At 46.8% G+C, this 144,179-nt stretch overlaps 1 protein-coding gene and 2 long non-coding RNA genes across 4 annotated transcripts; 1 reads left to right on the top strand and 2 right to left on the bottom strand.

Moving 5' to 3' along the window:
- Positions 1-5,837: 5,837 nt before the first annotated feature.
- On the bottom strand, positions 5,838-10,404 carry LOC139051626 (uncharacterized). Its single transcript, XR_011509455.1, has 3 exons — positions 10,111-10,404; positions 8,199-8,275; positions 5,838-5,919 (listed from the first exon to the last, which is right to left on the bottom strand). It is a non-coding gene; the product is annotated as an uncharacterized lncRNA (long non-coding RNA).
- Positions 10,405-19,917: 9,513 nt separating this feature from the next.
- Positions 19,918-68,973, bottom strand: LOC139051645 (sporozoite surface protein 2-like). 2 transcript variants are annotated; one of them, XM_070528588.1, is made up of 5 exons: positions 67,695-68,973; positions 44,757-44,884; positions 35,230-35,337; positions 22,583-22,690; positions 19,918-20,049 (listed from the first exon to the last, which is right to left on the bottom strand). In XM_070528588.1, the coding sequence occupies exons 1-5, from the start codon at positions 68,876-68,878 to the stop codon at positions 20,042-20,044; spliced, it is 1,536 nt and encodes a 511-aa protein (XP_070384689.1). In that variant the 5' UTR covers positions 68,879-68,973; the 3' UTR covers positions 19,918-20,041. The 2 variants fall into 2 exon arrangements, with proteins under 2 accessions (XP_070384689.1, XP_070384690.1); XM_070528589.1 differs by lacking the exon at positions 22,583-22,690 and having other exon boundaries at positions 19,924-20,049.
- A 49,460-nt stretch (positions 68,974-118,433) lies between these two features.
- Positions 118,434-122,259, top strand: LOC139051653 (uncharacterized). The gene is made up of 3 exons (XR_011509481.1): positions 118,434-118,538; positions 119,309-119,395; positions 122,064-122,259. It is a non-coding gene; the product is annotated as an uncharacterized lncRNA (long non-coding RNA).
- The last annotated feature ends 21,920 nt before the right edge of the window (positions 122,260-144,179 follow it).

The raw sequence follows: 144,179 nt of genomic DNA on the forward strand, positions 1-144,179 counted from the left end.
ATTTGTTATATGTGGCGATTTATTCTTCGTTTTCCGGCAAGGTTTCCGGATCTTAAACGATGATCTGTGGAAGAACGGTGGCTCCATTGGCTGTTGCAGCGCGATCGTTGCTGGCGACGCAAGAACTGTCATTGGGACTGCTGATGGGGGCCATGATCTTCCTAGTATTCTAGGCCAGACGAGCGTACTGGGGCGATAGTCGCAGGTTGTGGCAAGCTCGCTAGCCGATGACAATGTTTACGTTGTTTTCATGGCTTGCTGGGTGTATCCGGTCCCAACAAGCACCTCTACGAGATACCAGGTTGTCGTGACGGCGAAGAATACGCTATAAAGAACCTTGAGTCACTCGCCGAACTCTTTCATTGGGGTACGGGAAGGCATAAAACGAGTTCCACTCGGGAATGAAGGTTGTTGCGAGCGTAGACGTCAGTCGTCGAATAAGCATTTTACGGTTAACGTTTGTCGGATATTCATAGCCTTCAAGAATGCACATTTCTATTCTTATTGACCATGCAGTTTGATTACGAAAGGTTTGACTACAGCATAGAAAAAATATATAATTGGTGAGAAAGATCTAGAAGGTTCTGATACATGCAGGCGCGTCATGCGCTGAGTGGTAACCTAACATTTGTTAGCCGGTGAAACGTATTCACAGGAAAAATATCTACAAGTAAGCGTGTAAACGTACATAAAAACTTACTTGTCATGTGAAACACTTATTGTCATTTTTGCACAGAAACTTTTGTCACATCAGGATAAAAAGGTTTCACAGCTGGAGCTACTTAGCTGTCCGACAGAAAACATACGACTTCCAAGTGGATAAAAAATTATCCATAAAACTTCACAAGTTCCGCCACAAGAAAACATAACTAAAAATTTTCCTATTGGGAGACCATATTATATAATGAAGCTCCAAATTATCTCACTAATACAATCTCCCTACCGTCATCAGCTTATTTGATGGTATAGAACAGACATCTGCGGTATGAATACACGCGCCAAAGAACAGTGAATGCATTGAACAACATTTCAAGCAAACAATTTTCAAATGTGTACAGTGTAGTTATGCATTGTTGTAAAAGAACCTGCAAGTGCTGTCTCTCGAAGGCAACTTGGCATTTCGACCTCATATAATGGCAGAAATTACTTTCTAGTTGACTAGAATACAGTACATCGTTCCTCAAATGTTTCCTTATGAGAGATTTTCCATTCTGCTTAAGATGCAACATCACCAGGAATATGGTTCCTTAAAGCTTGTTTGCTGGTACACTGTAAAAAGAACTGCACAAGAAGTTTCTCTAATTCAATGGGGGTCAAGGATTTTTTGTGCACATTTCAGCACTCTAATTACACAAAACACAATCTTGCAGCCCGTTAGGGTTTCTTTTGAAGTCAACTTGATAAAGCAACGTTCACTAACAACATAGTTCATGAAACACTGACCGCAGGCCAGGGTCTGCAGTATTTTTCGATATTGAAGCACCCTAAATACTTCGGGCGACGAGTTCTGCTCGCGCAATTTCGAAAAACGAGACGGCATCATTCACATCTTGCATTCCTTCTGGCACACATACCTATCACGTGTTCCTTTGTCTGCTAAACGACATCCACACTGCGTACACTCATGCGGTGTTTAATCCACGTGCTTTGTTTGGTGGCGACGATGAAGCTTTCAAAATCGTCTGAAAGGAGCGATCAGAGATTTCGCAAACTTTAGAGCTGTTTCCACATTGCGAGTATACATGCCTCTTGAAATTATATTTCTTTTTGAATGATTGAGCCCTTTTCACATGCATGACGTTTCTCCTCTGCGTGAGCGGGCTCATGTTTACGGAGAGTTGCCTCCCGCGTGTATGATTTACCGCAAGTTTTGCAAATGTAGGGTTTCTCGTTTGTGTGCGTGCGCTTATGGTTATCTAGATGAGTACACGCCCTGAACGATTTATTACATATTTGGCACTTGTAGGGTCTGTCGTCTGTATGCGTGTGCTTATGTTGATCTGGATGATTAGCCTGCCGGAACGATTTATCACAGATTTTGCATTTGTAGGGTCGTTCGTCTGTGTGCGTGCGGTTATGTTTAACTAGGTAATCTGCCCGGCGGAACTGTTTACCACAAGTCTCGCATTTGTGTTTTTTGTCAGTACGGTTGTGGCAATGTTGTACAAAGTTAGGCTTCTTCACCGACGATTGATCACATGCTTTGCGAATGTGGGCTGCGTCATCCGTGGGTTCCTTGGCGTGCCCGTGTAAGGCGTCCGGTCTACTGCAAGCATTGCCACAGACCGCACAACTTTCGCTGTTCCCTTCCTCCGGTTCCAGGGGCATTCCTGCAAGGACGCAGACGAAGGCGTTCAAAACGGCCGACTCTTGTTACGAAAGAAGAAAACGCATCTTGACAATTGTGAGGTTGACAAACAATCGTGCGTTAATGGTAAGGCGACTTTCTGAACCTTAGCGCTTACTTGCTGCATTTAATCTTGGCGCTCGATTGGGGATCTAGTTTGGCGTAAATTGAACACTGCTGCCTTTGATGGTCTGTGCGGCTAAACTTTAAAATTGGAAAGACCCGTACCTGTCTCACACAGGCTACACAAAGTAATAAGTAAAGCGTGGTTTTGGTATTTCTTGCTACACGTACGAAGAAGAGATGCGTGGTAGTGGTTGTTAGATAAGGAACTTAGCCGATCTAAACATGATTATTTTTTTTCTCTCACTGCACTAGAGCTGCTTTTTGCGGGTATAAGCCATTGCAAATAGTCACTTGAGGCTCTCGCTTTACGAAATGGAAATGGCGCAAAGGCAAACTATTCGTTTTATTTCTAACAAGTGTAGGTGGAATAACTTCGTCGGATATCTTACGTATTAACTCAAGTCCTTCATATCGGAGACAATGAAAAACTTCCGGGCTCTAGGTTTCCTGCAGTGTTTGTATGAAGTCATTCAATATTTGACTCGCATTCGAACTGCACACCGTTCCTGCCGAAGGTATCGTGAGAAATACACACATTCATTTCCCCCATACGTAGCAAGCATAGATACGTCAAATTCTTTAATGTTTTCATGTGCAATGAATGACATATGCTACAGAAGAAGTTAGTATTCTCTTTTGTTTTTCTCGGTAAGGAATTGAACGCTGCAAGCGTTTAGTTAAGGCATTGATTGTACGACATCTTTTCAACCGTTTAGTGAAGAAAAATACAATGGGCAGTAGAGCAGAGACAGCGCCTATGGTGTATGTCATTTGTACAGCCTGTTGCTCGTTTGAAATGTCTACGCTAAGCACTAGATCATCATTGGTCGCTATTCTTGCGGTAGTGTGCTTTTTACTTGTATACCTTTATTTATTCTTGTAGCATTACGGCATTCTTGGCATTACGGAATCAGGGTGTAGACGAGCCGTATGTAAAAATACTGAAAGATATCGATAGTGGCTCCACAGCCACCGTAGTCCTCCATAAAGCAAGCAACAAAATCCCAATAAAGAAAGGCGTCAGGCAGGGAGATACGATATCTCCAATGCTATTCACAGTGTGTTTACAGGAGGTATTCAGAGACCTGGATTGGGAAGAATTGGGGATAAAAGTTAATGGAGATTACCTTAGTAACTTGCGATTCGCTGATGATATTGCCTTGCTTAGTAACTCAGGGGACCAATTGCAATGCATGCTCACTGACCTGGAGAGGCAAAGCAGAAGAGTGGGTTTAAAAATTAATCTACAGAAAACTAAAGTAATGCTTAACAGTCTCGGAAGAGAACAGCAATTTACAATAGGCAGCGAGGCACTGGAAGTCGTAAGGGAATACATCTACTTAGGGCAGGTAGTGACGGCGGATCCGGATCATGAGACGGAAATAATCAGAAGAATAAGAATGGGCTGGGGTGCATTTGGCAGGCATTCTCAGATCATGAACAGCAGGTTGCCATTATCCCTCAAGAGAAAAGTATATAATAGCTGTGTCTTACCAGTACTCACCTACGGGGCAGAAACCTGGAGGCTTACGAAAAGGGTTCTACTCAAATTGAGGACGACGCAACGAGCTATGGAAAGAAGAATGATAGGTGTAACGTTAAGGGATAAGAAAAGAGCAGATTGGGTGAGGGAACAAACGCGAGTTAATGACATCTTAGTTGAAATCAAGAAAAAGAAATGGGCATGGGCTGGACATGTAATGAGGAGGGAAGATAACCGATGGTCATTAAGGGTAACAGACTGGATCCCAAGGGAAGGGAAGCGTAGCAGGGGGCGGCAGAAAGATAGGTGGGCGGATGAGATTAAGAAGTTTGCAGGCACGGCATGGCCACAATTAGTACATGACGGGGGTTGTTGGAGAAGTATGGGAGAGGCCTTTGCCCTGCAGTGGGCGTAAACAGGCTGATGATGATGATGATTCTTGTAGCGGTTGTATACATGATTTATGCAAGGTTATGGTTTAGTTCTAGTATAGCGGTGTGTGGTGTTTATACGTCGTTTCTAATCATGCAAGCTTAGCCGGCTTCAAGACCCGATTATGTAATGAAGAAATTAGAACTATCAAACTATCATATTTCATTTGATAGAGCCAGTTAAATCCCTGAAAATTATCCATCATAACTTCTATTCATGCTTGCAAGTGAGGAAAATTATGAAATCACTAAATTTAAAAGGAACAGAAGCTTGGAATTTACAAAGTTATCCACATGAAAAAAATACACATCTCAGTTCGATTAGCTGCATCTCTTGGAGCATGCTAAGCAGACAACTTTCTTAATATTCATTTGCAATTTCCTCGAAATCGATAGAATGTGCCCGAATAGTGCCGAATGAGCTACCCATAAAACAAAACATTTTAGAGCGCTGTGTAACACAAATTCTGAGCACTTTAAATGTGTTATTTGGTGCAGTTAACTGAAATGTGGCAGTGTTTTCGTTGCCGAGTTATAAAGACGTAACTTTGTTACTTGAGTTTCTCGAAGTTTTCTTAAGTATTTGCGAATCTAAAGAACAACAGTTTGAGTTACTATATTGTCCCTGGTATAAAACCATTTACACTACGTATTTACATGATGCGTATATAAAGAGCAGCCGAGAATCCCGAGAGGCTGTTGCCACTTCTTCGTCTTCACCATCTACAATTTTGTCCTCTTTTTCCGCCGAAGCAATATTATCATATATCTTTAAATGCCGCAAGCTTCAATACTCGTACAGTGTGTTGCCGAGCACGTTCATTTCTCTTTTCCAATGTAGTAGATCCTGAGCTAAGGTTTTTGTCTACGCCGACACCATACTGTCTTAACAGCAGCGCGATATTTGTCATTTAAGTCATCGCAACATTTATCCCTCACGCAAGTGCGTCAGTGCCAGCGTAATTCCTACAGGAATTTTACAGGAAAGCAGGAAAACCCTATTTTGTTTGATGAGCCTCGGCTGCGATGAGCGTCTCTCCTTCACAATATTTACATATTCCATAATGGGGATTGAGTAAGCAGGCTACAAACCTGCAAGTGTACCGCACATTGCGGCGTGTTAACAGGTTGGAAAATCGGGCAAGCTTGTGCAGCTTCGTGGTTGCGGCACGGGGTGTGCACACTGCCGTGTTGTGTCCGGTCGCGTTGTTGGAACCATTCAGTTTGGCAAGGCAGGCAGCGCCGGCGGAAAGCTCTAAACTGCCGATGCAATACTTGTTTCAGCCATCAGAGCTAGCCCTCCCAAGGAGAAATTACTGAGTAGACGCAGCATTGTTATACCTGATAACCATCCCTCGCCTCTCTGAGTTGCTTTTTAATAGAACTTTTCCAAATGTGAACTTACGTGGCGGCGTCTTCAAAATTGGCTGATGCTTCATTCATGCCGGCGCGAATTGTGCTGGGCACTGCCTTATCAGTGCTCCTGATGGACCCCATGTGCTGGCAACTTGAGCTGCCATTGTGAGTGATACCTGTAAGGCATAAACGTTTAGTAAAGGTGTTCATTCGACGTAGTGCAAGGGTAATTCATGGGAAATGGATATTTCATGCTTATGGTGCAAGGCAAGAAGCTTTTGGTGGTATGGAAACTTTATTGCTGTGCTTCCGTACAGGGTGATTTTTTTTTCTGCGCCTATGTCTTGAATTTGAATGCATACAAGAATTTCGTGGCGATGAGAAAGCCGACCACGATGAAGATTGTGCAGTGTTGCATTCTTCTGAATCTTATGTTTTATCTGAAACCTCGGGCAGAGCACGACAGTGCTCGATGTGAAGAACGACGTGTCGGTTTCTTGTGCGTGGAACCCTATACCGAATATATTTGCTGCGTTATCCAGTAATAAGCACACTAGATGCCTGACGAAGTTCTTGCTTATTGTTCATCTATTACGAGCAGCCGCTTTAGCCCGACGCAGTTAACAACAGTGAACAAGTGAGAGCACTCATTTCTAGCGATGGATTTAGAATGTTTGACATATACTCTCAATTTATTGACCTCCTATGACACAGGTGCTTCATCAAATTATGTACTCGCCTTTCGGAATGTGGTTATCCGAACTGCATTTGGCGACTCGTGTAGCTCAAGATCATAAGCACCGGCTGTAAGCACTGCAGGTTTACCAGCTCATTACGAGCACAAAAAAGGCTGTCCTCGCCAATGTTCCTGTGTAGCCCATCAATAGACTATAGGACAACTTTCAAAAAGATTGCTCAATGCGCATATGTAAGAGTCGTATTGCAGAGAGTACGTTAGCTTGGAAAGAAATGCGGAAGTATTAATTCATGGGGCAGTGTCACTAAACTATGCAACGGAAAGCCTCAAAGCACGTGAAAAGTGTGGATTGTATGGATAGCGCTGCAGTTATTGTGGCTTGGTGAACATCTTTCATATAACGGTGCAGTAATCGCGTGGAACTGAAAGGAAAATGCGAGAGACGTAAAACGCGGAAAATACGGCAGAACCCTGCTCAGGATGATCATCGATGGTACTGCAATTAGCATTAAAACTGCAGGGAGACGCCGTATTTTTGGAGGCACCATTATTTACAATATAAAGGGGGGGGGGGATTGGCGAAGAATGCTTACGGCATTACTACACCCACATGCGTTAGTGACTATGAATTCGTAGGCAACGGAAAATATTCGACACGGGTTCCCAACTAGAGGAACTAAAGATTTGAGTTTCAGCTTTGACTTCGAATGAACTACAGAGTGATAGCAAAGGCGTATCTTAAGAAACTCATTTTTTATTCTCTGGCATTCTCAACATTATAAGTCACGTCGTTAATGTCACAACGTTCAGCAGCCCTGCGAAAGAGGTTGCGCAGATACTGGCAGAACACATAATCCTTAACGTATCGAAGGAAAGCGAATCACCTTACAGAAAAGAACGTTCAGTTGGGAAGTCCCATGTCTCAGTATGGCGTAATTTTTCGTATTAACAAAGCTTTATCATTTTGAAGTAGTGGCAGACTCACTGGTAATCGTTGCGTGCTGTAATTGCTACTCTGTCAATATGAATAATGTTGATGTTTCAGAAGCGTATATTTGGGTTATTTGGTAAATATTTATGCCAACAGAGGGCAAACTACGTAACAATTTTGTGTGGTCCTTGCGTTATATTTTCATTAATTTTTGAAGGTTGTTTATGCTGCCACTGTGGCTTGGCGTGCTTGGTATGAAAAAAACCAAGAGCTCCAATATAAATGGTCTTGGGGTGCCCTAAATTGTGCTCTGTAACTTCTGCAATCGGCAGCAGAGGAACATGTCTGCTGCTCGTAAAATGCTATTGGTGAGCAATTTTCACACACTGCCTAAATCGTAACAGCACCGTTAAGGCAGCATGGTATCAGGTAATGGTAGCAGCTCAAACCCACTGAGATTCTGCTGTGCAAATAAAATTGTAGACCAATGGTGGAGCGATGATTCCATTTACGAGTGAATTAACCACTGCATGGAATGTACAGTCTCGGCTTCTGCCCTTATCATCTAGGAGGATGCTTTACCTGACCACCGATACAAGAACAAATTCATTAAAAAACTTCGTCTCAATAGATCATGTATCAATTTGCATACATTCAGATACGCACAAATTTCTTAGTAAGGCCGTTGTAATCTGGCTCATGCGGAAATCGCCTTGGCCGCGCTGGTAAAGTGCATCTTCATACGCAATAAATGTGCCGCTGCCACGGAAACCGAAGGGGTTATCAGCCATGTTTGTGGTAAAGGCAAGTGATAATCGCCTACGTACCGGCCACGTTGCAAGCCTTGTCGGTCATCGGCATGTGCTGCGTGTAGCCCTGGTAACGCAAGGCGTCGGCACAAATCCTACAAATAATAAAGTATTGGTCAGACAGTTACTAGCTGTGACAAGAAAAAGTGAAATTATGTAAGCAAAGTCGTGGTTTGTAAACACGCTGCTCGCAATGGTTCGTTCTCCTTAAATACCGACTATTCTGGCATACATAGGACGAATGGCACACTCGGGGCAATACATGGTGCAGAGGACTCATCCACCGCAGACGAAACGGCGCATTGACTTGCACGAATCCTGTCAGTTTGACTGTTAAAGTACGTACAACATGGTCCTATGTAGTTTGCTATATGAAATTCTTGCTCCGCCTGCTACAATCACGGAATCCTAAAGATAATTTTGAATAAAATCTTTTTTGGAACATGTTTTTGCATAGATAATACGGGTTGAAGTATAACAATGACACTGTCCAGATGGTTCCTGCAATTATGATGCAAACCTGCGCTGATGTTAGAATAATTAGTATTTCTGCCTCCCTAATGCGATTCGGCAACGCCGTGGTGAACGTGGCGTTTTCACGCCAATTACAATCATTTCTTATTGATCCGGCAGCCATGAGGAATATATCGAATTTCAGATATAACTTGAAATTAAGGGCTTCATTGCCTCGCTCTGAGGAATACAAGCCGATTTCTGCCTCTTAGCCAAGTATTAATTTGAATATTTCCGAACAAAATGACGAGTTCGCATAAAATAACGATGAACTAGAATGCAGTTCTTAAATGTTTGTTCTCAAGTGATGCTAAGTTTCTTCTATTTCACTCTCTGGAGCATATATAAGAACTCTTCGAAGGATAATGATTGTGGTGAGAACGCATGAAAAATATCCTATAACTGATGCAATGCTTAGTGAGACAATAGCTGAAATGCGACGTGCAACTGATTCGTTACCAAATGGTGAAGGGTACTGTAGAATACCATGACTTGCCACTTGTTTATCGCTGTGGTATTACCTCACCCCAGTTTGCTACTTGAAAAAAAAAACCATTTAGAACTAAGTAATATAAATTTAGGTTGTCAAGGAACATTTAAAGCAGAAACAAATACCTTCTTTAACCACACAATTCCAAGCGGCAAAAGTGTTTTCCTATAATGCGCATTTGTTGCCGTTAAACAACACATGCAAACGGAAGCGCAATACATTTAAACCAAGTTTTGGCTTTTCATGCACGAGGCCTACTTTTTATTAAAGCAAAGCTTTAAGTGGGCAGTACCCACTTGGTCACATTTTTTTTGTTACATTGGCAAATGACAGTATTGCTGCGAACTTTGACGAGTTGTCTACAAAACACATATCGTTCGGCCTACCAATTGTACAGTGCGGTTAAAACTAATTCCGATGTTTTTCTTGCAAGAGCCATGACCTGATAAAACGCATACCAAATTTAGGGGAACTGCGCATAAATTTTGACCATTGGGGCTTCTGTAACGAGCCCCTAAATGCAAGTAATCAAGCCTTTTCACATTGCTCTTTCATCGAAATAGGGCGGTGCCATCCGGAATTGTACTCGGGACTTCAAGCTATAGCACTCCATCGCGTGTGTGCAGTACAATACTTATACATCAATGATAAATATTTTCTTCTGTAAGTATACGTTCGCTTCATGTTCTGAAAAATATTATCCTGAGCGCTAAACAGCCGACTTGTCGCTGAACATGGCAATATTTTCGCAACACCCTAGCATCGACGCGTCGATCTAAGAAAGCCTCCGATTTGAAATTTCAAGCTGGCTGTAAAATAGACCCGTTTTAGGCAGGAACAAGTGTACATATGTTAAAGCCTAATATATGGGTCGTGTCTAAGGGTAACAGTATCCAACGAAAAAAATTGACAAGTGGTAAAGCTCACGTTTTGTAGGCGTTCAAAGTAGATGAAGCGTCCTGGGTACCGTCACGGCTTGTACTTGGTGATGCTTTGCCCTTCATGCTTAAATCAAGAGGCGTGTATTCGTTGCTGCTTTCTTCAGCCATGCCTGATGTTTCGATGTCGTATAACTGGCGTCTATTGTCGAGTGGGCGTTGTTGAATCACCGCGTTTGCACTCTCAATACGAAGAAAGAACGAAAACTAATAAAACATTTGTCACTTCGCGGTTTCGTATAAAATGATACCGCATATATGGAAAAAAACTAGACGTTTGGGTCCGCCACTAGTTTGACATTAATGTACAAATTTTCGAACGCCAGCAGAGGCGCTCCCATCACCCATGCTATCAATCCGCCAAATTGCCTAACTAAACTTCACTTACTACGAAAAAACTTACATTTATCGGAAGATATCGCTACTTTCATGCTCCTCTGAAAGTAAGGTGCACATCTTGCTGGGAAGAAATTATTGCTCGTGTAAGTGCTCGTGGAAGCGCAGGACGTATACAAACTTCCTTTGCTTCATGAAAATGGTTCCGGTACAAATATTTCCGCCACTGCAAGCGCGAATGAATATTGAGAAGAAATCGAGGAAAGTTAAGACATCTATCGATTTCGATCTTTTTCTACATCATGGAAGCTTCAGTGTGCTATTTGTATTTGCTGTAGCTGTGCCAGATGAAAATACGTTATACTGAGCATCACTAGGCGATATTAACGCGCTAACGGTTCAGACAATGTTAATTTAATGAAGTAAATTATGTCTGTTTTTATTCCATAAGCAAGAGCGAAAAGTCTCGCCAACAGGGTGATTGGAGCGCAAGAGCACATGCAGCCTCTCAGAAGGACAGTAATCTACATATGCAATTCACTCGCGTCATATACATAGCCCAGAGGTGCTCATTAGGTGATACAAGCGCAGTGAAGTTATTGATTTTTTCAAGGAAACCGACAGGTGGGCTAGTTGTTATGGCATAACCTCAGGCTAAGCGCAAAAGGGCACGTAGGACAACAGAAGTCAAGCGTTGTGTCTTTGTTCACTTTTGTTGTCCTACGTGTCTTTCTGAGCATTGCCTCAAGTAATTTATTCCTTGCTACTAACAGATACCGGTTATATATTTGGTTTTTCATATTATTTGGAAACAACACACGTGACAGTGTGCAGCCTTCGTAGATGAATATGGTCACCAAATGCTTAACGCAAGGGCATTAATTTCCGTGTTTAGTATATTCAATGATTTCTAATTAAAACTGTCAATAAACAATAATATCAAGTGCTAGCATAGCTGGACATTGTTCACGTAGTTACATAATTTTGTAGATAAATTTTTACCTAAATTTACGCAACACTTTCTTCACTGCGTGACACTGTCTAGCAAATACTGCAATATTTAATAAATATGAAATATTTTCGTCGCAAAATGAATGATAACAGTGTTTCTACCTGTTGTTTGCCACAACGTTGATGCTTGCTAAGCATCGTAAGCACAGTTTCAGCAAACCTAGGTGAAAAAATTATTGGTTGACAAGAAAAAATTCACCGCACCCAAAGTTACTATTCGGATGACGTGCCCGAATCATCAAAATATATATTGCGATAAACCCTCGCGTTCGAAACTTTCCCCAGCTTGCTCTTCAGCCTGCCGCTGTGTCGGGTATTCTATGACTTACTTTTCTGATTCGATAATATTTTCCACGCTTGGGTAACGACGAAGTAAGCCCAGTGCTTTGTTGTGTATCTTTCGCGTCTTCCTGCAATCCTCATTCCCCCAGGCCACAGGTCTTTTGCGTCTATTGTATGTTGTTTAAGGAACGATAAATTTTAACACGAAAGCGTTAAGGGCGCGGTGCATGACAGAAAATCCGTTGTCGGCTGCGACGCGTCCGGCGCCGGCGTCCCCGTGAGTGAAAATTCTCATATGGTAAAGAACATCGCACATGCAGTGCGAAGATGTGGGATCCTTTCCTACCTGCGGCAAGTCGTTTTTTTGTCCACTTCTAATTTCATTATTTATCATTTCTTTAATTGAATTAGTGAGCAAAAGTTTCAGGGAAAGATTCTGGGTGTGTACGTATGTTTGCAAGCAACAGTTACATTTCATTCCTTTCCGCCTTTTCTTCCTTGTCACAATATGCTGAAATGTTCTGCTATCAGCACCGAATTTGGCGCAAACAGCGGAGTGCGTTTTCGAAGCAGAACACAAAAGTTTAATGTGCACCGTCTGCCAGTCATCAGCATACCGAGGACACGTCTGGTTCGACCTCACCGGTCGATGATGCTGGCGCTTCACTGCGACATTTTCTCCTCTATTTTGTTTCTTTTTAACTTCAAAGCGAGGAAACAAAATCAAGAAGAGCAGATGCGAAAATATCGCAGTATAAGGCGAGCATCATCGCTCAGCTAGTGTAGCAAGACTAGCCGACGGCGCCCACATTTCTTCCAGTTATGATTCGGACACGGGCTCCGCAGTTCGCGTTTCGTTTGGCACAGATAGTAAATGTGCAACTGAAGCAACGCGAGACAGCATAGACACGTTCCACCTGAATAAGAGGTTTCTTTTTTACTAATGAATAACGTTCCGCTAAATGCGAGTTACGTTGAGGAACACATTCACTGCGTCGATCATCGGAAAACTCATCGGCGACTCAAGAAGCGCGTCGGTTATGCATGAACGTTTACTCGAAGATTCCAGCATAATCGCATGTGCTCCAGGACCTTACAGAATGTGAAACACTATTTTCAGCACGCATTCAATCTGATAACGCAAGGTTCCACTACAAGATAGACAGCAGATACAATCAGCGACGATGACCCCGAAGGGTCTGATAAATGCAAGTGCGTCATGCAGCGAGCGATAACTTAGCATTTGTTAACCAGTGAAACGCTTACACCGAAGAAGGATAAACAGTACGTGTGTCATTTCGCCAATCTTAAAAGGTATCGTCCAATTACAGAGCGCCACACGAGAGCGAAAAACAAAAGACGTAGAAAAGAAAACTAATGAAATTATGGAGTTCGTTAGCTACGGGCCTCAGCTTTACTTGTCTAGAGTATTGGCCTGACTTAAGGGCCTGGGCGGTGCCGCTGTGATTGCATGCCGCCTGGCACTACATCAAAGTTACGGCCGCATATTTAGTGAATTTTCGTGTAGAGCCCGTAATACCATCGAAGCAGCTTGTCACTCGGTCAATGTCGGCTTATCGGGATGCAAAGCCAAACGCCATCGCCGCGCTACTATTCCACTAAGCGTCGTCGAAGCTTGTAGCGTCGGTTTTCGCGAATAACAAAAACTGCAGGTAGATAAGTGAAAAAGGCAGGTGAGAGACATTTTCTGGAAGACAATCCACACGAGCTAAGTGCAGTGATCCCGCTGTGGCAAGGAAGAATTTTGCTCCCATAGCGGTTAAAGATTCAGCAATGGAAGCCTATAGATACGACGAAAATTTGTACTAAATTTTCGAGACAGAAATGGTAGTTGTGATGGAACTACGGTGTCACTCGTAATAGGCAGTGCAGCGAATGTAGTCCGGAGACAGCTTTCGATTGATACCTGTTTCAAATCTCTACACATGGCGTAACAATATTCCCCAAACCAATTTTTCAAACACAGTTGTGCAAGTTCAAGTGGTATCTATAAAAACCTAGGCGTATTAGTGGCGGAAACGTTGGAAGCCGTGACCGTGTCGTTTAATGGCTCGCACCTGTCGTTCCGCGTCGTGCTGGCAGCGGTTCAATGCCATGCTGCGTGACGCCTTTTCTTTTTTTTACGCCGCGTAGGACTGAGTTCAACGGTCTCTCACCAGATGGCCGAAACAGAAAACTCAAGATTTGGTTTCAGTTTTGGTTGTTTCAGGAGCGCTCTTGAAATGTTTTTCTCTTTTTACTTCGTAAAAGTCATCGCTTTTATTATAAAATTGTATTCCTTGGATAACATTCGACAACACAAGCATGCGCAAGTCTTTGTGTTACGCAAAAAAAATTATATCGTGCCTTATAGCATGAACATCCTCAGGAATTCTGGACATCGCACATTCACCATCCTGTGGAACTTCACGGCAACGCGCATGCGTAACTGAATGGGAAGATTTTAAACAATTTTATTTCTATATATCAGCCGAGTATCAAAGAAGCTTCAACTGTATGCGCCAAGAGGGCAGTCCGTAGTAACAACATATGCATTTATGGCACGTAGTCGGAACATTGGTGGTGCGTTAAAGCAGCGTTTTCGTCAGGGATGGGCGGTTATCTTACACGACAGGAAGAAATGGTTTTGCACCGTCTCAGCTGAATACACACTGACTTAAAGAAGCGCGAAATTTAAACCTTAAAGCGATTTATTACAACTGGGGTTCTGAACGGTAATTTCAGAGCGAGTGTCATTCAGACTGTTTGCACGCGCATGTTTTTGCCAGGCAACAGGAAAGGAGAGAGAGTGTATGTGGGTGTGCGCACCGCGAGCGTGCGTGCTTGTGTACTTGTATTTGTGTGAGCGCGCGTGTTTACGTCTCAGTATTTGATTATGCGTGCGCACGAGTGCCTGTATGCGTGTGCGAGCATTCGCGTGTCTATGTGTGCGTGCGTGTGCACATTTTTGCGTGTGTGTGGTCGTGCGTGGGCGCGTTTAAATGTAAATGCGTGCGAGCATATGTCGTATCTGTGTGTGTGTGTGTGTTTGTGTGAGTGTGTCCGAAAGTACGGTGTGTGTGCGTGTGCGTGTGCGCGTGCGCGCGCGCGCGCGCGTGTGTGTGTGTTTGTGTGTGTGTGTGTGTTTGTGTGTGTGTGTGTGTGTGTGTGTGTGTGTGTGTGAGTGAGTGAGTGAGTGAGTGAGTGAGTGAGTGAGTGAGTGAGTGAGTGAGTGAGTGAGTGAGTGAGTGAGTGAGTGAGTGAACGAGCTAGGGAGCATTTCCCCGCTTACATCTATTCTTGCGGATGAATGGGATATAGAGTTTCTTTCGACCCATATATGAATCTACGAGACAAGAACAGACGACATTGCATTTATAGCATTATCTCTTTCTAAAAGCAATATACATTCAGAAAAAAAAAAGAAAATGCAGTGTCCTTCCACTCTGTGAATAAGTATGATCAGCAAAGCTGTGCATGTGGGCCCCTTAATGGTGAACTGCACTTCCGCCGGGGGTCCGCCCGGCTTTCGACTACATATATCTTCGGGATCGGCCCACGTATAATAAGCGCTTTATGCCTGCGTCACTTCCACCGCTGTCAGCCCGGCATTGCACTATCTTCGGGACCTTATTCTACAAGCGGACACGATAGTGGGGAAAGTAGCCCTTACCAGAAAGCTTTAGCTTGGTTTCTCCTATCTAAATGCATATAAAAGGATAACTCGTTTTTCTCGGCAACCACTGCACCATATATGACGAGTTTTGTTGCATTTAAAAGAAAAACTTAAGATCTAGTGACTGTTGGTATCGAATTTTTGATCTGGGTCGTCAATTTTTTTAATTAAAATTTGGCAAGTTTTAAAAATTTTCAGAAAGCGAAACTATCAATTTATAACTATGTAACTCAGCAAGAGAAAACCATATCCCAATTCTGTGAATTCCATCTAATAGTACATCTAAAGCAGACAAAACTGGTATCTTACTTTTGAGTCTAGTGAAATTAGTAATATGGAAATACAGCTTTTGCACTTAAACACACAGCGCAAGCACCTAAGACGAACCACAAAAGGAAGACACGACACACACTGGCGCTGGTATGCTTAAGTTCCGAATTATGTACCAACTAGGCCCAAATGAAGTTTTACTGAAACAGCTTTTGCAGAACTATTGTAAACAACGTAACAAGTTCACGTAAAATAGAAATTTACATATCCAATTTGTCTGCTTTGAATGATCTAATAGATACTGTTGCCAAAACCGCGATATCTGTTTTTGATGCAGAGCTTGTATTCTTTGGTACTTTTGAATTTTGAGAATTCTTTTACCGAAATTTAGGCTCTAAATAAAAATTACACTTGCAACAGTCACTAGAATTTACTTTTCTCTCTGAAATGCAACACACTCCATCAGAATCGGTCCAGGGGTTATCTCAGAAAAGCGTTTCTGCGTTTTACATTTATTTGAATATGCCGCGTTCGAGTTGGGCTTGAGCAAAAGCTTCCTCTTAACAGCTTCGCTGTAGAAACACGCCTCAGCGGTCAATGGCGCCGCCTCAGATTTTGCCACGATGGCACCGTCACCATTGGCATGGCTCCGTGAGCAGCTACGAAGCTGTTCTCTTTCGTTATCTTCCTTCCCTCGGCGCCAGCGCGTTGTCTTGACCAGCGACGTGCTAAATCGGCATTATTATTGCGTCACGCATTGCTTCTGCGACCAAACAAGCTTTCGGCGGCACACGTTCGCTGCTATATTGGAATTAAAACCTTAAGCTGTTTGCCTTCGAAAAAACAGCGTGAATAAAAATCGAAGGCAGACTGGCCCCAGGGAATATACTTACGGGGCCATACTATTGATGACAGCATCAAAAAGGCTAGGTGCGGTCAGGTTGACTTTACAAGTTTGCAAGATTGGCTGACGGGCCAGTTGGTTTATTATCACAGAAAGAACAGCGCTTCAAGTTGTTAGCGCAGTGTGTGTGTGGTTCCTCTTCTGCTTCCCGTCTTGAAGCGCTGCTCTTTCTGCGACTTCACAAGCGTTATTTTTCAGCGTCAGTTACGCTTTCCAAGAGCGTTTACTTGGAAAATGTTTTCTCGCATAGCTCTTACAGAAGCATGTTTAATCAAAACGTCTTCACACGGTTAATCTCGAGGACGGGCTCTAAGCTGCACATTTTCATTAAGCACCTAAGGTCAATTACCGAACATTTAATTAACGTAGCTTTGTTAATTACGCACACAACTTCTCAACTTACTCCGCATCCAGAGGTTACCAATCTGAACGCTCGAATGATGAAATTATGTCACCAATACTTGTATTGGTTTAATAGTTTGTTTGCTGCAGTTAAAAGCAGCCGGCATATTGATGGTGCTGTAGGTTTCTTATAAAGCAAGTGGAAAGCTTGGACAGCTTATCTTACCGCAAATAAATCAACTTCATGAGCTTAAGCACATGTACCCAACCGAACACTTCTGCCTTTACAACCTAGTTCTCCTACGTTATACAAGTAGCACCTTACCGCTACTGTACGTTACACAGGGTGAGCGAGAACATTGTGCGCGCTCCCGATTGGATTTCTGAGAATTGGTGGCATCCGGCTCGGTTTCCTGTCATCATCAGGATTAAGAACAGCCGACTCGGGGTAAGCATTGAATACATTTTCAGTACTTTATAACATATGGACCAGCGCGGGTATGTACGTTAGAACGAAAAGTACTGAAATATTAAGATTGTGGTCTTGCTGCATATAATTTGGCTGTCTAATGTTAAGATCTAAAAAAAAAATACTGTGATTTTTTGACAAAGAATGCTGACATGAAATATGAGCTCCGACACAGTACCCGTGGTGGAACTGGCCTCTGGACTACAGGGTTACGTTGAACCACGAAATGCCGGTTTGCTAAATACCAGTAATTGGAAAGAGTTTATCTCTTCAATTTTTGGTATGTTGGCACCACTCTGCAGGCTTGGGGGCTTTGGGGGCTTGGGGGCTCTGCAGGCTTGGGGGCTGCAGGCTTGGGCAAATTTTTAAAAGCATGCAGTGAATCGCAATGGGGAGATTGTGTCTAAGTCGTGAGGCATTGTGTACAAAGGATCGCAAGCTGTTCAAGTAAATACACCCTCCATATTTTTTAATCGACTGTTATTCCATCTTCTCGTGCACTTTTCCCCGGGACATGTCTTCTCTAGTTACACATGGAGCGTTTGTACACTGTTCGTCATTACTTCCAATCAGTGTTGCGTAGCCGCTCTGGATACTGTACACGTCAGTATAGAAGTCCTGTGCTGTGTTTACTAGATCATCGAAATTGCTGATGACATCACCTTGCTTATCTTTCACAGCGTACGTCTTGCTCTTTCCTAAGCCAAGTTTACTTCTCGCTGATTTCATGGTGCCCCCCTTTTGTGCTGCTTCCTCAATCTTTCCGACGTTATAATTTCGAATGCCACTTTCTTCTTCTTTATCAGCTTTTGCAGGTCTGCGAATTCTATCTGACCTCTTGAGTTAGACACTTTCGTGATCTATGGTTTCTTATCAGGTCCTTCGTCCGTCGGGAGAGCTTGACTACTTGTTGCCTTGGCACTTTACCACCCAATTCAATTGCTGCTTCTGAAATCACTCTAGTTACAATTTTATTCATTACCTCTATGTTGTTTTCGCCTTCCTGTTCTAAATCCTGCACATTTGTTTGCGAGCACCAGCCTCAATCCATCTGCAGTTATGGTAACTGCGTCTGGTCTGGACTGTTTCCTCTTGACTAATGTACCACTTTCTCTCTCCAAGTTGAGCGGTATCCTATACTTCCCTAACCTATGATCACTGCCCTCTATAGCCTACCTAACACTTATACATCACGCATTATACAGGAGTAGGCACAAAATATGAAATTTATTCCATTTCTTGTTTTGCTGTTAGGGCTTTTCCAGGTCCACTTCCTGTTATTGTGCTTCCGGAAGAAGGTATTCATTATGCGGAATCGTTTCCTTTCTACGAATTCTACCGACATCTATCCTCTACTATTCCTGCAGTCGATGCCGTAGTTGCCAATTGTCCGTTCCCCGGCCTGCTTTTTCCCATGCACTTTCGCATTGTAGTCGCCCATGACTACAATTAGTATGCCGAGTTTCCGCATTCCGCATTGATAATTCAATGCCCTCACAGCACTGTTCTATTTTTTCATTATGACTGGACGTTGGAGCGTAGGCTTGTACTTCCTATAATCTATATCTCCTATTTAGCTTTATTACGACGACTGCCACCCTTTTGTTAATGCTGTAGAATTAATCAATGTTGCCCGCTATGTCCTTATGAATTACAATTTCGACTCCGCATTCTATCTTATCTGAAAGACTCATGCAGCCAGCAGAGGACGTGGCCATTAGTAAGCACTGTATAAGCCTCAGATATTTTCCTATATAACCTCACTAAGGCCACTGATATCTAAGGCAATGCCTGATAATTACTCCAAGAGCCCTGCTAAACTAGCTTCATTCGAGAGGGTCTCTTGTCACAGCTGTCTCTATATACGTATATACAAATGTTCGCACGCGCGGGTACTGATTAAGGTACCTCGCAAGGCAGATACGCACTCCAGAGCCACCATTGTATGTGAGCTCGAACTGCTGTTCGAGAGTCGGCCACAGTCGGTTCTAACTCGTGGGCCACTTCGGCATCGGAGGGGCTTTCTCGTGAAAGCGTCGCCGGTGGCGTGGCGCGTACGAACTGGCGCCGTGCACGATGACCATCGGTGTCGGTGTCGAGGTTCATGCGCTCTTTTGTGCCGACGCCGTAACTATGACCGTGGATCCAGCTCGGCAGACGAGAAGTCGGCTGGACCTTCCATGAAGAGGCTGCTGTGACGTAACTTCGACTACGCATCCCAATACAGGGATTGGGGGATGGAGGAAAGGAAAAAAATGTGGACTATTTTATTTCTGAACCAAAGCAGATTATCGCAGAAGCTGCGGACGCCATTGAATTGTTTGCCATCGATGCAGCCGTCACTCCTAATGGAGGCAGGCAGGGCTGTCACACACGTCACTGAACCTTAAAGTACAGTTTAGCCACGAGATGCTCACGCATGTAGGATGCGTTAAAGAATAATGAAATATTTGTAAAACCGACTTGACGCGTCCGAGCGTCTGATCGACGAGACATATAATCACTCTTTTCTTTGTCACAAGTGAATTTATTGTAACTAGTTGGCTTAATTTTGTTCGTTTGTTACTATAGGAATGGGCCTCATAGCGTGGTTGCGATGATTTTCTTTGGTAATTTGCCTGTGGATCCATTTACGCTCCTAGGGAGGAATAAACAAAAACAAGTATATAGAGGACATTGCTTTGGTAACGACAACTATAGGCGATATTGCCCTGCTACGGTGGTAACTGACATTATGCGGGCCTTAGTCGTACACTCGACAGACCATGAGGGTCAGAAAGAAGCGCTAGTCAAATTTAAAAGCTCCTTGATAGAGAATTGGCACCGTTTGCAGTGAAGTCGCCTTCCGAGGACCACGTTCACAAAACTTCTCGTACGTAAGTGTTCGTGGCACAGTTGTGTAGTAACACGGACACTGACCGGTCGGAGTCCATGTTTTTTTACTCAAGTGCGTCGTGATCATCCCCGACCAGACAAACGTTCATCGAACCCTAAATTTAGTAATAGTGCTTTCTCATTGGCTGCAAACTTTTATCTCGTATCATAGTGATAACGACTGGCTAAATAACATCACGGTACCCACGACGATGGCGAAATCGCGGACGGCAGTTACGTAAGAGAAGTTTCGTGAATTCCGGGTACCCACGTTTTTTTTTCTATTCCAGCTCGAGCCATCGATCTGCAAACGACATTTTCATCCAAAAGGTGCACGTGCTCCTCCTCCTCCTCCTTTTTCTTTTATTATTTTCTTTTTTTAAAATATAATAATAAAACGCAGATTTTTTTCTCATCCCCATTGACAGAATGGACAGGATGTAGCCAACAGGTGTTGATGAGCATGATACCCCATCGCCCAGCGCATTCGTCCAGTGCCTAAATTAGATATACATGCCTGCCTGTAAGAACTCTCCGGCCCATTAGCACTCTCACGATTGCTTTCGATATGCCCCAGAATCGCAATTGCACTTTCGACTAGCGTTCCGCACGCGCGCGGCGCGTACTGCGCACTCTGAGATTACAGTTGCGGTCAGGATGTTGTCGCTCTAAAAATGAACGGTGATTATACGAAAGCGGGCTGCTCACCAGAGTCTCCTTTTCTGGGAAAGCCAGCTCCGAAGAGGGCTTTCTTGCACGACTGGCACGCATGCATGTATGCACATCTGCGCGCGCAGGCTTTGAGGTACGTCGAAAGTATCAATTACCCAGGCTACCGACTCTAAAGCATGAAATTGAACCCATAAAAAAACGCTGCAAGGGTGCAAACAAGCGGCAGCTGTATACCCATCCGCTGGCTGTGGCGGCCGCTGAGCATATTCAGGTTCGTGATGGTGAGACATCAGAATTCGTAAAGCCGCTTATACGGCTAAGCTAACAGAACGATTCGCTTAGGATGCGCTCCCGCAAACGGGCGAGGATGCCGAATAAGCATTGCGCTAAGGAAGTACCTGAATTAATCGTCAAGTTCCCAAATTAAATAAAAGATAGACAAGAAAAGAAAGGGAAAGATAAAAAGAAAAGAAAAGAAAGAACTGCTTGGAGCTGCCAGAGCCGGCTGTCACCCTGCACTTCTCGCTAGAATTTACCATGTTCATCATAGGATTGTTATATAGTTACGACCCTAAAAGTAGAATACAACAGAAATGACAACAATGCAGCCTCCAGGTCTGTATTCGCCGCTTTTCTGCATTTCGCACGAAAGAGGTGCGGAAACAGCTAAAGTAGTCAGGTGTAGTGATTGTTTGCGATACGAAGTCATCTGCGCAGTGACTGCCTACGCGTCCCACTTTCGCGCGAAAGTGGGGCGGAAGACGAGGTAACGTACTTGTGGCTTGTTAAGTTTAAAACGGGACTTTAAAATGCGCTTTAAATTTATTCCAGCAAGGTAAAAATATGGCCGCCTGCAACAACAACAACAACAACCATCCAACTGCTGCACGGCTGACGTGCAGGACTCTAAATTTACAGCGGCAAGGGCCCGATGACAGCTCGGTGGTTCCCGTAAGTCCTCAGCCACCCATTTATGCGATCACATCACGATAGCTGGCCCAGGGTTTGTTTTTATATGCCAGCTAGGACCACCAGACAGGTGCTACACTTTCTTGAAACAAGGTAAATTTCTACTTTCTGCGTGTACCAATGAAATAACGAGCGCTTGTTGTCGGAAACTGTTCACTGGCGATCGCGAAAAAAAGAGCCAAAATAATAATAAAATAATAAAATACGTCAAGTGGAGTCGCATGCTACGCTGCCGCGTGGAAGGCCCTTTCTACAAGAGTCGTGTTCACTTGGTCGCAAGACAACTCTACACGATCGATGTCAAGCCAGTTAATCTGCGGCAGACATGTACAAACGCTTTCCGCCGCGTTTTCTGGAGTCCGCGCCATCTTGGACTGGTACACGAACAATCTCTCAGTTCCCTTTGCGCAGTGACGTCCTACTAACATGGCCATGAAACACCGAACGCGCCCGCACAGCCATGCATACCAGTCGAATCTCTAGTACTGCGCATTTGGTTGTTACATATTTATAAAGCGGCAGCGTCAACCTCCTAAGATGGCGGCACTCTGTAAGAATTGCGTAGAATAGTGAAAGCGCAGTTCGTATGAGAAAACAAAGCGGATTGATGACGGCAGATACGGCAGATAAAGCTGCACGCAGAAAGGGTTTCTCACCTGCCTTCCACGAGCAGATGCAGAAGTACTCCTTGCATGTCCATTGCAGGTTGTTCTTCCCTTTGTACTTTTCATTGCAAAGTCTCTTACATACGTCCGGGGTGCATACTAGAGAGGAACCAAAAGACCGGTAGTGTTTGCCTATTATAAGGCGATTTGCAATGCATGGTGCTCCTCATTCATATCTTTATCAAAAAAAAAAACAGATTCACGGGCGATTACGATGCTCGCTAATGCGAAATTTGAGCGCAGCTCTTCAGGTGTTTTGCATTCCACCGGTTGCGTCGCTCATTGCTCAGAAAGTGTGAACGCGTTTCTCGCTCGGAGCGCATTCTCTAGCGGCGGCGGCGCTGGCGAACTAGCGCATGCGATGGAAGTCTGAAGAACACGTCAGCAATTTGTTTCCAATAGAGGTTGTCCCGTATAACTTGAGCCAACATTTTTAAGTTATGGGGTTTTACGTGCCAAAACCACTTTCTGATTATGAGGCACGCCGTAGTGGAGGACTCCCGAAATTTCGACCACCTGGGGTTCTTGAACGTGCACCTAAATCTAAGTAGACGAGTGTTTTTGCATTTCGCCCCCATCGAAATGCGGCCGCCATGGCCGGGATTCAATCCCGCGACTTCGTAGCCATAAGTATTCGATCCGCGACACCATAGCCACTGAGCAACCACGGCGGGTGCGCCAAAATGTTAAAGATGAAAGGCACTCCAGACGCGAGTTGAACCGAATGCATAATGTTTGGCACTGGCCTAGAGTTACACAGGCTATTTCTTTATTTTCCCCTTAACTAACGGATTAGTGACGTTTAATTATTCAACCTTTTAAGTATGGGCTGCAGACCCCAAGTGCGATACGCAAAGTTGTAGAGCACCTTCAGAAACCTCTCGATAAATTGTTTCCAACACGATATATCTCACGTGGTCTTTGTTTTACGCGTTCCAAGGAAAGACCGCGAAATATGAAAAAAATACCACGTGACGGGTTGCTTGCGCACTGTAATTGTGCCTCTCTCAAGCCTGCGATGGATGAACAAGGTCGGCACCGCTCGGCCCGCAGCATGCATTTGCACCTTCATGCGATAAGAGCCCCATGCCCAGATACCCGCACCAGGCATAACGCCCTGTCGCGGGCCAGTCTCGGTGCAGCCTACCTTGTTCATCCATCGCACGCTTGAGAGCAGAACAATAACAGTGCGCGAGCGCCCCGTCACGTGGCATTTTTTTGTATTTAGCGGGCTTTCTTTGGAACGTGGAAAAAAGGACCGCGTGAGACATGTCGTGTTGGAAACAATCAATTGAGAAGTTTCTCAAGGTGCTCTACAACTTTCCTTATCACAACTGGGCCCTGCAGCCAATGCTTAAAAAGGTAATTAATTAGACATAGCTAATCCGATAGTTCAGGGGAAAATAAAAATTGCCTGAGTAACTATAGGCCGGTGCCAAGCATTATGCATTCGGTTCAACTCGGGTCCGGAGTGCCTTTCATTTTTAAAACTTTGCCTCAAGTCATGCGGGACAACCTGTATGGTAATGGTGGACGCGCTCTCCCAGCGCTCACCGCATGCCTTAGTAATGACGTCATCGGCGCACTACTGGATGGATGGATGTTACGAGCGTCCCCTTTGGAGCGGGGCGGTGGGTTGCGCCACCAAGCTCTTTCTATTATACTGCTTAACACTTTCGTGACCGCACCTATTCCCGTCGACAGTATGTTCTCGATGGTACAAGTTCGAATTTTGGTGCCTCTCCGAGCGCTTAGGACAGCTAGCGCCATCGAACAGGTTAAAGAGAGACTATTTTATCAGGTTCAGATTTGTGTTTCTCTTTTCCACCGTGTAGGGATTTTTAAAGCGCCTGCATGGTCGGGGTGACGAGCGCTCGTTGTTTTCGAGATGGCATTTACGTCGTGCGCATCCGCTGCATGGAAACGGTGGGTTTCGACGGATCCCGACGCATCTGGGCTCGAATTTGTGGATGATAACAGCACCACAAACTCGTAAGACGACTTCGATTCGTCGGACTTCAGTACGGACGACGACAGTGCAGCAAACTGCCGTGGAACATCGACAGGTATCCGCCAGGGAGTTTTGCTTTCATCCCGGACCATGTTATCGCATCGTAAGGATTTCCGCCGTGTTCTAAGGGTTACAGTTCCTATCTGCAGGGTGTCAATGTCATTCAGACAGGACCACTTGCCTGCGGCCACGCAGAGAGTGGAGTTTTGTATATGAAGACCGCCGGGAGTGGACCTTGGAATCGCGCTCCGGAGTGCTGCACGGCGGTTTGTAAGAGTCGTCAATTTCTTGTTGTTTTTCGCCGCCGAAATCATCAGGGATATATGCAACAAGACAAATAAGTATGCGTGGATGCATATTTTCGAGAAGCCCACGTACAGCGAGAGATAGATCGCGGAAGGAAGTCACTCAAGAGGAGATGCTCAAGTTCATCGGACTTCTCGTATACATGGGAATCGTGCAAGTCCCATGCTTGCATTGTTACTGGAGCACATGCAGATTATTCTCCGGGCTTCTTCTGCCTACAGTGATGCCAAGGAAATGGTTCAAGGCGTTGCTTGCCTTCCTGAGGGTGTCTGATCCAGGGAAGACGACCGTCGCATCCCACGGCAAGCTTCACCGCATATCCTCTCTGCTTCAGCACATCAACGACTCTTCCACGTTATTTTTTCAACCGCGTCGGAACCTCTCCGTCGGGGAGAAAACGGTAAAATGAAAAGGTCGGTCTGAATTCGCCATTGCATGAAGGATAAAGTGTTACAAATTATGGGTTTTGGCAGATTCAGAAACGGGGTACACTGTTCAGTTCAGCGTCTACACGGGAAAGCGCGAAGAGCCTAGCGTGCAAGGTTTGGCATTAGATGTTGTGACGCGACTGTGCAAAAATTATCTTTATCAGGGTTGCATCATTTCGTTGGCCAATTCCTACACTTCCACATCTTTGTTTGTTCATTTACTGGAGCGCAAGACACTTCCATGTGGGATAATGTGGAAAGATCGGCGTGGCTTTCTAAGTGAACTCAAAGGCACACAGTGGGAAAAGAAGGCGAAAATCGAAAAGAGAAGGCAGAGTTCGATGGCTGCGGGAGCAGGATGTTTTGTACTTGCAATGGAAAGACAGCCGGGTTGTGAATATGTCTACCGCGCAGACAGCGAATAAACTCGTCTTTACAAAGCGAAGAAAGAAAGTTGGGAATATGAGGACAGAATTGTCCGTGAAGAAGCCGGTGCTGATCAAGAAATACAATGCGGGCATGCTTGGAGGGGATAAATCTGACCAGCTCATCGGATCCTACAACATTCTTATGAAGTCCGTGCGTTGGTGGAAGACACTGTTTTTCCACTGCATCGATATAGCTGTAGTAAATAGCTTTATGATGTTTGACGAGCATCATCAGCAGCATCCAGAAGTCCCAGAATTATCACGAAGTTCGCACTTCAACCAGTTTGCCTTCAGGTTAGAACTAATCGACCAGCTGCTGGGATATGATGAGCCACATTTTGCGGACCCCCCAGTTGCGCCTGTTGTTGCCTCTCGGAGCGCACCTTAGGTTCAACAGCATCAAATACAAAAAAATGGAAAGATATAGAAAGTGTAAACTGTGCTATGAGAAAAGAAAAGTTGCGCAGAAAACAAATGTGCAAAACGTGCAGCTAACCTCTCTTTCACTTCATCGAGAAACTGCTTCGCACGGTGGCACGATAGACGACACTAGGTCTAATGTTTTCTTGTGTACCTGAAGAACTTTTGTAGATACAGAGCTAATATTTGCAGGCTGATTTTATATGGCCCTTTTGTTGAAAATGTATATTTCGATTTTTTTAAATATTTTTTTTGTGCAAAGCAGCATTGATGTTTTTATCAATCTTTCTCATTTTTGTTGCAATTTTTTCGTTTTGCTTAATTTTTTCGTACTATTATTATTAAAAATGTTGTTTGAAATTAATACCGTTGGAAAGATAATTTCTTCTTCTACAATTTGATATTATACACTTCAACATGAATCATTTCCTGTGGCAGGAAAAAAAATAATTACCAGACTACCCTAAAACTACCGATTTTCCCGCAGTCACGAAAGTGTTAATGTCCTACCTAGGTTAAAAAGAAAAAAAATAGAGAGAAAAACACTATGAACTCCCAGAGCCAAGTTTTCTGATCCCCTATTGCGAACTTTGCTTTTTTATGTCTCCGTTTTTTGCTGCTGCATAACTTTTCTTCCACCAATCTTCCAATCGCCTTTTACTAATCTCTATTGCGGACCTGTTTATTTTATCCTGCTCTCGCTGAACCCAAGGGCTTCAACGAGCCCAGTGGTGCCTAAATCGACCGCTGGGCAGATATCTTCACATTCTAATAAAACATACTCCGTCGTTTCCCTAGCTTTACCGCAGCAATCACATGCTTCTTCCTTCTTATATCTCGCTCTATAGGTGCGTGTTCTGAGGTATCCCGATCTCGCTTAGAAAAGTAATGACCTTCCCTTTGAGTTATCATAAATTGTTTCTTTCCTGATTTCGTTTTTTCCTCTTAAGTAGTTACTCATGGCAGGTTTCTCTTCCATTGCCGTCACCCATGAGATTATTTCAGCCTCTCTGACTTTCCGCTTGACCTTCTTCGTTGCTGTGTTGCCCACCCTACAGGCTGCATACTTGCTGGTATGCTGCCTAGTTCTTTTCCTCCACTGTGGATCAATGTTTTTCCTGTACAGATACCTCAACACTCTCCCAGCCCATTTACTTTCTTCCATATGCCTCAGTGGTTCTTCATAATCAATTTTACTGCGAGCTTCCCTCGCTTCAAGATTAGTGCAGTCCATATCACCCTGCACAGCTTCATTCGTAGCCTTCCCGTGAGCGCCCAATGCGAGGCGTCCCACTGACCTTTGGTTCCCATCGAGGCCTGATTGTACCCCTGATGTAAAGCAAACAACCGCCTTTCAAAAAGTAAGTTCTGGGACCATTACACCTTTCCACATACCCCGGAGCACCTCGTACCAATTGTATCCCCATAGGGCTCTGTGCTTCACTATGGCTGCATTTCTCTTTCCCTTCTCTGTTATTGTTTTTTCTTCCTGTGTTTCCAGATATCTATTACCTTCGTTTATCCATATACCAAGGTATTTACAAAGAAAAAGAACTTTGGGCCATGTTATGTGGGACAACCTGTATGGTCTCGGTATGGTACTGCGCACGCTACTGTAGCGCCATCTTGTAGTCTCGTGCGGCACTCTGCTTTCATCCTCACCCTTTCTCCATACTCTCCTCCTCCGCTTTCCACGTCATGCTTTCAGTGTAGCCTCCTCCTGCGCCTTCCTCGTCGCGCCCTCTTCGCTGCAGCCGTTTTTCATCCCCCGCTCAGTGCGCTCCGCGTTCGCTCGTTCATCATTGGCTGTTATATTTTTCTAATTATCTCGCCACACGTCACCTGAAAAACAGAGGCTTTCTGACGATGTCCACGAATCCTAAGAGACCAAGGGTCTGCACTAAGGTTTTAATTTTTTTCTTAGACATGCAGAGTACCATAAGACAGCTACAGAAGAAACTATTTGGAAACGACTTATGGCGCGGCAAGAAGATTGTAGCGTCCGAAGAATGCGTGGCGTTCTTTCTGTTCGGAGTTTGCTGCATTTGAAATTAGCGGAACGATACTGATGAAGAATTCGTTAAAAAAATTTGTTTTCCCATCACGCGTTTCCATTGAATACCGAACTTGGTATAGATATCTATCCGGCAGCGAACTTACAGAACACACAGGTTTTCAAATTTTTGTCTCTTGAAACCGGGAAATGAGAGTGAAGTTGAATTATGTTTGTTTACATATCTTACTTCTAATGATATTAAATCCAGTTTCGTGTTCATTTCCGACTAATAAATAAGGAACGAACTGCTAAAATTATTCCGGTATCGAAGGCGGGAAATGATCAAGGCGTACCCATAGAGCAAAACTTTCAGTGATTTAGCGCTAATCTCGACACGGCCGTCATCAAGTGCTTTATGAAATATATTGGCGTTGAACTGACTTATTTTTCCCGGAACAGCTTTCCTCGCATATGGTGGTATAAAACGAGGTAGATGGCCAACGCATTTGGTGGCAGATTTAGGACCCGGGTATATCGAAACTGCTTTTCTTGTCAAGATCTCTTCTGATTAGCACTGATCAAACTATGCTGCTTATGTATAGCGGCATTTCGTTTTCAGCAGGAAACTATATGCACGTGTATCATGCTGAATCCCGTTTAGGTGTTTAATACGATTCTCTACAACTTCCTAACTGGCACCTTCACAATGAGGGCAGTAAGTAAGAAATTTGGCAATTTGCTATAATTAGCTATTTGAATGATACGAAGAAAACCCGGGGGTTTCTTCGCATAAATTAATTCATTTTTTAGAAGCTCGCTTTTTTAAATGATGGTGGAGACACCCTGTATATAAGATTATACTGGTTGTTAACAAATAAGGCCTATAAAGTTTAATTAGGGCCCTTCGTTTCCGAGTGAAACCCGATTAGAACAATTTTTACACCCCCAACAAAATTTCTGCAAATCTGTTTAACACGATGGCTCCCCGAAGTTCACCCGCTCGTAATGGATAGTCACAAATGCAGGTGTTACCAGACGGGCAACCTCACGAGGTCCTTCCTAACCCTGATCCGCCCTCACCTGGTGAGGCGAGGATCGCCTTCGGGAAGATTGGTGAGGGTGAGATGCAGTAGGGCAGACGTTGTGAGGTGAGGGCGAGGGAGGGTGCGGTGATGATGTGTAAATGAGGAAAATGGGATTTATATTGCTGAAGCAAAGGAAAATCACTCAGTATGCGTGGTGGGTTTAAGTCTAAAGTTTTGAAGTGCGCTGGCAGGAAGTCTAAGTCCACTTTTAACTGACTGAAGTCAGAAATGGCTACTGATGCTAGCTGCAGCTTAACCTATTCAATGCTGTAGCCACCGACAGTGACAAATAGAGTGGGAGGATTGACGGCTGCTTTTTGATGCCACTCCAAGATTTTTTTTCTTTTTAACTGATCACCACTGGTGAGCGCACTCCTTTACGGGAAGTAAACAGCCTGGAGTTTAGATTTTCTTCATCGAATTATATCGACGAAATTGGAGTATGAGGATTTTCGGGAACTGATAGCGTTTGTGGACATATGAACTAAAAGAAACATCAAGATGAAGAAAAAAATGACAGTAATATGTCGGTAATCAATGTAGGATCAAAACACCTAGAAAAACATCGCTAATTCACTGCGTGGAGAGCAATATGATACTGCATATATCAAGCGAGTGCATAAAGAAAGAAGAAGCACGGGAATGCGCGGTTCTGCGCCTCAATTGCGGTTTCTCGCTCCCCCTCTAGTGTTGTGAGAAATATTTTTTTGCTGTAGTGTGCTTTTAGTGTTAGTGTCCTCCATAATTCTCAGTAGGTGTGGGGTATTTTCTACAAATTACGGAGGTATTTTCGGAAAGTCACCAAGGAAGTGGTCAAGAAATGTGGAAGAGCTCTCCGTCGGGTTGTTGTTGTTGCTTGATACTATCGGATGCCCTGGGATATTAGTGGTGTATAGTTGAGTGAGTGGAATTTTATGATTTTTGGGAAGCAGGTAGAATCACTCTGCAGCTTGGTTGCTTGGTTAAAAAAAATCTGAAATCTCACGGCGTTATCAATTCATCAGCCAGAGAAATTTCAGCTTGTTGGTAATTCTCAATGTGCATATGGTAAAGTCGGATCATCGTCTAGCTTACCGTAATGTTCAGGGTTGTTTAGCTGTATGAAAGCCTCGCGCTTGTACTTATCCAAATAACTGTACTTAATAACTGTACTGGCCAAATAACTGTACTTCCACCCTTATCTACTTCCTTGATGACAATGTCGTTTCGGCTACTAAGATTTGAAATGAAACGACTCTTTGATGAAGTTATGTTTTTAGGTCGCTTACCTGTCTTGAATTCACTTATAATTTCTTTAGTGACAGTTTTAAGATATAGGTCGAGTTCTACGGTTTGTTCTGGTTCGGAATTCCAAGTTGATTGGGCTTAAAGTGGTGTCTTCCCGGTGTATGGTACGTTTGTGTCTGCGAAAAAACGTCTTATACGCATTCGTCGGGAAAATTCCCAAAGGTCCTTGTGAAGCTCGAATTCATTTATTGCGTTGTTGGTGTGACAAAAGTTTAGGCCCTTGCTGTTTACGCCAATTTCTTCCATACCTAATGTTTTTGAAATATCTACAACATTAGACTTATTTAATTTTGTGGAAACTTCAGCCGCGTCTAGTATTTCTGAATTCGAGCTCCCTCTTGTTGACGTGAGGTGGCTGCTTGAATGTAAGGTTATTTTTTTATTGCAGTTCGCTTTATTCCTCTGTTTTTGAACCAATTTTCTACATTGTATTTCGTACTAATTTTCTAAATCTTTCATCTTATCCGGTATCAGAGCTGTGTTCTGAAGTCAGTGGCTAAAACTTTTTAGTTGTTCTTCGCAGTGTTCCGTGAGTAGATTCAAAAGCGAGAGTGAGATGCACCTTATCTCTCTTTATAACCTTTATACCACGTATGGTACGTGGTAGGCTTTAGTGGCGACCTGTTCGCGTGCTCTCCATTCCAGGCACTCAGCGGATAAAAATTTTTGCTTTCGCATCACGTGGGTGAGGGCCTATTTCCCATTAGCCTTTTTAAAAATAGATTCATGACTATGCTTTAAGATCATCACGTGACGCTGCCTCCTAGATCTTTTCCAGTCTCTGTGTTTAATGCTCGCGTTCGGCGCAAATGACAGAAAATGTGGTTGTCAGCAGGGTCACTGTTGGAATTGCGCATCTGCAGTTACGGCACATGTATATTGTCATAGGCAAAACTACGGCTGATTTTGTGGACCAAACAGGAGTTCACAAATTCTCAGCGCCTACACTGTGTACGTCCGACACCTCAAAAAGCATTACAACGAGCTGGACCTCCTGCGGTTCTATAGTAAATCGTGGTCAAGTGGCATTACGTACAGTCGAGCTCCTTGGCGCACAACTTTAGCAGGGAAAGCATTTGTTTACGAGGCAAGGCTTCATTTAGTGCAGTGCTAGAAGGGACTGTGATCTATCCTGAACTGACAAAAATTCGCATGCGCAATTGAAAAAGAAAGCGTGTGCGCACCACACGCACTCACGCATGCACAAAAAAAATAAACATTTGCGCATCCGTTAAAGAACGCTTTTGCATATTTTATCTTTAGGCGAAATTAATCCAGCACTGCCAAGATTGAGCGCCATACTTATTTGGTTCTTAGAAGATATTGTGATCAACAAGAAATAAAGAAATTTCTTGTATGGTAACGACTCTGGTGCATATGCGTTTCTAAATTATTAGCGCTTGTAACTACTCCGCATGCCCTATAGGTTAGCCTGGTATGAAGGTGTTTATGTCATTGATGTGTTCAAGAGAAAGTCCGAGTTTTTGAGATCTGTGGGCCAAGAAGACCTTTCTGGGTCTGACTGAGTGAGTCCGAGTGATTCCGGCTGAGTAGTATTTTGGTGAGTTTGAGTCCGAGTGAGCTCAAAGCAAAAAATATAATTTGTGAGTGAATCTGAGTGTGCTCCGCTTATTTGGCCACCTATGGTGAAGCACGTAAAAGCAAAGCGGCATGATACGCTTTAACAATACGAATGACACCACACAATAAGTGTTTCAAACTAAGCTCGCGGGTATAGAGCAAATGGTTTATCTGAAATTGTAGAAAACGGAAAAGAAGGATGGTAGCCCTTTCAACGTGAGGGTGAGCAAAGGTGGATAGTTTTATAGTTGAGGATGAGTGTGAGGGGCTGGCGGTGAAAATTTTCAACGTGAGGGTGAGGCGAGGACGGTACTTGCGTCGGGAAGGCGAGGGAGGAAAGCAAGCGACAAGGGTAGTTGCCCACCTATGGATGTTAAAAATTAATGAACTAGTAAATTAATCAACGCTGGCCACCTTTCGTGTGCAAGTGGTCAAGATATCATATATTGATAATACATGAATATGTTATATGCCTCGCTTTCGCGAAATGCTCAAACAAGGACCGGCCTGCATTTTGCCCCTCGAATTACAAAAGATATACAACCCGGCAACGAAAGCCTCTAAGTAGATATACAAGTTGTCCCACAGAACTTGAGCCAGGAATTTAAAAATGAAAGACGCGTCGGAAGCGAATTGAACCGAACGCATGCTATTTGCAATAGCCTATAGTAACTCAGACATTTTTTTTTGTTTTCCTCATAACTCACAAATTAATTAAGTTTAATTACCCAACCTCTTAATTATTGGCTGAGGATCACTGCTGCTCGTGCTGTATCGTGCTACTCTCAAGCGTGCGTTTGGTGAACAAGGTCGGCTCCCGTCAGCTGAAGGCGAAAATGCATGCTGCTGGCCGAGCGCTGCCGATGAGATAAAGAACGCCCTGTCGCTTCACCGTCGCCAGTCACGATGCAACCGACCTTGTTCACCGAACGCACGCTTGAGAGCAGCACAATACCACTGCGCAAATGCTCCGTCACGTGGCTTTTTTCATATTTCGCGGGCTTTCATTGAAACAGGGAAAAAAGGACTACGTGAGACGTATTGTAAAGGAAACAACTCGATCGGTGGTTTCTGAAAGTGCTTTACAAATCTGCGTATCATACTTGGGGTCCTAAGCCAATAATTAAAAAGTTAGGTAATTAAACTTAATGAATTAGTGAGTTATGAGGAAAACAACAAAAATTTTCTGAGGAGGAGGAAATAACTTTATTGAGTGCCCTGCGAGTTGGTCGGGAGGGCCAAAGGCCCCGCCTAGGTGACGGCCAGGAGTTCTTGGGTCCTGGCGGCATCCTCGGCCCGCTGGACGGCCCATAGTTGATCTTCGAGGGCGGGGCTGAGCAGCGCGGCTTCCCAGCGCGTGCGAAGGCTGCTGCTAGAGGCCGCGTTTTCTTTATTGTTATTTATCCCTCGGCATTCCCATAATATGTGCTCCAGAGTGGCTCTGGATTGACATGTTTCGCATTGGTCCGTAGGATATACATCCGGATATATGACGTGTGAGAGCAAACGCGCTCAAGTTATGGGGGACACCCTATATATATATATATATATATATATATATATATATATATATATATATATATATATATATATATATATATATATATAATCTATTCACAAGCAGTACGGTGGTACTGCTCTGTCTGTACATGCGACATGCCACTCGATCTTTTTGTTTTTTTGTAACCTGGGTTGGAGTTACGTAAAGCTCCTAGTATACCGCGGTCTTTACCTGGACCCAAACATTCAAGAAGCAGATATCTTGTTTTTCGGTTCTCGATCGTCGCTTCGGCCAGACTACCTTCTGGCTCGGTTAAGAGCTTCGACGACGGATCAAAGGCCGGTTTAACGAAGCCGCACGTGCGCGGAAGAATGGTTTGTACGTCCTTTTCATGGCACCTTTCTGCATACACTGTCGACGCCTCCGAATTGAAAGCTACATTCAGCACTTCAGTTCGTTCAGGTAACGTTTACCCCTGCATTATCTAAATAATTGTCGTTTCGAATCCATTCCGCTCGTCTCCACCGTGTGGAACACAGCGCTACTCCGCGACCGACCTTCGACAACTCTCCACGAAGATTCTTACGAGGAGAAGTTTGCTGAGAAACACATCTTAACTCCGTCGAATTTGAGCGGATGCCGAGGGCGTCGAGCTGCCCAACTTTTCGTTCAGGAATCGCTTTGTAGTGTCACTGAAAGGGGGCGCCAACGAGAAACACCAGATGAGATTACACCGAAACAGGAGTATATCAAAATTCAATTTTCATAAATTTCGCCGTAATATGATGATTGTTAATAGAGAAAATGAAGACCAGACATTTATTTTTTGAATCTTTGGCCGTAAGCTCAGCACCGCTACGTCAGTGTGACGTCACCAATTTAGATGTATCTTTCTTTCTGCTTGAGTCGTTGTGCCTCTGACAAAGTTCTTGAAACTCGCTAAGTTCATCCTTTCTCTCTTTTAAGACACTTTAATGCGGTGCACCATTACCGATAAGAAATTAACTAGGCCCGAACAGACGCCCTCAAAATCCATGACGTCACGGCGAACTGGCGGGAGAAATTAAAGGCGGCATGCTTGCTGGCTTAGCAAGCCTCTTCTTATACGCCAATAGTGGCTTTCTTGCTATTGTAAAAAATGTAATCTACTAATTTAGTAATGCAGATCGTATTATTCTTCCTTATAGCGTCCCTTTAAGCGCAGGTGGCCGCTTCAGTTTAGGAGTGGCGCTGTCATCCACTCTCACTGGTCGAGGTCGAGTGTCGAGTGAAAGTACGTTCTAGAAACCAAGTGGCGCCTCCCCCCCCCTCCTCTCAAATCATGAAGGTGCTCTCATTTCGTGGCGGTAACTGTGATAAGCAGAAGGTCGGCCACCGCCCGATCATGATGGCCGCAGTGAGTTAATTGAAAGCGAAACCGAGTGCCAAATCGTAATTATGATCTTACAAAAGAGTGGCAATCCGAACACGCGGTGCACGAGCCCCTGCAGCGGGATGACAACAACAACAACAACAACAACAACAACAACAAAAAAAAAACACGTTCCCGAACGGCTGTTCGCGCAGCCGACGGCCGAAGCTGTGTACACACTCACACTCCGCCCACGTGCACCGACAGGTGTACTGGTCGCACACCGATGTCATGTTGGGCTTGGCAGAATGTTTGGCCTTGCAGGACGCCTCGCAGCGTTCTTTGGTGCAAACTGTGGCCCGGGAGAGAAGAGACACACGTTACAGGCTGTACTATTGGAGAGAGAGAGAGAGAAATACAACTTTAATTGTATGACATTCTTCTAGTCAGGTACGCTGCGAATCAAGATGGGCGAGTACAAATAAATAAATTCTGGGGTTTTACGCGCCAAAACCTCGATATGACTGCGTGCCACGCCGTATTGGGGGCTCCGGATTAATTTCGACCGCCTGAGGTTCTCTGGCGGGCACCAAGTGCACGGTAAGCGAGCGTTTTCTCTCATTACATTTTTTTAATGCAAAATATCTTTGTGTTCTCAACTGTAGCCATGAGAAGTACGCCTCTCTGAAAGAACAATTAGAATGTAAATTAACAATGAAATAGTACAGCAAGTATTGATGTAGTCATTGATTCCCTGTACTGTGCTTGCAACTGAAGACTCGCTCGAGAAGTTAGCCCCCCCCCCCCCCGACACACTCAGTGCGAACACCCCCCTCCCCCCGTCAGTGCGAATAGCAGGGACAGCAAAAAGAAACATCAATTGGTCTTCATATATATATATATATATATATATATATATATATATATATATATATATATATATATATATATATATATTAGTTGCATTGAGATCGCGAAAAAGAAGCTCGACCAGCATGTTCAATTTTTTTCTGGGGAGTCGTACACGTCTGACATTGACGATGTCCTCGCCCTGTGCCGGCGTGTAAACTCCGCTATGTCTGAAAGCGACCGCATCGGTCACATAATCAAGGGAATCAACAATAGTGGCTTCAACGCCCTGGCTGCAGAGAACCATACCAGCGTGCCCGATCTCATCACCGTTTGCCAACACCTTGATGAACTACAATCTCTTCGCGATCACACCAATACGTATGACGGTCGCTTACTTGAGCCTACGGACCTGCGCACTTTGATCCGTACCATCATACGTGAGGAACTCCACGCGCAATGCTCTTCCTGTGCTTCTGGCACCGTCACTTCCCCTACTGCGACCGGCCTGCGCACAATCGTTAAAGAAGAGCTCGCGTCCATATGCTCGCCGTACCATGTGTTCTGACGCTACCGGTGGTCCTATTGTACCTACATATGCCGACTTCGCCGCGATGTCTCCGCTTACGACCACGCATGGGACCACACCATGTGCACACACATCCGTGGCTTCAGTATCGGCGCAGGTTCGTCCTCAACCTTCCTGTACCCTGCTTGGCGTCCTATCCGTCCTCTTCGTTATCACTGCGGATACCGAGGACACATTTCCCGGCTCTGCCGACGGCGCCGACAGGACGAGAGGCGCGGTTACGTTCCTCAAGAACGCTCCGATACCCGTGCACCTTTGACTTATCAGCGGATGACATACCCACCTTCGTCGCACCGGTTACCGTCTCCCAGATGCGCAGACGATATGCCTTCCACCTATCGTTCATCTCGGTGCCGCTCATCTTCCCCACGCCGCCGCTCAGTGTCCCCACTTCGGCCCGCCTCACAGGCCCATGACTTCCGCTCGGAAAACTCCAAGCTGCAGTTTTAGGAGGAGAAACTGCATCCATTGGACTGCCTATACTTCCTCCAGAGCGCCCGCCGAATCTATTATTAGTGTTTGTGCAAGGTGTTCGCGTAGAAGCTCTTATTGACACTGGTGCCGTTATTTCTATCATTCGTGCTGATTTATGCTCCTGTCTACGAAAAGTAACCACGCCATACTGCGGCGCTCCTTTGCATGGTGCAAACAATGCCAGAATTTACCCGATCGCGCAATGTACAGTACGTGTCTCCATCAATGGCGTCCGTCATCGCATAGTATTTGCCGTGCTACGTGAGTGCACTCACAAATTTAATTTGGGTTGGGATTTCCTGTCATATCCGTTTCCATCCGCGTTGATCAGCGGTCGCTAGCGTCTCTCTTCGCCAGCGTGCTTGTTCAACCTGTGGTTGAACAAGAACCTCACAAGGTTGTCTTCTAAACTTCACTCCGTCACTTTCCGATGTCCGTCCTTAACCCTATGAACTGCTCTTTCTCCCGCCCATGTGCATGTGCATTATGTTGTCCTTAGTCGCGAAAGTAGCGAACTCCTGGCTAGAGAACTGCGTACCGTTATCCAAGACACTGGTTCGCGGAATGCCAAATCTGCTGAACATGGCGCGGAGGCAGCTGATTGTGCGTGCCGTTGTGGCATTTTTGACTGGTATGGCTTCAATCCACTACATTTGAGCATCGACTGCCAATAGAGTCATCCTGCCTGCTGTCGGTCCGGCAAAATCGACGTAAATCCACGATAATTTTTCTTGCGTTTACGGCCATTTGATCGGTGGCGCTTCAGTCGGCATTGGTATGTTTTGGACACAGTTCGTGCAGCGGGCTGATAGCTCTTCAATATCGCGATCTGCTCGAGGCCACCGAAATTTTCACCTACCCACTGACTTCATTTCCGACCAGCCTTGCTGCGTCTCATGCAACACTTTCAAAAATCGGTCCCGTGCTTTTTCTGGTGTGACTACACGATGCCCCCAGTAAACGAGACCATGAGCTACTGACAGCTCTAGCTTACAACTAAAAAATGGCTCTACAGTTCCCTCCAGCCGCTTCGCGCTTTTGGGCCAGCCATGCAATATGTACAGCTTGACCGCAGTTACTGTGTGGATCTGCGGCCGATAGCTTCTGCAGTTCGCGTGTTGTGACCACGCCGTCGTCGAGGCTTTTAAGAAAAAGTACATATTCCGGTAGCTCACCCACTTCATCTGTCTCAGTAGACCACAGCGGCAGTCTGCTAAGGGCATCGCAGTTGAGCAGTTGTTTTCCCGGTACGTATTGCAGCTTGTAGCGGTAGCCTCCCAAATACAGTGCCCAGCGTTGGATACGTGCTACAGCCAGGGGTGTTGTCGGGCGGTCAGACGGTAGCAAACCCTGGAGGGGCTGGAGGTCCTTCACGAGGGTAAATTCGCGACCTAGAAAGTAATCACGGAACTTTGTGACACCAAACATCCGAGTAAGGCCCTCTCTCTCTAGCTGAGAATATTTCTTTTCAGCGGCCGACAGCGTACCGGACCGCAACCCTATGGGCTTGGCCATGCCGTCGATCGGGTGGAATAGAGCTTCGCCTACACCGTACTGGGAAGGGTCACATTCGAACGTCAACTCTTTCGAGGGATTGAAGTGTACGAGAACCTGAGTGTACCTTAAGATTTCCCTGGCTTTGTAGAAGGCAGCTTCCTGTTTCGGTCCCCACTGCCATTTTGTGCCCTTCTTCAGGAGTTTGTTAAGCGGTGAAAGTAAAAAAGACACGTTTGGCAAAAATCTTGCATAAAATGTCACCATTCCTAAAAAGGAGCACAGCTCACCGACGTTATATGGGCGGGTTGCTTGCACAATTGCCTCTAAGTTCGTCTCGGTCGGGTGAAGACCCTCTCTATCTATGCGATGGCGAAGGTAAGTGACGGCTGGCTGCCGAAAATTGTACTTGTCATAAATCAGCTGAGCTTCGTGTTTTCGGAAACGTTTTAGCACATTTCTGAGACGTTCGCTTCCATCTCCACGCGTCTCGGAAACCGGTACATCATCGAGGTACGCTTGGACGCCTGATAAGCTTGACAGTATCGCATCTATTTTTCTTTGGAAAATAGCCGGAGCAGAGGATATTCCGAAGGCAAGCCTATTATAAGAAAACAACGCTTTGTGCGCATCAATGACGCAAAGCTTTCATAGAGGCTTCATGCAGGTTACTTGATTGTATGCATCACGCAAATCAAGAATGCTGAAAGGCTCCCCTCCGTTTAAAAATGCGTACATATCCTCAATAACATGTAGACGGTACAGGCTGGGTTCAGGGTGGCATTGAAGTCGCCACAAATTCTGATTGTCCCGTCTTTCTTGAGTACTGGTGCGATTGGAGTCGCCTATTCGCAATGTTGGATGGGCGAAAGTACGCCGATAGAGACCAGCCGGTCCAGCTCTTGCGATACCCTGTCCCTTAGCGCGTAAAGAATGGATCTTGCCTTACAGAACTTCGGCACGGCTCGCTCCTTCAGCTGCAAGGTGACCGGAGGCCCCTTGATAAGGCCGAGATCCCTGGAAAACCCATTGTGGTAGTCACGGACCATGTTGCTTGATGATTGAAGTTTATTGGCGCAAGGGCATCTAAGGCCAAAGAGCGCCAGGACAGACCGGAGGCCCCTTGATCAGGCCGAGATCCCTGGAAAACACATTGTGGTAGTCACTGACAATGTTAATTGCTCCTGTGGGTCCTTGCATTGCGTCCGGCGAATCTTGTGCCGATGACCGGAGACCTGGAACCCCAGCTCTGTCAAGCAAGAAAATCAGGTCACGGCCACAAAGATTTGGTCCTGAACAGTTTAGCACAATAAGCGGGTAGTTCAGTGTTGTATTGCACACAAGGCTGCAATTCTCCCAGCACTGGCAATGGTCCAACATGGCAACTTCGCATGTGAAGGTTTAGGCGCCGGCCGCTGTTCGCGATGCTTGTCAAGAACGTCCCGAGAAATGACGCAGACAGGCGAGCCAGTATCCACTCCCATGGGAAGTTGCACATCCCCCCCCCCCCCTCATGTGAAATTGCACGTATCGGTGGCTCGAGGCGGCTTTTTTTGCAGAATGTAAGGCCAATATATGCACCCCTTCACTACTGTCGCCCTTAGATACAGCTTTTTCTAGAGCCAAAGCTTTTTCCTGCATTACTTGCGGTGCGACACGGCCCTTTTTGGCGGTGATGCCGCACATATTTGCAAGATGACCACGGGGCCTGCAGCGATAACACCTTGCTCTAATCCAACTACAGCTTCTGTCGTCGCGTTTGCCGCTTCCACATCTACCATACTGATGCGAAACGAATCGAACACGCGAAGCTTGAACAGAGTTGGCCTCAGAAGCTTTCAGCTGAAGCAAGGGTGCTGGTTCTCATGTCATTCTGTCGGGATCATATTCAGAGGATTCGGCAGAAAGAGCCAATGTTTCGGCCTCTTCTAGCGTTAAATCCTTTTTTGCTAGCATTTGCTTCCGCAAATGGTAGTTCTACTTTTCCAGTATTTTCTCAGTGTTCGCGGTGTATTTTTCAGTATGTTTTATCAAGTGACGTTCTCAGCAAATCGCGCTCGTCTTGCTTCTATATTTTCATTATTTATTCACTGTGATATGTAATGTTATGTAACCCCCTATGTAATGCCTGTAAAAGGCCCTTTAGGGTACATGAATAAAGGAAGGCAATGGAGCGCACGCCGCAGACAGTGCGATCCCTAAGCATACGGTCAAGCCACGCGCCGACATTGCAGTTGTCTGCTATTCGGCGATGGCAACAAAAAACGTACTAACTGTTTCACCGGGAAGCTGTGAGCGGTTGAAGAACTTGTAGCTCTCAGTTATCTCGTGCTTCAGCGGATCGTAGTACCCTCCAAAACTTGAATGACTTCCTTGTAAGTCAATTCATTTGGTGCAAGTGCGGCTACTCTGCCAGCTAGCACCTCGAATGTCCTGCTAGGCATCGCCGAAACCAGTAATGCTCTGTTCTTAGACGGGTCCGTTACGCTATTTGCTTCGAAATACGCTTGTGCTCGGACAAGGTAAGGCATCCACTTTTGTTTTGTTGAATCCCGGCAGCTGCAGGCAGGTCATCGCTGACGTTCCGGCAGGACCTTCGGGATCCGTCTTGGTGGCGTGGGTAAGAACCGAACTCGTCGCCACTGTTGTAGCGCCAGCTACTCAGCAGCGAAGAACAGACGCATGGGCTGCAACAGATTCAGCCAAGTTTCTGTGCACCTATTGACGGTGCACTGTATCTAGGCCTTCGATTCCCCCGAAGCGCAGCGGTGATCCCTTCAACCCCCATGCTAGATTGAACGGGATGCAAGGCAATGTGCCGCCGCGGTGCAGTGCACCCTTGAACGTTGCCGTGAGCGGGTGCAGCCCGGCAAGCCCTAACTGGCATCACTTGCACCTTTTCGTTTGTGGTGCCGTACACCTTTTCTGAGTCGAACAAACCTCCGCTACCCCATCCCCGCGTTGTACGCATTCCATGTGCTTTGTTAACACTCCCTGTACTGTCAGGTCGGGAGACGGTTTTCCATCGTCACGATCATTCTCATGCATATTGGCGGCGGTCTTCAGCTTTTCCTCGGCTGCTTGAAGTCTTTTTTCCGCCGCCTTCCGTGCATTACGTTCCATATTTAGCTCATTTTTGAGCTCTGCGACCTGTTTCACGAGCTCATCTTGAAACCTCTATTTTCTTGGGTCTACCATCGACATCACAGTGTCTGCCGATCGATTCGTCTTTCTCTCCGTTCTCATCCTTCCCCTCGTCCACCTTCTGCCCCTCCCCCCCTTTGCACACTGCCCATTTTACCGCATTTCTTGCCATGTGTTGCACTGAGCTTTTTCTAATGCAAACACCGAAGCTTTCATAGCACGTACCTCAAGCAAAGGTCAATATGCACAGAACCTAAATCCTTAAAGTACAGCAAATTAATTATTGCCAATGTTTTGACAGCAATAAATGCCGCACGGACTTAAGGTATGACACGCGTTCACACGTGTTCGAACACGCAGCCACGCTCTCACTGTCCTACCAAAGCAATATTCCTGATACCGACAGGACACACGCTAAAACCACCAATAGCTATTAGTCTTGTAACTTGCAAACTACTAAAACTACTGTTTAAAGGCTATAAAGACATAACGTCGCACACCGTTGCACGTGTTGAAACACGTGGCAAGCAAGGACGCTCTGACTATTGTGCAAAATCAAATATACACGAAACACACTCGTACACACGAAAAAAGAAAGAAAAAAAAGGAAATTAGCAAATTTGCTATTTAAAGCCGAAAAAAAATCTGCAAATAAAGAAACAGAAGCAAGCTCGAAGCATGCACAAAAACTTATGTTTTCGTCGCTGCCACGGAGCCCTGAAAAAACACATCGGTCCGCCACAAACAAAACCTCATACTTGTCGCGAGTCGTCGCAAACTCCTAATCTCTCCGATCACCCAATTGGCAAATGGATGGATGGATAGATGCTATGAGCGTCCCCTTTGAAACGGGGTGGTGGGTTGCGCCACCAGGCTCTTGTTATTTGGCCAAATGTCCTACCTACATTTAAATAGAAAAATGAAAAAGAAAGCGGAATTCCCAGTATCAAGCTTTCGTAACCACTATAGGGAACTTTGCTTTTATACGCCTCCCTTGTCTGTGATCTCCCTACTTTTCTGCCACCAAACTTTCAAGCGCCTTTACAGGCGCCCAGTGATCCGCGCCATCTACCGAGAGAAACGTCAACCACGACCGAAATATTTGTCCGCGCGACCCTCGTGCAGACACCTTAGCTGTTCTTCTACTGTGAGTCCGGTCCATACTAGAATATGTCTTAGTTGCCTGGTTACCGCACTATTACTATAATATAAATGAACTTGCAGTGGTACGAGCGAGCGAGCGAAGCAACTTTATCAGGAATGCCTGCAGAACAATTAGCCTTCCCCTGTAAGGGACGCGTCACCGTGACGCGGCCATGACGTCTTCGCGGCGTGTGGCGCCTCTACTCCGGCCGTGGCCGCACTACTCCCTTTGGTCGACCACACCTGCCCCTCTTTTGGGGTGGCAGTCTCCCTCAGGCTTCGCTCGGTCGTTGCCTTTCGAGGGCCGCCGAGATTTGCTGGACGGCCTGGGCTTGGACCTCGTAATCGTAGCACCTCGTTGCGACCTCGAGCCACTGTGCGATCGTTGTCATTGTTGCGGCTTCGTGCGGGTTCTTGGCACAGTCCCGAAGAACGTGAGCTGCAGTGGCTCTTTCCTTTCGGCACACACAACACAGGTCACTCACATAAACACTCCGACACACGTGCCTCCTCAGCACCGGGGTGAATAACGACCCCCGTCTGAAGTTGTACCAACAACACCGCTTCCTTACGGGTCAAGCTCGGATGAGGTGGCAGCATAGTCCATCGCTCTAGTCTGTATCATTTCACAATTTTGTTGTAGGAGGTAAAAAAAAAAACATAGAACTGCGCCCATATTATGGCAAAGATACAATATCTACTGCGGATATATATATCTATGGAGATAAGTACTCGCTATATGAAAGCCGAAATGCAAAGTATATATATATATATATATATATATATATATATATATATATATATATATATATATATATATATATATATATATATATATATATTATAAACTCTGCATTTCGGCTTTCATATAGCGAGTACTTATGCTAAGCAGTCTTCAACCCGCAGTTATCATGGACTTAACCTGAAACCAGTTTTTGCTCACACTAACAGATATAAATGCAGTTATTCCCCACGTACTATTGACCTATGGAATTCTTTACCTGACAATATCCGTTTCCTCCCATCAAATGAAATTTTCACCGCACTAGCTGGCAATGTAGCCTAATAACATTTGGCCCCCACTGCGGCACGCTTCATAATCATATCGTGGTTTTGGCACGTAAAACCCCATAGAAAGCCCCTTGCCTTTTTCGTCGGCTCACACAAGGTTGGTGAAGAGGGGAATCGCAAAAGCTGCCTTCTGTGTTGCACTGCAAAGATCGTGCATACACGAGATTGAAATGGCCTTGACAGGTCAGGTACAGCCACTTTTGCGAGCTGGTTTTCCGAGCATCTTCCTGGTACAGCTAACGGAAAACATGTTAGCGGAAATTCACCAAAGGAAGAAGCCACGCAAAACCGAGCTCAATACTTCCAAGATGGCTGTCATTTCCTATGTGCACGGGGTGTCCCATAGATTGAAGAAGGCCGCTGGAAGGGCGGGTGTTTCGGTTGTGTCTTCAGCCCCACGCAAGCTGAACGCCGCTTGCAGAAGGGTCAACCGAAACACCCCCCCCCCCAAAAAAAAAAAAAATAAAAGGTTGTGACAAGAAGCATTAGGCACACCTCACCAGCTACGCCACTGGAGCCGTTTATGAAAAAAAAACCTTTAAATTGGACGTCGTTTGGAAAGTTTCCGGGATCGTAACAAACTTCAAAGACTTCTTTCAAAATTCTCGTTGCAACAGCGCGTATCGATATGATTAAAAATATTTACAATATTTCTCTCTTCATAACACGATCCCAAGATAACTAGCGGAATTTTATATATAACTCTGCTGAAAATCCCACACGTTCAATCGGGCCGCGGCTTAGCGATTTTGACGGAGTCGTTATTTTGCGTAATCGCTTCCGAGCTGATTTTGAAAATGATTGATGTACCAATGCAATATGCACGTAGGGTCACAGAAGAATGTAGGCATTTCCTCTAGCTTCCTGGGGGTGCCTCGAGATGGCGGGTCTTTTGCGCGGCTTTTCTGCGCTGTGGCACAGAACCAGTCGCTACAGCTGCTCATTATGAAACGCGGCCACAGCACGCCTCTCTTATAGAACAGTCTTGTGACTGGAGTGAGACTTACGGACAACGTGCGTGCACACGCATGCTTGTTCCTTGCAGTGCCCAGCCACGCCCTTGTAGCTCTCATTGGCCGCGTACTTTGTTTTGCATTCCTTGTCGCATATGCTGTCTTCACAGTTCGCTGGTACTCTACAATCAATCAATCAATCAATCAATCAATCAATCAATCAATCAATCAATCAATCAATCAATCAATGCGCCCATGTAGCCGCACTCGAAAAACCATAAAGTAATAGTAGAACAGAATAAGCACATAATGGAGGCGGTTGTGTGTCTATTTGTTTGAAAAAAGTAATGGTGATTATAACGCACATTGTTCTATATCAAACTGCAGCTTAATAGTTAATGCTTTGCATAGAAGTAAAAAAAAAGCCGATAGTAATCGCCTCAAAATGCATTTGAATATTTATGTCGAAAGTTTAAAGGAAGCTTAGGAAAATTCCTTCTTGAATATTGCCTGTTGAAAAGAAGCACCGGAAGAAGAATCAAAATTGCAGTTGATAATTTCAGTGAAAAGCACGATAGCGAAGGAAATCAGGGGCGGAATTAACTAAGCTACGCTGGTCGTAAGATATTTCTTAGCCGAAAACTTCTTTAAGATAAGGGCGCAACCGAAGTTGCAGCGCATTTAACTTAAGGCGTCGTATGAGAGCGAGGAGGAAGCAAAGCTCAGCTTAAGCGACAAGGAATGAAAGAATTTTTGCGGTTAACGGGTAGCATGATCGCACATCATGCATCTGTAGTTGAGGCTAGATTCTTGCGGCAAATCACTGCATATAACTATTCGACAGTTTCCTTTTCTGGGCGGCTGCTACAGGGCCGACAAGCGCAATCGCACTCGCACGTTCCCCGCTCCACCATAGAGAAAGAAATTCAACAAGAGGGACACTCGTTCACGTCAAGCCTGGTGTCAACTCCATCCGTTAGTTGACGCGAGCATCAGAAAAAAAAAAGAATGTGAAATGAACATACAGACAACGATTTATTTCTTTTTATTCTTTCCCACTAAACCTTTAGAAGTTTTACGTGTAAATGAAATTATATATTGCGACTTATTGTTCTTGCTTTGCCTAGCAACAAGCTAGCCGCAAGCCAGACGCGCGTGCAACGTCATTCGCCAGACATGCCACAGGAGCGAGCCAGGCCGGCTGCGCATGTGAAGCTCGCGTTCTCGGCGACCCGCCTGTTTTGGATGTAGTCCGTTTTTAGGGCTGCCGGCGTTCTCTTGTGTTCCGTCTGCAATTCAACACGGCACTGCTGCGCTACTGGACTAAAGCAAGGTGAAGAATTTTGTTTGACAGTCTGCGACGCACTTAAACCACATTTAGGCTTGCTGCACAAAACTGAACCTATATAGTGACGCAGTCATCGAAAAACAGATCCACCATCCAATTCTAGTTAATTTGAGTTAATTACTCGTACTGGGAGATGTTTGCGACGCTTTCTATGAGCCCAAGCATTATTATAACTTATTTTGGTAGATTTGGGCACGCTCGCCACACCTGACTTTGTGACGAAAAGCACATTGGCAGTGTGACGCAGTTTCGCGTGTGCTGAATCTTACCTGGACAAGTTTTGGCGCTTTCTCTGACCCTAGACGTTATTGTAACTAATTTCGTTACTTTTGGGGGTGCTTTTCAAGCACAGTGGCCGCGCTCGGCGTAGTGTCGCAGTTAGCGAAATGCATCTCGGCTGTGTGCCTCAGTTTCGCCTGTATACCTAATCTTACTGGGACAAGTTCGTGCCGCATTCTCCGACACCAAAAATTATTGTAATTCATTCCGTAACATTTTGGAATACTTTTGAGGCACGCTCGCCGCGCCTGGGGTGTGAAGCTGTTAGCAAAAAAGCAAGCCGGCCGTGGTGAGTTATGCTATGTTCACACTACGGTCGTAACGCGCGTAACAGCTCTTTTGGCGTATCGAACGTAACGGCTGTAAAAAACGTTACGGCAGTTAAGCCGGCACCTTTGTTCACATTTACTGCTGCTTAAATTACGGCTTTTGCAACAGGCCAATCAAATTTGGAGCTGCAGAATCGACGTCACCAGCGGTCCAATATGGCTCCTGCCAACATGCGAGCGCTGGCCGAGATCGAAGAAATTCACGCTCAAAACAAACTTATAGTCATGTATTCAATCGCCCAAAGACGACGAAGGCGACGCAGAAGGGTTTGGGTGCGGCAAGCATTTCTCGACAGGGCCGTGGACGGCGATTTTCACAACCTTTTCGCCAAGCTCCGATTTGGTGACGCTGCGATGTTTCATAACATCATGCGCATGTCGCCCCTGCAGTTCCGCTTCCTTGAAAACCTAATGAGACCATTCATCGAAGTTCGGAGCACGCATCTGCGGCCATCGATTTCCTCGGCGGATAAACCAGATGAACTGAAAACAGTCTCGCAAGGCGCACTGCACTGCAAAAATTTTCACGAACACAGCCAATCGTGCGCACGGAATGGCGGAATGGCACTTCCCGCGCCCGGAGCTGTCTGCAGACGGGAGGACGGAAGTGTCGTCACCGGTTGTTGAAAGCCGAAAGCTTATCGGTCATTGGCTGTGTCGCAACGGCCGTAACATAACAGTCGTAAATGTTGCCGACCCTTTAACACTCTCACCCACGATTTTTGCGAGAATTGCGCACGTTGGTACCTTTACGTTCGCAGTCTGAACTAGACGCATACGCTTGTTGCGCTTCCACTTACGTATGTTACGAAAACTCGGCGCCTTACGAACGTAGTCTGAACATAGCATTAGTTTTGCGTATACTGAGTTTTAGTGGAACAAGTTTGTGACGCTTTTTATGGCCCTGCAACAACATATATCTTATTTCGCTACTCACGCTTGTCGAAAACGCGATGAGCGACTGCCAAGAGTGATAGCACGGGAGTGTGTTGCTTGCGCCGGCAGGACGCGTAAAAGATAACGCCGAGGAGCTGAAGTACTTGACATTTGTGTCTTCCGAGCGACTGAAAACGGGCTTTGCACCCACGAATCTGTCTTGAGTGTGACTAGAAGGCATTCTGCGAGCGTCTAAAGGCGGAACCGCATGGCGCGATTTCAGGCGCGATTGACGCGCGGATGGTGGGACGCGCGCGTCATTTTGACGCGTGCCCAGCATGATCCGCCACGAAATCGCGCCGCCGCGTGCTCCTGCTCGGAGTAGAAAAAAAACGCGTCGTGCGGTGCGTCCACCAATCAGAGTTCAGGTAAGTCACGTGGCGTTTGGTCACGTGGCATTTTGGTTCTTTTTTTGCCACCAGATGGCCCTACTCTCTGCGCATCTCGACGGAACCTCCTTGGCGGAATTTTTTTTTTCTCGGCAGAACTGGCGCGCGCGTCGAGGAAAACATGTGCTACCGTGATTTCGTTCGCGCATCGTGTTGGTTCGCGCATCGTGTTCACCTAAAATGAACAAAGCAACCTTCAACAAGGCCCTAATAACTAAAGTGGAGAAGCGTCGCGTCTCATCGCTAATACTGGCAAGACAATTTGCTAATAATATTACCAGTGTATGGTGCTCGCTCTCTTCTCAACCAGGCAGGCCGCACCCACATGTACCTCCTGACCCGCATTTTTTCTTGCTTCAGTATTAGCATCCCCCTTAATAGTAGCAATCGCCTCTTCTGCTCGGTAGTAAGCGGCCGACCCTCCTTTGTATATGTGAAGTTGTAAACTAGCAGCGGCTTCTCAGCATGCGGAAGGTACATAGCCGCAGTTTCACACACAATATTGCTGCTTGAAATTAAGCTTGATAGATACACTTCGGAAAGAAATGTCGCTGTCTAATTACACTCAGATTATTTTTATTGTAGTGTTCTGTAAGCTTAAGGGCATATTATATATGCGGCAACAGAGACAATACATGTCGTTGAGAGTTATGTTGTCTGGCAACCCGGAAAACGCGGCGCGAAGGCACCGCGTTTTCCGCGTACTGTTCATGTGCCTTGCGTTAGAGTTGTCAAACTTACGCGAACTTATTGATGTTGATTGCAGCGCGGAGTGTGTCATAATTGTTCATGCGTTGGTAGAATGGCGAGATTTTTGTTTACTGATGCGAGTGGGAGGTCTATTGTATTGGAAGCATTGTCATGTGTTCCATCGCGTCGGCGGCAACGCGGGCGTTTGCCGCCCGTCGCGTTTTTCGCTCGCGAAAAACGCGCCATGCGGTTCCAGCTTTAGGTGGATGAAGGAAGATTAAGGTGAATTAAAGTGGATTAGGGTGTATAAAGGAGGATTAAGGTGCATGAACACTGATTAATGCGTAATTAAGAAAATTAGGTTGTATTGAGGTGGATGAGGGTTGATGGAGGTGGATTAAAGTGAATTACAGTAGGCTTTACAAGGCTTTCGCATTCGCGTCTCCTAGGCTATACCTAAGGACACCTTCGATTTTTGGAATTTGCTTTCAACTGCACTTCCACGCACGCATGAGTGGGCCACGATTATTATTTGGTTTTCTCATGGATACAGGAAATGCACAGGGGATGTTCACATGATCGCGCTTGCTTGCTGTTGATATCAACATCTAGGCGGAGGCCGGAAATCTTCGCTTTAATAGCGAATGTTTAAAAGCACCTTTAGGCGGTTTTGTTCTGTAGGGAGACTTTTACTATTGATTTAACAGGAGCCGAAATCATTGCATCAATGCGCTTTGATTACGAAGGTTGAGCAATCAATCGTGATTGTGGTCATGAAGTAGTAATGCAAGAAATACTCTGCAGGCAATAATGTTTAGCACCGCAAGGTATTTCCACATGTTCCACCGTAATCCACCTTCAACCTCCTTAATCCGCCCTAATCCTCCTTAAGCCACCTTCATTCTCCTTAACACACCTTACTCTTCCTTAATACACCTTAATGCATATGAGTGCATTCTCTAATCAATCATTAATTAATTTTGTTCATCAGTAATGATCTCTTATACACGTCTGGGCATGCTTTGGTTCACTTCCAGCATTCCTTGGGTCACGTGATATATTGAATAACTCACAACGCGACCTTGAAACAGAGATCTAAGGCTTTGGCCTAATAATTCCCACGCAGAGGGATGTGCCGCAAGCAATACTAGTTCAGACGCACAAAGTAAAACATCTCATCATGAGGCAGAAAAATTGTCTGCAGTATCGAACTCGCCTCAAAGCTCCATTTACATCCGTATGCCCCGCTCATACGGCTTTAGGAAAAAAACCAACCTCCTCATAAACGTTGTATTGAACATTATCGATGTGATTATCAGCATTTCTCAAAATCTTCAACACTACTGGGCCGTGCAACTGACCCAACATAACGCGCCTCCATAGAATGCTGTGGCCCGTCCGCGGGAGCCAAGGTGGAGGAAAGCACCGAGGAGGAAAGCATCGAAGAGGAAAGCCGCGGGGAGGAGTGTGTCGCTGCTTTCAAATTATCAGGGGGTTTTAGTTGTACCGACAGTCGACTGCGAAGTGAGAGAGACGGCGATGGAAGACGCTCACGCTGGGCCTAGCGGATTGGGCGGTACGCCTCGAAAGTACGCTACGGCCGGGGATGCTCGCCAAGTGAGAAACGAGGTGCAACGTGCGAAGCGGCCGGGGCAAGGCGTTAGACCGCGAGTGGTGCTTTCCCCTGCTGAGAGGATGCAACGTAATTGTGTTCGACTTGCGTTACACATTTGGAACACTTGCTGGTGACAAGCACGCTGTACTTTTAGGTAGCTCATTAAGTGCTCGCATGTGTCGTTGAGGTGGTCAACCTAAAGCGCCACACGTGTACTTCACACTGCGGCTTGTTATCACTTGCAAGAAGTCTGACCCTCCGATCGTATACCCTAATGCATTACCAAGTGTGCAGCAGGCTTTCGCCTTCACATGTTACAAGAGTGTAACATGCTGCCGAATTTTTTTAAATAGGTTGCTTATTGTGTGTTGCGTATATACGTATATACCCACAAACAATTAAGTTCGAAAAACAGATTTCTGTAACCTCGTACATCAGCTTCTGAAACCCTACCCACGAGTGATGATGAACCTGTGGAAAGATTCCCGTTGTGACACGAGGAATCGAGGCATATAAAATTTTGTTCTGACCTCCGGTGCATACCTGTTTAATAACAAGGAGCCGGTCTATTATAATGGCTAATACAACTTGTATCCATCAATATATATATAGCTGTCGGCCATACTTCTTTTCAGTATGACATGGGACAGAATGTCAGCAAGGATCCAGTCAGTTTGAGATTAGGGACTTGACCTCGCTGTTATTTTGTGGCCCAGTTTAGGCGACTACAGCAAAGCGTAGGACGAGCCCACACCTGCTGTATCGGCCAATAACCGAAAATGAGGCCCGCATATGGGTTCCGCGAAGAGGGGACGCGGGCAACACTCACGCGTGAAGAGTACAGTGAACTAGAATCTGTAGTGAAGAAAAAGCGGATTAGTGGCTGCACCGTAGAAAAGGCACTAGAACTGCACCCCAGCTCGGAACAAAAGGGTAGAAGGCCCGAGCTGAAGGGGAGCGTTCGGGGAGACGAGCGTGAAGATGAAAGAAGGGAGCTTCGGGCTTGGACCCGGACAGTACGCGCTATGCTGCAGCTGGGACCGCCTAGGAGAAAACATGAACTGATGAGTGTCCTAGGACTTCTCAACTACTATCGACACTGTGTGCCTAACTATTCAAGACTCGTCTTGCCACTGACAAGGCTGACAAACAAAAGGGCTCCGAATACACTGCCGTGGATCTTGGAGGCACAGGTTGCGTTCGAATCGGTGAAAAATGCGCTCGCGTCAAATCCAGGGTTGACAGCACCAGACTCCCGGCAAAGGTTCTTTGTTTGGCCACGGGTGCATCGGACATGTTAGTTGGCGCTTGCCTCTCCCAAAAAGCAGGTGAAATGGAGCGGTCAGTTGCATATCTTAGTGGGAAGTTGAGCCCGTCGCAACAAAAGTGGTCCACGATTGAATGGGAGGCGTTTGGAATTGTGTGGGCGCTAGAGTCTTAGGGTACATGGTTATTTGACACAAAGATTGAAATAATGACTGAACATGATCCGCTGATTTCCCTGACTTCCGCGGCTCCTTCCAGAGCTAGGCTGACGCGTTGGGCATTGGCGATCCAAACGTACGACATAGAAATTGTTCACATCAATGGGCTGAACAAGGCTGCTGATGCACTTTCGCGTCTCGGATGATCATTCTGGATGTGTGATATATGTCTTTAATCAATATGCTGTTATGTTTGGCTTAGACGCGTATATTGGTTGATGTTAAGCCATGAATTAGTGCGTATATAGAATCACCGTGTAGGATTTGGTTTCGCATGTTCGAAGACAAGTGTTAAGTGTAATTTTAAGGTAACTCTAAAAGCTGAATATTTTTGTTTATAACGTCGAAATGTCTTTGGTGGCGTGTCAAATGATCACTCATTTGCTGGTGCGACCGATTGAGCTGAGGGTATAGCTTACACCGATCCCGTCGCTCCCATTGAGTGTGCTCTGGGGGACCTCGGGGTGCACAGAGCGGGTCTCATGTGTTGGGACAATCACGGTGCGGACTGGTGACCGCGAGAGACACTATACAAAAGGACCATTGGGATTCCGTACTGTTCATGTGCTTTGCGTTAGAGGAGTCAAACCTACGCGAACTTATTGATGTTGATTGCAGCACGGAGTGTGTCATAATTGTTTTTGCGTTGGTAGAATGGCGAGATTTTTGTTTACTGATGCGAGTGGGAGGTCTATTGTATTGGAAGCATTGTCATGTGTTCCTCTTCGCCATTACTACACGAGGTTATCCTTTTGTTTATGAAATGGAGATTGGTCTTGTGTGCGGAAGGGTTGATTTAATTTTTGTGCAAGTTTTTTTATATGTTTTATCATGTTACGTGGACATCGAGTGTCCAGTAACACTCTTGAGGGGGGAAGGAGTCAGTTTGAGATTAGGGACTTGACCTCGCTGTTATTTTGTGGCCCAGTTTAGGCGACTACAGCAAAGCGTAGGACGAGCCCACACCTGCTGTATCGGCCAATAACCGGAAATGAGGCACGCATATGGGTTCCGCGAAGAGGGGACGCGGGCAACACTCACGCGTGAAGAGAAAGCGGATTAGTGGCGGCACCATAGAAAAGGCACTAGAACTGCATCCCCGCCTCGGAACAAAAGGGTACAAGGCCCGAGCTGAAGGGGAGCGTTCGGGGAGACGAGCGTGAAGATTAAAGAAGGGAGCTTCGGGCTTGCACCCGGACAGACGCTTCGGCGTTTGACTAAAGCGTCACTTCATCGGGCAACGGCTCTTCCTTCGCGCTGCCACCGTGCACTCGAATCATCGAGGGGCGCCGACTTCGGACCTTCAACACCTTCCCTCCTTGACTAGCATTGAAGCTACAAGAGGACAAGGGAAAGGAAATTAACTGATCCTTTTGGAAGCGACCACCATCCCTGCCATTCTAAACTTAGTAGCAGAACAGGGCTCTCTTCCTTATGCCCCTTGATGGAAACTAGACTCCGATGATTGGAAACGTTTTAAAGAATCTTATTATTCACTGCGATATTTTATAAAGAATTTTATTATCAATGATGCCGTATCATATTTTACCGCTTTTATTATTGACGCTGCGGGAAAATTCATAACGTCACCAAATGGTCCTTCATTTTGAAGATGTGTTGTCTGGTGGAACGAAGTTAGCTCATTGATAGTTCCGGCTTCACAAGTTTAATTATCCGCAAGAAAAGTGGAAAAATACTTATCAAGAAAGCGGTGAGGCCAGGATACACAATCTTTTTAATTACAGTCACTGCATGCTTAGAAGAAATATTCAAGCTGTTAGACAGGGAAGGGTTAGGAGCGACAATCAACGGCGAATATCACAACAAACCTTAAGCTTGCCAACGACGTTGTCCTGTCCAGCAACGCTGTGGACACATTGTAACGATTGACTGAGGACTAGTCAACGAGAAAGTGTGAGAATAGGTTGATGATTAATGTGCAGAAGACAAAAATGTAGAATAGCCTGTCAAGGGAACAAGTATTAATAATCGGCAGTCAGCCTATAGAGCTTGTGCAGGAGTAAGATTACCTAGTCATGTTACTCACAGGGAACCGTGATCATGAGAAGGAAATTTGCAGAAGAATTAATATAAGTTAGAGCGCATACGGCTGGCATTACCAAATACTGACCGGGAGCTCTACGCTGTTGTTGAATAGAAAAGGGCACAATCATTGTACTCTACCAGTACTGACATATGGGGCAGAAACTTGGATGTTAACGAAGAAGCCTGAAAACAACTTAAAGACCACTCAAACCTGTGATAGGACGAAAAATGTTAGACATAACGTTAAGAGACAGGATGATAGCGGTGTCGTTCAGAGAGAAAGCGGGGTTAGTGGTAGCCAACATAAAGAGGAAAAATTGGAGCTGAGCAGGCCACGTACGTTGTGGGGCAGATAAGCGGTGGTCCATCTGAAATACAAAGTGAGTGCCCGGAGGATAGAAGCGCTGTCGAGGACGGCAGAAAATTAGGTGAGGTGATGAAATAAGCAAATTTGCAGGCGCAACTTGGAATCAGCTAGCGCAAGTCAGGGGTAATTAGAGATCGCTGGGAGGGACCATCATCCTGCAGTGAGAATAAATATACGCAGATGACGTCTTACAACATCCAAAATTCGACTGGTATTCGTGCGCACTCTTGCTTTAGAGCCATAGTTAGCTTCGTACTGTGAGGCAACATTCGCATGTTTACTGAACGGTGTCTGTCGCGCATTTTGACCCCCCCCCCCCACCTTGTCCTCATGCTATATGTGCAGTGACTGCTCTGAACTAAGTGCGTAAGTGTGGCAAGATTGATGAACAGATTTGATTTGAAACGTTGAACCATTATGTACTTCCTGTACGGTGTTGTGCCGTATTCTGACATGCCCTTTAACTTGTGTTCTTATGAGGCTGGTAAATTAATGGAATCGTTAGCGTTGATCTTTGCGGGGATGTTGACTGATCAGCCTTGACTTCTATGAGGTGCCACTAAGGCTGTAACAAATAGCGCAGTTGGAGGCTCTAGGCCCTGACCTCACAAACCTATGATTGAATACTGGTCTCCAAAATTGAAGTGTATACGCCTTTGTGCCTTTCGCCTCTTTCGAAATGCGGCCGCCTGAATTTGCAAAACAAGCTCTTCACCTACTGTGATGCATCAATGGGTTTTATCATTTGTGGAGAAGCCAAGAAGAAATGATGAACGCTGATATGCATGACGTCAAAGTGTGATAGGCAGCGAAACTTGCACATGTAGATGTTACGTAATGAAGTTTTCTATCGTAATTTTGCGAATGTCGGTAACCACGGCTTCCTCCTGCATTTCTATTTCAGGGCTGCTTTAATAGCTCTCTGTGCCCTCGGCAGGGATCCTATGCGAAGGGAGCGCGTGTTTCGTCGTCGATTCGCACTCGACGACGTCGTCGACCAGCACCTTATACATGTAGGCGGTACCGGCTGCCGAGGGAGCTGGTATTGAGCCTATGCGCAACATTTGAACCACACCTGCAACGGCATGCAGTGCGATCACACACCATAACGATGACTGTACATGATTGTACATGACTGATTGTACATGATGACTGTACATGACTGTAGCGCACCAAGCGGATGGTATTAACACCTTCCGGTTTCGGTTTTGGGCGCGCGCGTTTAGAACGCCAGTTGGCACACGCCACGCCGGCCCCGCTGATCGACGCGGCTTTTTTTTTTTTCGCTTCTACTGTTGAACCACGCGCGGCCTTGGCGCGGATAGTTTTATTATTTAGTAAAAAGGTTTGCGAATGATCTTTGCAAGCCGCCATCGAATTTGTGTCGCGTGCAATTTCATAAAGGAACCGCAAGACGCCTTCTGAAATGATGAAATGTTTAGTTTGCTCTAGATAGATGATCGTTCCGGGCTTCTTGTGCATTCATTCAAAGTTGTGGCACCAGGTAAGCAGCAGTCGTTTCCGTACGAAGCTCCACCGGATGCCACCAGCCGAAAAAAAGTTAATTGCAAGCATGTATCACTTTGGTATATTGACCTAACAGGAATATTGCGTGTAAAGGCGAAACGCGCGTACGTGGTGAATGAGAGGCATTACAGATAAATTCACTTTTTCATACATTTCGTAGCAAATAGACTCCTCCGAAACAATGCCATAAAATCTTAAGAAAACATCCGATTTTCACGCATCCCTCCCTTCCCGGGCATTATTTCTTGTACTTTAAAAGCACAAATACACGGTTGACTGCGCATTTCCAAAACAACTTGGCCTCAGTCGACGCGATGGTACGCCAAGTGCACAGAGGTGGCTGCAACACAGGCCATGTTATACACGGCTGGACATGGTTTGGGTCGTTTCTGGCCTTCGTGGCTCGCGGGATATTTTCTGTTTACAAGGTGACCTTCAAACAGATCTAAAGGCTTTCACCTTAAAACCTAAAAAAATGCAATGTGGACTAGCTTAGCGCTCATCACCTGCACTACTACGGGTATACTTGCCCCTAATTTTTTTCGGGGCCTGCATTGATTGTATGACTGACGCACACATCGACGTAAGCTGAAAATAATAGCTCCTCTACAAGCCGCTATTTCAATTTTCAGTAAAACAGGCAACGTATCCTAACAATAACGAAAAGTGCGATCGAGAGGCTGTATCATCGCTCAGAATTCTTCACAGCGGGAAACAACCTACAGTGCTGCATTTCCGACTGAATAATAAGTGTTGGCGACGTGCGAGGTGATGCAGTCCCACCGGAATATTAGGCATACTGAGGCAACCCTATCTTTATGTGACGTACAAATTGCCGCAGCAATAACGCTAGTGAGCAGACCGGGAGAATTAAAAAAGAAATGCAGAATTAGGGGATGCTTTAGTACGAGCAATAAGAAAGACGCCTCACCTCGCAAACAACATTGCTATTTGTCGGAACAAAGTTATTTCGGAGAATGTTATGCAGCCACTGCTTCCTGCGCAAGCTTTCCTTGTGGTATCACAAATATTGCATAACCGTCGTTAGGCTTCTTGCGGCAGTTATATGCGCAATAGCACGGCACAGCGCTAGCACAAAGAGCAGGAAACACAGCGTACAAAGTTCGCTACACCAAGCTAAGGCGCCGAGCCAGCCGAGCTGAGGAGAAAAATGGCACGGACGAAAAAGAAAACACAAGCAAAACGCAAGATCCGCGCGTTTCCAAGGGCAACGGCAGGGAGACCAATCGTCGTGCAGAAAAACGGGCGCAAGACCGCTTCCCGCGGTGGGGACGCGCAAGGGGTGAGGAGGTCGCGCGGCGGCGGCAGAGTTCAAAGAGTGGTGGTACTTTCAAATTATTGAGGGGCTTTAGACCCAACCACCGCCGCCACCATGTGACGCCAGGGACGCCACATCCGTTTTTCTGCCTGCGCGCGCCGCTCGTTCCCATCTCCTCCCGCCACTCGCTCGAAGAAGGTCACGTGTTTTTTTTTTTTGCACCACTCGACTGGACGCCGCGTTTTTTTCAAGGCCAGCGTGCAACGAGCCACTTTAGGCTTCGGCCTTAAAATCGTTGCTCGTACTGACATTGCAAGGGGCGAACGAAGGGCTACATGTTGAGAAGGTACAGATTTGTTGCGACGATTGCTACTCCGCCGGACGAGGCGTTAACATCGTCATGGTCTTTTCGGAAGGTGGCGCATTGCAAAAAAAAAAAAATGTGTGTGTGTAGGCGTCAGATGTATTTCTTGAACGCACGTAACTTTGTATTATCTTCACGTAGGAGTTCTTTAACGACGTCGACAGTGTGGACGATTAAATTATGTGGTTTTACGTGCCAAACAACTTCCTGATTATGAGGCACGCCGTAGTGGAGGACTCCGGGACTTTCGACCACGTGGGGTTCTTTAACGTGCAGCTACATCTAAGTACACGGGCGTTTTCGCATTTCGCCCCCATCGAAATGCGGACGCCGTGGCCGGAATTCGATCACGCGATCTCGTGCTCCGCAGCCCAACACCATCGCCACTGAGCAACCACGGCGGGTTCAGTGTGGACAAGACCTCCGACGTTCCAGTGTAATATTTGTGTATCTATAGTCAAAGTGTTTTGTACTGTGTGTCTAGGAAGGGAAACTATGTTAGCCCAATGGGCCCGTTTCAGGCCCCGTGATACCGGGTTTGTCTGGGCGCCCTCCAGGGAGCTGTGCCGATCTGTCGGCGTCTGGAGCGCCGATGCAATAGGTGATATTGCCATCGCGTCCGCCGAGGCACTGGATGCTCGCTCGCGAGGGACGCTCGCAGGTGTTTTGGGCCTTTCTTATTGAGCAGAAGAGCCAGAGCTCGCAGGCACGAAGGCTTGCTCGCTCTTCTTGCTAGGTGGCGGTGCAGCGCAGGCTGCTTCCGCTTCGGGGGCTGATCACGCTACTGCCGGTCCACTCTGCGGGGTCTGAACGGTCTCCGAGAACAGTTGTGGCAATGGCCTATCCCGTGACACACGGGCGTGCGAAGTTCCCTGCAGAAATGAGAGGCGCTTGCGCACCTATTTAAAACAAAACGATTTTCCCCCACAATTGTGACCTCCTTTTCCTTCTTCCATCAAGGACAAGACGTAGTATTGCTGGGTGCCCACCGTCGCAGTTTGTGCAGTAGTTCCTGTCATGGCAGTTGTCGGCAGTACGTCCGTGCGAAGCGCTTTGCACTGGTGAGGCGGTCTCTGCAGCTCTGAGAGCCATGGCCGAATCGTTGGCACTTGAAGCATGCACCGGCGTGGGTTGGGTATGTAGCGTCTAACATGAATTTTCGCATTGCATGTTTCTATGTATTAGGGTAGTGGGCTGGTGCCGAAAGTAAAGATGAGGTATTTAGTAGGGATTCCTTTGTCATGTCGCTTGATTCTAATTCTCTCTTCATTTGTCAGATGATATTCCTTCTAGCCCTCAAAGAGCTCGGATTCATTCAAGTCTACAAGATCTTGATCAGATACGACACCAGGTAGGCTGTTGAGCGAATGATGCCGGCTTACCATCATTTGAGTGCTTCCAAGTTCAACAAGTTCTTTTGGTACTGATGTTTGTCACTGAATTTGAGTAAGAAATCACCACTGGTAATTTTCGTGAACTTGTAACCGGGGCCTAGTTTTTCAGTCAGACACTCTGCAACACCAAATGGTGACATTATTCTTGCAGTCTTTTCAATATTTTCGCAGTGTAGGGCGTGGTACTTTGGTACTTTGGATCTCTTTGGGCTGGATGAAAAAAATCAGAGTCATCGGTGTGCCCTCTTTTCCAAAAAGGACGACCAGGCAGTTCGGGGAAGAGCTCAAAGTCTCAAGAATTGAATTTATTTTGGCAGTTATGACAGCGGCCTGCCACCGAGTACAGCAGGGAGACGCTACGAGAGCAGAAAGAATCGTGGACGCTGTTATAAATAGCTCCTATTGCCTAATATATCCAAGGTTCGACTGACTACACCAGGTTAACTCTTGCTGCCTGGAAGGTCGGACGTAAAAGGAAGTGTGAAGAAGAAAGGGAAGATTGAAAGTCAGAGATAAAGACGAAGGTTGGCGAAAGAGCTTATGAATTCCGCCGCGTAGGTCAGTCCAAGGGCGCCGTCTACGTGAAGTGGAGCCTAAAGCTGTGTGTTGCCACCGCCAAGGGGCCTGAAGGTCCTAACAGTCGGGAAGGGCTCAACCTCCAGTATTCCCCTTTTCCCAGACATGGTTGAGCCACGCACAGTTAAACGAGCGGGGATCCAACCCGCATGTGGTCAGACACCTGGTGTCACAACACACCAAACACTAGTTGACACAGATGCCCTTACAGCGTCCTAGCACCTAGGTCTTAAGGAAAGTAAAGCCGCCTATATGACTCATGTACCAGGTTGCTTGCGCAACGCAGAATCATTTGTAAGGACATGATACATATTTCAGTGTGTTGGCAAGCCAGTGGGCAATCGAAAGCGCCAATTAAGCTAGTAATAATCGCTACGCAGCTTTATCGCGTACTCGAAACATGTGTAATGCTTAAATCACCAAGATGTGTTAAGAATGGCGAGTTGCAATGCAGGATTGCCACCCAATTGCGACTGGGGAACAAGACGCGCATCCCCCACTCTCCGTCGCTTCAGCTAGGATGCGTTCAATGAAGCGGGCTTTGTGCTGGAAACCGCCGCCATCCTCTAGCCCCATCGCCGTTGTAACGGAATGAGTGCGGCGGACGAACTATTGTGCCCGAACTCCCCAGCGCGGACCTGATCTGCTACGCGTGCGCGAGCAGCCACGGGAAAGCCGTTTTTTGTTGCTTCCCACGCGCCGACTGGGACGCAGGACAACGAGCTACACAGAATGGCTCCGAGTGCTACGGGGCCCCTCTGACGTCGGCTCCGGGCATTGGAATGTGTGTGCCTTTGTGTGCGTAGGCCGTCCTGTGGGAGGCGGCTAGTTTTGCGATGATGAAACGAACATTCGCCGCCTTGTATTGCCGGAGGACCGAGTGTTTAAAAACTGCTGTTGTGCGAATGCTCGGGACACTTCTCTTGAGCAGTCACGTTGTACTGACACTTCTCTCAAGCAGTCATGTTAGACTGATACACTTTCTCAAACAGACATGTTAGACTGATATAAATATTGTAAATAAACCCATATTCCTCGTTCTCGATGAGAAGCAGTCCTTCCCTTCATCAACGTCCTCAGCGTGGATAAGTTGGGCGACGGCATGGGCCAGCTACCTTCTAATTCATGCCGGACTCCAATCTTGACAATGGCTCACGAGCGACGGGATTGAGCCCCCAATCCTGACAGATGGCAGGTGGAACAGGGTGAAGTGATCATCTGTGACTAGAAGAATAAAAAATCGGAGGACCCCTAAGCACTTATTATGGGTTGTGAATGCGAAAGCATTAATATCCAACTGAACGACGCTGAGCGGTCTTTCAGGCTATGAACTCTTCGCGGGCAAGCGAGCGCGTTGAGACGCTTGGCCAATACCTCCTAGATAGCATAAGGCTGATGCACTTCGACCTGTGACGTCATGCTACCTTGCCCGACTGCCATATAGAATCTAATGAGGGCACTCCGGACTAAAGGGCCGTTTATAGTCCGACGTAACGCGCGCGCGCGCGCGCGCTCGCGCACGCTACGTTACGTTGGCGAAAACAACTCCTTCTATAGTCCGACGCACTGCAGCGCCGACGTAACCAGCGGCTGCCAGCGCGCACCGACGGGCCCGGCGCAAATTTGGCTCCTGCTCCATTCGCGCGGCGGCACCGCCAACTGCGTCGACCCACAATGCAATGCGCGCGTAGAAAAAGGCGCCAACACAACTCCGCAGACGGCTTTTGCGGACGGCGCGCGACTTGGCGAACCTTCTGCGCATGCTCCGAAGATAGCAGCTCACGGCGCGCGCGTTCAAGTATAGAGGGGATGGCATCTCGGCTGGCGCAGCGCAACCGACGTAGCGTGACTGACCGCGAACGACGCTCGCCCGCACGCCGGAAACGTCGGACTATAAACGGGCCTTAAGCTGCGGTGATTTTGACTTCACAGCCTTGGTCACGCAAGGCTTGGCAATGGAAATTTCGATCCAAGTAGCATGACACCACAAAGAAGAGTGTACAGGCCTGCAATCTGGGAGGCGTTTTCTTGGCGCGTTTTCACTTAAGGGCCGTTTATAGTCCGACGTAACGCATGCGCGCGCACACGCTACGTCACGTCGGCGAAAACGACCCCTCTATAGTCGGGCGCACCGGCGCAGCTAACGTAACCGGCGGCTTCCAACGCGCTCCGACGGGCCCGGCGCCGATTTGACTCCTGAGCCACTCGCGCGTCGAAGTCGGCGGAACTCTGGCACCACAATGCATTGCGCGCGAAGAAAAAGGCGCCAACACAACTCCGCAGACGGCTTTTGCGGACGGCGCGCGATTGGCGAACCTTCTGCGCATGCTCCGAAGATAGCAGCCTACGGTGCGCGCGTTGCAGGCCCGTTTATAGTCCGACGTTATCGGCGCGCGGGCGAGCGTCGTTCGCGGTCAGTCACACTACGTCGGTTGCGCTGCGCCAGCCGAGATGCCATCCCCTCTATACTTCAACGCGCGCACCGTAGGCTGCTATCTTCGGAGCATGCGCAGAAGGTTCGCCAAGTCACGCGCCGTCCGCAAAAGCCGTCTGCGGAGTTGTGTTGGCACCTTTTTCTTCGCGCGCAATGCATTGTGGGTCGACGCAGTCGGCGGCGCCGGCGTGGGAATGGAGCAGGAGCCAAATTTGCGCCGGGTCCGTCGGGGCGCGCTGTCAGCCGCCGGTTACGTCGGCGCTGCAGTGCGTCGGACTATAGGAGGAGTTGTTTTCGCCAACGTAACGTAGCGGGCGCGAGCGCGCGCGCGCGTTACGTCGGACTATAAACGGCCCTTTATAGTCCGACATAACGCGCGCGCGCGCTCGCGCACGCTACGTTACGTTGGCGAAAACAACTCCTTCTATAGTCCGACGCACTGCAGCGCCGACGTAACCGGCGGCTGCCAGCGCTCACCGACGGGCCCGGCGCAAATTTGGCTCCTGCTCCATTCGCACGCCGGGGCCGCTGACTGCGTCGACCCACAATGCATTGCGCGCGAAGAAAAAGGCGCCAACACAACTCCGCAGACGGCTTTTGCGGACGGCGCGCGACTTGGCGAAAGTTCTGCGCATGCTCCGAAGGTAGCAGCCGACGGCGCGCGCGTTGAAGTATAGAGGGGATGGCATCTCGGCAGGCGCAGCGCAACCGACGTAGCGTGACTGACCGCGAACGACGCTCGCCCGCGCGCCGATAACGTCGGACTATAAACGGGCCTTTACCGAGGCGCAGTTAGAACGGACATGGAACGAGGAACGGAACGAGCGGACAAGGAACGAGCGGATAACACATGCTTCCGAGAGCGAGAGCGACCGCGATGTGGAGTCGCGGCGATGATCTCACCCCTCACGTGACACCTGGTGCGCTATCGGGCAGCAGGTGTTCCCTTTCGCCCGCTCTTCTCCATTAAGGCGCTCCCCGCAGCCAATGGCAATTCAGGTGCCGTTTTTCGCTTGCCCAGGTGACAGACGCCGGCTTTCTTGCTCAATGAGCTATTTGATGCTCTCCCATAAAAAAGGATGCATTTAGAGCCCTGACGAGCGCATTAAGAAGCCCAACTGTACAAAGATCACCAGGCTGCACTAAATAAAAAGTTCGGGATGCTAGCGAGCGAGGCGTGTTCGTTGCACTGTGTCGAACAAAGGATGGAGAGGAGGAGCACGCACTTATTTATTTATGCAGTTCGTAAGCTGAGTAATCGCTAACAGGCTCACAGCGCTACTGAAAAAATTGACAGTCACTTTAGCATACGTGAAAGAGGGTGAAGGCGAAAGCCTGAGCGCTGAAGTGACATTCATTAAATTACTTGACGTTCTCATTCGAATGCCTTGTTACTTATTATTTTCTCCGACCAAACTTCGTGGGTTCACGAGTGCATTTATTGACGCTACCTTAATTAACCGTGTATTAATTAACTTCACCTGAATTAACCCAAGAGGCCGTGGATTCAACTTGCACATAACGTAACATCCCGAGAGATGCCCCACCCCCGAAAGATAACCCACCCATGACTAAGCTCCCGGCTTTATTGAAAGTTACCCACCTGAAATTTATCCACCACAGCGAAAGTTAGCCGATCTTATATTTTTCACTATATTCTCTCGATTTTATGTGGGCTATCTCTCGAGATTTTACGGTAATCTCGAGGGTTCGACTCCCACCGAAGGTCGTGGGTCTAAGTGCCTGAATTAACTCTATCTTAGTTTGCCTTTTTTTTGGCACGATGAGCGGCATCGGAGCCAGCTGTGGAAGAAGACGACGAACGCGCGAGCAGCAGCAGTCGCACGAGCACGACAAACTTTCCAGACCTTCGGGGGCGTGAACCACTAAAGGCTTCGCCTTAAAAGACTGCACGTGCCTTGTGGGGGTTATTCAGAAGCTGTCATGCTTCCGGGATCGAGATTCACCGCCGAGATGGATTACTGCCCTCTCAAATGGACACACACAACGACTTAAAAAATGGCCGCTTTCTCCGCTGGACAGTCCATTTGCAGCAATAATTGTTCTGCGTACGTGGGCAAAAGGGGAATCATAACGTTAATGCTGATGGCTTAAGTCGATGACTCCTGAATCAGCCTCAACAATTCTGATTCCATTTGTCTGTTTTCATTTATGACGCAAGATATTGAATGCCTTTCTTTTGCTTTGCCATATTCATTGAGAATATGTTCTTTCGTATCCCAAATTTATGATGGTCTTTTTAGTGCTGAAATGTTATTTTGATGAGCTTTGCTGTTAAAACGGGGATAATAGGCCTGGTGGAGAAGGTGACAATGTGTGTCGCTTGCTGGATGACGCCTACGTTTTGAGTTTCTTACTGACGCTTGCTGTGAACCAGAAACTGCGGCTCAACCTCACGAGTGAATTTCGCAGACTTTAGGACGTGGAACCGAGCATCACGGAAGAACTTCTTGGACTGTTTGCGTATCTCAAGAAAGTTGAAGGACAACCGCCAGATTCGGGGAGCGTGCGTCAGCGCCATCCCTCTGGACAATGGTGGGACAACCTATAACGCGGCGCTTCCGGGACAAACAATAGTACCATTTAGTCAAAAATGACGCCAACAGCTTCGCAATATCGGGTGGACAGCGGAGACACCACGGATGCTTCAGAAAGTCGAAATAAGTCGCGCGTTTCCAGCGGTGGACGACCTAATCAATTATCTGTTTGAAAACAACAGCAGCAACAACAAGAGAGAGAGAATCAACTTTTGTACTGAGCCCTTAGTAACGGTTGGTGCGCGCTGGCACCAGATGGGGTGGAAGATGCGCAAAGATAATTTCTAGGTAGTAGCGATAAGAAGACTACAGTGATAAAAATACATAAAGATAGATTCTAAAGGTGTAAAACATGGACGCCGCGCCGACCACAATACGACTGAAGTTTTTAACGAAACTACAGCAGGTTTTGGCCTTTGCACGGGCGCCTCGTTCACAACTGTCAGCGCTCAAAACTGGTTTTATTGTGGTTAGCGCAGGGTCCATTTTTCACCTATAGCAATGTTTCGCTCCCACCAGACAGGTTTGCATCGAACGTTGAACTTCGTGGAGAGAGAGAAAGATGCGCAGAGGAAAAAGAACTGTACTGTCATAATGTCTTTAGACTCGTCAAAGGAGGAGAGAAGACTGCGGTGGTAAAGAAAGAAAGTAGTAAAAAAGTACTTCAGTAAAAAAAAGGACAGACCAGTGAGCATGACTCTGGCCCTGGAGTCATGCGCTCTACTTATCGCATCTTGGAGGCGGGGCGCGGACCTCGCAGTGGCGCAACTTGATGGCGCAACGTGTACAGAGCGAAGTGCGAGAGCGGATTCCAGCTGCAGTAAATGCCTCATACATGACAAGTTCGGCGGTGACTGTCAGGTGGGTGGCTACATTGCTTTATTGCTGATCGCGGTAACGTCGAGATTCGCCGTGACATGGGTTCTGCCGGGATTTTTTCTTGACATTTCCCAATTTTACCCAGTTCTTGTAAAATAAATTAGATGCCTCAGTCAAAAATATGATTTCATCAATAAAATTTAACTTTGACATGGAAGAGGCTACTGAAATTGGTTCAGAGGCTGCCTGATAAGAGCACTTCTCTATTTCACCTACATTCGAGTAAGGAGAGGCTATCCCCGTAGAAGTGCCTCAGTCGAAGACCACCTCGACCGTTGTTCTAGAGATGGGTGATGTTACACGCTGGACCAATTTAGCGTGACATATTCTTGTAGGGGCGTTCGGCTGGGCAAAATATTAAACATAATCGAATGCGAAATACTCAGCGTAAACGCCCTTCGAATATCGAATCGAATGCCGAATATTGTCTAGTTCCCGAATGCGATGAACTATTGGGATGCGAACACCACAACTGGAAGCGCTGGCGCCGCTGTAGTTCTTGCGTTGAAAGTTGGATCTCCGTGACACTCTTTCCACTTTAGCCTCGGTAGCGCTATATGAACCGGAGTGCTATGCGCAATCTTAAGCGTAGTTTAGGAGGCACTTTTTAAGGTATTTTTTTTTATCCAGGCCCGTCGTCACTTGTCGCTGGCAGTCGCTAACTATCGTATTCTATAGTAGTAGACAGTAGCAGAAAATTGCTTTGTAGCCTTCAACGGGTTCATTTCTAAGCTCCCGGAGTAAGCAGTATATGCCGGGACGTGTCCATTGTTGGAATCTCAGCGCTGGCGCCCGTTGTTGCAAATGGATCGCAAGCCCCAAGGGTAGCGTTGGCCTGGCGGCCTGGGGCACAACTGGAAGCATCCGAAGGTCCTGGCAAAGCATGAGCCGACTGCTAACAGAACAACTTGTTTATTCTAGCATCGCAAAAGAGCGGCCGGTCAGGTCGACCGAAGTGGAGAGACGAGAGAGCACGCTACTCAACGGAAGAAATCGGAGCCTCTCTCTTGGCGTCCGGGGGCAGCTGCTTTTATACTCTCGGAGTCGAGGGAAAGAAGGAAGGTCACGGGATGAGGCAACGTGACGGCGGGGCACGGACAAGCTGAGAGACATGTTGAGACGAGTGTAGTGACGCATCAGCCGGGCCGGCGCCGGTCAGACCTCCTCGCTTCACACTTGGGGAGCCCCTCTCCCCGGCTGCCGCGCTTTGACAAGCGTGGGCACCAACACGCACACACACACACACGCACACACGAATACACGTGGCATCGAAACATGCCTGGACGCGCTTGGCGGGGAGGCGTTGCGGCGGCGCGGAACGGGCCAAAATGTCCGCCGCTTTGAATGAAGCCCCGGCGTCCGTTGCATCCGCGCCGGCTATACCGCGCGTCGTAGGCGAAACGTAACACCGTGTTTTGGTTGGTGTTCGTGCATATACAGGGTGTTTCACGTAACTTGAGTCAAACATTACAGATATGCAAACGCCACGTACCTGGACCGAACAAAGCTAATGGCGTCTGCCGTCGCTTGGACATACTGGGATAATCTTTTTTTACATTCAGCCTAATTACAGAATTAGTCTTAATTAATTAATCATCTGCGCGCTTATTATAATTATATGGAAAATGTCAATGACAAAAAAACGTGAAAAAGTCCCGAGACAGCTTTTTATTGCTCAGTACTATGGGCCCCATAAAAGTCAGCATTTCCATTTCTTGGGCGTGTTGGTAAACTGAAAGCATATTTAGCGCCAGCAAACAAGGAAGGGAGGGAGACGACGCCACTGAGCATTATGGTGTCGTCTCCCTCCCGTGCTTGTTTGCTGGCGCTAAATATGCTTCCATAAAAGTTTTTTTTTTTTTCAGAGCGTGAAAGAAGCCTGATAATGCACGCAAAATTGCCGCGCGACTGGCCGCTAGAGGCACTTGGCATCAATTTGCGGGCTTGAACACATTGTTAATGGAATGTAACACTATGAGTCTCCTGCCAAAATAACTTTGCTTGAATCGAGACAACACATTCGTAGGTTAACTAAAAGAGAGACATCCCTATTGAATGACTCGAAGTTGTTGAGCAGAAGTTATCTGAAGCGTGCATTCACTCATGAACTGTTGCCTCTGCGTGACAAGAGCGGCTCTCCTACAGCACACTCGTTCGGAACTGTGCCCGCTTGCACCGGTATTTCTTGCCCAAGACCCCAACAAAAGTGTTATCCGTCATATCTGACGAAAGCAAAAAAGAGTATTAGATAATTTCGAATAGGGAATTTTCGAATTTAGTGCGAATCGAATGGAAAAAACCTTCATTCTGATTCAAAATTTCAAATGATCACACACCCTAACTTCTATGACCCAGTATATACTTTAAAAAGCACGTACAAAGCTGCTATTTACTGTGAAGTTATTCTTGGGTTGACCGACTGGGGTCTAAGTGCGCTTCTCAGGAAACATTGCAACTAAGGCAACCGTTTGTGAGCAGTAACTCCAAGTTGTACTAACTTGTCAGGTGTCTTTTCTTGCCCAGCATCCGGCCTGGCTTCGCCTTGATTCGTTGTGTTGTTTGTGCCATTATCCAGCCTGGCTTCTTCTTGATTCGTTGGCGTGTTTGTGCCATTATCGGGCCTGGCTTGGTCTGGATTCGTTGTGTTGTTTGTGCCATTATCCGGCCTGGCTTCGTCTGGATTCGTTGTGTTGTTTGTGCCATCATCCGGCCTGGCTTCGTCTTCATTCGTTGTGTTGTTTGTGCCATTATCCAGCCTGGCTTCTTCTTGATTCGTTGGCGTGTTTGTGCCATTATCGGGCTTGGCTTTGTCTGGATTCGTTGTGTTGTTTGTGCCATTATCCGGCCTGGCTTCTTCTTGATTCGTTGGCGTGTTTGTGCCATTATCGGGCCTGGCTTGGTCTGGATTCGTTGTGTTGTTTGTGCCATTATCCGGCCTGGCTTCGTCTGGATTCGTTGTGTTGTTTGTGCCATCATCCGGCCTGGCTTCGTCTTCATTCGTTGTGTTGTTTGTGCCATTATCCAGCCTGGCTTCTTCTTGATTCGTTGGCGTGTTTGTGCCATTATCGGGCTTGGCTTTGTCTGGATTCGTTGTGTTGTTTGTGCCATTATCCGGCCTGGCTTCGTCTGGATTCGTTGTGTTGCTTGTGCCATCATCCGGCCTGGCTTCGTCTTCATTCGTTGTGTTGTTTGTGCCATTATCCAGCCTGGCTTCTTCTTCATTCGTTGTGTTGTTTGTGCCATTATCCGGCCTGGCTTCGTCTGGATTCGTTGTGTTGTTTGTGCCATCATCCGGCCTGGCTTCGTCTTCATTCGTTGTGTTGTTTGTGCCATTATCCGGCCTGGCTTCGTCTTGATTCCTTGGCGTGTTTGTGCCATTATCGGGATTGGCTTTGCCTGGATTCGTTGTGTTGTTTGTGCCATCATCCGGGTTGGATTCGTCTGAGCCTCTTGGTGTGTTGACATCTTTCTCACCGGTGCCATCCTTTGATGCGCCTTCTGAATGTGGAATGCCCTGGCTATCCCCACCGTTATTTTCTGCTGGCGGTTCTTTTGATCTATCTTGGCCGTCATTGGCATCGCCTTCCTCCTGTCTTCCACCGTCCGACGGGCCTTGTGCACACACAATTGAGCATGCTAGTGCCATCCCGAACAAGATCGAAACGCGCCGCGTTGTCATCATCAGGACACTACTATAGAGTAATGAACATTCAATTTCAGTCGTTGAGGCTGAAAACAAGAGGAAGAGCTCCGCGTTCTTCCCCCCTCTCTCGTTTTTTGTTAATTTTGTGTGTGCAGTCAAAAGAGATGTTAAAGAGACTATATCAGCTGTGTTGGGCTTTTTAGACACTATAAAAGCAGCGGAGCTTTTGGATGAAGCCATATACCCAATGAGCACGCAGCGTTCCCTTTTGTGAGTTGCAAGCTGCGCTTTCCTTTAGTTTCTTTGTAGTTTGCTGGAGAACTTACAGTAACACTTGCAGCAATATTCTTTTGCCCGCCTCAGGCATAATACGTGTGTGCGTTTACGGGTAGTTGCTCATGTAAATTTCAATCCTGGGCAACATTCGTTCTTCCAGTGGAATGAACGCCTCTGTGTTATTCTTTCATACAGAATAAAGTGCTGTTTTTAGCATGAATAACTGCTGGCAAGGTGGGGACGAGTCGAAATTAAGCCGGACAATAAAACGGGACATAGTTTGTAAACAAGCGTCTTACCAAAGAGAACTATCGTTGGAAACTTCATTTTAACTTGAAATAGTTCACACCTTTGTGCAAGAGGAGTAAGAGGAAAGAACTTTAAGAGAAATTTCAAGTCTTTGTAGATGGTGGCTTGTTTGCGGCGACCTTCCCCGCCCAGGCAACGAGTGCTTTTGGTGTATTTTCTTCGGAAGACCTTATTAGGGCTTCCCATGTCGTTTCTAAGGGAGCTGGCACAGAGCTAAGCGCTCTGGTTGGGACAAGGCCCTCACATTCCCAGAAAATATGGCTTTGGTTAGCTATGGCATTTTTATCGCAGTTTTTGCACATTCGGTCAACCTCTCCATTTGTGAAGGTCGCTAAGCGATGAGGAGCGGTAAGGGTGTTAGTTTGAATTCGGCGGAAGACAGTGGCCTGCGCCTTCATGAGGCTCCTGTGTGGTATAGGGTATATTCTCCTGTCCTCTTTATATAGGCTAGCCAGTTCATTGTAGGAAGTCACTACCTCTCCTATCGGGGGGTCTTGTTCCAAGGAGAGCGTGATCCGATTTGTTAATCCTCGGGCCACTTTATGAGCCTTCTCGCTGCCGCGATTTCCCGAGTGAGCACGGACCCAGAGAAGATTGATTTTGGTTCTGTCATTCTGATTGAGGTTTCTCAGGATCTTGGCTGTACTAAGTCCCACACCGCACCTCATAAAGCTGATAATAGCGATATTTGAGTCCCCAAGAGCAGTGGGGGTAGTTGGGTTCATGATGGTCACAGTCACACAGCCATAGTGCTGGATTCAACTCGCGTCTCAGTTGGTTATTTCTACGGATGCAACACAGAATTTGAAGAAAGCCGGAGTTGCCATCTTTTCGAATCAGATTAACGAGTCTTTTGCTCTACGTCTCACTTATTATACACCAATATTTCTTGCAGAATTTCCTGCAATAATTCTGGCCATCAGAAAATTCAGGTGTACAGAAATTTATAGTAATAATTGTTACCGTTGCGCTTTCGGCTTCTACACATTCAACTTCTAATTATCGCTCGCACCTACTGACTATATTTAAAAAAAACTAAATCATGGGGTTTTGCGTGCCAAAACCACTTTCTGATTATGAGGCACGCCGTAGTGGAGGGCTCCGGAAATTTCGACCACCTGGGGTTCTTTAACGCGCACTTAAATCTAAGTGCACGGGTGTTTTCGCATTTCGCCCCCATCGAAATGCGGCCACCGTGGCCGGGATTCAATCCCGCGACCTCGTGCTCAGCAGCCCAACACCATAGCCACTGAGCAACCACGGCGGGTGACTATATTTTCGACATTGGCCCCGGATAATTTGTCTGAAGCCCGCTTTGTCTGGGTCCTCGGTCAGAGTAGATCCTATTTAAATGAATCAGCTGACTCGCTTGCATCGTCCTCAATAAATCGGCCAGTATTAAATAATCTTCCCGATTTCCTTATTTTAATAGGGGCTAGATTGAAACACCTTTTATTTCTAAATTGTTATGAATCATCCATACTTTGCGCGGATGATCTCGACATCTAAATTTCCAGTGGAACACGATCAAATGCCTTTCACAACAATGCGAGGTGACCTTATCAAGCTTCCGTTGTAGAGTTCCCGGCCTAAATTTTTACCTTCATGGATGTGGTTTATCCATGGCTAATCTCTGCTCATTTTGCAATGAACCGGAAACTATGGACTATTTCTTTCTTTCTTGCCACCGCTTCTCCTTCCTCCGCAGAATCTTCCTGTTACTGCCAACTAGTAAACTTGGTTTAGCGCTTACTACACCAAACATATTGTCCTTTGGCACCTGTCAATTGGGTACAAGCCATGGGTAAATGATTATTGTTGTCCACAGGTTCATTAAAGCATAATGAAGTTTTCGCTGCTAGGGTACCGACAGTGAGACACTTTATTATCATTTTATCTTAAATTTATGTACTGGCCCTTCAGAAATTTCTATTAGCATTTAGTTGCCTTATGGTTCGTTTTGAATGTTTGCCTTCACCCCCTTTCCTATCTTGTTCGACGCTCTTTTCAATCGACCTTGTGTGGCCAATCCCCCCTGTGGGTGCGAGCCATGTTTTGAAGCAACGACAACAGCTTAGTCTCGCCCACTTCACCCATCGCACCTCGCAGCACCATAGCCACAAGCCATCACTTCAGGCTCTTTCGAACATTAGTCTTGAAGTGCGTGTAAAGCAGCATTTAACTTCACGCAAGCTTAAAACAGAAGTAAGCAAGCCTAGCTTGAGACAGGGATGTTACTGGGGGAGGACAGTCAATAGAGGTTATCTGCTGGATATTGGGAGGGTAGTGCATCGACAGGTAAAATCTGAAGTCTGTTTTCATTGCTCGCTTTATTCTTTCTGTCTGGATGAACTCTGATAAAAAAAAATACTACGGTAAACTCTTATGCTGCAGTCATTCAAACAACGTTAAAATAATGGGTACTACATTGGTTATAGTACATTTTGGCACAGCTACTTTAATACTGCATGTCATGGCTTCTTAAATTTGAGGGAGAGGGGGGGGTTCATATGTAGCGTGCTAATCGGCTACATTAAAATGAATTCCTAGGTTTTACGCGCCGAAACTCCTACATGCTTATGAGGCACGCCGTACTGGGGGACTGCGGATGAATGTTGAACACCTGGGGTTCTTAACGAGCACCCAAAGCATGGTACACAGGTGTTATTGCATTTCGGCCCCATCGAAATGCGGCCGTCGTGGCCGGGATTTGATCCCGCGCGCTCGGGCATAGCAGGGCAACGCCACAACCGCTGCACCACCACGGCGAGTATTCGGCTCCATGTTTCTGTAGAAGTGTTAAGTGCTTGACGTTCGCAATGAAGGGACATTATTGCATAAGTTTAGGGCATAAATAATACAGAAACTTCCGAGTAAGCCTTTGGCTAAGTCTTGATAATATTTATATTTAAATTTTATTTATGCACACTGCAGCCCGTTAAGGCTATGGCAGGAGTGGGTGCACATGCGAGGAAAACTGATTACGATGTGCAGAAACAAGAACATAGAAATATAAACGATGTTAAGGAACTATACATCAGCAATAGCATTTAAATATTGAGAAATGGGTAACAAACGAACGTCGGTACGTAACAAATTCCACTGTTCAATCATGCGGGGAAAAACTGTATTTGAAAGTGTTAGTGCGTGGATGAAGTGGTCTGATATTAGAGGAATGATAAGCTCTAGTTGAAGTCAGGCAAGCAGGCATTAAAAGGAAGAGATCTGATAGGTGATCAAGATAGTTTTTATAAGAATAGAAAATCTTCAGACATGCTATGTGCCGCCGTCTAGAAAGAAACTGGAGGTTTAATTTCGCAAGAGCAGCTGATGGTGAAAAGTCTCGGTTGAAGCGACGGTAAACGAAACAAATAGCCTTCCTGTGGACCGACTCAATACAATTAATTTCATATTGTTTATATGGGTTCCATACGGAGGAAGCATATTCTAAAGCTAGGCGAATCACTGCAGTGTTTTCTATGCTACTAATTTAGTGTCCCTCGTAGCAGCAGACAACGTCCAGTGGATGTAACCAAGTTTCTTTAACGATTTACTACAAATGTAATCTATATGTTTAGACCAAGACAAGGTGGGTGTAAAAATGACGCCTAAATATTCGTATTGAAAAACTCGTGTTAGTGGCATATATAATCATTACGTACGGGCATCTGTTGGTTAGTAAAAGACATAACAGTTTTATCAAAATTTATGCTCATTTTCCAAGTAGCACACCAGTCACAAAATGAAACAAAGGCATGTTTAAGGCGCTGATGATCAGCGAGTGAGTCAACTGGGCTATACATAACACAATCATCTGCATACAGGCGTATTTCTGAAGTAACATGGTCTGGAAGGTTGTTAATAAGCAATAAGAATAGTAGAGGGCCAAGTACGGATCCCTGTGGGACTCCTGAGGTGACGTAGACTACAGAAGAATCCGCAGAATCATAGCATACGAATTGGGAACGCAAAGAAAGGAAACTGGAAATCCAAGACACTGAGGGTTATTTAGAATATTTTGGAGTTTCAAAAGCAATTTAGAGTGTAGTACTGTGTCAAAAGCTTTGCTAAAGTCAATGAAAATGGTGTCAATCTGATTACCTAAGTCTATGTAATGGGAAAGGTCATGAGTGAACTCCGTAAGTTGGGTTACAGTACTAAAACCGCGCCTGAAGCCATGCTGCAAGCTGTTCAATAGGTTATTATTTTCAAGAAACAGTATTATATGCTTATAGATAATGTGTTCTAGTATTTTACATGAGGTTGCAGTTAAAGAAATAGGCCTATAGTTAGATAAAAGCTGTCTGTCACCAGATTTATATAAAAGTAGTACTTTAGCTCTTTTCCAGGAAGAAGGCACAACGCCACTATTAAGGGACTTCTAACATATAATGAACAGATATTTAAATGTCCATAGCGAGAATCGTACTAAAAAGGAATTCCATCAGGACCGGCTGGTTTTTTTATTATATAAGTTTAGTATGAGATTCAAAACACCTTCTATATGCTAATGTTGATATCATCAATTGCATATGAATCGTTAGTTGTAAATATTGAACGACTGGAATCATCCGAGGCGAACAGTGACTGAAAATAGGTATTAAGCGCTTATGAAATCTCTAATGGATCGTTAACAACACTGTTGTTGATTTTAAAAGATGTGGAAAAAGAAGAGCCAGAGATATGTGAAGCGGTATGAGCCTTCGAATACAAGATGAAGAAGCGCGGGAACCGGGGGGACAGAAGAAGAGAAGAGAGAAGTGAGAAATAAATGTAGACAAGATGGACGCCAGTTCCACAGCAATGCTTTAAGTCTACTGTGTCCTTTAACTAGGAACGCTACAATATTTTGGCGCAGCCGACAACTGACTCCAACATGTGGGTGACATTTTTCCTCGAGGAGACCTCCGCAGAGAAGATCATCTTTTCGAGATACCAAGCTCAAGACGAACCAGCGGTGGAACTACCTCGCGAACTCAACTCGGCAGACCTCGTGAACCTGGTTTTAGAGAAGGCTTCCATAGACATTGCTGAACTACGTCGGAAGGGTGCGGTGAAAGTGAACTTGCGTCTGGCGATCTTCGACGAATTAGTTCTTGAACCCATGCGTCGAAAGGACACTGCATCACGGTCTTCGACAGAAGAGGTGAGCCTCGTTTTGAAAGCTCTTCAGCTACAACAAGAACAGATGGCGCAACAAAACCAACTGGTGACGTCACTTATAAGCTCTCTAAACGCTGAGAAGCCGGCGACTAAATTTGTCGAACCCGATACTTTCGACGGCAAGTCTTCAAGCCCAGAAAGTTGGCTTGAATTCTATGAATATGCTGCTGGGAAGAACAAATGGCACTCTAATGAGGACAAAATTACCAACATGCGTAGTTATTTAAGAGGTGTTGCACGTAAGTGGTACGATCTGCACATTATTGAAGATGTTGGCAACTCTTGGCACCAGTGGAAGGAAAAATTCTTGAAGACATTCCGAAGCAACCCAGTGCAAAGATGGGACGCCGCGCTCAATTTCAAATTCACGCAGGGCTCCCCCGTCGAGTATTTCTTTGAAAAACGCCGCCTTTTAAAGCTGGCCGAGCCTATGCTTCCTCCTTCTGCCATAGTAGCTCTAATAATGCACGGATTGCCCGCGGAAGTCCTGAAGATAGCGCAAGCACGATCACCTAAAACTATAGACGGGCTCTTGGAGTGCCTTCACGACATACCATCTACTTCAGACGAAAATATAACCGCTGGCTCAAGCAGTCGCTTCAGACGGACCGGCGCGGATTGGTCAAGCCGTAATCCGCGAGAACCGAGCCGCCTTGCAGGCAGTACCGAGAGCTTGGGTTGGCGTGCTCCCAGAGGTCGAGTGAATAATGTCGACAACGACCCTGTCCCCATACTTTCAGACGCTCAAGAGTCTCCGACAACAAAAAACTAATAAACAAGGGTGATCAGTCCGACCCGATGACCACAACTGAGACTGTTTATTTAACTTGCTCTAGCTTACTTCACATTCCTGTCAAAGTGGGAAACAGACATATGATGGCTTTGGTTGACAGCGGTGCTTCTGTGTCTATAATAAATGCCAAGCTGGTAGATTCAAGTCACCTGCATAGTGGAAGAGTACTACGGGTGCAAGGGTACGATGGAAAAGTGACAATGCATAATCAGTGGGCCTCAGTAAACATCGAGTTCCAAGGTCATGAAATAGAGAGTGACGTACTGGTGATAACGGGGGTGACGTACGACTTTCTGCTATCCAGACCAGACATAAAGAAACTAAAAATCAACGTATATTGGGACGATGCAGTTTTAGTGGAAGGACTATCAAGGGAAGAGACACAGCAAGATAGAAAAGATAACCTGAGAATTGTCAAGTGCGCGGAAGATATTGCAACGACCTACCCTGAACTGGTATGCGTAGGAAGCTATCCACAAGAGATGAAGTCGCACAAGGTGCCTTTCGAACTAACTGACAAGACCGTCATCCGAAAATCACCTTATAACATGTCACGAGAACGTAAGATATGGTTGAACAAAGAATTGCAGGAGATGCTAGACGCCGATATAATCCGGCCTTCGGTGTCGCCCTTCGCTTCTCCCATAACTATTGCGCCGAAGGAAGATGGAACTTTCCGACTGTGCACAGATTACAGGGTTCTCAATCGCCAAACAGACCTTATACCATTTCCCATGCCGAAGATAGACACGATTATAGATGAGACAGGTGGTTGCCGGATTTTTTCACGCATTGACTTGTGCAAAGGTTTCTGGCAGATCCCGCTAACCGAAGAAACAAAAATGTACACTGCTTTTATCACGCCCTTTGATCTGTACGAGTATAACCGGCTTCCTTTCGGCTGGAAAAACTCGCCAGCATGGTTCCAGAAGATTATGAACGAAGTCCTGAAGCCTTTTCTGGGTGTCTTTTGTAACGTGTACATAGACGATATTATCGTCTTCTCCAAAACAGAGGCTGAACATCAGGAACACCTTTCTCAGGTATTAAATGCCTTGAGCTTGGCACAACTCAAGGTTAATTTTAAGAAAAGTGCATTCTTTCAAAGAAAAGTTGTGTTTCTTGGAAGAGTATTTGATGGGACTACCAAAAGCACGAAACAAGAGTCCGTCGAGAGAATATCCCAACTGGTTAAACCGTATGACGTCCACTCATTGCGTGTATTTTTGGGATTAGCAGGACATTTCAGACCTTTCATAAAAGACTTTGCTATAAAAACAAGATGCCTCACGCGCCTAACGCAGAAAGAAGTTCCATTTGAGTGGGATGAGGAATGTGAGAGAGTCTACCGTGATCTGGTGCACAGAATCTCTGCTGACCCTATTCTACGCATACCAGATTTCACTTTACCCTTTGAACTGAATACCGACGCCTCACATTATGGAACAGGTGCAGTCTTGTACCAGAAATGTCCAGAAGCATCCGGCCGAGAAAAGCGACATGTAGTAGGCTACTACAGCTACACCCTCAAGCCACCTGAAGTCAACTACACCACTACTGAAAAGGAAGCTCTTGCTGTCCTTAAAGCAATTCAGTACTTCCGTACGTACCTAGAAGGTGCGAAGTTTACTTTGTTCACGGATCACCAGGCACTCACTCATCTCTTGAATATGACCCAACCTAAGGGACGTATCGCCAGATGGGTGAACTACTTGCAGCAGTTTGATTTCACCATCTCCCACAGACCTGGACCCCTTTTGACTGATGCAGATGCATTGTCTCGACTGATGATACAGGCCAATAAAGAACAATCGGAAGAAATCAATGAAGTAAAATTGTGGGAAGGCACTGAACAATTAATTTTTATGGCAGGTCGCTATCAAGTCCCGCCAACGCTGGTTCCCAAGGTGCTTTATTTGTACCACGATAGTCCAGAATCTGGAGGACACGACGGATTTTGGCGCACATACAACAAGCTAGTCAAGAGATTTACGTGGCCTCACATGAAAGAAGACGTCAATCAATACGTTCGTTCATGCCACATTTGTCAAGTCAACAAAGTGAAATACAAGCAGCCTACAGACGCCATGATAATACCTTGCCACTCGAACGTGCCTTTTGAAGTTATACACCTGGATTTTGCCGAGCTAAATAAGAAACGAGGAGGAGTCCGAAAAACGCAAGCTTTTCTTCTGGCCATAGATGAGTGCACCAGGATGGTCGCGGCACGGGCAGGACAAGAAGATGCGAATAGTGTCATCGCCCTCCTCAAACGGGATATGTTTAGGACAACCAGAAAGATCGTATGTGACAACGGAGCAGCGTTCAAGAGTGAAAAATTAGCAAGATGGGCTCGAGACCACAATATATAAATCAAATTCTGTGCACCATACCATCCCGCGGCGAATGGGCTTGCAGAGCGTGCTATACGAGATGTGAAGCAATACATCAGGATGTACGATAGTTTCCCTGGTGGATGGAAATGCTCTTTAGAAGCAGCTGTAAGACATCACAATCGCTCCTACACCAGTGGCTTGGGATGCAGCCCGCAGTTCGCTTCTTCAGGAGAGACCCCTATTCTTCAAGCGGATTTTGAACTGGGGCTGTTAGACAATCTCAAGATCGTCGAGGAAAGGAAACAAAAATCACAGGAGGAGAGGTACCGTAAACGAATGAAAAAAAATTTTGACAAGAGACATTGCTCAGCTATCCCAGACATTCAAGTCACCGACCTCATCCTAGTTAGGAAAGGAGTAAGAGAATCCAGTGCCAAATTTTATGGTCCTTACTCTGTGACAAAGACAGCCACTCAGAAAGGAATATTGAAGACTTTGTGGTACGTTGGTGAACGGGGCTCAGTTGAATGTGCTTCGATTGGAAACGTTTTCAAGTATTACCCCAGGAGGGGTTAGCAAAAGAAACCTGGAAGGGTGAAGCGGTATGAGCCTTCGAATAGAAGATGAAGAAGCGCGGGAACCGGGGGGACAGAAGAAGAGAAGAGAGAAGTGAGAAATAAATGTAGACAAGATGGACGCCAGTTCCACAGCAATGCTTTAAGTCTACTGTGTCCTTTAACTAGGAACGCTACTGGACTGGACTGAACTAGGACTGTGATGCGGGACCTGCTGTCTTAGAAAAGTTGCGACGATTAGAGCTTTTTACAAGAGAGTTGGTGGAATCGCACCAGTTATACCGAATGTTGTCAATGAAAATATGGTCAAACCTAATCTTAACAGAAGACACATTGTTGTGATGCTGACTGGACGCCTCCCATAGTTTCTTATAAATACCATGAACTCTGAGAGAAAAGTCATCAGAAAGCCTAAGTCCGGAAACCGTAAGCTTAAAACCATTCTTCAGCAAAGTAAGCTTATCATTAAAATCAAGCATTTTCAAAATTACCAAGCGTGGATGGTTTTCACGAGCTCGTCCGAAACGATGGAGGCGTTTCGATGCGAGGACACTGAATGCCAAGATTTTATTGAAATAACTCAGATATTTTGGAAAGAAGGGAATCTTGAGTTGGCCAGAATTTATGGGGGTTAGACTTGAGCAGTTTCTGTAACTTAACATTATAGAAGAAATTTTTGGCCGAGTTCATTTTTTACCTGAGCGTACAAAACGCATGCCTGATGATTGTTCGAGCGTTTAGTGCGAAATCTACCAGCACGTAGTGATAAGTGCAGCAGTTCCCGGTCCATCCAGGGAAGGTTATTGTTTTTTTTCTTAGTTTTCAAAGGAACGAATCGATATATACATGACTTTACAATGCTTTCAAAACACGCCATGAACGCATCAACGTCACTAGATAGTCCAAGTCCCAAAAATGCGCCGAAATTATTGGATAGTTCATCTATGATACGGGCGTCATCAACTCTAGAAAAGTCTCGAAACGTGGACAGCGTAAAACTTTGGTTATCGATCGGCCTGTTTACAGGTAGAAAAACAGCGTTGTGATCCGAGATACCATCAATTATTTCGTACTTGTAACCCGTCTTGGCAAAATCAGTGCTGAGAAAAATCAAATCCAGTACTGTGTCACCACGGGTGCGACTGTGAATGACCTGCTTTAAGCCAACAGGTAACGAGAATTCAACGAATTTCCTGTTTAATGCATTACCACGATCAAAAAATGAGAGAGACGTCCAGTCGATTCCGGGAGCATTAAAATCACCCAGTAAGATAAAATTTGAGGATGCTAAATTCTCTTGCAGTAAAAGTTGGTCCAGGTTGTCAAGAGTTTCCCACAAACTATTGGGGGGACGATAGAAAATGCACATGTTTAAGATTTGTTTACCGTAGTAAAGTCTACAGCAGACTGATTCTATATCTAGTGGAGAGAAGATGACGTTGAATTTGAAATCGGAGCGAAAAAGCAATGCAACACGACCTCCTCTTTGATTATGACGATCATTTCGCACGGTGACGTAACCTGGCGGTGCAAACTCTGAGTCATGAATTCCCGTAAGTAACCAAGTTTCGGTGATACCAATAATGTGAGGTGAACAGGACAAAACAAGGGCAAGAAAAAGGGGAAATTTATTAGCTATACTTTTAGCGTTGATGTTCATAATGGTAAGATCTTATTGGGTTGTAGAAGAAGGCCAGCCAGTTGCTGACTGTGATGCGGGACCTGCTGTCTTAGAAAAGTTGCGACGATTAGAGCTTTCTACAAGAGAGTTGGTGGAATCGCACCAGTTATACCGAATGTTGTCAATGAAAATATGGTCAAACCTAATCTTAACAGAAGACACATTGTTGTGATGCTGACTGGACGCCTCCCATAGTTTCTTATAAATACCATGAACTCTGGGAGAAAAGTCATCAGAAAGCCTAAGTCCGGAAACCGTAAGCTTAAAACCATTCTTCAGCAAAGTAAGCTTATCATTAAAATCAAGCATTTTCAAAATTACCAAGCGTGGATGGTTTTCACGAGCTCGTCCGAAACGATGGAGGCGTTCGATGCGAGGACACTGAATGCCAAGACTTTATTGAAATAACTCAGATATTTTGGAAAGAAGGGAATCTTGAGTTTCATCAACAGTTTCTAATAAGCCATGCAAAATAATGTTGTTCTGCCTAGACGGATTTTCTAGATCCTCATTCTTTCCAGTCAACTCAGTCACTGTACGCTTCAGTGCACCTATTTCGTAATGTAACTGACCATTTTCAGGCCGTGAAGAAGGGGTGGCCAATGCCTTTTCAACTTCAAGGGGGGTATGGTAGCACGATTCAACGACGGGACAAAAGAAGACACAAAGGGACCCTTTGTGTCCCTTTGTGTCTTCTTTTGTCCCGTCTTTGAACGGCGCTACCATACCCCCCTTGAAGATGCATTACCAACAAGCCCACATTACAACCCGCGTGAGCCTTTTCAACAGCAGAAATGCGCAATTCAAGTGCCTCGAAGCGCATATCAACAGAACTTTTTATCTCTGCAATGTAGCGAGCCATATCCTTATTGTTAGTCAATATTTCAGTCAAAAGTTGTACAAGCACGGGATGATCGAAGTTCGACAATGCTTCCACAACCACCAGCTCTCCAGTAGGATTAGAAGCCCTCGGCGAATTAGCAGAGCGGCTTGAATGGCCCAAAGAAGCGCGACCCTTTTTAGCAGATTTAGTCGACCAGGTTCCCGTAGTGGGTCCATGGTTAAGCTCGATATCACCTTTCAAGAGAAGGCGGTTGAGGGCCGTCAACATAACAGAGCATACATCATGAAAAAAAAAGTGGCTGTGGGCAGCACAGCAACAGCAAAAGACGATCGTCCAACTTTAAACAATGAGCATTTTTGTGGCAACATACCTGCAAAGCAAGAAACAGCATTTAGGGGGCATTCCGTAGCTGTTGCCAAGCTGCCCATTGATGAGGGCAACCACACACAGGGCTTTTAACCCCCTGCCTGATGATGTCGCTGAGCTGGGAGGGTTGCCGATTGGTTCGTCAGGAGTGGCAACGTTGAGGGCGGTGTCTAGCGGCATAGATGAGCAGATTGGTGGCACGCACCCATGACACACGTCGGCGATAGTGCAGACCTGCGCAGCTTCCTCGATCTCAGCCACGTGCCATTGCACCGGTGATGATGCAATCAGCCGCGTGAAGGCAGCAGCAGGGACGGTGGTTCCGAGGAAAAGGCTGGCAAACTGCATAAGCAAGAAACAGCATTTAGGCGGCATTCCGCAGCTGTTGCCAAGCTGCCAAGCATTTGAATGCCAACACTCGCAATGGATCATTATTTTTGACATTACTAAAAAAATTGGTTTCCCTGTACCCCTACCTAATTGTAGAATTTTGAAGCTGGTCCTTGTCTTCAAACAAACCGCTGACGCTAAACCAGCTTCAAGGAGATCGTTTGAAGCCAGGCAAGGAAAGGTCGTGCTCCATACGCGCCCATCATTCCCATGATAGCGGAAAAGCCACATGGACAATGCACGCAGACACTTTCACCAAATTTCCTTCTAGTACATTTAGTACGAAACTATATAATTTTCTGCTTTTTCGTTGCACTTTCGTAAATGCCTTCGGTTCGGCAACAGCTGACGCCATAAAGTGCAACTACCGTGGCGATCAGGGCTGCTATCGCTTGTGCCGCCGCGTTCTAATTTCGCCGGCTCATCTGGTCGTGCTATTGTGCGCTAAAGCGAACGCCTCCTTTGCCTATTCTTTATTTCGCTTCGCGCGCCAGCTGCGCTAAGACGTGACTGGAGAACTGAAAAAGAAAGTCGTGGTTTCGCCTGAAGGGTGCGGAATTGACAGCGATATCAAGACATCATGCGAAGTAAAGCTCGTAGTGTTACGGACAGTATAAGTTAGAGCAAACATTGACCAACTAAACATGCTGGCATCGGCGGAAAGTTTTCATGGTCCCTGGGAGGAGGGGGGCCTGGGGCCCGACCAGCTTCCAGGAACTCTCTCTCTATCTCTCCCTCATATATATATATATATATATATATATATATATATATATATATATATATATATATATATATATATATATATATATATATATATATATATATATATATATATATATTGTCGCGGTACAACGCGGACAGACCACAGAAAGACGTTCTTCACGAACAACCGGACAATCTGTTCAAAAACAAACAGAGCAGAGACGTCTCCTTCGTCATCACCCAATCTCGCTCTGACCCACTAGGCGGAGTCAGTTAGTGCTCCCAATTTCGTCGTCGTCTGCATAGAATACACGCGTCATTTGACCCTCCCTACGAGAGCATCGTCCCGATGCTAGACAAGAAATGTCAGTTGCGGAAGTAAAGGCCGCTAGCATAGTTATTCGCTCACATACGGCTTCATGCGGACAACGTGCACAAGTTCAGGACGGTGTGTGCGGCGCCGCGTACAGTTCGGATTATCGGGAACGACCTCGTAGGTGACATCACTGAGGCGCCGCAATACCCGATATGGTCCGAAGTATCGCCTTAACAGTTTCTCGCAGTGGCCTCGTTTCCGTACGGGTGGCCAAACCCATACTCTGTCGCCGACTTCATAGGTAACTGTTATACGGTGAAGATCGCAGCGGCCCGCGTCGTAGTCTTGTTGCTGGCAGATCCGCAAGCGCGCGAGCTGCCGAGCTTCTTCTGCGCGTTGCGTAAACACATCGGCGTCCGTATCAGCGTCGTCAAAGTCGTGTGGAAGCATCGCATCCAGCATCGTTCGTACTTCTCGACCGTGAACAAGGGTGAACGGAGTCATGCGCGTCGTCTCTTGTTTCGCCGTGTTATATGCAAAGGTGAAACGGTAGGATGTCGTCCCAATTTTTATGTTCGGTATCCACGTACATTGACAGCATGTCTTCAATGGTTTTGTTTAAGCGCTCTGTTAACCCATTGGTTTGTGGATGGTAGGCGGTTGATTTTCGATGGGCCGTTCCACTTAGTAGCAAGACGTGATCTAAAAGTGCAGCCGTAAATGCGGTTCCTCGGTCTGTTATTACGACGGTTGGTGCGCCGTATCGCAACACCACATGCTCAATGAAAAAGCGCGCTACCTCGGCTGCTGTGGTGCTCTGGATTGCCTTTGTTTCAGCGTAACGTGTGAGATAGTCGGTTGCGACGATAACAAAACGATTGCCCGCAGTAGAAGTAGGAAGTGGGCCCAAAATATCCATACCGATTTGATCAAATGGTCTTCGAGGGATCTGGACGGGTTGTAGGAGGCCGGCTGGTTTCGTCGGAGGCGACTTGCGCCTCTGGCAGTCGAGACAAGTGCGAACGTGATGTGTCACGGTGGTGGTAAGTCTCGGCCAGTAGTACCGTTGCTGCACTCTGGCTAATGTTCGCGTGTAGTCTAAGTGACCAGAAGTCACCTCGTTGTGGCAAGCTTGAAGTATTTCCGTACGAAGAGCTGCAGGAATGACAAGCAGATAGGGGGACCCGGTAGAAGAAATTTTTTTTTGTAAAGTACCTTGGCCCGTAAACAAAACGACAATAGTCCTCTTGCGAAAACTCTAGGTAGTTTCGCAGATCTTCCCTCCAAGTAATTGATCAGTTCAAGCAACTCAGGGTCGTTCCGTTGTTGTTGCGCGATGGCGGATGTGTCCATAAAACAAAGAAATGCTGAGTCTTCTTCTTCGGGCGGAGCAGGTGACTCTATCGGCGATCGAGACAAGCAGTCAGCATCCGTATGTCGTTTGCCCGACTTGTATGTGACAGTCATGTCGAACTCTTGCAGCCTTATGCTCCAACGTACCAGTCGTCCGGAAGGATCTTTAAGGTTCGTCAACCAGCATAGTGAATGGTGGTCGCTGATAACTGTGAAGTGGCGGCCATACAAATATGAGCGAAATTTCATAACCGCCCATACCACGGCGAGGCATTCTTTCTCAGTTGTGGAGTAATTAGCCTCTGTACGTGAGAGTGTTCTACTTGCATAGGCAAGCACTCTTTCTGTGTCGTCTTGCCGCTGCACAAGAACAGCTCCCAAGCCAACATTGCTGGCATCAGTGTGGAGCAATGTAGGAGCGGTCTCATCAAAGTGAGCAAGCATTGGAGGTCTCTGGAGACGTTGCCGCAAGTCGTTGAATGCACCTTGCTCTTCGTCGCCCCATACAAAAGCAACGTCGTCTCTCGTCAGGCGAGTTAATGGCGACGCAATGCGCGGAAAGTCTGCAATAAACCGCCGGTAATAGGCACAGAGGCCGAGGAAGCACCTGACAGCCTTTTCATCGGATGGTACGGGAAACTGTGCGACGGCTGCAATTTTTTCAGGATCCGGCCGGACACCTGCGTGGCTGACGACGTGACCGAGAAACTGCAGTTCCGCGAAGCCAAAGTGGCACTTCTGCGGCTTCAGGGTGAGGCCGGCGGACCGTATGGACTGCAGAACCGCTTCAATCCGTTCGAGGTGTTCTTCAAACGTTGCGGAGAAAACGATGTCGTCGTCGAGATACACTAAGCAGGTTTTCCACTTCAGACCGGAAAGTACAGTATCCATGAGGCGTTGGAACGTAGCAGGGGCGGAACACAAGCCGAAAGGCAAGACTTTAAATTCGTATAGGCCATCTGGCGTCACGAAAGCAGTTTTTTCACGATCTCTCGGGTCTACTTCAATTTGCCAATATCCGCTTTTTAAGTCCATTGAAGAGAAGTAACGTCCCTGTCGAAGCCTGTCGAGCGAATCATCTATACGGGGAAGTGGGTATACGTATTTTTTGGTCACCTTATTTAGCTTTTGGTAGTCCACACAGTAACGCAAGCTGCCGTCTTTTTTCTTGACCAGAACAACAGGAGATGCCCAGGGACTCGTTGATGGTTGGATCACGTCGTCGTCAAGCATTTTTGTCACTTGTTGTATGGCTTCACGTTCTCTAGGAGCCACACGATATGGATTTTGGTGAATAGGTCTCGCCGTATCCTCTATAATTATTCGGTGCTTTGTTAGGGGCGTCCGACCGACGCTGGACGTCGACGCAAAGCAGTCGTTGAACTTGGCCAATAGCGTAAGAAGGCGATCTCGTTCGTGCTGCGACAAAGCAGTGCTAACGTCCAGTACAGGAGCTGGGTCTTGCATAGGTGCTTCTTCGAGTAGTGAACAGCAGCCACGAACATACGCAACGGTGTCAAAATAAGCCACAGCCATGCCCTTGGGAAGGTGCCGCCGCTCTGTGCTAAAATTTGTTAGCAACAGGTTTGTGCGCCCGTCGGTGACATTCACGATTCCTCGTGCGACCGAGATACCGTGAGTAAACAACAACGTGGTTATTTGGTCGGCTACTCCTTCGCAATGAAACGGTATGTCACATGCTACCGAATCTAGGGCACACGATCGACGGGGGATGACGACGTCGTCTTCTGTTAAACGAAATCAGTTGTGTTGCGGCGATAAGCAATGGACTAAGCCGGAGCTCTCACAAAACGCCACCATGCGTTCCGGGATGTTAATTACGGCGCCATATTCCTTTAGGAAGTCCATTCCAATAATCAAATCTTTGCAGCATACAGGAAGGATGATGAAAGCGGCCACAAAAGAAGAATCCCCGATGTTACCTCTAGTGGTACATCTTCCAGTAGGCATCAGTAATTGGCCGCCTGCCATCCTTATGTGGGGTCCCGTCCATGGCGTCTTTACTTTCTTCAGGCGGAGGAAGAGTTCCTGACTCATTATAGAGAAGTCAGCACCAGTGTCGACTAACGCTGTCACCGGCTGCCCATCCACGAAAACATCAATGTCGGAGCTCACAATTTCTTCAGTGTTTATCGGCTTCACGTCGTTCTGCAGCGAGAATGTTGGGGGCTTTTTAGTGTCTTGCGGCGGACCTGCAACCTTGCCCCCAGAGGTCACGGCCTTCAGTTTCCCCGACGGGGGATGGGCGACCTTCGTCCTCGGAGCTCCGCAAAAGTACGTCCAGTAGATGAAGCCATCTGATGTGGAAGGGTTGGAGAGCGCGACCGACGGCCGAAATCGGACCGATAATTGGGCACGGATTCGTCATTCGGGTGCGCTATTGGGGGTCCCTGAAAAGCAGCGTCGTCGCGGCGTAACATGGCGTCATCATTTGCACGTCGACCATACTGCCACGGACGAAAAGGTCGAAATGATGTGTCACGATGCCAGCAATGACGCGAAATATGGCCGGCGCATCCGCAGTGAAAACAGAGTGGGCGCCTATCGACAGTGCGCCATACGTCGGTTCTGCGAAGTTGCGGCCGTCCCGTAGCGCCGTTTTGCAGCGGTGACCAAGACGCGGCGAACGACGGCTGGCGGTATGACTGAAGCGGTGTAACGGCTGCGCGCTTCGAAGCCTCCTCTTGTGGCGGCGACCAAGGAGCGGCTCGGAGGTTGGTGGTACGGCGATGTGGCTGCAGCCGGTGGTGGACATCGGACAGCGGCAGCGTAACTCAGGGGTCGCTGGTGGTCTTGAAGATCGGTTACCGGGAACGCCTGCCGGATTTCGTCACGCACCACTTCGGTGATTGACGCGACGGGTCTATCAATTGTCGGTGCCATGATCTTTTGAACTTTCTCTCTGATGAGCTCTCTGACCAACTCACGCAAGGAGTTCTGATACTGGGCAGTCACTGCGGCGGCATGGATTGTAGTGCTGGCTGACAGTCGATCGTATTGCCTGCACCTTTGATGAAGGGCCCGCTCAGTAGCCGTAGCCTCTTTGATAAACTCAGTGACAGTTACTGGTGGATTGCGCACAAGCCCGGCGAACAGCTGCTCTTTTACACCTCGCATGAGGTAGCGCAACTTCCTATTTTCGGTCATGTTCGGGTCGGCTCTACGAAAGAGGCGGGCCATGTCCTCGGCGAACATTGTGACCGACTCATTAGGTTGTTGCATGCGTAGCTCCATCATTTGCTGGGCGCGGTCGCGTCGGTCGGCACTCGCAAAAGTTTCCGTGATCCTCTGCCTAAAGTCATACCAGCTCGTGAGGCTACCCTCGCGGTTCTCGAACGAAGTACGGCCACTGTCGTCAAGGGCGAAATAGACGTGGGAGAGCTTTTGCTGCTCAGTCCACTGATTAATCTGTGCGACGCGTTCATACTTGTCCAGCCAGTCTTCAATGTCTTCGAAGACTGCACTGCGATAGCGATCGGGAACCAGCAAATGCAGAACGGTTACCTGTTGTGGAGTGGGAAACCGACTGGTTTGGGGTGCTTGTGGTGGACTGGTTTCGGCCATTGCGAGATGTTTGCAACTCCTGGAGAGAGGTGGTTGAAGAGCGGAAAACTCCAGGGCAAGGCCTAGCAGTCGACGGCTAAAGCGATGTACGGGTGTCGTAACTGGTGACAACGCGTCCGGGCTAGATGAACAACTCCCAGAAGGACTCCGACGCATCAGACGCGGTGCGGTCAGAACCCAGCACCTCCACCAGTGTCGCAGTACAGCGCGGACAGAACACAGAAAGACGTTCTTCACGAACAACCGGACAATCTGTTCAAAAACAAACAGAGCCAGAGACACGTCTTCGTTATCCCCCAATCTCGCTGTGACCCACTAGGCGGAGTCCGTTAGTGCTCCCATCGTCGTCGTCGTCTGCATAGAACACACGCGTCAATATATATATATATATATATATATATATATATATATATATATATATGACATGCTGACGAAGATGACGATTTAAGCTTGGGTGGAAGAAGACGACGCTCTGGACATCGCGCGCTGTCTACCATCTTGTCAGCTGCTAAAATTATTGTACATACCCTGTAAATCCTGTAAATATACTCCTGACTACTTTTAACCCCGTAACATTTTAGTGGAGGTTGCGAGATCATTATCAAGACGGATTTACGTAGCGCGCAATCCTTGGCTGCGTCTACAATGCCAGTTCAAGGCGAGGATGCTTCGGGCACGTCGGCACCCACGCCCACCGTCATTCTAGAGTGACCCCGCGACCCACGAACCTTTTCTGGCACCAACAACACTGATGTTGAATACTGGCTTGAACTGTATGAGCAGGTGAGCGCCAGCAACCACTGGGACCAGACCGTCATGCTGGCTAATTTGATAATTTACCTCGCGGGCACGGCATGCGTCTGGTCTCAAACCCACGAGGAGGAACTTACTAGCTCGGACATTTGTGAACAGAAGCTCAAGGATTTGTTTGGCAAGCCTGTTGGACGTCAGCGCGCCGCCCAACAAGACCTCGCTTCGCGTGTCCAGACGTGCACTGAAGCTTACTTCACGTACATCCAGGACGTGCTCGCTCAGTGCCGCAAAGTGGATTCATGAATGCTAAGCTTCGGAATCGTGTCAAGAAAATCCTCACTTCTGCCCCGTCACCTGTGGTCCGATTCGGCAATGGCGGAACACCAGCCGTTATTGGCATGTATCCGGCTCACGTGAGTGTCACCGGACATCATACTTCTGTTTTATTTTATGTTCTAGAGCACTGCCCTCACGACCTAATACTGGGACTTGACTTTCTGTCTACACATTCCGCCTTGATAGACTGCTCTGCTGGTGTTGTGCAACTCGATATTGCTTATTTCGACTCTATTGACCCTCCCGATAGTGCTCCGATACGGCTATGTTCCACAGAGCATATTCGCCTCCCTCACCATGCCGTTACCTACATAGATGTTTCACCCGCTCCACCTGTACCAGGCGGTGACTACATCGTATCCTATAATCCGGATGTCCTGCTCTCGAATAACGTCGGTTTTCATCACACCGTAATTACCATTTCGGACAACGCGCCCTGCCTGCCGCTTGTGAACTTTGGACATTGTACACAAGTACTCCCGCGCATAATATCCCTGGCGCAAATCACGCCGGCCCGAGACTACCCCATTCCGGCTTTAACTTCTGACAGCTCCTAGTGTGCAACTCTTGCTTCGCCTCCTGCCCCTTTAGACTTGAATGCCCTAACAAAAATGATTGCTCCCGATCTACCGCCCAAGCGTGCTCAAGAACTACGTTGCCTCCTTGCCTCATACTGGGACATATTCGAGCTTGGAGAGCGCCCTCTAGGACAAGCATCTTCGTAAGACATCGAATAAACACCGGTGATGTGAGCCCGATCCATCGGCGGCCCTACCTCATCTCCCCTACTGAGCGACACATCATCCAACATGAAGTTGACAAGATGCTTTCTCGTAGCATCATTGAACCTTCTTGCAGACCATGGGCATCCCCTGTTGTACTAGTTAAAAAGGACAACAGCTGGCGATTTTGTGTGGATTATCGGCACCTCAACAAGGTAACAAAGAGGGACGTCTATGCGCTACCTTGCATTGACGATGCCCTTGATTGCCTGCATGGAGCACAATATTGTCGTCCATCGACCTTCGCTCCGGCTACTCGCAAATAGCCGTCGATGACATGGACCGCGAGAAGACGTGTTTTATTACTCCCCATGGTCTTTATCAGTTCAAAGTGATGCCGTTCGGTTTACGCAATGCCCCAGCCACATTTGAACGAATGATGGACGCGCTCCTACACAGTTTCAAGTGGTCCATCTGCCTCTGTTACCTGGACGAGGTGTTCGATTTTTCCTCCGACTTTTTGCAACGCACTTCGAACGCCTATCGACGATCCTGTCTGTTTTCGTCAGGAGGAGCTGCATATAAAATCCTACAAGTGCAACTTCGGTCTTCGTGAAATTTCTGTGCTCTGGCATCTCGTCGATACTTCTGGTGTACGCCCTGATCACGATAAAGTACGGGCAGTGAAGGACTTTCCCGTACCAACATGTGCCAAGGACGTTCGCAGTTTCTTGGGCGTTTGCTCCTACTTCCGTCGGTTTGTGCGAAATTTTGCAGACGTTGGCGCGCCATCTTATTCAGCTCCTCAAGAAAGACGCTGCCTTCATTTGGGGCCCTGAGCAAGCTGGTGCTTTCATCGATCTGATTGGGCTGCTTACCTCCCAGCCCATTCTCGCTCATATTGATGCATCAGCTCCAGCAGAAATTCGCACCGACGCACGTGGCCACGGTATTGGAGCTATCTTGCGCAGAAACAAGAAGAGCGATAACGTGTTATTGCCTACGCCAGCCGCCTTTTTTCCTCTGCTGAGCGCAAGTATTCTATCTCCGAACGCGAGTGACTGGCTCTCGTTTGGGCAGTGGGCAAATTCCGCCCATATTTGTACGGCCGGCGATTCACAGTCATCACTGATCACCAGGCTCTGTGTTGGCTTTCGTCCCTGAAAGATCCTTCAGGGTGCCTTGGCCGCTGGGCTTCTAGAATACAACTATTCAGTTGTAATGAAGACCCGCCGGTTACAGCAAGATGCGGACTGCTTGTCGCGCCATTCTGTCCACCCACCTGGCGTTTCTGCGACCGGCATCCCTGTCACCGTTCTCTCTCTGGCTGGTTTTCGCGTTATTGGAGCGGAACAACGCCGGGACGCCTCCTTACAAGACCTTATTCAATGGCTCACTGCAACGACGCCTGATACTTCCCTTCGGATGTTTGAACTTCACGATGACATATTGTGCCGCTCTAACATGCGCCCGGACGGCCCTGACTCACTCTTCATTGTGCCTGAGCATCTGCGTTAGACTGTTCTCGCCAAGCTTCACGATGTACCGACTCCTGGTCAACTTGGCGTGTCACGGACTTATGACCGCTTTCGTTGGCACTTCTTTTGGCCTGGTCTATACCGTGACGTCTGCCGTTATATCGCTGCGTGTGACCTTTGTCAACGACGCAAGAAGCCGACCACATTCCCTGCTGGCCGCCTTCAACCGCCTTCATCTTTTAGGCCCTTTTCCTACGTCTGCTTCGGGAAACAAGTGGATTGCTGTAGCAACAGACTACACCACCCGATAGGTAATCGCACCGGCTCTTCCGACAAGCTGTGCAACCGATGTCGCTGACTTCCTCCTAGAGAACGTCATCCTTCTCCACGGTGCCCCTCGACAGCTCCTCATCGACCGAGGCCGCTACTTTCTTTCTAAAGTTGTCAGTAACATTCCACGCTCGTGCGTGACTAAACAAAATCTTGCTGCTGCTTGTCATCCACAAACGAATTGTCCAACTGATCGCCTGGACCAAACCTTTACTGACATGCTGTCCATGTATGTCTCCTCTGACCATCGCGACTGGGACGTGGCGTTGCCATTCGTTACTTTCGCCTTTAATTCGTCTCGCCATGACATCGCAAGCTTCTCTCCGTCCTTCCCCTTGTTTGGCCGCGACCCTACGCTACCTTTCGACACCATTCTGCCTGCTTGTCTGAATTCCACATCTCAGTGCACCCGTGAAGCCATACTCAAAGCACAAGAAGCGCGCCATATTGCCTGACGTCGACTTGTGGATTCGCAGGACAATCATCGGCGGTTACACGACGCCTGCCATCACGATGACCATTACACACCGGACGCCCTGGTTCTCCTTTGGTCACCGTCGCGATGCGTTGGCCTCTCGGAGAAGTTACTTTCACGCTACTCTGGCCCTTACTGTGCCTTGCGTCAAGTAACTGACGTCACGTTCGAAATCGCCCCTCTTGAGCCAACCGTGGGTCAGCACCACTACAATGTGGTCCACGCCACGCCCCTTAGGTCGTATCACTCGCCCGCCTCCTAACCAGCACGGAGCCGGTGCTTCAGCCGCCGGGGCACATGTGACATGCTGACGAAGACATTTTAAGCTTGGTTCGAAGAAGACGCTCTGGACTTCGCGCGCTGTCTACCGTCTTGTCAGCTGCGACAGTTATTGCAAATAGCCTGTAAATATACTTCTGTCAACTTTCAACCCCGTAACAATTATATATATATATATATATATATATATATAACATGAACTGAGTTCATGTTTTTGTTATCGAGAATTGCTGTTTACTGCCGCTTAGAAATAGTAACTCTCAGAAATTTGTTTTAGCACTCACTGAACTTGGTTACATTTTATTTACCACAATATCTGAACGATCCTCAATATTTGCAGAGCTTCTACTCGCTTGTTAGCGGCGTTCTTGATGCGTCAAAATGGGAATAAATTCGCGATTTCACCTGACGTCTCAAGAAGTGGTTAGCGGCGGTCAAACGTTTTTTGTATTGCCTAATTTATCATCCTAAGTTACATTGGTATGTAATCGATTCAATAAAAATATTAGATCATTTATCGGTGCTTAGAAAAGTTTTTATATATAACGACGTTTTATATATAAAAATGGATATTAATGTGTTTCTGAAGCCGACGTGTACGCACCTGCATCTGTTTACCTCTGTGTTCAATGGTTCTACAGGGCACTGCCAGGAGTCAAAACGTCGTCTTCTGAGGGGGACAATTTATCTGTAAGGTTTTTAATCAGCAGGAGTTTTAATGGGGACACAATTTAGAAATAGTATGCCGCTTTATCTGCAGATTGCAATTCAGAAAATCGTAACAAGAAATAAACGGCAGCAGTTGACTTGGGTATGAGCACATTATATTGTCCAACCCGAAGCACAAACCAGATCAAAGTCTCTTCCATTCCGAAGCAGCGGTGCAGGCCACGTAGGATGCACTGCCTTCATTTGATCGAACGTACTTCCACATGTGGAGCGTCTGAACTCCAGGCACTTTCTTTGCCGTTTTCCATTCTTCCTTCTTCATTTCGCGAAAGTCTGCAAGCTCCCTCTGTGGGAGCTCCAGAATGGTGATGTTCTCTAGCGTTCCTTGAATTGCGTCCGCGAAGCCGCTGGCTGTTTGTATGGCCTCACTTGCAGGCTTCCGCAAGTTCTGGTGTGATGCTCGATGTTTCACAAGCCCACCAACGCCGTCGCAAGAATTTTTGCCGTGTCCAGTGGCCGAAAACATCCATTTCGTCTCTTAACATTCACTGCGTTGTAGCTCATGAAGCTAATATTTGTTCTTGAAGTGAGCGGGAGCCCCGTCGCTCACATGTGTTACCTTAGTTCATGGTTATATTGCGCTCAGTTTTACACAGACGATATTAAGAAAGGACAGGACGTGGACGGACGTATCGTCCTTTCTGTTCTGTCCTTTCTTAATATCGTCTGTGTAAAACTGAGCGCAATATAACCATGAACGTTCACCAACTAGCCCCCTTCATTGCTTTACTGTTACCTTAGTGTAGATTGGCGCGTTGTCTTCGAGGTGTGCTTTGATTTTCGACAGAGCGAAACATGCCTGAGCTGAATCATGAGACATATCGTCGGAAATAACGGCGTAGTTCCGAGTCGATTTTCTTAACGTGACAACGCAGGTAAACACGGTGACCTGTTTCTTCTGCCAATGGTACGCTTGTACTGCGTCTGGAAGCACAACTGTCCAGTTTTCGGCGAAATCAAAATGCAAAACAATTGCACCTCTCTCGCAGCTCTGTTTTTCTTCATGTATTGCTTTTGCTTGCAGAGATCTGATATAGTTGTGGGGAATACATTTCATGGTCATTCTTAGAAATTCTCTCATAAATGATGAAGCGGTCAGAGTTTTTTTTAACTAGCTCACCGTATTCCCATGAAGCAATCAACACCTCGTCCTCGCTGCTCATATCAAAATTTTCCGAAGTGAAAATGTCATCTTGTGGACAGTGCTCACAATTCCTGAGGAAACATGACGCAGTAGGTTCCTGGCATACGCAGAGACTCTGCATATCATCGGGGGAAAGCGACCTTCCGGAGGCGTCCTGCAGTCCCACGAGGCACAACTGAAAGTTTGCACAGCACACGCAAACACACTTGCCACTGTGGCGAGCATTTCACCCACTTAGGACGCAAGGATATGAATTTTGTGAGGCCAACCTGAGAGGCAGGGTGAGCTTGCTTGTAGAGGCGGAATGCTTCTCGCAAGGACCGCGTCATGAACCGTTTAGGTACCCATTCCTTCTCTCCCTCCTTTTCGATTCTCACAACATCGTTTTTGTTCGGTGTCTGTTTAGACCAATCGAGTTCATCCATGGTGTAGCATTCTAAAATGATGGTAATGTCTTCGTGTTGTAGCTTACATCTTGTATATCGCTCCTGTGTGGACCATACACCTTCTTCATCCACCATCTTCTTCGATTTTTGAATAACGTACCTCGTTGCCTCTGGAATAACTTCCTGCACATATTTCACGGTTAGGTTGCGTGGTATCAGTGTCAGCAGCTGGCAACGCTCTTGAAAGGACGTACACCTATTGTAGGCAGCATGTAGGTTGTCGTCCCAGCTGCTGCATTGCGCACACTTTTCTTGTGACGCACGCGTAGTCTCTGGGATATTATATGCTGCCTGTATCCCTGATCGTATTTTCGTCACCATAGCTCTTGCCACTTCTTCCTGCTTTCGCTTTGCATAGGAAAGTCTGAGGCGTTTTTTTAGAGCGCTCGGTGGCTTTAGGGACGAGATTTCGGAGGTAAGGCTGACACTGGAGTTTAAATTTTCTACGATTTCTTCTCTAGGGCGGAAGTCTTCGAATGTTTCGGTTCACTCTGCCTGCATATTATCTATATCTTCCTTGAACCGATGGTAACAATTCTGACAGATGAAGTCACTTTCTCGTACTCGGAAAGCTTCTTCGGGAAGTAGGACTTTTTTGAGAGCAGCGACATTGAGGGTCTTTACACTGCGAAAATTACGTCCTTTTTCAATTCTCTGTTTGTGCCTTTTTGAGTAGTCGGCACAAAACGTTCGCCGCGGAAATCTCTTCATGTATGCAAAAGCTCACCGCTTCCGAAGATTATCGTAGGACAGAAGAGCAGGTGACGGATGCAGGGCCCAGGGCTGCTTTTCCAAGAAAAGGAGATGGACAGATGGATGGATATTTAACATAGGCTGCCCGCCGTCGACACTGACGCTTGTTCGGTCTGGCGTACGAGCTGAGACTGAGATACCAAGTATGCTTGTCGTGGGAGCCTTCGAGCGCAGAGAAACCACGTGAGTACAGAAAACGACCCCACCGTCTACCAGGCCTGCAAAACGACACGCGAAACTCGACATCCGAACAACATCCGCTCATCGGGCCTGTCTCGGTCGAAGGTCCGAGGCTGAGGTATAACTGCCAGGCGTTCGGTGCGTTGCGATGGAATGATGATAGCGGCGGCTGAAGCCTCGGTGCGGTGGCGGCACACATGGTGCTATGAAATTCGGGGTCGGGGTCGCGCCGGGCGTTATATAGCTACAGGAGCGGCTGCCAAGCGCGGTTCTTGCATGGAGCGGCGGCAGCTCGTTAAAGGCATCTTGAGAGTATCGACGGGTGCAATAAATGTTTGCGTAAATGACCACTAACCACACGTCACTCCAAAATAACGTTCTCAAATATGCTTACAGTAATTTAAGTCCCACTGTTAGAAGAGTACGAAAGCGAATAGGAGCTTTAGACCTTTGATTGTAAGATAAAAAAAAAGGTAGTGACTACAGTGACGGGGCCCGGCAAATTAACATTTGCACTACAGTGACGGGGCCCGGTACTTTAACATCCACACTACGGTGACGGGGCCCGTCGCTTTAACAACAACACTACACCGACGGGGCCGTCACTATAAAGATGTCGGTATTGGGGGCGAGGACCATAGAGTTTCCTAGAGTTTCATAGAGTCTGTCGGAAGCGCCTCACATGCATCGGCGTTAAATAAAGGCTAAATAAACATACTACGCGGCAGCCCTCCTGAACAATGTTGCAAGGCTCTACCCAGCCCCGCATAGGAACCTTTCAGCCATGGACTCAGCGACGTTACGCAGGCTCCAAACAGACACATACATAAACCTACATAAACTACATATATACTACCCAACAGCATACAAGGACATATGCCCGTGGTGTGGGAGCACACCAACGCTCTACCACATCACATGGGAGTGCACAGCTCACACAGAAAAACAAGAAGATAACACGAGAGCGAGGTGGGAGGCATTGCTATCCAGCTCCGCCCTTGGGGATCAGCTCAGGCTCGTCCGCAGGGCAGAAAGGATGGCGAGGGCCAGCGGTGCCTTGGAATAGGGGCCCGACCACACGGCGTTACCCCGTTTTAGGGGCAACGAAGTTCTTTCTACGAATAAAGTTTTGTTCTTCTTCTTCTCGAAATGGCAGTATTTTAACTTTAAATTAATCATGTTGGACAAACAGAAAGCACAGGATGGTTTACAAACGCTATCTCTTTGCCTACTACGTACAGTAAGCTGGGACACTGCGAGCGGTCGCCGCAATCGATCCCACCGAACCGGTTTGCGTGAAACGTAAGCAATCGCTGAGAAAACTATGTGAAATATGTTCTTATAGTGGGATGGCTGTCTGTGTAACTAAATATAGCATAACAGAATGAAGCTGCAATGCAGCGATCGCACGGGTTCGCGGTGACCGACTTCGCGTCTGCATGCATGTCGATCGCTTTCACTCCGAGCACGTTTTCGCACCGTGCCGTGAGCTTTATGCCGCAGCATATGAACATTTGAGAGTACGCAAGCAACCATTGTTGCATGGACACTATCGGAGCTGTTCAAAAATAATTTCGTTATAGCTAAGGTCTTCGACGCCTACAGCGACTTGTGATATGTTCCGTCGCGATGATTCAGTTTTAATTTTCTTTTTCTTTTCTTCTAAAGTCTTGGAAGTTTCAATATCATTATTTCTCAAGTTTCATCGAACTGCATCTTTATCGGTCTTCTAAGCGAGCAATTACCCGCTGCTTCTTTTTCTTAATTCAGTAGAACATTCATTGTCTGGTGCTACACAAGGAGGAACATGTGCCGTGCCTTTTTTAATGTGTTTTTACCGTTCTCCTTCCATTAGAGTGAACTTTCTTTATTATAATCATCATAGGTGTTACAGTGCATACGCAAAAGATTGTACATTCATGGACAAGTACCCATTGCGGTCGTTCGATCCGTATGTGTGTAATCAATGTATTCCATTACTGCACGGAAGTTGCTGACAGTACTGGAATAAAATACCGCGGTCCGTGAAGTGCTTGGCATCCCCATAGGCGCCAGCACCGAGAAACTCATGCAGCTGGGGGTCCACAACACCTTCGATGAGCTTGGGTCACAAAAGTTAGTCCAGGTTGTCAGGCTCGCTTCCTCGCCTGCGGGGAGGCGGATCCTGGAGGCGCTGGACTTTAACCTGTCAGGGAAAGGCGGTGCGTGCTCGACGCGTGGTCGCGGGAGGCCGTCACGGTCTCGCCGTTCCCGCGCAACGCAATGTAGGCACACGCCGGGCCCGAGCGGCCGCACTTCTCGGATCCGTCGCCGACGATCCACGATCGGTCGCGTTCGTCGACGTCGCCCAATACGGTTCGTCCGACCGGTTTGCAGCGGCCGTGGTGGATCACAGGGGCAACCTAACGCCGCGTCCGTGCGGGGCAGGTTTGCGGAGATCCATTCTGCACTTTAGAACACATGCTCTGGCGGTGTCCCTCGTACGGGACCACGGTCATCTCACCACGGAAGAAGAGTGGGAGGAGGCGGTCAGACACGGCCTGCCCGTCCCAACGTCGGAACGGCTCGCGGCGGCCCCCTCCCTCTTAAGGGTGTTTCGGAGTCGCTCCTCAGGACCTTAATAAAGTCTGCCGTGAAGTGCCCGAAGTTGTTTGCATAGAATGTTTGAAAGAAGTGCGGCCATTGACGTCGCTACAGTGTTGACGTAAAGTGCCGGTCCCGTCTGTGGTTAAGGAGACGGGCCCCGTCACTGCAGGGCTGAGGTTAAAGCGCCGGGCCCCGTCACTGTAGTGTATATGTTAAAGTGCCGGGCCCCGTCACTGTAGTGCATATGTTAAAGTACCGGGCCCCGTCACTGTAGTACAGATGTTAAAGTGCCGGGCCCCGTCACTGTAGTCACTACCAAAAAAAAAACACTTAAAAATTACACTTATGAACTCAGCAACTGTAGCGTTTAAAATTTACCCACAAAAAGACAATACTAAATCCAGCTTCTCACGATAGCGCATCCTAAGAGAAAATACTGAGCAATCGTAGGGATTGAAATCATGAACTCAGTTTTGTATTAATTTTCATACTTTAAAACAATATAATGCAACACTTTTTGGTACCCTAATATTATCGAGTATTGAGGATTATTCAGGCAAATTTCAATGAAATTCGACGATCCAAGGCAAAAATCCAAGGCAAAATTGTCACTTTTGATACGTTTTTGAACTTCGGCCAAATTTGAGGCCATATTGAAAAATATCTGTCAAGTGTAGAAGTACAAAACTTGCCTAAAGTGAGTAAAAGTAGCTGGAAAATACTGTGAAAAAGATTTAGTGTGGAGATATTTACGCATCTTGCTCTGAGGCTGCCCTGAAAAGTGCCTTTTTTGCACCGAATAGCTGCGGAAGCGGAGTTTGAGATTTTTTATTTAGAAGATTGACATAGCGAAAAATTGTTTTTGTATTTGTTCGTATAGTACCTGTTGCGAAGAGGAAAAATACTTATGTGCGGGAAAAATGTATTGTGCATGCAGTGAGGCTCCAAACGTTCAACTTTGCGAAGTGGCAAAAACGACGTTCTCCACCTCTTGTGATATACGATTTTTTTTCCGAGAAAATTACGAAGTTTCTTGCAAAACTAAGGTTCATTCCTTTGTGTGGACACATTTGCCCATCAGAAATAAAAATTTCATTGAAAACAAAAAATGGTCATGGGACCTCGATTACCGTTCTTATCTGAACATGCCCATATATATATTTCTTGCAGTTGAAGAAACTTCGGGTGACCTCGAAGAATTGTTCACTGGAGTGACGGCCTTATATGCGAATTTACAAGACCTGATCGTGGAAGACAGTTCAGTTTCACAGCTACTTCGCTATCATCACTACTGATTCGCCTTTCCGGCGAAACTGCCGCTTCTCCCCGTGTTTTTTGCTTCTGTGAGTCCGAGCATAAGCGCTCCTGCGCATGACTGCTGTTGATTCTGATTTCGAGTGAATCCGGCTTGGCCTCATTTCCGTTACTGAGTGAATTATACAGGGTGTCCCAACTATCATGCACCAAGACTTAAAGAAAGAGCAGTTATGTTACTCGAAGAAAACCTATTGCATATTGTTTCCTGTACACTGGAGTAGCCGCCAATAATTCTTTCGTTCTTGAAATTTAATTCGACCATTTCAATTAATTATATAATTTGAAAAGTACTGTCCTAATTATCAAAGTGTCAATGAGGCATTTGTAGCTACTCCCAGGCGCCCCCGAATGACATGTAAATGCTGTGTTTTCAGCGACGTACTAATTGCGTGCATTTTTTTCCCCGACTGGCAAACAAACCTCACGAAATATGAAAAGTACGACGTGACTACGCTCCCCACCCACATCATAAAGCAGCGCCCTCAAATAAACTGATTGAAGGCAACTTCGTTGCCTGTCGCAAACCCGAAAGGACAGCGCATCACCTTGATAATAGTATGGAAGGAGCACCAACAGCTGGTTTCGCGGCTTTGCAGCTATTCCTTCCTCTCTACGTCACACTTTTTATCCGTCTCTCAAGGACGACTGATCACATTGATAACAAAAGCCCCTTGATAACGCGGCCGAAGCGCCACTCTGACCAAGCATGAAACGCGAAAAGCAATGTTATCTATAGATATATGTTTCAAGATCCCGGCTTTGCTCGGGGCGCATCGACAGAGTGCGCGCGTAGCCATATTTCGCGCCAGAAACTTGGTTCAGACCAAAGCCAAATTAATTTTAATTAATTAAATATACATTAGCTAATTATATTTATTTATTAATTAATTAATAATCAATTTTAGTTTTTATGAGGGTGTATACGTGCTGCAAAAACATGGCATAGAACAAAAGCGATATAAATAGATCGGGAAGCGACCCACATGTTGAGAAAACGCAAAACCGATGCGTTCAAGAAAGCAAATTACAACTTTTAAATTAGCCTAATTGGTAATCGGGACGCCTGCACAAAAAACAAGCAAAAATACATTAGATTTCAGTTGGCCCTTATTATCTACGAACTCGTAAGCGCTGTTGAACACCAGCTGCGCTGCCTAGAGGACGTGTTCGAATAGGTCTGCTTCTGCAGCTACGCCAGTACTAAGTCCGCTTTATTACATATTCAGTGACTTTATTGATGACCGACGCTCGAATTATACGGCAGACATCCGTTATCCTTGTCTTGAGCTAATCTGACGTCCGTCTCGATCATGCAAACACTATCTTTCGCATAGCCCCAAAGAAAGAAATCAAGTGGAGATAGTTCAGGTGACCTAGCCGGCCAATTTACAGGCCCGTGCCTTCCAATCTATTCCGCATGAAAAGTCGCATACAGCCAGTTTCGTGCTCGGCTGCTGCTGTGTGCTGGTGCTCCATCTTGCTGATACCACAGAAGTGAAAGACGTGACAGCGGGACTTCACTGACAACCTCATCCACCACTCCTTCAAGGATATTGTCCATGTAACGCTGTCCAGTCAATGTGTGATGGAAGAAGATGGGACTGATTATAGCATCGGCGTAAAGTCCGCACGCCACATTGAACGACCACTGGTACTGGTGCAAATTGCACTTACCCAGTGTGCATTGTAGTCACTCCAATAGTGAGCATTATGCAAATTTACCTGGGCGTTTCTGTGAAAATCGGCTTCATCTGTGCACATAATTTTGCTCAAAAAGTCCAGTGACTCATCGGCTTTTGTGGGGGCCCAATTCGAGAAATCTAGACGATTCTGCAGGTCCCTATCTTCCAAGCATTGGTGCTGGTTAAAGTGGGACGGGTGAAAGGCCATCGTTTAGAATCCTGCAAACTGATGACTTGGAAACTGATACCTGGGCGGCCACGTCCCGCACGCTAGCATGAGGATTTGTGGCCATAAATGCTATAACATTCATGCGGGGCTGGGATTCAAATATGGAGTCTTGCTGGAAGGCCGGTTTGCCTCAGGTTTTCATAATTTCTGATGACAGTCGATGCGTTGCTTGTACCACTACACTTCAATGACTGATATATATTTACGGCCTTCCTCTTGTTGCCATTTGCAGCTCCAAAGGCAAAGATCGTGTTTTCCTTCTGCTCATTAGAGAAAGGCACGGCGACTGGGACTAAACAAGATGCACCTTTAAGCTTTGGCAGTGACGTTCTCAATTGGCTTTTGTGGTTATAAGTTTTGCAGCCAAAAAAAAGAAAGAAACTATCCGTGCACTTTACTTAAGCTAAGACACAGCTATCACAGCTTGTTTCCAACTAGCACCACGCGCGACGTGTTACTTCGGCCGAGGCGCGGCAGATAAGGCACTAGCGCGATCACGATGCTTTAGAGCGAAGCTGTATATGGCTAGCCGATTCGTTCATCCGTCCGTCTGTCGCCTATACGCCGAAAACTCCTCCAGCGCAACCCCATGGGAATGCACGAAAAAAAAGAGAGAAAGAGAGGCGCGCGATTGGCTGCGCCAGTAGTGACGTCGGTGATCTCCGTCGCAGCCGAGCGGACGCGCAGCAGTTTCTTCCCGGCTCCCAAATGATTAGGATACGCGTCATACGTACTACTTAGGAGCAGGTAGCTTGCGATCAGCACCGCCGCGAGCAGAACCGGGAACGAGCTCGTCTACGCCATCCCGATACTGCAGCCCGGGCAGAAGAACAGGCTAGTGCAGCCGAGCGCAATCAGCAACTGCGTACAGAGGATCCGGCAGCCTACCAAGTCTAACGCAGTGATAAACACCAAGTCCTCACGTTTCAGCTTCGCTGGTTAACCATCTGTACGGAGTGCTTGAGCGGTGATTTTTTTCCTTTATTTCCTTGCTTTCGTTCTGGCAAGCTCAGAAGGGCGAGCCTGTTCAAGGGCGCTGCTTCACGATGCGGGTGGGAGCGCAGTCATGTGGTATTCGCCATATTTCGCAGGGTTTATTTATCAGTAGGAAAAAAAATAGTACGCAATTAGTACGTCGCTGAAGATTAGATGTCCACAAATGCCTCATTCACACTTTGATAATTATGATAGTACGTCTCGATTTACATAATTAATTGCAATTACCTAATTAAATCTCAGTAACGAAAATATTACCGGCAGCTACTTCACTGTACTGGAAACAATATGTACTAGGTTTTCTCCGAGTAACGCACTGCTTTTTTTATATCTTGGACCATGAGAGTTAATTCGGACACCATGGGTGCTATGCAGGATGCGCCGAGTTTGGCGAAACTCGGGATCTTCACGAGCTCTGGCGACACCCCAAGATGAAAGCACGAATGGTACCGAGACACAGTTTATCTTTCGACAAGCCTCCAGTTTCATTGGTTTATCTAGATTCACTCTGGCTGGCTATCATTCCTTGGGCGTTGCCTTCTGGGCGGTCGACAAACTGGGGCTCACGTGATCATACCGTCGGTGCATGGTCGTGCCTTCTTTCACTTGTTTGTCGTTAAATTTAAATTATGGGGTTTTACGTGCCAAAACCACTGTCTGATTATGAGGCACGCCGTAGTGGAGGACTCCGGAAATTTCGACCACCTGGGGTTCTTTAACGTGCACCTAAATCTAAGTACACGGGTGTTTTCGCATTTCGCCCCCATCGAAATGCGGCCGCCGTGGCCGGGATTCGATCCCGCGACCTCGTGCTCAGCAGCCTAACACCATAGCCACTGAGCAACCACGGCGGGTTGTTTGTCGTTCCACCGAGTGCATTACATGCAGAAGCAAGTTGTAAAACAAATGCATTTAGTACAATATTATTAGTTACTTTAACGTGGTTTAGAAGCATTTTGAAGCTTACGAGATGTGCACTGAATGCGTCTTAGACTAATTTGTAATTTAGTACGCTTCGCATTATACCACGAGGGAGCGCTGTAGTGGCGTCATCACATCCATTCACCGGGCAAGCATGGCGGCTAAGCATCAGAGAGGCCCAGTGTAAACAAACCCGTACAACGAGCTTGCAGTGCGCGACGTAGTGATCGGGCTCGACGAAGGCCACTATTTCTTGGATAGTTCTGTTCCTCCGTGGGCAATCTTCCCGTGCACCCGGTAAGACTGCCAATAGCTTCGGCGATTTTACAGATCGCAACGCTACTGTTCACGGCGAAGTGCTGAAGAAACAACTTGTCCGGTGCTGCTTCTGCGAGTGCGCTGAGTTCCTCCACTCTGCGTGACTGCGAGCGTCACGAACATTACATAGTGTGGGCAAAAGGCAGACATCCTATATAGCTACGATGCGACAACGAGGTGGTACCGACGATGGATCTCGCTACCAACACAGCGAAGGAGACATCGACAAACTACAGATAAGTATATTTCTACTGTTTCATATTTAGCATAGTAGGAGTGCACGGATTAAGTCACTTTCGTAGTAACGTACTGAATGTCCAGCAGTTTAAAGAAGGCAGTGAGAACCAATGAGTGTTCGTGCTTTTACGTGCAAGTGGGCCCGCGAAAATATGGAATAGATGAAGGTAACCTTCACTAACTTGGTGAGGCAACAGAAATTCATGAGCGACATTAAGCTAGCAAAATTTATGGAAGAGTATCTTTATCCAAGTGAAATATCAATAGCAAGTACTGATATAAAGCAGGAAACTTATACAAAAATTTCATGGGTTGAACAGCACATGGAAGGCATTACCGAATCGTGATCGCCACGTTACCGATATCCTTGAAAAAAGTCTAGAATCATTGCAATTCCACCGGCTATGCAATATGGGACACAAACCTGGAGGTTAACAAAGAAACTTGAGATGTCAAGGACTGTGTAGAAAGCGAAGTAACAAAAATTGTTGCAGATAGCATTAAGGCAGGAAGACAGTGGCGTAGTAAACTGTGGCAACTGATATGCTAGTTGAGATTAAAAAAGAAAGGAATCGGCAGGCAGGCCATGCACGTATTCGATCACTTGTTGCCTATTCATATCAGGTGATTACATAAGCATTACAGAATGAATGTCAAGGGGAGAGAACTACAGCCAAGGATGGTAGAAAATTGCGTAATGGGACAAGAATATGATGTTTGTAGGCATATGATGCAATCAGCTCGTATAAGACGGGATTGTAGGGTGAGGCATTTGTTTTGCAGCGAACAAAAATAGGTTTGTGGTGCTGACAGTAGAGACTCGTGAAGGTGCAGGGCCACCTCAGCTGCTGGCACACTAATCAACATGACAATTGGCTCTGAAAAAGAAAACCCCAGTTTTGAAAAATAAAGCAATGTTGTCCCAACGCATTGTTTTACTATGCATACTACACTAGAGGCTTCCACATTTAAGGGCACTTGGTACTAATAGTGCAACGAGCATTTTTCTTTGTAAATAATGGTTTGTACGTGGCTGATTCATTCCAATACACTTTTTTGCAGCAAAACATTCTGCTGCTGGAGCCACTCAACCGCCTGGTGGCAGTAGGCGAGCGCCAGGCACGTGCTCTTGAGAGTGTGGCAAAGGTCCAGAGGGCTGCTCCGCAACAGTAGTATCGGTGCCCTCACTGCTCTCCTGTCGAGCCCACAGAAGGCACCTTATAAAGGAGCTTTCAGTTTAATATTTTGATTATTATTCAGGAACATGAATAAAATTATTGCAGTAAACATTGTGCTGTGCATATTAGGAGACTTATAACATGCACTTTGTGTCCCTTCAAAATAGGCAAAAACGTAAGACAACCTGTGCCGCTCTTGGACCATGTAAATAAAAAATACACTAATGCAGCATACACGTCATCATGCTGTTTGTTCTTTCTATGTGCAAGAATACAGTGCGTGTTCATTAGCCACAAGATGAACGGTGTGTGTAATTCACAATGAAGAAAGGAAACAGCAGGAGCTTAATAATGCTATCACCTATAGACTGTGCATATTACTGCAACACTCCCCGATTCAAATGTGCCATTACATGCATGTTCGATACTACATATTCTTTAACATTGTCTTATAATTGCATGTACCATATTTCACACATCTTAAGCACTTGCATAGCGCACTTCTGATGTATCCATTTCATAGGCCAAATAATTGTACACTTTGTCCTTTTGTGTTGTATGAAAAGCAGCATCCTTTACAGTCGGATAAAACTTCAGAAGACAGGAGAGGCCCCACCCAGATGACCAAAGCGCAGCAGCCGATTGCCTACACGTCTAAAGAAATAGTCCCTCTCCAACGAGCAATATTAGTTTGTCTGGCGGCACGATATCAGTCTCGAGTGAGCGCCCATTGGTGCAGGCTTGTGTTCACCTGCCTTAAAGTGCAGATTCCGCAGCCTCCTAAAGTTGTATCCGACTATAGAAACACGTAATGCCTTGCACCAGTTGCATAGACTTCTGCAATTTAATAGCACACAATGATCAGGAGCAGAAATCTATAAAGGCATCCAAGCAAAGCTGGCTGGCCACACTTCCATTATGAGGGGCTGAAAAAGGTCTCGCCAAATACTCCCATGACGTCCTTGAAAAAGAGGTGGTGTTTGGCACTTCTTTAGAATCAAAAACAGATTACACTGAATTTTGTGTAGCACGTCAAAACAAACTGAGTTTGGTTATTTGCACAGCATCTAATGGGAGGTTGAGCTTCACATAGGAAACAAACTGCTCTGTCCAGTACAATTTGAGGCCGGTATGGCACCTATTATGGCACCGCTATGGCATCTCTTATGTCAACAGTGTCTATATACAAATTACACTTTTCACAGGCCATTGATTTCACCATTATTTTTGTGTGATGGTTCTTTCAATCAGTGCTTGTATTACATGAGCAGGTGGATTTGAAAGCAAAGCTTTGTTTGCAAACCTTCCGACTTCCATAAGTGTGTGGCAAGGCACTGGCATGTTGTCGAATAGCTCACACTTCCTCGTTCCTGCACCAAAGAAGCCCAATGCTCTATTTTAAGTTGGATCGCACAATTCAACGGCACACAAAGAAGTGTAACACACACAGCAAAGCATTCTGCTGTATGTATTTCTATTTGTGTCCCGTCGAATTGTTGTGCAATTAAACTTCAAGCTTCTATACCAATACACCGTCTTCAACCTCACCAATGCTCTAGTTATTAGGCCACAATGGTGCACATCTTTGAAATTTCCCAACACAAATTAGCTCTCCGAAAAATCACAAATGTTAAATTTTGCAGCACAGCTGTATGTATGAACGTGCCATATTCTTTACCACTAAACTCACAGGAATCAAAGAGGCAAGCATTAACCAGCCTTGCTGCCGCCGTTACCATTATCATCATGACACCAATGGGAAGACAGTGCCACGTTTCTGTAAAGGGAGTGCTGGAGAGAAAGGTGGCACAGCGAGGGCTTACAATAAAAATAAGTTACGAGACATGTTCAATGCCAATATATGCTGCTTGTCGCTCAGCCTACTTTGGCAATGCGGCAAGTGTTTACTCGTTTGGGCACATCACGTTTTGTGTAATCATTGCTCTAAAGCTGTACAAATGGTCTATTTGCTCTGCAAGTTTTATTTTTATCATGGTAGGTTACAGACCCACTTTTCATTGGCATCTGCACCACATTTCTCCCGATATGTAATAATGCCTTGGTGGTTCATGACATCTTCACGTACAGAGAGTTCTGCAGAGTATCGGATGTGCATTGTTCTAATGCTTAAGAATTAGAGCCCCATTATGAGACGAAAATTTACAATTTATCCATCCAGAATAACGCCGCCCCCCCCCCCCAAAAAAAAGATGCACTGAACCTCTGGCACATGCATCGACAGTGAACAGAGCAAACAATCTGAAGTATTTTCTTCATGCAAGCCAACACACTAAGATTCTCAATGCATTTTCATTTCGCCACAAATGCATAGGCACAACCGGCTTGGCGCAACATCCACATCTCGCGCTGCAACAAATTGTGCAATGCCTCGCTGTTTCATAGTGCGGCCGATAGATTACGCATGACCAAAATTCAGCATTGTGCATACTTAGTAACTTCACCAATGAAGAACCCCAAGTTCTTTATGAGATTAGGATTCAAAGGTTACTTCACACAATTAGTGATATCCATTTATCTATTTATACTTAACCCCTTTCCCAAGAAAGTGAGCCATTTGGAAGGCACCCTGACAGATAAGTAGAACGATCGACAAAAAGTGATCAACCAGCGAAAAAGTCTGTTAATCACAGTAACGCTGACATTGAAAGCGCCTTAATTCCTACGTACGTTCCGTCGACACACCCGACTACGTTCGTAATGTTCCCACAAAGTGGGAAGCATTCTTTTATATATGCCCGCTCCGCCGCAGTATTCTGGAAAGCTAGCCATCGCTTACGCACTGCCGCATCGATAAGCGCGTCAGACACATCTCTGACACAGTTGCTAACAGTAGTTTGATGGCGTCCGATGTAACGCTCGGCGCCGACGCTTCCCTGAAAACTCCCAGTCCCGTAGAAACGGAGGGCACAAATGACTTGCTCTACGACGGTGAGCGAATGAAGCCCGCCACGCTGTCTCCGCAGACGAGAGTCTTCGCCTAGCTCGTCACAAAGCCAGCACACTGATGTCTTCGACAGACGAAAATGACGCTGAAACTCCCCGTCGGTCATGCAGGTGAACGGGTCCGGACGGTCATACTGACGCTTGCTGCCGCTGGATGCAATGAAACAGGCTGCTGCTGCCGCCGCCATGTTCCCGAGTTGAACTCGGAGGGGGTTTCGCGATGTACGAGTTTAGCACGAGTTCGCCTGTCAATCAAAACCAGAGGTCACGCCCCGCGCGAGGCATGTAACTATTGCGCGCGCACCCACTACAGTTGGGCCACGCCTAACTTATCTTCCGGCAACAGCGACGCGGTGTCGAGCTGAGAGGCATCAACAATCTTGACCGCCGACATAAAACACGCACAACGCACTGTCATCGGTGATGTACTGAGCACCACTATCAAAAACAAAGCGTTGACTGTCGCTGGCATACATCTTCTCGGGCTGAGATGGCCGCACAACACGGTTTCATTGCCTGCATTCCGGCGCGTAGCGCACAGTAAATAATTATCGGCACGTCACTGTAGGTGCTTGCAAGGCGTCGAGGCGTCGAGGGGGCGACGATGCTGAGGAGTGCTTATTGCAGCAGTCATTTCAGATGGCTGCTCTGTCATCGGTGATGAAACGGAGCCACAACGTCGTAAACACGATCAGCGTCCGAGAATCGCTCGCTCTTCTAGGCCCAGTGCAATGGCATTTCTTCATCACAAGCACTGCGCACTCAACAGTTCCAACACCTCTCTCCGTTCGAAATCTGATTTCATAACTGCACACAAGAGCCCTCACCTGCCAAAATGCGAGTGCTGCGGTGTCGGTACGATATCCATCTGCGATCGCTGCTGGCTCCAGCATAGGTAATCCGCAAGCACCTTCGACTGCACAACACACTCATATACTGCGTACATGCGCTCAGAGGCGCCTTCACTGGGCAAGCGATCACAAGCGATGAATTCTGTCGCTGGGGAAGCACGCACGTTTCGCAATGTATCGCAGAGGCTTCGCGCACAAAGATAAACTGGTACATTTTCACTGAACTGCGTCACTACGCACTCTAAAATAACATACCGCCATTTTACAGCGACAGCTGTTGTGTCGTTTTTAGTCGGTAAAGCGGGGGCCTTAATAGCCTAGTGAAGCGCCTGCGATGAACAGCCGTACCGCGGCGCTGCGTTTCTATTCTCCTAATAGAGAAAGAGTGGCCTTGACCCTCCATGGATCATGACCGACTTTATTGAGAATAGCACTGCAGCGCCCCTAGGCGACTTATCACCGTATGAACGCCCTCGTGCGTGCGACCCGCTTCAATGTACCGCTTCTAAGCTTTCGCCTCCCTGTCGCCACTCACGGCAAGAAGTGCAAAATTTAATAATTTGCTCGATCTCCGTTTGTCAACACAAATTTCTAGCATTGAAAACGAAAAACAGATACCTAAAGAAATAAAAATGTGCGTTATTTTATTTGTCGTATTTTAACTTATTCGTTTGAGCGAAAGTGTAGTTGCAAGAACGCGCCGCATGTACCCCGTTCGCATTCGATGGAGGATCGATAGATAGCGCCCGAAAGATGAGGCACGCCCTTGACGCGCCCGGGAAAGGCGTGGCAAACGGCTCACGGCAAGTGTGCTGACAGACAGCGGGGCAGTCACGGTATCGCTAAGTTGCGATAATCCGTTGATAACAATACGCGGCGCTGGCGCGTTTCGTTGTGCAGCCTTCTGCGCTTGAAACGTGGAAGCAGCGTGCCGCGCAGGGTGCGCTCATGTTGTCATACGCGACTTTTTTTCTATATATTTTTTTGCCTGCATCTTCGGCCCGTTCCGCGCTATCTCCGTTCACTGACTGCCGTCGAGCAAACCCGGGCAAAACTCGGGTGAACGAGAAACTCGGCGCATCCTGCATAGCACCCCATGTATATATTTCTCACCTCTGGATGCAAGTGACGATGTTTCCATCCCTAATCCATACATTTAGCTATCCATACCATTAGAAATAATTGTTAACTGGCTACCTCCTTCTCTTTAAAATGTAATAAACTTTGTCCTGTGTATATATTTAAGTATATTGTATATGGGCATGGTGTTTACAGGGGAAATTTAAAACAATGTTGAAGTGAGAATATACGGATGAGGCAGCCACCGCTGATACTTCTAATTCCCTTGTTCACCTATTGTCAGGATTCACATAATAAAGCAAAGCATGAATTGAATTCCATGCTACATGCCGTGGTTGCTCAGCGGCTATGGTGTCGGGCTGCTGAGCACGAGGTCACGGGATCGAATCAGGGCCACGGGGGCCGCATTTCGATGGAGGCGAAATGTGAAAACACCCATGTACTTAGATTTAGGTGCACGTTAAAATACCCCAGGTGGTCGAAATTTCCGGAGTCCTCCACTACGGCGTGCCTCATAACCAGAAAGTGGTTTTGGCGCGTAAAATCAAGTAATTTATTTTTTTAACTTACATGCAGTTCCGCGACAGCAATGCCGCAGTAAGCTATTAACCACAATAAAATTTTAAGTGATAAGGTCGAGGCAAGTCAAAAGAAACCTCAAATGATGTGGGTGACAAAACTCTGGCAATGACACGTTAGGTGGGGGTGGGGTAGGCTTCGGCATCGCCTGGGCGGGGAGAAGGCTCAGCCTCCTCCCCGCCCCCCCCCCCTTTCCGCCCACCGGAAAACTCCAGAGGGGGCTCGGGCCCCGGAGTCATCGCAGGAAAGATTCACATTTCCAGCGGAGGATCGAGATAAGCATGCATTGATCTTGCAGCTGCTACGAATGGAATAAAAAACGCTTAACCGTCGTTTCGCAGGGAAGTGGGGCTTCGAGTGCTGCATGCTGTGAACGCTTTTCTTTTTTTTTGGGGGGGGGGGGGGCTCACGAAGTAGATATACGAAGGGTGTACAAATATGCTCACTCCTTATTAAATTCTGAAAGATAGGGTTTAAGATGTTTGCTAAATTAATTACTCTCAGTCGATGCTTAGAATTGAAAGGTGTATTCAGCACCTGCCTGTGCGCTCACCGTACGTAGTAGTCCATCTGTTCTGCTTTCTTCATGACAAGCTGACATAATGTTCGTTGTTACCGATGTAACGCGTGCTTGGGATATTCGGTGCAACTATATGTCTTCAGGCTTGAGCGGAGCCATAGGGTAAACCTGTGCATAGAACACTAACGTGCATACATTGTCGGAAAAATTTAGAAAGAATTTGCTTATTATTTTCACTCGTTTGCTTTTATATTGTTACGTAGGAAGACGCAGACGAAAAGCTATGTACAAATATATTTACAAGGAAAATACGCTGCGCTTGGCCAAGAGGCGACAGCCCGCGCAAGCTTCTAACCGTCGTCGTCGTCTTCACACTGCTGGCCTTTCGTGATCGCACATATTGTGCCGTAGCACTACCGCCGGCTGCAAAAGCGCCGTCCCGGAGCGACTAAAGATCGGACTCGGAAGCAGTGTAGTAGGCCTTGAGCCTACTGACGTGTACGACATCACTAGATGCCACAGGAGAGGACGAGGTTGAGCCCACAGGAGCAATTTCGTAAGTCACAGGCGTCACCTGGCGCAGCACGCGGTAGGGCCCTGTGTATCGCGAAAGAAGCTTCTCTGAAAGTCCGACGTGACGAGAGGGCGACCACAGGAGCACGAGAGCACCAGGTGAAAACTGTACGTCACGATGGCGGGCGTTGTACTGACACTGCTGAGTGGTCTGTGAGGCCGTCCCTTATGAAAATGAACCATGAGTTTCTGTAGAGGACGTGATGTGTTCCTAAGGTGACCTCAGATATTCATTAGAAATGCATCGTCTAATGTTTTTTGGCATCACAAGTACATCAGAGACTCAAATGACAATGCACCTTAAGATTTCTGATGAGAGGAGTATACAGCTTTTTTGTGTTATTGCTAATGTCAAAGTGCATCATATATCAGTGTGTACGATGCCAAGTCGTGAAAAATTCTTTTTAAAGCGAAAATGGCTCATGAGCCGGAAAATCCGGCATTGTCGGCGTGAGCACTCGATGTACAAAGAGGTTACAAACTCTCAACCTTTCATGGGAGTTAAACCCACTACCTTTGGCGGTAATTAAGGCTACGAACCCACGACCTTTGGTGTTGACTAAGATACCATTAATTAAGACAGTTATTGAAGATATAGTTAATTAACGTACTCGAACGCACGTACGACCCTTAGTGGAAGTCGAAGCATGTTAAATATATTAATTAATGTGACCTGATTATTATGTCGTTAATTAAGACACTCGTACCCACGACCTTTGGTGTTAATGAAGGCGCTGTTAATTAAGGCGTAGTTAAGATACAGTTATTTGAGGCACTCGAACCCACGACCTTTGTTAATGATGACGATGATAATTAAGGCACAGGTAATTACGACCTAGGAATTAAGTCACTCGAACACATTACCTTGTGAGGGAATCGAACCCACGAACATTGTTGTTAATGAAGGCGATATTAATTGAGGTAATGTTAGTTAATGTATAGTCAATTAAGACACTCGAAGCCACGATCTTCGGTGTTAATGAAGGCGATGTTAATTGAGCACAGTTAAGATATAGTTAATTGATGCACTCGAACCCACGACTTTTGTTAATGACGATAGTGCTAATTAATGCACTGTTAATTAAGATCTAACAATTAAGTCACTCGCACCCAGTACCTTGGGTGGGAATCGAACCTACGACCTTTGTTGTTAATGAAGGCGATGTTAATTAAGGTACTGTTAATTAATATAGTCAGTTAAGGCACTCGATCCCACGGCCTTAGTTGTTAAAGGTAATGAGAACACTCGAACCCATGATCTTGTGTAGGAGTTGTGCCCACGAACGTTGTCGTTAATGAAGGCGATGCTAATTAATGTACAGTTAATTAAGATATAGTTGATGAAAGCACTCGGATCCATGACTATTGGTGGGAGTCGAACTCATGACCATTGGTGTTAATGAAGACGATGTTAAGTAAGGTACCGTTAATTAGGATACAGTTAATTAAGACACTCGGACCCTTGGCCTTTGCTGGGAGTGGTTTTGATTCATCGTTGGGGGCAGTCTAAGAGACAAAAATGAAGAAAACGATATAACACAGCGTGAGCGCCGAGTACTCTGGAAACGCTTCCGATATATCAGGGCTAGGCACAAAACAACGACGTCATTTTCTTTCCTTTTTAAAGAGCACTGTAAGATTGTGTTACCCCGTTATCACATTTGGTAAACAGTGCCAAACTATAGCGTATGCCTTGTTCTGGGCAGTTTGATTTCTCGGATGTGTTACTAGTCTTTAAGTGGCAAACCGACAATTCTGCAGATTGACATGATCATGACATGGAAAACTGCGCGTAAATAATTATGGGGTTTTACGTGCCAAAACCACTTTCTGATTATGAGGCACGCCGTAGTGGAGGACTCCGGAAATTTCGACCACCTGGGGTTCTTTAACGTGCACCCAAATCTAAGTACACGGGTGTTTTCGCATTTCGCCCCCATTGAAATGCGGCCGCCGAAGCCGAGATTCGATCCCGCGACCTCGTGCTCAGCAGCCCAACACCACCATAGCCACTGAGCAACCACGACGGGGGAAAAGAAAAGAAAAAGAAACTGCGCATAAGCGGCAGCGTCTATTTGCTGGAACGCACTGTAGTACTTGGTTGCACGCACATCGTACGCCAGCGCACACTTCTGGCATATACCACATAGGACAAATGCACGCTGCCGAGACATGTGGGTTTTTCGAGGAATCTTCGTGGGTAGCACGATCAACACAGAAGGCACGAGCGACAGGAGTGCAACCCGCGCACATTAAACGCACCAACACGAAAGCAAGATACGGACGACAGGGGTGTAAGCTGCGCCACACGAGCAGATTTGATGCTTTCCGACTGACACTGTTGCAACGGGCACTAAAACATTGCACACTGCACATGCGTCGCTCGGAGATCGCGTCAACGATGTCTGAGGCTATATAGTTGATGTGAACGACAGCAGGAAGTTATTTAAATTGAAGTGACGGCGCAGGTAGCACGGGGAGCAGCGAAATGCGTAATTCACGGTTTTTATGAGAGGTAACTGAAGTGAAAATTGTTCGAATAGCGTCACCGCAACGGCTTTCTATAGGGTTAACATTTTCAGATCTCGAAGGCCATGCTTTTGCTGGCTGCAAATAGCAGAAGCGATTCAAATTGAAAATACGTTATAGAATTTCTTTCTATGCCAAGCTATAGCTTACAATATAGACTTATCTTTGGTTCTGTTTGTCTTGCAACAGCTATGCGCAATTAGGCAGCCGCACAAATCCTCAGATGACGCTAGCAGAGACATTGGCTGGCCCCAACCGACCTGTTGGTGGCGCCACCTACCGTCCCGTTTCCTGTCCAATCCAATCCAATCAGCCTGTCGCTCTGTTTACGAGTCGGTCGGGTGTGCGAGCTGCAACGATGTGCTTGTTAGATCGTGTGTTTTTGTGTTTGCTGTAACCAAATATGACTTAGTTCGCGTGCGCATAAGCGCCACAGACAGCTTGTGTCTCGCTGCAAACTCGCCGTGTGCGTGGCGCGCCAGCGAAATGTGGACCAACGATGTTGATGCCGTGGAGTGCGTTCCCTTTGTCTATGGTTGTCGTGGAAAGTTGGGTGGACGTCGCGAAGAATTAATGCGTGTTGTTAGCCAGTGCCTCCTCTATTTTTGTGCCTGGGAAATGGAGCGGAGAACCAAGGGAACCGGCCGTCGGCTCTAGTACGGCTTTTCGCCGCCACGCGCCGCCGCCGGAGTAGGATCATCGTCGCTCATTGAAACGCAGGGCGCGACTGTATACGCAGTTGTTAAATGGTTGAGCTTTCGACTGTATTCGCATTGTTTCAAGTACAAGCAAGACCTTTGTAAACACGAACCCTGAAGCACTTGTCGCTCTGGGCAACCAGCCTATTTTAGAGGCATGTGTCGTTCGCGGCTATTGCTGTTCGATGCGCTTGCGCGTCGTGTGCTGCGCCGATACGAGAGCGCGCGCCAGTTGAAATCCAATGCGTGGAAAAATGTTCTCTCGCCGTTATGTTCGCTTATATGAAAGTCGATATTTGAAAGCAGTGCTTGTCACCATATAATGGGAACGCTTGGGCGCTGAAAGAGCCCCTAACGTCAACTCGTGTAGCAGGCTGCACGCAAGCCGGGAGTTCACGCGCTAAATGGCACGTAATGTCGTGAGACTGCTCTATGGCAAGACGTGATGCCACGTTTCCTTCTTAAAGCTTTTGAGAATTACATTTGTTGCCACCGCAAGGAAGCCACAGCTGGCGTCAGAAAATGAGGAGCTGTGCCGTGTCATTTAGGAACTCAAAGCTGTTGAATCGTAACGATGCAAAAACAAACAAAAAGCGCGTTCTGCCGCGCGATTCTGCAACACATGAAGTTCTGCAGAACCTGCATGCAGACATTACTCCGCAAATAGGGAGGTTCATGTCTTCAATATCAATGAGTTGCGAGTCATGGCTCACATTGATTTTACCATTTCAATGGTGGAAATAAAAGCATTTATTGCGAAAGGAAGCTACCACATGTCATTGAAGCGTATGCCACTCTCACAGTTTCGCGTGCTTTCGCGAAAGGGGCTTTCTTACGAAATGTTTAACTGCGTCGTGCCTATCAGTAACATTGAAGGCGTAGTTGCAGAGGAGCGGCCTCAGGAAACGAACCGATATGAGGTTCATGAGCTTAAGCCTGTGCTCGTTGCTGTCATTGCTCTTGCACTTTAGCAACTTTGAAGAACAAAGAGCTGGGACGGCGTACTCCACTAAGGTAGTCAATGGCTTCTGCAAGGTCTGGTGCTCCTGCAGTGCACGGTCAGCAAAATCTCTTAAACAGTCCAGGACAAAGAGAAGTTGGTCCGATGGGTAGAGCAGCCCACCTCGATCTTGGCTCCGAGTGAGCTGAAAGAGCGGCTGGTTGCTCACCGGCTTCGTACACAAAGTAACACAGTTCTCGCAGTCAATATGCTCGCCTACAACCCGTGCAATGTAGCCCCCCACATAGGCGGTAGCCGAAATCTGAAGCGATGACAGCTGCTGTGGCAAAATTGTGGTATTAAGTCTCTGCAATGCCAATCTTGCTCTCGAGAGCTGGGGCACTGCTTGCACAGTCGACGGCAGGGGAGGTATTGAAGCTGAAGCAGAAGTTGGTTGTGCAGAGGAATGTGCATCACACAGTATGTGTCCCGACATTGCACCACATTCTTTGTGGGCAATATTGGAGGCTGCATTCGACACAGCAATCCCGGTCTTCAGTAGTTTTTCGAGGCCTGACAGTGCAGCCCGAACGTCCAACATGTCGTTGCACCCGGATGACATTCGCAAACTTCCAAAGAGCGATTCAATTGGATCGCTGTTGAATTTTCGAGTGAGCACAAAAGAAAACTTCTCTTCTGTCAACAGATATCTGACGCACGCCACTGTCGAATAGGTGGTTAACAGAATTGCTTCATACGTTTCGGCTGTGAGGAATTCACGAGCATGTCCAGATCTTTTCTTTAATGTCTCCAAGTACATAGGAAAAGTGACCTCAAGCCATTCAAGCCGCGGATCAGCACTGTCGTCAAATTGACGGCCATCCGAAAAATTGTGGCGTATGTGCTGCGTCGTGTTGCTGACATCGTGAAGCACGAACCACCGATAAACGTTCTTCATGAACGTAATTGTTGGGCCTGCGGCTGAAAATGACAGTGCACAAGTGTGTCCAGCCTGATCCTTGAGATGTTCCAAGGCAGCGGTTACACTTGGAGACATGAGCTGGACGGCTCTTGCCACGTTCATCTTTTCTATGTTGCTCGGATAAACATGCTTCCTGCTTAAAAACCGAACAGGCTTTACAGACAAGCCTTTCTGCAGTTGGTAGAGGTCTTTTATGTGTGAAGCAGAAATCTCACCTTTCGGGCCAAAGTCACGCGATAGAAACTGTGACCTCACGTTCTTCAGCACGTGGCACGGATCAAAGCTAATGAAAAGAATCCTGCTGCGGTCACAGGGGTGTTCAATCCGGTAGGTAAGCAGGCCATTTCCAAGCAGTTTCATGCAATTCACGTTCACTTTATGATTGTCCGTGACAAGGCGAACAATCCTAAACCCACAAGCTTCCACTTTTTGCATGACGAAAATCAGCAACTTGTGGAGTTGGGGGCCCGTTAGCCCTTTTGTAAAATAGTAGGCAACTGGAATCCGAAACTTTGTTGTCAGTCCACTGATGACAAAGCACAGGAGCGAATTGGCTAAGACAAGGTCACCGTTTTGCTCTTCCACCCCGATGTCTACTTGTCCAACAAAGCAGTCACGTTGCTTGTTGTATTGCAACTTCTGCTTTACCCTCATCTCGTCAACGATGAGTGAGCAGACCTTTGATTGCGGTTTGTCAAAGTTTTCGGCTTCACATATCAGCCGAGCTTCCACCAGTTTGCTGAAGCCGGTCTCACCACTTGTAGTTCCAATATAGTTGGTTAGGGTCTTTCGGTCTGGAAGCTTCAAAAGCATCTCCCCTCGAATATGTTCATAGGCTTTCGTTGATAAATGCCTCAGCACCACACAACGTCGAGTAGTTTCTTCAGACCAGGTAGGCCTTTTTTTTGTAATTGGTAATTTGGTCCACGAGAAACAATGCTGAAGCCTCTTTCTCTGCTGCTCTTTCTCTAATGTAGGAAACGTCTGCAGTCAAAGAGTCCTCCTGTAGTTTCTTGAGCTCCTCTTTGTACTTGTCAATTGTCTGATGTAGTCTCAGTATCTGGCTCCTCAGATCTCTTTCTTTTCTCTTCCATTTGGCCTTTTCGGTAGAGAGCAAAGCAGAGGCCGAATGGCTGTCGACCTGGACACTTTTGTCGCATGAGGCAGCCTGGTCAGCCCTGTGCACGCATTCATTCTGGCACTGTAGACCATGATGGTCTCTTGTTTCGCAGGTAGCGCTTGTAGTATCCATCGGCTCCGATTCTTCAGCTTCGGGACCTGTTGTTGCCTGTGTTGCACATGACAGCGGTCGCGAGGCAGCATGGCTACTGGTGCAATCATTCGTTGACTGTTCGTTCACAGCACGGTCACGTTTAGTGATACTTGCCATGCTTCGTTTAATTGTTGCCTTCGGCTGCAAACGTGAAGGGTAGTCTGCAAAGACGGACGGAACTGCATCCTTCTTGAGCCGCCGTTTTTTTCCTTCTATGAAGTCTTCTGTTCTGAAATGGCGGCTGCATACTCTAGTGTAGTTTGAAGTTGTATTAGGCGACCAATCACCCCGCCTAATTACTGCAAGCCACCTCTCTCGTATACCAGCGGCAGCTGGTATTTCGTGGAACGACAGCCCGACAGTCTTTTTCTTTCCGTTCGATTTGCACAATGGTACGCAACAGTAAGACATACTGAGGCATAGGGAACACGTGCTTACAAAATCCTGAAAGAAGAACAATACGAATTCAAAGTTTCGCAGTGTTAGCGCGGCCGGACAGGCTGCATGTGCAACACGTGCGTGCAAAAGCCTGAGAAAAAAGAAAACGGATACTATGAAATACGAATGCAAGTTTCGCATTGTCAGCGCGACCGGACAGAGTGCATGCAGAATACGTACCTGCAAAAGCCTGAGAAAAATCGGAAATGCAATCAAACGCGGATGCAAACACGAATTCGTCTGCTTCGTACTGCGCGCGGCCCGTCAGCGCCAGCTTACTATCCTACTCACACAGCGCCGCCACGCGGCGGCGGCGACGCGGGCGCCCGACGGCCTGGGGAGAGCGTTCGCCCAGGCACTGAAAAAATAGAGGAGGCACTGTGTTAGCGTGCCACTGCTCGTCCACTATGCACCGGCATGTCTGTTGGGAGTAGCATCGAAGCACCGGCAACTTGGAGGGCGCTTTTCGACCGCGTCGGGCCGTTCAAAAGGTGAGTAACCGTGCTTGCTAACAACACATGTGTTGTGCGTGCTTCTCGTGTGGGCATAGGGTGCCTTGCGAACGTAGAAAAGTGAACTCCCACGACAACTGTGAAACCTATGCCGATGCTAGCTGGGTGTCAGAGTTTAGTTGCGCGAATTTATTGCCATAATGCAGAATTGAAAATCTTGATAAGCGTTTTCTTCTGATGAGAAAGATTACGTTCGGAAATAATCGTGTTCATCATGCGCGCTTGTGCGTGAGCTCCCGCTTTTCTGCTGAAGTCGCATGATAACGACTCATGTACCTATTGACCGATTCTTACTGCTATGACGTTTCTTCGCTTATAAATGATTCGACGTTGTAGATAATCTCTGCTTACAAGGTTTTCGATTTACGAGCAGTATTAGGGAAAAAAAATGTAAGCAATCACAGCGTGCTACTGGTACAGGTTTGTTTTGAAGGGGTGTTGCCATAACTTTGACGTAAGTAAACATTACAAGGGATAGTTACTTAAAGTCATGAAAGAAACTCTAGAATCGTTATGTAAACAAACATTCATGTAATGCGCTGCTGCTCCTGCGTGTGAAATTTTGCCTTGTTGAAGGGGTCCCTGTTATCGTGACATTCATCACTGACTTCGACTTTGTGCTCTGTTGCCACCCTGCACCAGTGCAGGCATTGTTTTCGTGACTGTTTTTACATGCTCCTTGCATGTGTTGACGATGTGATGGTCTTATTCTGCCTCAGCTATAAGTTAACACAGAATTCTCTTTGTAGTGGTGAAGCCGTGACCCACAACAGTGTCCACATAACCCGTGGCCATGGCTGCAGCAACACGGCGAGTAATCTGGATGGATATGTCAGGTATGCTTTAAGTGTACGTGTTCGCAGAAGTAGGATCTCGGTATCATTAGTGGATAAGTGTATCGACATATTACTTAATGCATCTTGCTAAATAGGCTGAATAATTCTGCAACATCATTCCACTTGCTGCTTATTTGTGTTTGTAGATATTACGCACACGTTATCTTGTTCTGTTAAAACTACACGTCGCATGTCCTGACGTTTAGTATTTTTCTCGCATCAATTGCTTGGCTGCAAGTCCATTTTATTTTTGCCTATTACACAGTATGTTTCTTTTTATCTTGGTTTTATTTGTTTGGAACTGTTTCTTCTGCTGTAGCTTATATTTCCCTGTTTTTCTTTCTGCTTATGATACACACATGTGCTGTTTTTGTCCATGTAAGAATTCGAAGTGTAGTGTGCCATATATGTCACAGGTCTAAGCACGCAGTGTGCCTACCATTGTTTAACATTGATATTTACAATCATGTCTGTCTTGTTCTCAGAATAACTGTCACTGGCAAATACACATTTGATGAACTAGAATTTCTTGAAATGAAATAGGAAGGCCAGTATTCATTGTGCTGCAGTTACTTAAGTAGTGAGGTGTTTTCTGGTAAGCTTTCTATTTTTTCTCTCACTTTCTTCGTATTCTTTTCTTTGCAAGCTGCCCGTATTCATGCTGGTAGGCATTGTAGCAGTTGTGAGTGTGTCTACTGCAGCAATGTCACAGCTAGTTTGCACACACTACAGGATGCCAACAGATACCTATCACTGTTTTTGTGCATTTCTGAGAACCAGCTGTGTCCACTCGGCAAAACTTGTAGTGTCCATTTGAATTTGCCAATCAGTTCATGTAACATTTCAGGACAAAATTTACGCAGTGAGAGAAGGGAGACTATGCAACATGACCTTGGCTAACAACTGACTGTTTAAGTTGTTGGAAGGACGAACAAAAATAGCACTGGATGTGCACTTGTGTTGTGCACCAGTTAATTTGAGAGGGATGGCAGAAGTTATAATTCAAAAATCATAATCATAATAAAATCATGGTAAATGGTGTCTGCATAAAAAGAAGTAAGTAAATAGGCACAGACTAATTTCTATCCCTTGTAATCTACAAAGGATGCCTTTCTTCATGCATTGATAATAGGGGCTGGCTCACACTTATTGTTATTTATGTGGTGTGCCTGACTGATTTCTTTTGCCAATTTTCAGCCATGGGTGAAAACACATAAACAATCCTAATCTGGCCTGAAGCCCCATTGCGGATATGTGTGGCCAAGTCGGACGAGCATACTGGTCTTTTGAATGAAATATGGTGATCTCACGGGTACATATTTAGGCACCAGCCAGTCTGCACTATGTACATTTGACCACATGTGAAAGGAATACAGTACAGTGCCTCTGACACGCACTGGACAAATTTGGTGCTACCTTTAACCAAGCAAGCCTCGCTTGCCTCCTTGCATTTCTCGATTCAATTTTCAATTCAATCAGTTCATGTAACTTTTGAGGACAAAATTTGCGCAGCGAGGGAAGGGAGACCATACAACATGACTGTTGTGCATATGCTGCCTAATTTATTTTTGCTGAAAATATACGTGCATTGCAGTCCACAAGTGAATTGACAAAGGCACCCAGGCATTGAAGGCTTGCTTAGTTAAAAATACCCAAAATTTGTCTCGTATCTTTCAGGGTTAATGTAGGCTACTCTTTTGATCACGTGCATATTTGGTCGAATGTACATCGGGCACGCTGACTAGCCGGTGCCTCAGCATGCGCCTAGGAGAGCACCATAATTCACTCAAAGAACCAGTGTGCTCGTCTTATTTGACCATGCATTGACACGACAAGCTGTGCACGGGATTTAGCTTGTTTATCTGTTTCGTTCGCCTATGGCAACCGACTGATACAACAAAATCAGTGAGGAATACCACAGCCAAAAATGGGACGTGTGTCAGTCGACGCTCATTATGATTGCATGACAAAGAGGAATACTCTCTAATGACGTGGCATAGCAACCACCATGCTTATTTATTAAATTATTTTTATGCAAGCTTGTTTATCATGCTTCTACGCATTTGTTTTTCAACTTGTGCCCTCCCTCTGAAAGCAGTGCTCAGGTGTAAATGATAAAAAAACCCAGACATGGTGTGGTGTATTTCTTGAATGGGATATATGCCATCATTCAGGAGGCCAACACATGCATGACATAGTAGGCTTGGAATGTATGAGAACTGTGCCCGTAGCTGATGCAAATATTCTATAACAACTGGCACTTGGATGTCTCTGGGATGCATTGGGTTGCCCATACACAAACACTCTTACGCTCATTTCCATGCCAAGTAATTAGTGAGAATTTCTCATTCACGCTAGCAATCCACAGACACTGCTGTCCTTTGTCAAGTGGAAACCGATATAGCTGAAGTAGTTCACGACGTGTACACACGCCACAGCTGATCCATGTTGCACATTTGTACAGCCAAGAGCAATTTCTGCTTACTGTAGTTACTGCTGCACCCAAAGGCCACACAGTGGTTCCTCAACTTTGTGTGAACCGACACCACATAAATTTTTTCGCAGAACTAGCTATAACGTCTCCAGACCGTTCTGCAGCAAGTGATACAGCGTGTATTTCTGTGGTTGATTGCCAAGTTTTGTTAATTTTGTCCTTTCTACCATGCAGGGTACACATGCACTTACTTCAAGATGACGACACTCCACCTCAAGAACTGCCTCTCCTCAGTGATAAGTAGCGAGATTAAATGAAAGGAAGATATCACATCTGTAACCAGGCTGATACTGTGTTTTCCTTTCATTTAACCTCCTTCTGCATTTAAGGAAGCATTGATATGCCCAATAAATGTTTTTGTTAAATTTCTTTTGTTGAGTAATGTCTAACATGCAGCATATGTAGGGCCCATGTACATGTCAGAAGTGCCGCATCTTCACTGGACATACATGCATACAGGCTGCATATATATAGCACCAAAGATAGTCACGCACAGGTAACATATTTAAATAAGGTCTGACTGCCATTGGGACACATGAGAAAATGTTACCACACGTGGTGGCCAATTTGTTATAGGAGTAATACGAGCACCGGCAGTCTAATGTATAAGCTCATTAGAGATTCATTAGGAAGACGTGAGAAAGTCACAAGAGAACTGCTTTGGAGTGCACATTAGGAAGACATTTCATGCTCACAAGAAAAGCACTCGTCAAGAATTCTACAGAAAGACGGTGGCCAATATGTTATAGAATGACATTAGGAATACATCAGAAAATTCCAAAGAAACTCGTCAGAAAATCTAATGGCTGTGATGTCAAAACTCGTCAGACTTTCATGTGAAACTCATCTCATATTTTCATAAGGGGTAAGTCGAGCACGGGCAAGCTGGCGTGCATGGTCGGCGAGGGCGATGGCGTCGCGCGCATACTCGCTTGTTGAGACCGCAGCAGGAGGAAGTGCCGTGTCTAGGGGCAAGGTAGGTTCGCGACCGTACAGTAGGTAAAAGCACCTGCCGTGATTTATCGCTCACGGTCAACGCCGCAAACGCCGACGCCGACGCCGACGACACCGGCTTTTCTGCGACACGAGCTCCTTAACGCTATCGCGTTAAAAGGGAGAAAATCCGGCGGTGTCGTGCCGGGAAGAATTGTACGCAAATGTTACGTAAGGAAGGGCAATGTCCCAGTCGTGGTGGTCCTTGGAAACGTACTTGGCCAGCATATCGGTAAGAGTACGGTTTAACCGCTCTGTCAGGCCATTGGTTTGAGGATGGTATGAAGTAGTCAGTTTGTGTTGAATGGAACAGGAACGCACAATGTCAGCGATAACTTTCGAGAGGAAGTTTCGACCACGGTCAGTAAGCAGCTGTCGCGGGGCGCCATGAAGCAAGATAATGTCACGCAAGAGAAAGTCCGCGACGTCAGTGGCGCAGCTGGTAGGGAGAGCCCGAGTGATAGCGTATCGGGTGGCGTAATCAGTCGCGACGGCTACCCATTTGTTCCCAGAGGATGACGTGGGAAAGGGACCGAGCAGGTCTAATCCAACACGAAAGAACGGTTCCACAGGGACGGTGATCGGCTGGAGATGACCGGCAGGTAGCACCTGAGGTGTCTTCCGACGCTGGCAGGGATCACAGGCAGCAACATAGCGTCGAACGGAGCGAGCGAGACCAGGCCAATAGAAGCGGCGGCGGACGCGGTCGTACGTGCGGGTTACCCCAAGATGTCCTGCAGTGGGTGCGTCATGCATCTCAAAGAGCACAGTCTGTCGTAGATGTTGTGGCACGACAAGAAGAAGATCAGGGCCATCAGGGAGGAAGCTCCGTCGGTACAGAATGCCGCCCTGGAGGACATATCGGCGAACGGATGCGTCGGTAGGTGTAGAGCGCAGACGCTCGATGAGTACTCGCAGCGATAGGTCTCGGTACTGCTCATCGGCGATGTTAGCGAAGGCAGACACAGAGAAAATGCCGTCGGCGGTACTACTGTCGGCGTCGTCAGGCTCGTCTACCGGGTAGCGAGACAGGCAGTCAGCGTCCTTGTGTAGTCGGCCAGATTTGTAGGTGACAGAGAACGAATATTCTTGGAGGCGTAAGGCCCAGCGACCAAGTCTTCCTGAAGGGTCTTTCAATGAGCATAACCAACAAAGCGCGTGATGGTCTGTGACAACGGAAAAGGATCGGCCATATAAGTATGGGCGGAATTTCGCAACCGCCCAAACTAGGGCCAGACACTCACACTCAGTGATGGAATAGTTGCGCTCCGCGGGTGAGAGAAGCCTGCTGGCGTAAGCGATAACACTGTCGTGGCCACGCTGGCGTTGTGCCAGTACTGCTCCAATTCCGTGACCGCTGGCATCAGTACGGACTTCGGTAGGCGCAGAAGGATCGAAATGGGCCAGAACGGGAGGCGTTGTGAGAAGGTCGATTAGATGAGAGAATGCAGAGGCCTCGTTATCGCCCCACTGGAAAGGAGCGTCTTTTTTCAAAAGGTCGGTTAGTGGTCGTGCTATGGTGGCGAAATTCCTCACGAAACGGCGGAAGTACGAACAAAGGCCGATGAAGCTGCGCACATCCTTGACACACTTCGGAACAGGGAAGTGCGCAACAGCATGGATCTTGCCTGGGTCAGGTTGCACTCCGTTCGCGTCAACGAGATGTCCAAGGACGGTAATCTGGCGACGGCCGAATTGGCACTTCGATGCATTGAGTTGCAGACCGGCTCGCCGAAAAACGTCCAGGACTGCTGAGAGGCGCTCGAGGTGCGTAGCGAACGTTGGGGAGAATACGATAACGTCGTCCAAGTAGCACAAGCACGTGGACCATTTGAAACCGTGAAGAAGGGAGTCCATCATGCGTTCAAAAGTGGCAGGAGCGTTACATAGGCCGAACGGCATCACCTTGAATTGATAAAGACCGTCGGGTGTTACAAAGGCAGTCTTCTCGCGGTCGAGATCGTCCACGGCAATCTGCCAATAGCCGGAGCGAAGGTCAATAGAGGAGAAATAGCGAGCACCGTGGAGGCAGTCAAGGGCGTCATCAATCCGAGGTAGGGGATACACGTCCTTTTTGGTAACCCTGTTAAGGTGCCGATAATCCACGCAAAAGCGCCATGAGCCATCCTTCTTTTTTACCAGCACAACCGGTGACGCCCAAGGACTACATGACGGTTCAATAATGTTCTTGGCAAGCATTTTGCGAACTTCTGCGTGAATAACTTGACGCTCAGCTGGGGACACTCGATACGGGCGGCGATGAATAGGAGGGGCATCGCCGGTATTAATGCGATGTTTGACAGCTGTAGTTTGGGCCAAAGGACGATCGTTAAAGTCAAAGATATCGTGGTAGGAAAACAGAACGCGGTAGAGTTCACGAGCGTGCTCGGAGGGCAAGTCGGGGGCAATCATTTTCCGTAAGTCAGCGATGGTACAATTTGTCGACTGCGATGGTAGAGGAGTATCGGATGAAGTGTCGTCTACTGCAATGGATGCTACTGAGTGATCCTCGAATGAGCAAAGCTGGGCCAAAGACATCCCACGTGGCAGCACTTGTGTCGTCAAGCCAAAGTTGACCACTGGCAGGCAGACGCAATTCGCCGCAATAGATAAAACTGTATGGGGTACTGTGATCCCGTGTGTAAGGAGGACGTCTTGCATAGGAGCCGCGATGTAGTGACCGTCGGGGACTGGTGGGGATGACACTAGGTCAACGTAGGTCAGTGCCGAAGGTGGCAAGCGAACGAAGTCGGCGGAACTGAGGCGACTGGGGTGGGGTTCAGCAGGATCCAGAACAGGCAGGTCAAGGCGGAGAGTACTGGCGGAACAGTCGATGAGAGCAGAATGTGCGGAGAGGAAGTCTAAGCCGAGGATGATGTCGTGGGGACAGTGGGCGATGACTGTGAATAGCACGATGGTTGAGCGATCGGCGAAGGAGACGCGGGCGGTACACATACCAATTACGGGGGCTGATCCGCCATCGGCGACACGGACAACAGGCGTCGTGGCGGGCGTGATAATTTTCTTGAGCCGGTTACGAAGGTCAGCGCTCATTACGGACAAATGCGCTCCAGTGTCTATGAGAGCAGACACAGAAACACCGTCGACTTGCACGTCAAGAAGGTTCAGATGAGTGGGCAAAGTCAGTAGAGGATTTGGCGGCGTAGGGAGCAATGCAGCGTCACCTCGAGGCGCTGCATCGTCTAGTTTTCCGGCTGGGAGCGGCGTCCGAAGGGAGTCGGCGAGTAGGAGCGACGGGGCTGGGGAGAGCGAGATTGTCGTCGTTGGGGCGAAGGCGAACGAGAATAGGGGCGGTTCGTTGCAGAAGAATCAGTGGCGGCATTATCGGAGCGTGCGGCATAGGGACGAGAAGGGCCACCTGAGGGGCGAGAGTAGGCAGTATAAGTAGACCGGATCGGGGAACTCCAGCGACTACGACAGTACCGAGAAATGTGCCCGATTCGATGGCAGTGGAAACAAATAGGCTTTTCGTCAGCAGTGCGCCATTCAGATGGGTTGCGGAAATGTGGTGGGTAAGAAGATGCGGGACGGGGCAAAATCGAAGAAGCCGGGCGGGTATCAGGGCGATGGGCCGAGCAGATGGTGTGAAGACCCATGTTTTCAAACTCCTGGCGGACAACTGCCTGGATCAGTGAGACCGTGACTGCAGATGTGTTGGTGGGACTGGAGTCGAAGGCAGCCGGATAGGCGGCCTCGATCTCACGCCGGACGATCCTGGTAACATCGGCAGTGTTGTTGGGACGAGGAGCGTCGGCACAGGAAGATGTCGCTGGCGTGTTGGGCAGACGGGCAAACTGCTGGTCAATACGTCGGCTTTTGGCGAGTTCCAGGCGGCGGCACTCTTTTATAACAGCATCCACCGTGGCTACGTTGTTGCAAACGAGCAAGTTGAAGGCGTCATCGGCAATGCCTTTGAGGATGTGGGAAACCTTGTCTGACTCAGTCATGTGGGTGTCAACTTTGCGGCACAGAGCCAAGACGTCCTGAATGTACGTGACATAGGGCTCTGTTGACGTCTGCACACGGCCGGAAAGCGCCTTCTGCGCGGCTAGTTGTTGACCGTAGGGGTTGCCGAACAAGTCTCGAAGCTGTGTCTTAAGTGAATCCCAACTGGTGAGCTCATCTTCGTGCGTGCGATACCAAACTCGAGGTGTGCCACCGAGGTAAAAGACTACGTTGGCGAGCATAATAGTAGGGTCCTACCGGTTATTGCGGCTGACGTGTTCATACAGGCTGATCCAGTCATCGACGTCTTCCCCATCGTGGCCCGAGAATACGCCAGGATCACGGGGAGCGGGGAGAGTGATGTAGGTCGGCGAAGTGGCAGCAGGTGTCGGAGCCGGCGGAGTCGGGTTGTCGTCACCGGGAGCCATGAAGGAAGGCTCGACGTACCGTCCACTGCGAAGCTCCGTGACGAGGTACAGGGAACGTCCACCTCCACCAGATATGTTACGTAGGAAGACGCAGACGAAAAGCTATGTACAAATATATTTACAAGGAAAATACGCTGCGCTTGGCCAAGAGGCGACAGCCCGCGCAAGCTTCTAACCGTCGTCGTCGTCTTCACACTGCTGGCCTTTCGTGATCGCACATATTGTGCCGTAGCAATATGATCATGCGACAAGTGATGCCTTTTTAGATACGCCTGACATGTTCTCATATTGAACACATCTGCCACTGCGAATTGTACAAAGACGAAGCGAGGCAGGAAGCGAAAGTTATCCTATAATTTGGTGATTCATTTTTTTACGATGACTTACGCCAAGTGGTTACGATGGTGAAACTTACGGCTACGATTAACTTACGATTAAATTGTGAGTATGATAGCTTCTACAGTACATGTCTGATGTGTCTTTTGCCTCTTCGGAAAGTTATAACCCTCTCACATGGAGAAACCTTCTTGTATAACGAACGCAAAAGATATACCTAACCTCTGCGTATGTGTGCCCGCCCCTTTGTCTGCACCACAGAGATGGGTAACATTTTGGTTATTTACAGTGCCATAAAAATTCAGCTTGCCCTTTGTTCATTTCATGGTGGTCACTGCTGGCTCATTCTGAGTTCTTGCGCGAGCGGTGCATGTGTGTGTGTGTGTTCTTTTTTTCAATTTCTGTCTTTCTTTGATCTATTATAGATTAATCATGTATTATCCCACCAAAGTATTAGCTTGGCTAACCTCTGCATCAATATTTAAGAGTTCTCTCCCCAGGGCGCCCGTATACTGGTTGATATTGCTACGGACCAGTATTCCCGACTGTTCCGTCACTATTCCATCACTGAGCGTGAGTGCAGGGTGCGGAAACTCCCTATACCTAGAATGCACTCGAATACGGCTGAGTGGGACGAACGGCTGGGGCGGAGCATTCTTTGCAGTGAGGCGCGCAACGCCGAAAAATACTGTGGCGGCGCTGCGATCGAAGTGGATTTAGGGTGCCTCGATGCGTGCGCGCGCTCCGCTGAGGGTGAAGACAACTGCGTCGTCTGCTACGGCGGCCATTGCCATGCCTACTTCAGAGGCGCGGGGCGTGCGCCAACAGGCTTTTTGCACTTGCCGCTGCAAAAGCGCGCTTGTCTTCGCGACCAAAAGACAATACAACTGCGTTTCACGCCTTTTCTAATGAAGTGTCAACAGAACAGGCTTGTAGGGGGCAACTGTCCAAATATTTTAAAATTTGGACGGTCGTTTCTCCTAGCACACGGCGACTCGGGTGCTAGACTGGAAAGAGTTCATAGAGCGCACTAGGAACCTAACTGCAGGATTAAAATAAATTAACAGCAATATCATAAGCAGGTAGATTGCATTCAATTACTCAATTGTGTAACTAATTAAGAACGCTCCAGTTGCCTTATTCACATTTATTGTCAACCTAGAATGACAGTTTTTTTGTAGAAGAAAAAGATTAATGTGCTTTACGTACCTTGTCCTAAGAAATAAAAGCCAGCGCATTCGCCACACGTACACGAACCGAATATCGCAGTACCTGAGCCGCGCATGCATGCATTGTGCACTGAAAACCCCAAATATCTCCAGGCATTTTTATACGCGTGTAGTCGGCCATTCGAACTTGGCGGGACCACTGTATATTGGTCAAATGATGAGGAAAGTTATTAGTCGCAGTGAAAATACATCCGTTTATACTCGAATGGAATCGAAATTTTGAGGTCAATAATAGGTCAAACTAATGAGAGTCGACTGCATTAGTATATTCAACGCGCACTTAAGACAGTGTTTTAAAGACAAAATAACAATCTATTGCCGCGATCAGAGGTTAGTTGAAAACAAACAATCATTAATATTGTTTAAAACCATGAAAGTTGTTTATTTGCCCCGAAAAAAATATTTCAGGGTACTTTGAAGGCATGTTTGCACAGATTATCCTTGTCTTCAGAACCTGGAGTCAGTGCAATTTAGGACACTTATTAGGTGTAAAAATAGGAACTCTGCTAATGCTAGCAGCATGAGTGTACTTCAGCGTGGATAGAAGCTTAGGTTAAATTAACTCCCGCACACGTCTTGCTTGCGTGACCATTGAGACGAGCTTTCTGAAGGTGTCGGAGGATGATGCGCAGTCTCAATCTTGCGTACCTGTCGGTCAGCGTTTTCCCTATTTCTTCATCATGGCTTGCGCACAGCTTCAAGCGCGGTCGGTGTGCTTGCTTGCAGCAGACCTTTCCTAGGTATGCTGTAAGTGAGCGGACAGGTGACTTCATTGTCACTAGTTTGCCTGTGCACCATGAGTTTATCCCTACAAAGTGCTCCTCGTAGATTTTGAGCATGTGCATCACATCATCACTGGGATAAATTAGGTTGTCACCTTCTGACACATATTCCTTCAGAGCAGTCAGAGAGGCATGTTCGTGAATGAAAATGAAAATGAATCGTGAAAATGAATCGCGTACCTCAACGGCACGCACATGCGAATCCTTTGGCATACGAAGGAAAGTTTTACTCACGCTGCACATGCACGATGTGTTTGTCGGTTGCGACTTGTCGCGCTTGGTCTTTACTGTCCAAAGCAGCCTTCTCTTGGGGTCCCTCGGGAACTGAAACATTCTCCATCCCTTTCTGGAGTGGTTGGTGCACTGCGGCACACAACAACCCGGCATTTTTCGACGTGCGCCACCGGTCAGCACCAAGAGAAAAGGCGACAGAGCGAACGCACGTGTTACGGCCGCCGCGCCGCCGCGAGAAAGGGCATGAAAATGGCCGCAGGTGTACTGTCCCGGCCAAGGAGGCGGCACTCGCCCTCCCAAAGGGTGACCTCACCCTAGAGAGGGCGCGCGCGCATCGAGGCACCCTAAGTGGATTGGTCCGCATCAAGGTCGCTCTGTTGGAAATTGCTGGCGATACTTCTCGGAAGAGTCATTCGTGCCACTTCGCGCGCTGGTATAAGCGTTCAGACCGCTCAGATGGTGTTTATATTTGCGTATGACATGTATTTATGCCTTAGGAATAGATGATTTTCGTTATTTCATTTTATATTTATTAATGCCGCTCAGTGATTGCGCATGCATTGCGGCCGTAGTGTTTGCTTTCATTTTACTACGCTATACTGTACGGTTCCCTTTGGAAAACAAGTATTTTTCTTGTTCTTCAAGCAGCATGTATCTCTAATGTGTATTTTTCCGCATATAGTTTTCCATCAGTACGTCTTGCGAAGCGCAGATGAAAAAGCGTATGCAAACTTCCTGCTTGCCGCTTCAAACAAATAAAACATATCTGCCGCATGCGGCACCCTGTACCCAGATTTACAGGAAGTATCCTTAGAGAAAAAAAGCTGCAGTGCAACATTCCATTCATGTTTCCGTCTTACTAGCGTAAAAGAATGTGGAGAAATTCGTGCGGATTCTTTTATTGCGGCCAGACCTCGGGTGCCAAAAACTGTTTTAGGTAGCCATTATCCGGGGTGTCCCAGCTAACTTTAGCCAGAGTATAAAAATATCCAAATTCGAAATCCCACAGGTAACGCAGGAAGAAGTAAAGAAAGCCTTGGGAGCTATGCAAAAGAGGAAGGCAGCTAGGCAGGATCAGGTAACAGCAGATTTCTTGAAGGGTGGTGGGCAGATTGTTCGAGAGAAACTGGCCCCCCTGTATATGCAATGCCGCGTGACCTCGAGCGTACCGGAATTTTGGAAGAACGCTAACATAATCCTAATCTGTAAGATAGGGGACGCGAAAGACTTGAAAAATTATAGACCAATCAGCTTACTGTCAGTTGCCTACAAAGTATTTACTAAGGCAATCGCAAATAGAGTCAGGAACACCTTAGACTTCTGTCAAGCAAAGGACCAGGCAGGATTCCGTAAAGGCTACTCTACAATATACCATATTCACACTATCAATCAAGTGATAGAGAAATGTGCGGAATATAACCAACCCTTATATATAGCTTTCATTGATTACAAGAAAGCGTTTGATTCTGTCGAAACATCAGCAGTCATGGAGGCATTACGGAATCAGGGTGTAGACGAGCCCTATGTAAAAATACTGAAAGATTCTACGATGGCTCCACAGTCACCATAGTCCTCCATAAAGAAAGCAACAAAATCCCAATAGAGAAAGGCGTTAGGCAGAGAGATACGTTCTCTATAATGCTTTTCACAGCGTGTTTACAGGAGGTAATCAGAGACCTGGATTGGGAAGAATTGGGTATAAGAGGTAATGGAGAATACCTTAGTAACTTGCGATTGGCTGATGATATTACCTTGCTTAGTAACTCAGGGGACCAATTGCAATGCATGCTCACTGACCTGGAGAGGCAAAGCAGAAGAGTGGGTCTAAAAATTGATCTGCAGAAAACTAAAGTAATGTTTAACAGTCTCGGAAGAGAACAGCAATTTACAAAAGGTAGCGAGGCACTGGAAGTGGTAAGGGAATTCATCTACTTAGGGCAGGTAGCGACGGCGGAGCCGGATCATGAGACGGAAATAATCAGAAGAATAAGAATGGGCTGGGGTGCATTTGGCAGGCATTCTCAGATCATGAACAGCAGGCTGCCATTATCCCTCAATAGAAAAGTGTATAATAGCTGTGCCTTACCAGTGCTCACCTACGGTGCAGAAACCTGGAGGCTTACGAAAAGGGTTCTACTTAAATTGAGGACGACGCAACGAGGTACGGAAAGAAGAATGATGGGGTAACGTTAAGGGATAGGAAAAGAGCAGATTGGGTGAGGGAACAAACGCGAATTAATGACATCTTAGTTGAAATCAAGAAAAAGAAATGGGCATGGGCAGGACATGTAATGAGGAGAGAAGATAACCAATGGCCATTAAGGGTTACGGACTGTATTCCAAGGAAAGGGAAGCGTAGCAAGGGGCGGCAGAAAGTTAGGTGGGCGGATGACATTAAGCAGTTTGCAGGGACGACATGGCCACAATTAGTGCATGACCGAGGTTGTTGGAGAAGTATGGGAGAGGCCTTTGCCCTGCAGTGGGCGTAACCAGGCTGATGATGATGATGATGTGACTATTTGAAAGCACACAAGAAAGCAGTGTTGCGTGGAAACTACCAGAGCCTTTCATGAATAGTTTCGTTATAACTATATATACGGACTTCGACAGCTACCAGCGCGACTTGGGATGTTCCATCGCAATGATTGAATCTTCTTTTTTAAGGTCTTGGACGTTTAAATACCATTATTTCTCAAGTTGTCTAGCACTGTATGTTTATTGGTCTTCTCAGCGAGCAATTACCCGCTGCTTCGTTTATTTAATCCAGTACATTGCATTGTTTGGTGCTACATAAGCTTGAACTTTGTATGTGCTTTTTATGGTACCCTTGCCATTGCTGTGAACTTGCCAGTATCTAGCATGAACAAGTTCATAGGCCAAAACTTCCTGACATTAGCCGGGCAGCGCACGGGCGAGTGTCTCAGTGCGCGCTTTGTGCTATACTCACCGAAAATCGCAGCCCCGACGCCGTATTAGAAATTTTCCTTGCGTGTGTGCTTGCTGCACACTCGATTTGTAGCTGATGGCCGTCTGACAGTTCTAAGCTTCGCGAGACAAGCTTCACGAAGCTTCTTGTCCTAAGGCTACGTGTGAATAAGGCTGACAGCGGGCACCGTTGCGTACGTCCGGCACTGCGGCACCAAGCAGTATCCTACCGTGCTACACGCTTCCAAACGCAGCCACTACCCATTATAGTGCATTCAAATGTTGCCAAGCAGACACCCAAGGCGGGAAAGCCTCAGGACCTAATCAGAATCGCACCGCAGGTGGGACTTAAAGCTTTCGTTTTCAGCTCACTTCGGCGCTTCCGAAGCAGCCGACGGGGCCACTGTGTCCACGTGATCCCTCATGCCACGTCACGCCGATGGTGGCGCCAGCTTTTCCAGTGGTGGAGCGCGCCCCCAATACATATGCCGTCCACGGTGTAAGAAGAACAGGTGATCCGACGACGCGGGGACCACTAGGGAAAAACGCGGCTCACTAATGGTGGTGTTTCACGTCTGCACCGCTGCATAGCAGCACACGTAAGGAGGCTGAAAAGGAGGAAAATTTGAAAGAGTAAATAGTTATAGCTGCACGTAAAACGCGTTGAAAGAAATAAAAATGAGTTTATTTAGTGCGTCTTTCATCCATTATAATCATCGAAGTTTCTCAGGTGCCGTAATAGATGATAATGTCTCCAGCATTTGCGGTCGCGTCGCTTGTTCTAGCAGACGGCGTTTTACAAAGCATGGAAGCAGTCGCGGAAAAGCAATGTGAGCAGACGATAAGTTCTCTCTCTCTCTCTCTTTCTTTATTTTTTGCAATTTTTGTTTTGCCGTTGAGCAATTAGTCATCCTTGTTCTCAGTTGACGCTTAGTAATGAACAGAATGGAAAATGACGAATAAGCAGAATCGCAAGAGAGGGAAGAAGAGAGATTTACCGTTTGAGCGGCGATGTTGCCTGGCGGAGACGGAGAGAACCGGACTATGGGCAAGAAGTGTTTCGTTACAAACTGTAAGAACGGATATGACTCATGTAAAGACAAAGTATCGATGTTTAGTGTCCCTAAAGAGAAGAGTCGACTGCAAGCATGGCGGGATGCCATACAGCATGAAGACTGAACCCTGCAACTAGGCGACTACGTGTGCGAGAAACACTTCGACCCAGTGTGTGTGACAAAATTATGAACGGCAGTGCATAGCGCAGTTGTTTGGGCGAGCACGACCCGAAGAGCTTCACTAGCTAGAGATGCTGTGGCGAGTAATTTTCCTGCTTCTTCACACTTCACCTTCAAAGAACGGTGTTCTGTGACAACTGACGCTTGCGGAGCACTTCAGAAAGAAGGAGCAATAGGCAGAAAACTCAAACGGAAAGGAAGAAATAGAAAGCAAAATATAGTAAATTACGAGTTACTGGAGTTGGCAACTGATGTGCCGATAGAAGGCGGCCAGAACCAGATTAGCACTGCCAACGCAAGAATGACGAATGCCACAGGGATATGCGTATCCTACATTGATGAGCTTCCTTTCTCTTGGTTTGCAAGTTGATTCCATATTGGTTTTCTAATTCCTCGTGTATTTTGAATAAAAAAAACAAGAACACGATCAGCGTCTTCCGTCATGAACATTTTATTAAGGATCACGATTCCATTGAACGCTATAAATGCATGAAAGGCGGAGCATGGTTCATAAGAAACAAGCAGCCTTTCTATTGGTGCTTTAAGAACTCCACTATTCACAGAGCCCCGTATGTGAAACGCGCAATATTTAATTTTCATTTGAGTCCACACAACAATGATGGTACATCTCACTGCATGACGCGAAAGCGCTTATATACACGCAGGAGAACATCGTACGCGATACTCCCCTACACACTGCCTTCGAATGAGAAATTAAAACGGGGACGCAGCGTATAGTGACTACAGATAGCAACTCGTCATCTAAACGTAACTTGCAAATTGAATTGTCAGCTGCTCCGACAAAAATGCGAACTGTGAGCACCGCGTTGAGCAAAATATACGTTATTGATTTAAAAATGCAACATGCCTTGCGGCAATGTCAAATAACTCTATAAGCTTTCGGGAAATTAAGATAGTAACCTCAATATTAGAGCGTTAACAGTTGCACGCACTCTGAAAAATGCAGGCTGAAACGCGCGCGCTCAGGGCATGTCAGCCTCCGCCGTCCAACCTCCTAACCAGCCTCCAGCCTCAAGCCTCCTCAAGCCTCAGCCTCCTAGTCGCGTGCGCAACCTTGCGGCTCTCCAGCATTAGTGAGACGCGCGGCGCGCAGCCGTCGGACCACTTGGTGTTATTACACCGTGATACCGTCATTCCCATGACTGCATAGCACTCTTTAGGAAACTCCCATGGACGGTGGCGCCTGATTTCCCTCTAGGTGTTATAGTGAGAAACTCTATACGCTCGATCCCATACCGATGCATGGACGCATGTATGGATGGATGTTATGAGCGTACCCTTTGAAACGGGGCGGTGGGTTGCGTGACCAAGCTCTTCTTATTTTATTACCTAATGTTAAAAAAGAAAACAAAAACATGCGATGAATTCCCATAAAGTTTCTGAACCCCTATTATGAACTTTGTTTTTGTACGCCTCCGTTGTTTGTCATTTTCATACTCCACCAACCACCAGTTTCATACTCCACCAGTCGTCTTTTACTAATCTCTACTGCGGGCATGTTTGCTTCCTCCATGCTCTCGCTGAACCCAGGGGCGTCAAGGAGGCCAGTGTTTCCTAAATCGACAGTTGGGCAGACGTCTTCACATTCTAATACAACTTGCTCCATCGTTGCTCTAGTTTTATCGCCAGCAAGCACTGCATCTTTCTTCTTATATCTCGCTTTATAAGTGCGTGTTCTAAGGCATCCTGATTTCGCTTCGAGTATACCTTTTGAGGTATCATAAATTTATTCTTTCCTGATTTGGTTTTTTCTTCTTAAGTGGTTACTCATGGCAGCTTTCCTATTCCACTGCCGCCACCCATGATTTTATTTCAGCCTGACTTTCCACTTGACGTTCTTTATTGCTGTGTTGCTCAGCATACAGGTCGCAATACTTGCTGGTAAGCTTCCTAGTTCTCTTCCTCCATTGTGAATCAATGTTTTTCTTGTACAAGTACCTCAACAGTCTCCCAGCCCATTTACTTTCTTCCATATTCCTCAGTTGTTCTTCACAGTTAATTTCACTGTGGTTCTCTCACTTCAAAATTTGTCCAGCCCATATCACTCTGAACAGCTTCATTTGTAGTCTTCCCGTGAACGCCCAATGCGAGGCGTCCCACAGACCTTTGGTTGCCATTGAGTTCTGATTGTACCCCTGATTCCAAGCAAACAACCGCATTTCCAAATGTAAGTCCTGAAACCATTACATCCTTCCACATACCCCGGAGCACCTCGTAGTATTGTATCCCCTTAGCGCTCTGTATATCATTATGGCCGCATTTCTCTTCCCCTTTACTGTTTTTTTCCTGTGTTTCCATATATCTATTGCGTTCATTTATCCATATACTAAGGTACTTATATGCTTTTACGCAAGGTATTTCCTGATCCTGTATTGTGACTGTCTGTTCGCTGTTTTCATTAAATGCCGATACGTGGCGTCAGCGCCGCTTCCAAAACTGGCGGTTACCGAATATCCAACTGGAAATAACTGACACACAAAACATTGCCTCGATGACGTCATTGATGAGGTCAGAAAGTAGAAGGAAAGGGCGCGCCACCGCGAGGAGTGCTTGCCGCAAAGGCCTCCTTTCCCACTTTGCATGCCAGCGGGCTGTGCTTGTGCTCTCTTGCAGGTCCGCTAGCCGCGCGGCGACATTGGCCGAATCGCGGAGCAGGACCCCCTGAATAGTGCCGTGTTAACGAAGCGCTTTTTATTCTTCCCCATTTGCCTTGGAAGCTTCAATTCATTTTTTAGAACACTGGGACAGCGCTCGTACACAACAGTGTCAAGCAATTGTAATGAAAAATATTTATATAGCCAACCGTCGTTAACTACCAATATTGGCAGGTGGTACACTTCGACATTTAGTGAAAGCAGTCACATTGAAGTGCCTAACTTGTGGGTAAGTTGGGGGATACAGTTCAACTAGTCCACATGTAGATACAGGGTTCGGGGGAGGGGGTTAGTATAAAGAAAATAACTTCATGGCAGCATCAATGGTTCAGTTTGTTCGTGTTTTATGAAAATAAAGACGGCTGATTTCAATAGTCAGCCAAAACTCGACACAAGTAAAAGTTGAACATTCTTGTTTCTATTCACACATTTCGTACTGGATAAAGGCAGTGCGAAAGTATCAATGTGCAGAAGCAATTTTCATTCACAACTGAAATTTGTACATAATGAGCGAACACAGATTCCATAAGATCTAAACCAATGCGAAAATTAACAATCACGGGCTGGTCACACGGAACTTTACTATCACGTATGTTACGATGGCAACAAATTTTGTGGCTTAAAGAAAGACGGTAGACTACAATACATGTATTTCACTGACAATATGAGATGTAAGGACCACAGTATTTTAAACTGGCTACATACATCTGCATGAACAGGAAGTAGCCTATAATTGCTTTCATTATTTGAACTACATGCTCAATGAGGAAGCATATTTCTACAGCGCTTACAAGCGCATGCAATCTGCCTGTCGTCATACTTTGCGTCACATTCATATATACAGGAAAGGGCGGCGAGTATTAGGACAGTATTTTGACACAACAGCAACGCAAGGAACCAACCATTCATAAAAAAAAACTTACTCGCAAGGGGGATTAGCATTTCGTACTTAAGTAGCATTAAATGGTCCATACATGTATTACTGGTATTATTAAATAAACGAGAAGAAAGAGGGTTAACCGACGGGCCCGATTTTTATTAGTCATATCATAACAAGCCAACAAACACTGACACCACGGACAACATAGGGGAAATTACTTGTGCTTAATAAATGAAATAAAAAAATGAAAAATAAATGGAAATGAAAGTGAATGAAAAACAACGTGCCGCAGGTAAGGAACAATCCCACAACCTTCGCAGTTCGCGTGCGATGCTCTACCAATTGAGCCACCTGCGGGATTCGGTTCCCACCTGCGGCAAGTTGTTTTTTCATCCACTTTAATTTCGATTAATTTATCGTTTCTTTATTTCATTTGTTAAGCAAAAGTAATTTCCCCTATGTTGTTCTTGGTGTCAGTGTTTTGTTGGCTTCTTATAATATAAGTTTTGCGAGGTTACATATGACTCGGGTAAGTTCATACTAAGTGCTGCCAGGTTTTACTAAGTTGGGTGGCGTCGAACATTCAGTCGGCAGCGTTCGTTGTCTCTGGCCCGAAACTCGGTATCCTAGGCAACGACGTTTGTCGGCGGTGGCCTCGGCGCGATGTGCAGGATCAGCTATCCTTCGTCGATCGTACTCCCTCTGAGCCGCGCGCCGAGCTTCCTCGTAGGCTGCTCCTTCCTCGGGAGTGTCGCTTTTCTTCGGTCGTCCCATGGGAGAGGTGCACACGTGCTCACTGGACGAGAGAGGCGACACCCGCGACACGTCTGTCGGCGCGCCGGCTGGTCAGAGCTTTCTAGCATGTCAGTGAAGTCACATGACTAAGCGGACACTTGCTTCTCCTCGGCCGCCGGGGAGAGGGAAGGCGAAGCGCACCCATGCCGCGGTGAGGCTGCCCACCTACGCACGCGTGTGATACGAGGTTACGTGGAGGTGTGTGTCCCAGTTCGGCGACGCACAGCTGGGCCGAGCTTTCAGCCGGCACGAAACGGACTTACGAAAAGCTTAACGCCTCCGCTGTAAAAAAAATTGCCAAAATGACCGGCAATAGTTCATCAAGTAGCAGAAATAAGTGGGAAAATCTTAAAGGGACACTAAAGGTTAATATTAAGTCAACGTGAACTGTTGAAATACCATCCCGGAAATCTCAAAACGCTTTTTCATACGAAGAAGAGACTTATTTTAAAAGAAAATGCGTTCTGAAGCGTCCGCGTACCTCTAGCGTAGTTCAAATCGCCCGCCCTCCGATCGAGGAGTGGTGACGTCATGGTCTCATAGTGACGTTGCGCCGTCGGTGAGTAAAACGGCGCTCGCAGACGGCGCTACGGCTTTTCTGCGCAAAACGCAAACGCGCGGCCAGAAACAGAGCCAAGACACGGCGGACTGCAGCGCAAAAGCGGAACTACGGCGGCTAGCGGAAGGGAAAGTGCGCGACGATAAGCTGGTTCTTTATTTTATCACGCCAACTTTGACGCTCGTTGCAATGGACAACTCAGACAACGACACTTTGGCTCGCGATGCTGGGCTCGACTTCAGCGATTTAAGCACTGATGAACGTGACCTGCTGTTGAGGGCTCGCACTGCCAGCATCGTTGCGTACTACTACGACGGCAACTTATGTCATGGCTGTACATTTTCGCACATTTGTAGCTTTTTCTTCGTGAAAACCAAATGCCGCACTCACCGCACCGTTTTCGACCTGCAGTTTTTGCGCTTCGGACAATGCTGGCAAGACCGATGGAACAGCGCTACGGGAAAGTTTGAAAGGCACTCCACACGACTTCAGTAAGTCGGCGTTGAACTCGCATTCCTCTGGACGAAAGTGCAGCAAGCACACTATGTGATTTTTCGGCTCTTTGCCAACGCGCTGTGGCAGAGGTACGACACTTAACCACTTCGATCGGAGAGGTTCACTCGTTGGCACACAGTGATAAGTAACGTTGGATTTGCCGCTGCAACTGCCCTTGGCGAAGTTCCGCGGACCATTCGCGCATCCCACGACATCACATGGACGTGACATTCTCGCTGCTTGTTCCCAATGCCAGTTTCGCGAGCCAGCAGAACTAGCGCAGCACGACGCGTTAACGAAACGACTGAAACTACAAAGCGCGTGCGGCGCAGAGTCGAGCGAAAACGAAACCTTTCGACCACCCATACGACTGAAGGGTAACGTCAAAGTGTTTTTCTTAGAATAGAACAGAAGTAGACAAGCAGCATTTTCGTCCGTCTTATAACATAATAAAATGATCTCATTAATACGAGTAGTTGAGTACTAGTGACATAAATTATGATGAGGAGTGCCTTCGTCATCGGGCTAGTACCCGAATGTCGCTGGGGGGGTCTCAAATGGTGTCATGAATTTACCTCAATTTTTCGGTTACTAAAGCTCTGTTCGCGATTATATTGATGCCTTAGACATTCTACAGCATTGCTTTATCACTTTAACTTGACTTCATAGTAATCTTTAGTGTCCCTTTAAGCACACGATCTAGATAACCACGATAGAAAGGGGAACGGTGCTCAGTTACACAGAAAAGAAGAAGGCTGCTGAACTGTAGTTTCAACTTATTTGATGTGCACGCAAGCTGCGAAGCCTGGGTCGAATGCAAACGACATACACGAAGTATAAAGCCACCTGGAAGCATTGGAAAGGCAAAAGTACAGAGGTGCGTCGATAACAGCACGAACTGAAAAACTGGTTGAGTGAATCGCCAAATAAACGCGCTGTGAGTGACGAAAGGCGATACGCAGCTTCAAAAAAATACGCAAACTCCGGCATCAAAATGAAATAACGTCTAATAGCAAGAAAATTGAACAGATTTTTGTTGTCTATTACCCAGGCATAATCGGGAATGAAATAAACCCGAAAATGAGCTCGGGGACGAATTTCTACGCCTAATGTCAAAGTTAGATAACAGTACTCGGGAACCTCTTGAAGCGCCTATCAGCAAGGAGGAAGTGAGTAGCGCAATTAATGACTTGACATTGAGTAAATCACCAGGGCCGGACGTCTTGGGAGCTGCTTTTTACAAAGCTTTAGAAGATCCACGTGCACTTCTTTGCAGAAAAATTTATGCCGCATTCTTTTTCGTACTGCCCATACAGTACTTATTCATAAAACTGACCAATGAGAGAAATTGCTTGCCGTAGAGGCGTATCGCCCAATAACGCTTACGAACACTGACTACAAAGTCTACACGAACGTTTTAGCTAAAAGAATAGAGTGTGTTGTTACAGAATTTGTTGGATGGCATAAAACGTGCGGTTTGAAAGGTCGCTCAATTACTACGAATTTGCAGATCGATCGCAGCATTCTGGAGTGCTGTGATACATTCGATGACCAAATCGCAATGATGCACTAGACCTTGCAAAGGTATTTGACCGCGTGTCATATGACGTTCTCTTTTCTGTCCTCGAGGAAACCAACATAGGTAACGGTTAATAAAGGGTTTGAAATGGTTTACAGCCATTTCTTGGTACGCATCACAGTGAATAAGAAACTAAGTGAGCTGTCCCAGTTCTTTCATACATAAAGCATGGGTGTCCACTTTCGCCTCTCCTTTTTGCAATTTATCTTCAGCCGTTTTGCTTAAACCTAATAAAAATGAGCACATCGATGGTTTTAAGCTCCAGACATCTCACGTGAAAGTTCTGGCCTACGTGGACGAAATTGCGGTCTTCTGCAGCGATCGGCGAAGTGTTCAAGATGTCACAACATCTGGAAAAAAATTTTGTCAGCAAACAGGGGGTCAAATCAAATTGGAAAAGAGTATCGGATTTTGGCTTGGGCGCTGGGGTATTTCGACGCTCCAGTTCGCTAGTCAGTAATGGACAACGGTTCCTTCTAAGTACCTAGGTGTGCCTCCTGAGCATTGTGACAGGAGCACAGAATATTGGGGCGAAGTTACGCCAAGGGTAAGGGAGAAAGCGACACACTGGCATGGGCGAAACTTATAAATGTTTGATAAGGCTACTCACCGTAACATACTTTTAGTTGCCGAAGTATGGTACGTTCTTCAATTTTTGTCTATGTCCCGTGTAAACGTACAGAAAGTGCATAGGGTGTTGGCGCTGTACATCTGGGGTTCCACTTGGGAGAGGGTCAGTCGGACCAATCTGTTTCGGTCTGTTCAACAAGGGGGTCTTGGACTCACAAACTTGCTTGTTCGTCAACTTGTTTCCCGTTTCATGTTCTTTTGGGATCAGGAGAACCCCTTTTTACGTTCAATGATGCAAGGACGACTAAGAAGTATGCTTCCAGATTTTATTGTATCTAGTGTGTGCAACTTGCCGGAAGAGTCAAGGGATATGCAAATGAGGTGGTTGCCTCATTTCAATTGTTAATGGCTCGTTTCTCATTGCAGTATCGAAGCGTGGCAACAAGAAAGATTCTTTACAAAGAATAAATTGATCTAATGTTGCTAGTTCCCATGTATAGGTCTATATACTGTGGAGGCCCGGGAAATGATGTTTTAAAAAGAGTCGAGCAGATAGATGGCTGTGAAACGAGGAACAAAGTAATTCTTTTTTAAATTACACAATAATTTTCTAGTTAAAGCGTGGCTTGCGGAAAAGGGAATATTTGTGTCAGGGATAACAAACTGTCTACTGTGGAAATATCCAGAAACACTCGAGCATGCAGTCGTAGAGTGCTGGGACGCGATATTTTTGGGGGATGTGATGCAAAGAACCCTGAAGAAAGGGATACCCATAACTCCTATTCGCATAAGATTCGTACCTACCCGTGGACAGTGAAAGCCGCATGCCGTATGATATGATCATGCGTCTGGGCCTTGTCAGGATTGGGGGCTCAATCTCATCGCTCGTAACCCGTTGTCAAGATTGGAGTCCAGCATGAATTAGAACGTAGCTGGCCCATGCCGTCGTCCAACTTATCCACGTTGAGGATGTTGATGAAGGGAAGGACTGCTTCTCATCGAGAACGAGGAATATGGTTTTATTTACAGCATTTACATCAGTCTAAAATGACTGCTTGAGAGTGTCCTGAGCATCCGCACAACAGCGGTTTATAAGCGCTCGGTCCTCCCCCGATACCCAGGTGACGGAAACGGCCGTCCAGCCAACGTAAACAAGTCGCCTCTCTGCAGGACGGTTTACACACACACTCACACACATACTTCCTTGCGCGAGATTCACGGCACGGAGCCGACGTCAGACGGACTTCGTAGAACTCGGGGCTTGTGTCAGGAAAGGTGTCTCTTATTCCCCGAGCTGACCCCTGCAGCGCGCCGCCAGGTGCCCATTGTCTTGCGTCTTGGACGGCGCATGGGAAGGGGCCTTCGTCGACGTTCCAGCGGCCACTCCCCCGCTCATAGCAGAACAAGTCGGCGTTGGTGGGTTCGGTAACAATAGTTGGCCCGCCGAATGCATTCAGTCAGAACGGCGACGAGGCTAGAGCGTAACGGTGGCGTTCCTAGAAAGTTGACGCCGCTGTCGCAACTGGCTGGCAAAACTTGCACCTCAGCTGGGCCGTTCTTAACAGCCTCCATGGTTTATGGAGAACACGCATGGCCGTCAGACACACTGGCGTTAACACTCGATCGGCAAGGGAGGATTTTGTGGAAAGTGTGTGTGCCACATAAGCGATGGATATCGATCACAAGCTGACCCTGCTCGTTGGATCAATTTTAATGCATTTTGTCAACCAAAGTAGGCTCACGTTTTTTTTAATCACCCCTTTGTATCATGTCCAGCTTTTCTAGACACGTATCAACTATAGCGCCCCAAGCGGCCCCGGCACGAAGCTACAGCGTTTTCAATGGAACGAGCGGGTTTTTTTGCGAATAACAAAAGCTGCAGGTCGATTTTTGAAAAAGTCAGGTGACCGTCATGTTCTGGAAGACAATCCACACGAGCCATGCAGTGATCACGAATATTGTTCCCAGAGCGGTTGAAGATTCAGAAATGGAAGCCTGTCGAAACGACGAAAATATGTACTCGATTTTCGAGACAAAAACGGTAGTTGTGATAAAGCTACATCTTTCGTAAGAATCACTGCAGCGTTTGTAGTCCGGAGACTCAGCATTCGATTGATGTTTATTGCGACTCTCTACACATGGCGTAACACTGTTCCCAAAGCGATTTTTAAAACACAGTCGTGCAAGTTCACGTGGTATCTATAAAAACCCAAGCGTGGGCGCTATTTTCGACACGCATGGCGGCTGCGCGGCCGCCCTTATCCGTCGTGCTAACTCTCCGGTTGGTTATGGAGAGCACACGTGCCTTGAAATTTGTCCCGGAAAACGGAAGTTTTGCAAAATGCAATTTTGCGTTTTGATCAAGATGACGAAACGTGATGTGGAGCTACAAATTTTATCGACTAATACATTCTTTTGGTCCTTGGCAGCTATATTGCGATGTTAGCGCTTCAAAAGAAAAGTAAGCGGTAGCGTACAGAAGCCAATGCAATGCATCTGCAATTTCGCGAATATGTGGTGGCGATCCAAGATATGCGCTATGCCAGCTTCCTGATTAGCTGAAGGAATATACTGTGGGGAGCGTCACAGGAAGGGCCGTTTCGTAAACC

Source organism: Dermacentor albipictus, unplaced genomic scaffold (genome assembly GCF_038994185.2).
Source record: "Dermacentor albipictus isolate Rhodes 1998 colony unplaced genomic scaffold, USDA_Dalb.pri_finalv2 scaffold_13, whole genome shotgun sequence".
NCBI classification, from domain to species: domain Eukaryota; kingdom Metazoa; phylum Arthropoda; class Arachnida; order Ixodida; family Ixodidae; genus Dermacentor; species Dermacentor albipictus.

What these genes read in the sequence shown, in the direction of transcription:
- LOC139051645 (XM_070528588.1), bottom strand. Translation starts at nt 68,878, where the DNA reads ATGATGACAACGCGGCGCGTTTCGATCTTGTTCGGGATGGCACTAGCA. An exon ending in CAAGAAAAGACACCTGACAA is followed by an intron (nt 44,885 to 67,694) that starts GTTAGTACAACT and finishes GATTGATTGTAG; the next exon opens with AGTACCAGCGAACTGTGAAG. An exon ending in TCGGTGCACGTGGGCGGAGT is followed by an intron (nt 22,691 to 35,229) that starts GTGAGTGTGTAC and finishes GTTCCTCTCTAG; the next exon opens with TATGCACCCCGGACGTATGT.